This window comes from Haemaphysalis longicornis, unplaced genomic scaffold (genome assembly GCF_048455015.1).
Source record: "Haemaphysalis longicornis isolate Haplotype H1 unplaced genomic scaffold, Haemaphysalis longicornis Haplotype H1 scaffold_1, whole genome shotgun sequence".
NCBI classification, from domain to species: Eukaryota; Metazoa; Arthropoda; class Arachnida; order Ixodida; family Ixodidae; genus Haemaphysalis; species Haemaphysalis longicornis.
In genome coordinates this window covers 448,807,750-448,951,928 of record NW_027526203.1, presented here as the reverse complement: position 1 = coordinate 448,951,928, position 144,179 = coordinate 448,807,750, and the positions used below count along the sequence as shown (strand labels likewise).

General features: G+C 48.7%; 2 protein-coding genes and 2 non-coding genes across 4 annotated transcripts; 3 read left to right on the top strand and 1 right to left on the bottom strand.

Moving 5' to 3' along the window:
• The first annotated feature begins 34,157 nt into the window (after positions 1-34,157).
• Positions 34,158-35,509, top strand: LOC144162347 (TNF receptor-associated factor 1-like). Its single transcript, XM_077692844.1, has one exon. The coding sequence runs from the start codon at positions 34,158-34,160 to the stop codon at positions 35,010-35,012; it is 855 nt and encodes a 284-aa protein (XP_077548970.1). The 3' UTR covers positions 35,013-35,509.
• Positions 35,510-41,352: 5,843 nt separating this feature from the next.
• Positions 41,353-126,625, bottom strand: LOC144173226 (uncharacterized). The gene is made up of 2 exons (XM_077701725.1): positions 126,401-126,625; positions 41,353-42,193 (listed from the first exon to the last, which is right to left on the bottom strand). The coding sequence occupies exons 1-2, from the start codon at positions 126,558-126,560 to the stop codon at positions 41,697-41,699; spliced, it is 657 nt and encodes a 218-aa protein (XP_077557851.1). The 5' UTR covers positions 126,561-126,625; the 3' UTR covers positions 41,353-41,696.
• Positions 55,522-55,594, top strand: Trnaa-ggc (transfer RNA alanine (anticodon GGC)). The gene has a single exon. It is a non-coding gene; the product is annotated as a tRNA-Ala (tRNA).
• Positions 55,984-56,056, top strand: Trnaa-ggc (transfer RNA alanine (anticodon GGC)). The gene has a single exon. It is a non-coding gene; the product is annotated as a tRNA-Ala (tRNA).
• Positions 126,626-144,179: the final 17,554 nt, after the last annotated feature.

The following is a 144,179-nucleotide window of genomic DNA, read 5'->3' as shown; positions in this document are numbered from 1 at the left end:
CCAAGGAAGAAAGCGTAATCTTTCGTCGCCTGCAAACAGACACGTACACACACGGAATAATCATGAACCGCATCTACCCCACGCAATTTTCATATCTCTGCCCTTACTGCGACATACCCGACACCTTGGCACACATGGTCCTGGAGTGCCCTTGCGAATACCGCCGTCCAGACCCACCTGTGGATAGCCAAGCATCCTCAACAACACTGACTGCCGCACCATAAGACAATGCAAGCGTCCATACAACCGGTGAACACGACATTGCTGAAAAGTAGGAGGCACTGCTCGTCTACGAGGATACGGAGAACCAGAAGAATCTGGTGAACCGGGAGAAGACGGCGGCCACCGCCAGATGTTTCCTGGACTGAGGAGACCTACCACCTCAAACTGGCAAGGACTAAGTACTAGCTAGTCTTTTCAGCCAATAAACGTTTATTTCTCTCTTTCTCTCTATGGGAAATGGGAAATGAGGGGCTCGGTGAAATAAGACAGAAAATAAGGCTTGGCAGTCAAGAAGATCTCGGAAAGCAAAGGGGAGGTTGTGGTGGATCATAGAAACAGATGAAGAATTTTTTGAGTCAGAAAGAAAGTGGTGAAAAAATGCCCGCCGGGTGGGATCCGAACCCACGACCTCCAGAATACCGGTCTGGTGCGATAACCACTACGCTACCGGCGGGGCTGTTTCCCCACCACTTTCTCGGGTATTTATGTTGAGGTATTTTTTTATTCCTGCACTTGGGGGTGGTAGCCAGCGCCACTCGGACTACTCGGGGTGAAGGGGACTTTCTTTTTAACCCCCGGGCCGTGACTCGAGTGTCTACGACATGTCGAGAGTGGTCGACCAGCGTTGAACCTTCTTAAGCTACCCTTGGCACCAAGACTGCCAGGACAGAGGCCCTCGCTAAGCATGTAGCGAATCAGAAATGGGAAATGAGGGGCTCGGTGAAATAAGACAGAAAGTAAGGGTTGGCAGTCAAGAAAACCTCGGAAAGCAAAGGGGAGGTTGTGGTGGGTCATAGAAACAGATGAAGAATTTTTGAGGCAGAAAGAAAGTGGTATATATATAAATAAATAAATAAATATATATATATATATATATATAATATTAATAATAATAAAGCAGCCATGTAAGAACAATCTCTAAGCGTCACTTATGTATTGACGTCTTGGCTCAAATATGCTTACTGCTTTCTTCTTGCTCAACAATGTTGCCTAGTATGAGCATTGCCAATAGATTTAGTAGTTTGGAAATATTTTGCCCATATAAACGTTTCGTTTAAGAATTGCTATAAGTTTTGGCCAGGTGGCTAAGTCGAGGGACAGACAGACATATAGACAGGCCAAAATTTTTCGTTGAAGTAGCCCAAGAAAGACTACCGTCTTTAAAAAAATTGGCCGCGTATCTGCTCCTTTCGTTGCAAATGCCGTCAAAAGACGATAGTCTTTATCGGGTTTTGCGAAGTAAATGCCTCCCTTTGCTTTCACGCTCACCTCTCATGTTGTTCCTCTTGCGTCGCGTTCCTCCCAAGGTAAAGACGCCAAATGTTTGCTTAAATCATTTTAAATTTCCCGCGTTCCGCTACTCCAAACCGGGTGTCTCGATGCGAACGCTGCCGTACGGCGAAGACGAGCGTTAATCGAGGCGCCCTACTTCAACGTTTATAGAACCGCGTTTCCCTACTCCACGTGCGTTGCAAGCAGAACGTGAAACCTATCTAGTGGAACCTTGCGTAACTGTTGCCGGTTGATTTCTTAAAATGGCGCAAGAAGCTATAGTGGCGCAGGCGACGGCAGGCGACGGCGGAGTGAATTCTTTTTCTGCAGTTGATGAAGTATTTAATTTCGCAAAAGTCAAGCCTGTTTGATTTTTTATAAAGGAACACTGCAAATATCAATTCTGTATTGACTTGTTGTCTCATATTTGCGTAATGTCTTGTTCTTCTTCAGCAATGTTGACAAGTATGAACCTTACACCGGACATAGACGGGTAGATTTAGCTGTGACTATATAAGACTAATGCGCAGGCATTGTTTTGCTTTGGCCGGGTGGCTGAATCGAGTCACAGACAGACAGACGGACAGACAGACATACAGACAGACCAAAATTTCTGGGTTTAAGTAGCCCAAGAAAGACTATCGTCTTTAAAAAGTGAAATTTTGTAGAGCACAAATAAAGAGCGAGCACATCGCGAGCGGATTCGCGCGTGCAAGACAAAGAAAACGCGTGGTGCCCAAACGGCGCGTGCTCGTGGCCACTGTGGAATACCCCCTAATGAAACAGACAGCAGATATATTGGCTAAAATGGCATTGGATTTGCCGGTTAGAGAAGTGCTTCCCCACTTTGACGGCGCGTTGCTACCACGTTATCGCCAATACCTGTTGGGTCAAGATGCCTATCACGGGCTGCACACGGTTGCAGACTCGCTTTCGCGGTGTATCATGACCTCTTATCGTTGTGGTGTCCCCTCACTTAATTGGCATCTATATCGGGTATATTTGACTCTCTTGTGTCACTTGTTCCAGAAAATTGAATCTGTGGAACAATCAATTTTCTTCCCTTTTGCCGCCGGTTCTCTAATCCTCGAACTTGAAGAAGGCTGCTGGATACTCCCCTTGCGACGCCTATATCTCTTCCTGTGCTTCTATCTTTTGGGGGCATAAAGCTGGACGCTGGCTTGTGCATGCGTGTCACGCCCTCCATTTATTCACTTCAGAGACTGCTCGTCTGCCGTGCTAGAACTACTATTCAGATCAGGTTGACTTTTTTTTTTCGTATTCCGTTTCTCTCCTCTCCTCTGCTTTTATTATCCTCTGCTTTTATTTCTCTTCAACACACTGGCTAAATCCTCCCTTCTGCTCCCCTATTTTCGGTTTAGCTAATTCGTTTGTATGGACAAGAGAAATTACTCTTGGTCAGCCCCTATAAGTTGGTATGTGCCATTATTTATGGGCCGCCACCACCACCACAATCAGTTGGCGTGGGCTCACCCAGGGTGGCCACTGCGCATGTTTGCCTCTCTTTCTCGCTCCAAGATGCGACCATTCTCCGGCCCCCTTGTTCATTCGCTTTCTGTCACCGTTTTGCTGGGGGCAACCGAGAAAATGGGTCGTCAACTCTGCCGATCACAAGTGACTATCGGCTGTGTCATCTTTAAGGGTGCCCGCCGAGGAAACAAACCCATCGACTCCACAGGTCACCAGGGACGGGTGATGCGCGACTGTCGCCGGCAGCAGCGGAGAGAACGAGGCAGAGCCTTGAATTTAGGAACAAACAAATATTTATATTTCAAAAGACAAAGTATTGTGCAAGTGCGAAAACATTAACGTACTCTAGAGGTAACTCAAAACTAAGGCAAATACGAGCGAGACGAACGTTGCAGAAACAGTACAAAATAGGATATAGAGTTTACAAAACGAAAACTACAAGGTAGAAAAGTTAAATGAAATAGAAACAATTCGACGCATAGGTAAGGCACTAAACTCCCACAATATTCACCGACCGAGCTGATGATGCACGCTGTGTAGGGGGTGAAAGTAGTCACCTGCGAAAGGTTGCTTCGCGGTAGGCGAGGCCATCCGATGCGAACATGGCGATTCACGAACCCGGGAGCACGTTGGTTTGGGGTTCTTACCGACGCGGGCCGTTAACGCCGATGCACGATCACGTACGAACAAAAACCACGATGGCATAACGACTTTCCAACAAGTCTTCTTGATCTTGGCAGGGGCGCGCTTTTATAGCCGCGCTAACAAGGAAAAAAATGGTGCAGTTTGCAAGTGGTGCAAGGCCGGAGAAACAGCAGAGCTGGCCACCCCTCTCTCTTCTTAGGAGACCCGGCTGTTGCACTTTACATTTATTTCCGAACTTGCCGCTGAAAGTTCTCCATGACTGGCAGGTCCCGATCGTTTTGTTCGCCGGGTTTCACATCTCTCCCCAAGGCGACCGCGTTGGCACGCGCTAGTACCAGCGGCAACCGGCTTCGCGAACTTGGCGTCTGTAGCGCGAACTCGGCGTCTCTGCTCCCCATTTCAGGCGCGAACGCACGTGAACTGGCCAGGAGAACAGAGCGCGAAAGATCACGCGACGATCGCAATCGCATATATAAGCCGGTTTCATAACGCGAGGGACCCAGGTTAGATTCCGACCACGGGGAGCGTTTTCCAGTTCGTCTCTCCTTGTTTCATGCGATTAGGTTGCCGGTTTTACGGCGTAAAGGTGCCGGGTTCGATTCCCGGAACCTCCCTATTCACATTTTTTTTTCTTGAGGCGCGCCTTCCCAACACCTGCTCGTGGGCTCCTTGCCTTCTCGCCACTTTCCCTCATACTTCCGAGTTTTTTTTTTTGGTGCGATGGAAGTATAACGCTCGGCCTAAACAGCACCGCCGTTAAAACAACAAGCAAAACGTCAGCTGCAGTCGGACTGTCTATCTTCCTTCAACCTCCTTTCTCGAATCATCGGATCCGTCGCTACGCGGCCTCCGCGAATGCTGTCGAATTCTTCCGATGCTGCAGAGTGGTGGGGGTTGACATTGTTTTTGACTTTGCCGGGGAGCTTCGTTAGAAAGATAGCGAACGGGCGCTTCGTCACGCATCAATGCGGGGCTTGTATTTTCGTTTTGTCACGCATTCCGCACAATGGTGATTCAGATGCGCGCTCAAAACTAGAATTTTCTAGAGCTCTCCCGGGGGATATAAATGAAACACGCCAATAAATCAAGGTACTACAATAATAAGATGCTGTACGCGTGACTTTGTGGCAGCTCCGGAATACGATGACCTGTTCTGTGCCCGATTCGGCCTTCGACCATAGTACATGTTCGTTTTATGCTTCGTAGGGCGTTTAACCAATGTTTGAAAGAGCGGGTAATAAGCAAAACTTATTTTTGAAAAATAGCAAAGAAGCTAATAAGAAAAATGAAATAGAAATGCGCCAATGCACTCTGTACAGATTGTTAACCGGTGAAGCCGTAACGAGCGGTCGGTATTTTACGAATGACGCGTGGCCTGCCCATTTCGAAGTACCCTGCAGCCGGCGTTTGCCATTGCCACGTTTATGCTGCTCCGCCAGCATCGCCGCCGCTCCTGCGTATACCTTCGTCGCTTGAGCTGCACTTTACGCTGATAGCTCGCTGCACGCGCGCTCTTCTTGGAGGGAGACTATTTTAACACAAGAGTGTTTTATTCCCGGATGCACGAAAATTTCGCTGACGTCATATCCGTCACGGAAGTGACACCAGTACAACGAAGCAAGCAGCCTGTAAAGGGTGCACCCCTGCACAAAGGGTCTTCTTGCGGGGAAGCAACCTTTGCTACTAAGGAGTACGGTATACTTCGGGTTGTTCGTTTTCGGGTTTTATATTTTCACACGCTAGTGTTTTATGCCGCGAAACCCCAAGATTTCGCTGACGTCACATCCGTCACGGAAATGACGCCAGTACACCTTTGCCGAAGTGACCCGCCAGCAGGACGTCGCTCGCCAAGCGCCCCCACAAGACAGCCGCCGACCCGGAAATCATGCTGAGCTGCAGATTTCGCTGCACATTTCACTTTCGTGTTTTACTGATTCATATGGCAGAGGAATCAACCACAGTTTTTTTCGGTATACCCGCTGTGCGTCGTTCCACTTATCAGGGTTGGCAGATGCGAGAGTGTATATATATTAGCTACGTCATCTATAAACCCAGCCACTTTCTCTACCATTACTTCTAACTCCTCCGATGTGGTTTTTTTCGCTCGTGCGCATGGGGTTCCGCCGGATGAGTTTTCTGCGTGCGTACACGGACCTGCGTATTTTCCTTTCGGCTAGCCATACAAAGCTTCGCTTTAATAATTATGAACATTCCACTCTGTTAAGGTGCATGGGCTGCGAAGCTGCAAGCAAACGACGCAGAATTCTGAGCAAGATACGAACTTAACTATCGTGAGCTAACGAATCACGACAAGTGACGTAAACTCGGTGTAATGATACAGTCGTCTTTGTGGTCAATCTTTATATAATTCTTATTGGTAAAATTTTGATAAGACAAGAGCTACAGCCGTTTTCTGTAACCTTAATGCTCCCGTAGATTCCCATTGTGTAACGTACGGGAACTGCCTGTCTCGTGTACGACGTGGAGCAAGCCTTCAGTTGTGTCACTTTCTTGGATCCTGGGCCAACAACAATGACTCATCCTTAGGGACAAAATTCGCCTGCGTTTTTTGCGAGATTCTGTACTAGACAAAACTTAGTAATTCTTCCATTGTGCGCATGGCTACATCTGTACACGTTTGCGTCGTCATGTGCGCTTTGGCTCCTTTTTCTTGTTAGGCGCTCTGTGCTTCCTGGGCTCCATTCGCTCTATTTTTTTTCTTTTACTTAACTTTATTTAGAGTTTTTCCCTTGGATTTTATTGTGTGCCATTTTTTATCTCCTTTTGTTTTTTCTCTAATTTTTGCCTTCCCGATCTCTCACATTCACTTCGCTGCATTGTAATCACCCCCATCTGCGTAGCAAGCACTGCCGCTAGCAGAGCTGACCTCCTCTCCAGCCCAAATTAAAGAGTTCTCTCTCTCTCTCTTATGTGGCGTTTACAAGTTCACTGTGAGCTGACTAATTATGACAGGTAAATAAAACTCGGCGTGACAAGTCGTCTTAGAAGCCAACTGCCGGTTCGGTTAGCTTGCTTGTACCACTAAAATACCTAAACAACAACGCTCACTGCCTTTGAAGCCCTCGGTTTTCAATTACACGGCTAAATGATTGTTGCACATATCTTGAACCCTAAAGAAAGTTCCTGTATTGACATTTTATCGTATCGAGTGAAATAAAAAAAAAACTGCCATCGTCAAATTTTTGTCACATTTTTCCCCGCCTTACCCTACACCAGGCACTTTCCCAATAATTCGGCCAGTTAGAACCATTAGAACCACGCTCATTACCCCAACGGCCCCTGCGTAAACAGGTGGAAACAGCCAGAACAGGTTCCCGAGCGAAGGTGAAGACTAGACCGCTGAAAAGCCGCGCCTATTTCGAGACGGTGAAAGACTTTCTTTTTTCTTGCTTCCCGACGAGACACGGCAGTCATTCATCTCTGAAAATGTCGCGATTTTGTCGCCACGGTTCCGTAATGATTGCCCCTAATGGCGTCCCATTTCGAAAACGCCAATGGGGCTTACCTGCGGCGGCGGTGGCGGCTGCGTCCTTGCTTCTTTTGCCCGTGCCTTTTCCGCTAGGTTGCCGCATCGTTTATTTGCTCGAAGCGAACTCAATCAGGACATCCCTTAGGTTGAGCTCGGTTCCTTCCAAAATGCGGTGGAAGCGTGTTGTGTAATTGGTTCTCGTTCGGCTGCACTCTGCGCCGGGCAGCACTCGGGGGAGAGGAGATGCTGCGCACTGCGGCGGAGTGCAGTGAACAAAATCACGAACGGAAAATAACAGCCGCCCCTCCTGACGCATCCTTTGTTCAGCCTTCACGAGGGTGGAGGGGCTCTACCTTCCGGGGACGGGCTTTTTTGTGCACCGGCGCTACCGGCATCGGCACGGTGCGGGCGAAGGAGAAAGCCTCGCGGCCGCTCTTTCGATTTCCATTTCGTACACAGCCATTCTGTATGTGTGTGATCAAATTGAACAGGTCGCTTATTTTCGGCTGGAAGCATTCGGGCTCTTTTTGTGGCGGTACGACTGCAGCGTGGATATCGGTGGGCCTCAGAGAATAGAGAGTTTTAGCATAGCGGCTCCCGTACGCTACGCAAAGGTTAGCGGGTAGCGGGAGCGCACTGCGCATGCGCGCGCGGGGAGTGCGAGGAGGTTGCCCCTCAGCGGAGGGAAAGAGCGGGCATGGCGAAGGCAGGCCGCGCGGAACTAATCCACCCCACCGTGACGAATTTGCTCTCCCCAGTCGCGCCCCGCTACCCGCCGCCGTAGCGTTAGCGGACGGAGCACGCTATGCTAAAACTCTCTAATAAGTGGGGCCGGTGGGGGCGTCTGAGCGCGTGTATCCGTGCCGTCTGACCCTCTTCAATGAGCTGAACGAAAGAGCCACGGAGAAGGTTTCCCTATTCATCGGTGCGCATTCGTTACCTCGTTGCAGTAACGCAATAGAGTTCTATCTTCTATCGGCGGCAGCTCAATTTAAATATGACATATTTTTCGCTGTTTTTACTAGTGAAATGCAAACACCATCATTTGTATCGATAAAACTTTATTCTGCCTGGGTGGAGGCGTTCTTTCTCACGGCAGTCTAGCGCAACAGTCGCATAATCAGAAGTTTATCCAGGGAGGTGGGTATTTATTTCCCTTTCTCGCCTAGACCATTGCGGCAAAGCCAGCACGTGTAAAGCATGCCCCTTAAACACACCCCCAGTCGGGATAAGCGCTAAACTGATGGAGCAGGTGGATGGCTAAATACCAGGCTCACGGAACACCGCTATGCACATGGTCGTTGCAGGGAATTGTGCCGCACACTGCGAAAGGTGCGCCTGTTGTGCGGACTTTCTCGCACAGCAGTTTTCACACACTCCCAAACCGAGTAAAACGCGATAATTGAAGCTTTCCACGTGTTTTCAAACGCGGCCCTCATCTTCCACTACGTTGTTTTAAGAAGTACACGTTTAAAGAAGCGGTCTCTAGAACGCACCCGCGACTCAGTCCAACTCATTTTCAACGTCTGAGGGGCTCGGGCTGTCGGCGTCTCATGTCGTCATCGTCTCATGTCGTAGTAACATGTAATCACGGTACTAAAACACCGGGACACTCGTTTTCCAACGCCTCGCGCTAAAATTTTCCATCTACGTGGGCAAAAGCGCGTACTAATAGAACACGCCGGGACACTCGTTCTCCAACGCCTCGTGCTAGAACGCTTCGTGCTTCAAAGACACGAGACTTACGGCAAAAGCTGTATACCTCAACCTCCCAACGATGATGATGATGATGATGATTATGGGGCTTCTCCCTTTGGAACGGGCGGACATGAAATGCCCTTTTCATATCCGTGGGCGCCTCCTTGTGGCAGCGTTCCAAGTTCAACAGTAACAACAAGTTCTAGTAGATGGCGCGAGCAGCGGAACGCGGTAAAATTGAATTGACTTGAACAAACCTCTACTGTGTTTATTGTGGTAGGAGCGAAAAGGGTGTAGATTAGGAGCGCAAGGCATGGGCGGGAAAGAGGAGAGAGGCATTGACGTGGCAGAACTATATCGTCTCTCGGCGACATTTGCAGCCAAGCGAGCAGATACACGGCCAATATTTTCCTTACCACTTCTCGCATCGATCGACCTTTTGTTTTACCAGTCCTCATTGGGGCTGGGCGTCGATTAACAATTTTATTTCCAGCAATCGGCAGGTTTTAACCGGTTGATTGACCGATTAATCGGCTGCGTTGGTTTATGAAGGAAAATGAAAAAGAAAGATAGTTAAATAAAATAAAAATAATATTAGAATATTTTAAAGTATTAGACGCATACCGATAGTATTTTAAAATAACATCAGTATGCTGCTAAGCTTGTTCCCGAACATTCCAGGTGAGGTAAGCAGATCATCGTCTTCGCGCTGATGTGGCCGGGAGGATTTTTACCACGTTCCTCATTCGCTTTATTTACTGAATCGGGGTCATCGGAACGCGCCGTATTAGCAGGAGGCACAGGTTAATCGTGTTTTCTTACGCCAGAGTCACTCTATGCAACGGTAATGCAGTGTGAGCGCCCGCTCGCAGTTTTTTTTTTATCGTGCATATAGGAATAGACATTTTCCCGTCTGTCTTGGCTATCACCTTGCGGTTTTCATCGTTATAATCTTTGAGCATACTTGCAATCGCTTCTGCTGTGACGCAAGGCGGGTTATTTGAACACGAGTATGAGCCATGACATATTTGCGCAGAAGTTTAACATGGCCTTGGTAACCGATTAAAAGAAATAATTTTGACTAAAGGATTATTCGATTAATCGGACAGTTAATCGATCAATTACCCTCCCCCCCCCCTAGTTTTTATGTTTGATTGTGCGCTGTTCCCTTCATCCATTTTGTTGTTGTTATTTCCAAATGATAGTTTTGTGAAGCGGGCACACTAACCCCTCCCGGTCCTGGCCAATCTCACTGACTCCTCACTGTCGCCACCGGCATCGTGACCACCGACCTCACAAGCATCGTTTTAGCTCAGCCGGGATTCCTGCTGCACCCGGACCTCGTTCGCACCACAGACTTGATAACGGCCTGCCTTCTTGCAACGGCAGGGTTCCAACCGCAACAAGACGACCACTTCCACGAACAGACGGCTGAGCAGTTGGCTGGTGGCTGATGGCTGATGAACAGATGGCTGATGGACAGATGGCTGAGCAGTTGGAAGAAGTCATCCCCCCTGGAATGTCGCAAAATCAGATCGAGCACCTGGTGTCATTCCAGTTTACACCGGACCCGAACGAGACTGAGCGGCCGTTTTGCGTCGTGTGCCGGGCGCACTGCCAGGATGGGGAGCTGATCCGGGTTCTGCCGTGCTGGCACGAGTTCCATTTATCCTGCGTGGACCCTTGGTTACTCGTAAACCGCACATGTCCTGTGTGCCGAAGAGATGCGTCAATTTAAGGACAACCACGCACGCGGCTGAAGCTAGTCTAACATCGCCTGTCGTCAAGCCGCACCGCCTGCCATCATTCACCTGTGAGCATAGCTGGTCACTGGCATTAGCTGGGAACTTCTAATTTTGTGTAAATTGGACTGAGGTGAAACAACTGTGCTTGCTTTGCTGGTGACACTCTCCTGAAAATGCTCCATACAAGGCTTGTGGTGTGGAAGTATACAATTTTTTTTTTGTAGCACACTATTGGCTTGCTAGTAGGTGATGATTTTTTAGTATCTGTGACAGTACGACGACTGATGTCCATGGGCATCATGGCGGCTGAAAATAAAGTGTGGAAACGGCAACTCTTACGGAAGCTGTGACAGATTGTGGTTAATCCGCAAGAGAACGAAATGCTCTTCCCATTTCCATTGACAAGGGGCGTTTATATTTGATTATTTTGCAGGTAGCAACGCCGAGGCGCGTACACTGAATCGATGGAAAAACCGAATAATTATTGGAACCGGGGAATGCACGCGTTAGCGCATGCCGGTATTGCGTCGTTTCAATTAAGGTGACAGCCGTCGTTTTAGAAAACTCGGTCTTTGATCACTGATAAAGCGGCCTGTTCCGTGATTTTTATGCGTGTTCCGCATTTGACGACTGGCGCCGAAAAACGACGTTTCGTGCCTTGAGCCAATCCGACCGAGTGTCAGCATCACAACGTGAAGCCCTTTCACGCGTGGCACTGGCCCAGCGACACAGGGGGTGGAATGCCTACCCTGACAAGCAAGGCGTCTCTGTGCGCTTTGCTATGGTGGTAACCGCTCGACAGAGTAAGCGCGGGCGTTTCTCTAAACTTTATAACCAAGCTTCGCACCCCGATGGATCGCCTTTTTTAACTATAGGCGCGCGAACAACACCGGTGCGCCGCCTTTTTCTGAACAACTTTTATACCCCCAATATCAGTTTTTTCCGGCTTTTTCCTTAGAAACAAATCACGTTGGATAGGGTAAATACTTGCAGCCCAGCTGCACCCGCGACTCAGTCCAACTCATTTTCAACGTCTTAGGGGCTCGACGTCGGCGTCTCATGTCGTCGTCGTCTCATGTCGTAGTAACATGTAGTCACGCTACTAAAACACCGAGACACTCGTTTTCCAACGCCTCGCGCTAAAATTTTTCATCTCCGTGGGCAAAAGCACGTACTAAAAGAACACGCCGAGACACTCGTTCTCCAACGCCTCGTGCTAGAACGCTTCGTGCTTCAAAGACACGAGACGTACAGCAAAGCTGTATACCTCTACCCCCCAATGGTTTAATATCCGTGGGCAAAAACGCCAACGCGCCAAGAATACACTTATACACTGCATGCTTCGCCCCTCCACACGTTTCACGTCACGGTTTCATCTCCTTGGGTAAAAACGCCAAGGCGCCAAGATACACTTATACACTCACTGCATGCTTCGCCCCTCCCACCTCCCCACGTTTTACGTTAGTGGAGATAACCCGGGATTTTTTTTAGCGCATCGTGTCGTCCATACGGCCGCGAGGGCCGTTTTTCTTATGGAGGCGAAAAACGAAAACGCCCGTGCGTCGAAATCTTGGCGATTACTAAAGATCCCAGGGTGAGCGAAACTACGTCGTGCCCCGTAGCCAGCAGGTGCAGCTTCGTTGCGGAATGCCCGTGAATTTTAATTTTAATTATTTCATTCAGGTGCACATTTAAAGTCAAGATAACAATCACCCCTATATTTTAAAGCAAAGCTTGCTATGCCTCACTGGTGCCGCCCATCGTTACGCCCAAAACGTACTGCAGGAAGGCCAACTTTCACAATGGGTTTCCACGAAGGCACGTCAAGCGCCTCCAGAAAAAAAAAAAAAAAAAAAAAGACGCGTATTGCGGTGGGAATCGAACTTTGGTCCCCCGCGTTATGAATCCTGACTTTTTTTCTTTAATGCATGAAAATTTTAGAAAAACTTAAATAAAACTCAGACAAGACAATTAACTCGCAATATAAACACTAACAGACCGCAAAGGGTAAGAACATCAGTCAAACAAAGATCGGCACCATTTCAAAACTCAGGCAAGCAAACGCACGCATCCAAAAGAGCCGGCCACTCCGGTGGATCACTCTGCGCAGCATAAACGCCCCGCACCAACGCCGCCTGTTTCCAAAAAAATGCACTTGGTCAGCCTAAGGGGGTTCCGCATGCCGATCAGTCATGCGGCACTTCCACAAGCTAAACAATCCTAAACAAAAATGTCATATGGCACCCGATTAACATCTTCAAATGGCAAGAACAGAATGGTGTACGGGGTGATGTCAATGTCCTTTTTTAGTGCCCGCTGAAAAAAGTCCCAGAAGAATACAGCGTCCCGGCACAACACAGAACAATGATCAATTGTCTCTGGTTGATTGCATAGGCGACAATGATTGTCCGCCCAAGGAATAGACATTCCTTTTTCGCGCAGCCATGTCTGAAGTGGGAGTGTGAAGAATGAAGCTTGAAGAAAAACGTTTTTGAATTTGCGTTTTAAAACATTGCTTTTCTGGTGGGCTAAGTAAAACTGGCGATAAATAGGCACCCGGAATAGACTTTCAATTAGATTGCTCGTCATAGTTTTCCTTGACATGCTGAACAGATATTCCAAGGAAAACCGCAAGGTAAGAAAGTTAAAAGATTCCCTCCTTGAGAAATCCACATGGAGGCTTCGTATGAACTTCGCCCGTACATATCAGCAAAAAAAGGCAAATGGAAACTTATGCGCTGCTGAAGTACAGTTAGTAAAAGTGGGTGATCAACCAATTTGTAGAAGAAAAACGAGACACAAGTTGGTGCACAAACAAATGCATGAGCCCAACAGCCCCAGACTTTAAAGGAAGAAACAAATTGTTCATGGTTCCCATTGAGAACCCCACACAAATGTTGCAAAAACTCTATGTAGGGCCTGAACTTTTGATCGCGCACAGTGAAGCACTTGAAGCACATAAAGGAGCTTTGTAGCAAGGAAGACATTACACACTCTTTCTTGCACGTGCAAACACAGAGTGGTCTCGCCCATTCCATGCCTGCGATGCGCGCTTAACTTGCGTGAGTGCTGATGACCAATGAGGCCCTGTGGTTCGTATTTGATGCAAAGGCACGCCGAGGTACTGAAGTGGGGCGCTATCCCAAATAATACCTGCGAGTCTGGGTGGTTTCGTTCCCCGTTGTCCGATCCAAAATCCCATAGTTTTTTTCATATTAACATCCGCTCCAGACACACCACAGAACTGCTTAGTCACTGTAAGGGCTTCCTGTACACTTCTTTTGTCAGCGCAAAAACACACCGACAGAGTCGAACCAGTTCAGGGGCGGTATTCTCGAGTTTTGTCCCTTTTGCGTCCCTTTCAAAAGTGTCCCTTTTGGCGAGCCCTGATTGGCTAAAAGCAAACTACCGGAAGTGACGTAACGCAAGCGCAACAAACCTATTGTCAACGCTTATTGCTTAACCGGAAGTACGTCACGGTGAAAGGGACTCAAAAGGGACGTTTTCAAAAGGGACAGTTACGAGAATACCGCCCCAGATTTTGGACTTTGACTGGGGTTGCATGAGAGAAAGCTTCGCGTTTTAACCATCCTTCTCTTCAAAAAGGGGCTTTGATTTTTTTTTTTTTTTTTTTGAGGGTTGAAAATTCCAGCTAGTGTTTTGCGCTCCGAAGCTACACAATGCACGGTTCAGCGCAAAAAAAGACAGGGACTAGAACAGACACAACACAAGAGCGCTCTGTGTTGTGTCTGTCCTAGTCCCTGTCTTTTTTTTTTTTTTTTGCGCTGAACCGTCATTAGTGGAATACCAACTAGGCCAGTCAAGTACGTTACCGAAGCTACACGTGTGCTATGAGGTGCACCGTAGTAGAGGGAGATGGATAACTTTAGACTACCTGGGTATTTTAACATGCGCCGAAATCTCGACAAACGGACGTTTTCGTTTTTAGCCTACGTCAGAAAAACAGGCCCGTATTGTACTCGTTTCCTCATTCTCAGAAGCACAACCCTTTAGCCGCTATGCCACCGTCATTAGGTTTTGACCCTGCGCGAATACTTCTTAGAGCCATGATCATGTTTAGTAAAGCCAATTTCGCGTGCGCCCGTCCGTGAGTATCGTCATTTATTTTTATGAGTAACATGTGACTGTCTTGCTGCTTCGTGCTATGCAGAGTAATTTTGTGAGCCAAAACTTCTTGCTCGAAGTTGAGTTCTTCGGCCTACATTAGAACGTTCAACGCGCCAACCATCGAGCTGTCCGAACAGGTTTTTCTACCTGTTTCTGGCATCGTGTACTATATATGCATATTACGCAAATAAACTTTATTGTTAATAGTAGAATGGCTCTGGTCTGTGCTAGTCTGGTCTGTGCTAGATTCACAACTTCGATGGGAATCCGCTTGAATAAAAACGAACAGACAGGAAGAGGGAGATACATGACATGTATCTCCCTCTTTTTGTCTGTATCTCCCTCTTCCTGTCTGTTCGTTTTTATTCAAGCGGATTCCCATCGAAGTTTATTGTTCATATTTTCTTGCTTCCCTGTTGCGTTATTGGGGACTTGCGGAGCACACCAGAGAGAGAGAGAGAGAGAGAGAGAGAGAGAGAGAGAGAGAGAGAGAGAGAGAGAGAGAGAGAGAGAGAGAGAGAGAGAGAGAGAGAGAGAGAGAGAGAAAACTTTGTTCGGCAGTTCTACAGTCGTCCGACGGTGGTTACTAAACACTTACAGAGTGCTGGCCCCGTTTTCTTGTGAGCGAGGCTATATATAGCATTAGGCAGCACCGAACGCGGAGGCACGGAAAGAGCAAATCGTAGACACCCACTGCCAGCGCTGCCCTTATATCAAAGAGACAGTTCTACGCGTTCCTTTAGCCGATCTGGCCATCCAGATTCCTGTTCCGGGATTTGGCGCCGAAGCTCACCAAGGCGTGTACGCACTGCTTGCCACGTCCGACGATGTACGCACCGACGAGGCAGAAAATGAGAATCGCGATTTTCCTCGCGCTATCATCGCGGAGCGACACACGACACATTATGTGCGCCGCTGCCTTCACCGCAGTGCATGGTGCCGGAAAGGGGGGAGTTTTTTTTTCCTCGCTCTTGCGGCGCATGTTTCACCCAAGCTGTGCGCGAAACACGTATTCCTACGGTCTTTTTTCTTCTGCTGCCTTTAATGTCCCGGAGGTGAAAAGTTTGTTAGCTTATCTCCCTGCGGCGTGTACGTCCCGCTCTTTCACGCTCGGCATGCCGCGGGGCCAGGAGGAGGCCGGGTGAAGTGCGTTCAAACCTCGCCGCCGCGTCGAAAGGAGCGGGGCTTCCTCGGCATCTTACTGCGCGGCGGCTGCCACGCAGTTTTCCCCGCACCTCCGTCGTTTCGTCTTGCGCTATAAATTACGAGGAGCTCGCGGGTGACGACTACCCGCGCTCTCCTCGTGGCGCGAGCATTCATTTCCCTGATCGCGGTTTCGCTTTAGCGCCGCTCGGAACGGCTCCGAGGCGTAAATGGGGGAGGGCCGGATTGCGCGAGCGGCTTTTCCATCGGCGAATATCTCGCGCGGCCACAAAAACGACGGTCGGCGTGTGGCTCGGCCGTTGGCGGCGGCCAGGCGGAACTGTCGGCGCGGCCCCCGGGATTAGAGCCACGCGCGGAAGCTCAATTATCGCCTGCCACTGATGAAAGTCCGGCATTAGGCGCACGGGGGCGCTCGTTTATAATGGATCCGTGACGGCTCCAAGTAAGCGTATCTCTTTAATGGCTGCAGCATGGCCACAAGTGGGCGCTGATTACGGTGGCCGCGAGATCGATAGGTCGCAGCCTCCGCTTGGCGGACCGGTTGGAGCAACAGTTCCTTAAAGCGGATCGCAAGACGATGATCGGGAATAAGTAATGGCTGCCGCCGGGATTAGGCGAGCCGGACAGGATGACGAGCCGAAATCCCGGAGTAATTTGCTCTCCCCAAATGGAATTCCGACGCATTAGCGCCGACAAATGACGCGCCGCAACTCGATTTGTCACCGTGCGGCGCAAACAAACCGGCTGGCACGCGAGGCAAACTCAATTTGCGGTCTCGCGAGGCGGATGGCGGGCGGCATATTTCATCATTTGGCCCCATTGGCATCGTCAGGTGCTCCTCGCAGGAGACAAATGGACGGGCCTGTCAGCCGGCCTCTAATGCGCGCGCCGCTTTGTCGCACGCCGCGATCGCGGGTGGGCTCCCGTCATCAGCCGCCGCTCCCGACCGGCGTCCGACGCCACTCGCGCAAGCGTCGCCGCCCGCGGCAGAGGAGAGGGCGACACGCACAGGCGGCTTTTCAATTAAACACGTCGTTTTACGAAGGCGACGATTGCGAGTGGGCCTACAGTTCTGGTATATATATCGAACTTGGGTGATGAATTTAAGGCATAATCACGTTGTTTAGAGACGGTCGTCGCGGATCTGTACGAGAAAAAGAAAACTGATACATTTTTAGTCCGGATGACGCCGCGCTGAGTGCTTTGGGGGAACGGTAGACAACTCTATACGTCACACTGATTGAAGTGAAGCATCTTTTAGTTTCCGAGGGAAGTGAATATAGGCGTGAAATAGTGTTGGCCGCACCCCCGCATACCCCCACCCCCACCCCACCCCTATTTTTTTTTTGTACAGCGAACCTATTATTATTGTGGCTGTCAGCAAATCGCGTAGAACGAAATTTTTTTGTCCCCATAGCTAGTGTTTTGTTTTGCTTTCTTGAAGGACTCCCGGGGTGACATATTGACCGGGATTTTTATTGTTTAGACACGAGCATCTTGAAGGGCGGAGAAATTGTACTTGAAAAACTGGCAAACCTGTATACGCAATGCCTAATGACCACAATGGTACCGGAATCTTGGAAGAACGCGAACATCATCCTAATCCATAAGAAAGGCGACATGAAGCACTTGAAAAATTACAGGCCGATGAGCTTACTGTCAGTCGTCTACAAGGTACTTACCAAGGTAATCGCTAACAGAATTTCTGCAACCTTAGATTTCAGTCAACCTAAAGACCAGGCAGGGTTCCGTAAAGGTTATTCAACAATGGACCATATTCACACAATAAATCATGTGATAGAGAAGTGCGCTGAGTATACTGAACCCCTATATATAGCCTTCATAGATTATGAGAAAGCATTTGACTCGGTCGAAACCCTAGCAGTCATTCAGGCATTACGGAACCAGGGGGTAGATGAGCATTATGTAAGAATACTAGAGGATATCTACAATGGGTCCACAGCTACCATCATCCTCCATAAAAAGAGCAGTAAAATACCTATAAGGAAGGGTGTAGACAAGGAGACACAATCTCTCCAATGTTATTCACAGCATGTTTACAAGAAGTATTCAGAACGTTGGATTGGGAACAGGTGGGAGTAAGGGATAATGGAGAATACCTCAGTAACCTCAGATTTGCTGATGACATTGCTTTGCTAAGTAACTCGGGGGACGAATTGCAAAGCATACTTTCCGCACTGGACGAACAGAGTAGAACCGTGGGCCTGAAAATTAATATGCAGAAAACTAAAGTAATGATCAATAACCTCGGGACAGCACAGCGGTTTGAGATAGGTGGCGAGGCAGCGGAAATGGTAAGCGAATATATCTACTTAGGCCAAGTTGTGACCCCAGATCCCAACCATGAGACAGAGATAATTAGAAGGATCAGAATGGGGTGGGGTGCATATGGCAGGCATTCTCAGATAATGAATAGCAGCCTACCATTGTCGCTGAAGAAGAAAGTGTATGACAGCTGCATGTTACCGGTACTCACCTACGGGGCAGAAACTTGGAGGCTCACTAAGAGGGTTCAACTTAAATTGAGAATGACTCAGCGGGCAATGGAGCGTAAAATGATAGGTGTAACATTAAGGGACAAGAAGAGAGCGGAGTGGGTCAGGGAACAAACACGTGTTAAGGACATATTAGTAGCGATTAAGAAGAAGAAATGGACGTGGGCAGGGCATGTAATGCGAAGCCAGGATAACCGCTGGTCATTAAGGGCAACAGAGTGGATCCCTAGAGAAGGCAAGCGTTGCAGGGGGCGGCAGAAAGTTAGATGGGCAGATGAGATTAAGAAGTTTGCGGGGATAAAGTGGTCACAGTTGGCACAGGACCGAGGTAATTGGAGAATAATAGGAGAGGCCTTTGCCCTGCAGTGGGCGTAGATAGGCTGATGATGATGATGATGATGATCTTGAAGGGCTTCCGGAGCGACATTTTAGCCGGTGTTTTTGCTAGTCATTTAGGGAGCAAAATAAATGTTGCGGTTCACATTCCATGCAGAGAAAGGCGCTTGTTTTCTTCATCGCATTTTGTGAACGGCAGTGCCTTTCCCCTGTCTTCGTCTTCCCCACTCACTTTCCCATATTTCCGGAGATAGACGAAGGTTAATGACAACAAGTAGGATCCCAAGCCACCCACTCTGCAAACAACTCAATAAAATCTAACAGAACAGTGCTTGGTAGTTGTAAAAATATTGACAGATGGTTAGCGTGCGCCAACCACAGAATATCGTGCGGAAGCAGCAAACCCTGAGCTTGTAGGGCGTTGTACAGTACCCCACAGGGGTTATTGTACACTCTGTGGGCAATGAACACTTTGCTAATCTTCAGATTACGCACGCAGGATTCAGAGTTCGAACACCTCTCTTGTATTCGACCCTTCTAGTGCTTGCGCTCAAAGAAATTGATTGATTGATTGATTGATTGATTGATTGATTGATTGATTGATTGATTGATTGATTGATTGATTGATTGATTGATTGATTGGTACATGTCCCAGGATGCACCAAGCTTATAAGGCGTTTGTCCAATACACCACTGCGGGTATGTTTTACTCTGTCGGTGTGTACCACTTTGTTCCACTAACAGCAGCAAGTTTCCGGCATGCGACAGCATAGGCCCAGCGGTTTCTTTTGAGGTTCTACAGGGTCCACCGGTATACCCGCAGGTTGGCTTACAGAGGGCACTATTTTCCGATGGGTACCGGTTGACGAGTTAGACCCCAAAGCATGGCGTTAGTCCTAACATCGCACGTTTAGGCTTAACTGTAGGTAACCTTATAAGTGGGGCCTTGCCACGTGCCAAGCATTGTCATAGTCATTGCACGTTGAGCCGCGAGTACCGGGTAACAATGTTAGAACCCGAAAGCATGACGCGTCTACTGTTGGGCCGTCGCATGATGCCCGCGTTGCCCCATCCTCCTGCTGCGCACGAACCCTTAAGGAAGCGTGTTATAGATTGGATAATATGGGTGGATAATATGGGAGGCTTCGCGAAACACTTTCCGATTTCCCTGCGATACGGGAAGATGTAGGCTACTAGTGCTGGTGCACTAAAAAACAAGCAATTTGAGGAGGAGGAAGTACTTTATTGTGTCCAGAGGAAAGGCCTAGCTAGGGCCTGTGTGCGTCAGACGACGGCCAGGATGCCTTGGCTCCGGCGTTTTCGACCTTCTAGAGCGCCCACTATTGGATGTCATGGTCCTCGCGAAGCAGTACAGTCCCTCCCCCACTGCTCTTTTCAGGCGATAATAAATGTTGATTTGATTGATTGTGGGGGTTTAACGCGCCGACGCAACGCAGGCGATGAGGCGCGCCGTAGTGGAGGGCTCCGGATTAATTTCGACCACCTGGGGATCTTTATCGTGCGCCGAAATCTCGTACACACGGGCGTTTTTGCTTTTCGCCTCCATCAGAAAAGCGGCCGCCGCGGCCGGGAATCGAACCCGCGACCTCGTGCTCAGTAGCGCAACGCCTTAGCCACTGAGCCACCGCGGCGGGTCGATAATAAATGTGCCTTTTGGGTTGCTGAAATAGGGCATTCCCAGAGTAGGTTTGCCAAACTCGCAAGCTGGGGGCAGTATTTGCATTTGCCGTCCCGAATTCCTGGGTGGAAGTGCATGTAGAGGTCTGGGTATGTATTAGTCTGGAGACGTCACCATGCTTGTTTTTTGGTCAGTGAGTGGACGGCTGTAGTGTATTTCCGTTTTTTGCCCCTGTATTGATCGAGCACGTCTCGGTAGTTGCGGAGACGATCCTTCGCATTGTCGGTGTAGAGCGTAGGGCGGGGCATCGCTTGCATCTTGGATGATTTCCATGGGAAGCTGGTTCCAGGATTTTAGAGTGCGGAGGAAAATGAATTCATAAAAGCAGTTGTACGAGCGGGTTCATTTCTTATCTTGAGCCTGTGATCAAGACGATGCGAGATGTGTGTGGGCAGTACCAGATAAGCATATTTGTTAAGTGGTGTTCGGTAGAAGTATATGTCTCTCAAAAAAGCTATACGAAAAAAAGGCGCGACGCGATGCAAGCGTACGCCAGCCAAGAGAATCTTTTACCCGAGTAATGCTGATTGGAAATGAGTAACTCTTCGTAACAAAACGAGCAGCGCGGTTCTGTATGGACATACCGTGCAACCGTATTCTAGAGTAGGACGGACATTTGTGCTATATAAAAGTTCTCTTACATCTTGCGCAGACTGCTTGAAATTATAAGTTTAGCGTGTGGGCTGCCTTCGTAGTTATTTATTATATATGTAGGGTCCATGTTAAGTCGCAAGAAAATGTGACTCCTAAATATTTAGCGTGGGTTACCTGAGGGGTAGCTTCGTTATTCAGATTATATTGTGTTTGGAATGGTTTGCGTTTCTGGAAGAAAAATTGAATGTGTTTGCATTTAGATACGTTTAGGGACATGAGCCACTGGCTGCACCAAAAACAGGTTTTCTGTAGGTCAGTTTGTAACGCCAGTTTATCAGAATCATCTCGGACCTCCCTGTACAGAACACAACCGCCTGCGTATAGCCTTATACTTGAAGTTATGCCCTAACTGATCCTCAAGCACCGCATCCACGTTGCCCCCGTACCGCGCCATATGCACCCCACCTTCAACCAATGCCGTCGGGAAGCGCGGGTCCGCTCTTTCAGGAAGAAGTTAGGGGATGACCACCAGGCCCGCTACGCTGACGTCGCCTATGACTCCTGCACTCGACGCACAACTTTTGTCACCCTCAATCACGCCGGCCGAATCTCCACGACCGCCACCACGCACGCCAACAAAATACAGATGGCAGACGCTCTGACGATGGCCTTCGCAGTCACCAGCCGCGCCAACCTTCCCTACACCACTGTAGTCTCTCACTCTCAGCAACCATGCCTTCTCTACGAGGCAGGCCCATTCCCACCCCAGGCCGTTCCTCTCCTCCAACGTCTACCCAACGTCTATCATGATAATCTGGACTCCCAGACACTCCGGCCTTACGGGGAATGAAACGGACCACGCCGCAGCCCGAGCTCTCCACTCCCGGGCCTTCTCCACTGATGGCCAAGTATTCCCACCACCCCGCACGAACCCCTACGACCACCAAATTTCTCTCGATAATAACTTACAACGTCCTCCTGTCTCATTACACCCTCAACTGCCGCGTCTACCCCCCTCCACACCCCACCTTAACAAACCAGCAAACCATCAAAATATTATCACCTTCATACGGGTATACCTACTACAATCACGTCATCCTCCACCAGAGTGCACCCACTACTACCCCCATCAATGGGAACTGAGCGACACCCCGCGATCACTACATTTCACCTCGAATACATTCAAACCCGATTTAACGAACCCGGATAGAGCGAATTATGCTATATATCGAACAAAAGGAAATCCGTTACGAAAATGCGTGCGAAGCATATTCCTTATAACGAAGTTCACATCGGATATATCTCGAACTCCGCGCCCCTAGAATTGCCACCGAAATGCATGGTCTCGGAGCGGCAATTGAGATGCTGATTGGCCACGATTGAGATTTTGAGCCTCGCATGGAGCGACGTCACGCCTGACACCTCCGACGCACGGTATTCACGACGGAGCACGTCGAGACAGCGAGTCCATACCAAGACGGCATCATCGGCGAACTGCGCGAAGAGCTCGCCAACGTTCCAGATTCTGTGACGAAAGGAGTGTCCTTTGAGAATTTCCTAAGTGTCAACGACGGCTTTGCTGTCACTGTGAGCCCCTCAGGCACAGACAGCGTCACTGATATCATGGCAGCTGGTGCTGCTGAAAGCACCGAAGAGACTGAAAATGCCACAAGGGACATCCTCAGTCTCTTCGGTGCTTTAATGAAGGTTAATGAAGCGCTTTCCCCAGTCGATGAGCTCCGCCAACATTACTTCGATATCGAAGGACACTGACGTGAACTGGCGCAAACGACGCATCCGCCAAAACTAAAGTGAAAACAAAAATCCCCGCTCTTTTGTGAAATAGGCAGTTAATGCGGAAAGTAGCTTCAGTGCATGCAATAAATAGATTTTTTTTTGTGTAAGGTTATTGCATAATTTATGCGTTTGTTTCTCTACGTGGGAATGGCAGGGGGGTCCCGCGTATTGCGAACTCGCAACAAAAAAATCGTTATAGACGGGTTCGGCAATATCGAATTATTGGAAAAATCGAACTAATCACGGTGCATATTACAGTTCACTATAACCGGGTTTGACTGTACTCATGTACCCACTCTCCTAACCCACCCCTATTTCCACCCCGGAGCAGTGGCAGACTGAGCTGAACAGCCCGGACCCGGCCCGCCAGAGGGCCTTGGTTGCTGGGGCCATCGAGGCGGCCCGGTCAAGAGGCATCATGGACTAGGGACGCTTCGGCACCACCCTCTTCCCTTTTCTTTTTGCTCCAATTAACGTTTACTACTCTGACTCTGACTACTACAACCACATGAACGCTGCGATAAAAAGGGTTTTTTACATACAAGGATGACTTGATCTTGCCTGTTTATTAGTGCGAAAATATTATATGCTTTACGAGGCGATAAATACGGCTTTTTGAGCAGAGGTTGGCACTAAATTCTACTCGCATTCAACTAAAGAAGAAAAAAACGTGCCACGAACAGGAATCTGGCCCATGGGGACGCGCGGTTGCCGCCAAGCGACGTATAACCAGTACCAGAGTCCGTCAACGCTGCTCTGTGCGTGCAGCCGCGCGCGACAGAACCGGCGTCCGCATTTGGCGGCATTTTCTCGATAGAAACGCGTTGTTGGTAATTGTGCCCTCATTTTTTAGATGCGGAGCATCTCTTGCTCGGGGGGATGTCACTTGTCCGTGCCCCGCCCGCAGCGCCTCTGATGATGATTGTGGCAGGATTGCCCTAGGGATTGGCCAACCAAAGAATCCATCACGACATAGCTTCGCGTTCAACCACCGTCGTCATCTTCCCGTAGGGGAACCGCTGAAGAAGAAGGAGAAGAAGACAAAGCTGCGAATAGGAGGGCGTGTACGTTGCTTTCAGCCGGTGCATCAACGTCAACAACCTTTACCTCACCAACGCTGACGGAGACTACCGATTCTACCACAGAGACGACAACATCGACAAGAACATGATGGACGAGCTTCGGCGCCTCGAGAACCACCGCCTACTCACTCACCGTCACACAACAGTGCTTGCGTGCCTTTGCCACCGGTGTGGACCCGGACGCGGAATTCCCTCTGGCGCTACTAAACACCAGATCACTCAACATAACGGCAACACAATGGAACCACACGGAACCCCCATGATGCTTCGCATCCTCATCAGGGTTCCCCACGGGAAGATGGTGTTAAGTTTTTTAAATGCAGAGCATTTCAGTAACTCACCATGTCACCCGCGTTGACGTCCGTAGTCCGCATCGCTCCCCCTACACTATATAAAAAAATAATACTTACCGGCGCCAGGTTTCGATCCCACGACTCTGCGGGCGGAACGCAAGGTACATGGTGCTCTACCCACTGCGCCACAAAGCCGACACAGTATGGAAGGTTATGAATGCGCCTTATATCCTTGACTCATTCAACCGTCGGCCACAGGTGCGCCCTCTCCCCCGCGTCCTCCTCGCCTTCTCTCCGCTCGCAACACCCTCTCTCACCGCGTTCGGTTCGGGCGCACAACAGGTGGGGACGTGCGCAACACCCTCTCTCGCCGCGTTGGGTTCGCGCTGAGCAACAGTCGGTTCGCGCGCAAGAACAGGTGGGGGCGTTCGCATCGCGCTCTCTCGCCGCGGTCGGTTCGCGCTTAAACCACATATGTCGTTCGCGCGCGCTTCGGTCGCTAACATCTGTGGCGTGATCGTGACGTCAACATCACGCGTTCGTGTGGTGGCGCGATTTGGGCGCTATAACACTCTCTCGCGAGGGGCATTGGATTGGATTCAATTGGATTGGCTTGGATTGGCTTGGCTTGGCTTGGCTTGAATTGATTTGGTTTGGATTTGGATTGGATTGGATTAAAGTGGATTGTGTTGGATTGTGTTGCGTCATAGCCGCTCCACGTTGCGTCATAGCCGCGGCAGGGGGTTCACGGCATGTTTCACGTTTCACCATCGACTTCATCGACAATGTCTACGCTGGAAGACAATTACAACAACAACCAATACGTAATCCATACGACTTGCAGGTGCGCCCCCCGCGGAAATGCTCTGCATTTGATCGTGCCCCTCGCGAGGGGGATATTTTTTTGTGCGACCACCCGCGTTTCCATGGTTCGTATGAGTAAGATTTACTGCACTGCGAAAGTGGATCCTAGTGCTCAGCAGCAACACGAGTATTGTGGGTCTTTGTTTCCCGTTGTTTTAGTGTATGTGCGATATGGTTGACGTGTCTTGTGGAGCCCATCGTTCTTTGATTTTAGATGCGACTGCATCTCATTTACTCGCCTTGTCCCTCCATACGGCGTTGTTGTCCGTCCGCACCCCTCCCCCATTCTCCTCGCCGCGCGAGCTGCGCTCTCCGCCGCTCACCCCCTCTCCTCTCCGATAGCGAACACTCTCTCGCGAGGGGCATTGGATTGGATTCGATTGGATTGGCTTGGCTTGGATTGGATTGGATTGGATTGTATTGGATTGGATTTGGATTGGATTTGATTAAAGTGGATTGTGTTGGATTGTGTTGCGTCATAGCCGCGCCACGTTGCGTCATAGCCGCGGCAGGGGGTTCACGGCACGTTTCACGCGATGGGAGAATCAACCTAACGGAAACAACAACGGAACCCCCTATGCGTCGCATCTACACAGGGGTTCCCGCGAGGGGAGGTGGGAGTAACTTTGATTGATTGTAGGGTTTAACACGCTGACGCAGCGCAGGCAATAAGGCGCGCCGTAGTTGCGGGCTCCGGATTAATTTTGACCCCCTGAGTATCTTTAACGTGTGCCGAAATCTCGAACACACGGGCGTTCTTGCTTTTGCTACAAAGCGAAGCCGGCAGGAAAGTCTAATAATTGCAGCCCTCACGGGGAACCGAAATGGGGCAGAACAGAACGCACGCTCAAAACTGTCGACTGATGTCCATGGGTTTGATTCTGATAAGTTTTTTAGAATTCCCCACTTTTTATGGGTAGTTGGGTTCCGAGATGGTGTAAACTCTTTCCGGACCTTTGACCCCGTTCCTCATAGTCTTGCCCAGCTACAGCTCTCGACCTTGATAATCGATTCCGCAGCACGGTCATCGTAGCTCTGGAGAGAGAGAGAGAGAGAGACTTTATTATAAGTAACCCGGCTTCAGGGGGAGCACCTCACAGGGTTCCGCCCTGACCTTAGTGTCCAGGGACACGGGACTGGACGATCGTCTTCAAGGTCCCGCGAGCGGAGCGCGAGGAGTGCCGGGGGCGCCGGTGAGGCGACCGGCCTCCTGCTCGGTCCGCCGCTGCGTACCCAGAGCCATCGCCAGCAGCTGAGTTACCGCGGATTGCGATGCGAAGTCCTTAGCCACCAGTCCTAGAGTCACCCACTCGGGGATGGTCCGTGGATGTCCCCTGCGTTCATGTTCATCACATCCCCATAGCACGTGGGGTAAGTCCGCGATCACCACACCACACACACTGCACATGTTCGACGGATAGAGTCCAGGGCACACATGATGCGCCAAGGCTGGGGTGAGCACCGATCTCGTCTGGAGTTGGCGGAGATGTACTTCTTCTTCTCTAGTGAGACTACGATGTGGTCGGGCCATCTTTCGCCTTCGCGCCCTGTACCACTCGAGCACGTCACTGTACCCGGTGATAGGGCTGAAGTCGTTCTCGTGGTCGTCGCGGCTGGCAACCGCGTCCCCGTCCGTTGTCGAAGGTCCGTATGCCGTCGCGCGGTGTGCGAGCTCGCGCGCGATGGTGTCGGCATCTTCGTTTCGGTTGGGAGTGCCTCTCTGTAGTCGACCGACGTGAGCCGGGAACCAGCGGAGGTAAACCCGACCGCCTCTGTGCGGAGGTAGTATTTCTTGAGCGACACGGCCCACCGTCATCCTGCTGTAGTTGTTGATTGCTGTCAACGAGTCGCTAAGAACTGTGCTGACTTGTAGGGGTCGGCACGTGAGCGCCAATGCGATGGCCGCCTCCTCGGCTTGTGTTGCCGTATCCACTCGTACGCTGCCAGCAGCAACACACTCCCCGGTGCTTGCTCGTACGACCGAGAGCGCATATGTCCCTACTCTGTGAGGGTATGCTGCTGCGTCAACATAGTACACGTCAGCGTCGTTTTCGTACGTGTGCGCCAGAGCGTTTGCTCGCGCCTTCCGGCGTCCGTCGTCGGTCCCCGGCTGGACGTTGCGGGGAGGCGGAGGGACGACTAGTTGCAACGAAAGGAGACGCTTTCGTCTTTCATCATGCTTCGGGTAATCATCTTCTTTCTCTTCCGCTGCTGAACTGGTTCCCTCCGGAGAGGTTAGGCCCAGTCTGCGCAAGATAGTTCTGCCAGTTTTGGTGACTCCGAGTCGCACGAGCTGCGAGGTGCGCTGGGCTTCGCCGATCTCCTCCAAAGTATTATGCATTCCCAGATCCGCTAGAGCAGCGTTGCTGGTCCCGGGGAGAAGACCCATGATCGCTTTATACGCCTTGCGTATGGCGGCGTTGATTTTATCCCTTTCATGTCTGAGCCATTTATGGAACGACCCTACGTATGCGACGTGGCTGACGACGAATGCCTGAGCCAACCTGAGCAAACTGGCTTCCTTCATTCCCTGCTTCCTGGTGGCGACTTGCTTTATGAGGCGGGTCGCTATGCCTATCTTTGTGATCAATCGGTCCACTGCTAAAGAGTTTCCGCTGCCGGTGTTAATATGCATTCCGAGGACACGCAGGGCGTTCACGTGCGGAATGACGCCGCCGTCTCTCGTGCGTAGCGTGATCTCTGAGGCCTCTTTCGCCGCAGACTGGCGCCAGTGGCCCGCAGGGGGAAGAATGAGAAGTTCAGACTTCTGGGGAGAGCAGTACAACCCCGTGCCCTGAAGTCGTTCTTCGATGCCGTCGATGGCCTGTTGTAGGGTGGTCTGTAGGTGTCCAATCGTGCCCCCGTTCATCCAGATCGTCACGTCGTCCGCATAGATGGTGTGATTCACGGACGGTATGCGAGTCAGGCCCTCGGCGATTGGCAGCATGGCAAGGTTAAAGAGGAATGGAGATATCACCGCTCCTTGTGGGGTTCCCTGTCCTCCTAGTTCGCGCTCCTCGAGCTGCAGCTCCCCGGCCTGTAGCTGCACCGTCCTGCAAGACAGGAAAGATCGTATGTAGTCGTATGATCGCTTCCCCAGGCCAATTCGACAGACTTGCTGAAGGATGGCTGAGTGGCGCACGTTATCAAACGCGCTCTTGATGTCGAGCCCCAAGATGGCTCTGCAGTCGACAGTGCTGGGATGTTCAAGCAAGTCGTTCTGCAATAGGAGCATGGCGTCTTGGGTGCTGAGCTTGCTGCGGAAGCCCAGCATTGTGCAAGGGTATAGACCCCTGCTTTCCATGTAGTCCTGCCATCTATTATTTAAGACGTGCTCCAGGGCCTTTCCCACACAGGAGGTGAGAGATATTGGCCTGAGGTTCTCAATGTTGGGTGGCTTGCCCGGTTTAGGAATCAGAACTGTGCGGGCAGTCTTCCATTGTTTGGGCACGCATCCCGTTCGCCAGCACTCATTGAAGAATTTGGTTAACGTTGTGACATCGCCATCCGCTAGGTTCCGCAACGTCTTGTTCTGTATTCTGTCTGGCCCCGCCGCCGACTTGCAGTTTAGCTCATTGAGGGCTCGGCGGACCTCGAACTCGCTAATGTCAGCGTCTAGTATGGCGTTGTCCTCTCCAGTGTATTCCGGATGGGTGACTGCCGGTGCTGAGGGTATGTATTTGTTGCTTAGGTAGTCCTTGACTCCGGCTTCGCCCTGCTGCTAGATGGCTGCGTGCAGGATCTGTTCAAGTCTGTGTTTTTGATACGACTTGCTCTGCTGCTCGTCCCGAAGGTGACGGAGGAGTCGCCAGGTGCGGCTCACGTGCAGCTGCCCGTCTGCCTCTTTGCATATGTCAGACCAATGCTGTCTAGATAGATGTCGGCTATACGCCTCGATTTCTTTCCCGAGGCGTGCGACTCGTTTGCGTAGTGTCTTGTTCGTTCTGTTCCTCTTCCATCTGCGCTGCAGCGACCTTCGCGCCTCCAGCATGTGGGCCAAGCGGGAGTCCAACGCGGGGATGTCACTCTCTGTTACCGTTTCGGTGGTCGCTCGCCGGACCGTCTCGTTTACTTGCGCGGCCCACTCGACGACGCTTCCGCAGCTCGTGTGGGTGCTGAGCTCACGGAAAGCGTTCCAGTCCGTCATTCTATGCGTTCGTCCCCTAGGAGCCGCGCTCGGGACGGGGAGTTCAAGCCCAACCTCTATAATATAGTGGTCACTCCCGAGGTTCATGACCGTGTTTTTCCATCGAGCCGGCGTCCCGGTCGGCGCATGGATGAAGGCGAGATCTGGGGTAGTGTCCCGTACCGTTGAGGTGCCGATACGCGAGGGCTGCGAAGCATCTGTACAGAGGTTGAAGTCGGCATTCTCCGCTTCCTCCAGAAGATTCCTGCCTTTGGCCGTCGTACGCGGGTACCCTAGTTCCTTGTGAGCCGAGTTGAAATCCCCCCCCCCCCACCACGCATAGAGCGCCTGGGGTGAGTTGTCGGGCCCTTTGAAACATCGTCTTGAATCTCTGGTGGCCGTGTTGCGGGTTGCTGTACACGTTCACGGCGGTCAGGGAAGTCCGGTGACTCTTTTTACCCACGACCACTTCTATAGCACACATTTCGAGTGCTGTCTGGCTTCCCTGAGGTGGGTCGAGGGGGATGAAAGTGATCCCTTTGCGGATGAATATGCACACACCTTGTGCCGCTCCTTTGCCGTGAACGCGCGCGCTAGGCGGCGCAGCGTGCACGCGGTATCCGGGTAATTTGGGGGGATCTTCCGAATGTGTTTCCTGAATCATAATAATTTCCGGGGGTTCCGCAATGGTGCCCAAGATTTGTTGTAGTAATGCCTTGCGGCGCTGGAAGCCATTGGCGTTCCAGTGCCAGATTCGGAAGAAAGTCCTATTGGGAGCCATCATCACGGGTTGTTATAGGCGTTCCATGTTGTTTACCCGCAAGGGAGTCGATTATGAGTTTTTTGAGTTCTGCAATTTCTTTCTTGATGTTGGCTTCCACGGAGGCGACTTTCTCGCCGAGTGCTTTGATTTGCCCGGCCTGTTTGTCGACTCGTTTGCCTAATTTATGGATACGGACGCCGTAGTTGATGCCGGCGTCCTCTACCGATGGGATCCTGATCTCTTCGCTGACGAAAGGTTCCTTGGCATTGCCGTTGTTAGTCTCCTCTGCAGATGGCTCTTCGGTCATATCGTCCTCGTCGGTGTTGTTCGTTGTCACCGCTCGCTTTCTGTATTTACTGGGCGGTTGGTGATGGGGCGATGTAGTGATTGGCTCACGGGCTGGCGTGAGGGTCGGCGGTCTCTGCACACTGCCGAGTTGCCAGCCTGTTTCTTGAGCCCTCTCCGTCGGTGCCGCCGTGCGCCCCAATTGCGCCGCCAGCAGCCTATTAATCATTTCTTTCTGCTCCTTGACAGTCTCTTGCAGCTGTACTATGATTTCCCGGAGCGCGGCCACTTCGCTGCCGCCGGCGTTGTCCTCTCTGTTTCCGCGGGGAGGAGGTCCGCTTGCCTTTCTTTGCGCTGGTTTCTTCTCGCCTCGCGCTGGGGGAGGGTAACCAGAGGTGACCGTCGCCCATGTTGCTCGATTATTGGAGAGACTGCGACCTCGTTCATTATTATTTTCCATGCTCTTGCCTCTGTGTCGGCTCTGTGACCTTTGCCGTGCCTGAGCACGGACGCTCCGGTCGGGTAATTTTGGGATGTCGAAGCCGACCGTATTATCATTCGAGCCGTTATGTGGCCGTTCCTTGCTCGCCGCTTGCCGTTGGCGTACGACAAAAGGGGTTTTATATTTGTTACGGCACTTTCCCGTACCGGATGGATGGGGGCCTCCACATAGTTTGCACCGCGGTTTGCAGCTAGCTTGGTGGTTTTCCGGCGGGTTGTGTAACCCGCAATCGAAGCAGACCTTTTTTTCCGGGCGGGGGCAGACGTCCTTGCGATGCCCAATCTCCCCGCATGACCGGCATACTTCCTTGTGTTGCTTGTATAATCGACACCTCATCATGAGGCTAGCGAATTTGACGTACTGAGGAACGTTGTGTCCTTCGAATAAGATGATGATTGCGCTCGTTTCCCCCATTCGATGAGCGGCGAGTACAGTAGGATTGCGATCTCCCAGCAGGCATGCATTGATGTCTGCCTGCGTGTATGCCGGCGGGACACCGTATATGATGCCTTTGACTGTGTCGTTAGGCGCGGCACGATATGCGAAAATTTCATATTTGTTGCCTCGAAGTGCGATCGTCCTGACCTTGTCGTATCGATTAGCTCTCTCTTGGCTTGGAGTACTGATGACGATGATATTCTGCCCTACGTTAGGACAGACAGTGTCTTTCAGCGTCTCTTCCAATGGTATTTGGGCGGAGGCTGCCATGGCCGCCACGAATTCAAGAAGATCCTGCCTCCCGAGAGCGAAGCCGCATCGCGGGCGGACGATGATTTTGTGGTCGTTTTCAGGCAAGTTCGGCATGCGCGCCGCTCTAGCGAGCTTGATGTTAGCTCTCTGCGTGATTTGCGCCCGCGTTGCATGCGATCGCTTACCGGGAGAGCGAGGACGATGCTGCTGCGATTGCCGGTCCTTGCCCGGCGGCCCGTCCTTGTAGGTGCTCTCTTCGCTCTTCTTTCGTCTACGTCGGGTAGCGACGACCCATCCCGCGTGTTCTTCCTCCTCCTGGCTAGCCGAGAGTGCCTCGTTGATCGTTGTTCCCCGCACTCGAACGGTCATACGGCCGGCGGTGAGGCCCACGTGGTCACCGGAGTCTTCCATCTCGTTCACCTCCATTGCCGCCAGAAGATGTTCGGATGCTTCCGTTGCTCCGTTCTTCACATCGGCGGCGTTCCCGGGCCCGAGGAGATCCGCGCCGGAAGTGGTGTTCGTTGCGACGGCCGAGGCCGTCGCTGGCCCTAAGCGCTGGTCCGTTAGGCCTAGCTGCCGATCGGCCACGTTGAGACTTGAAGTTGGCGTAAAACGCCGAAAAATGCCCCGATCTTCCAAATTCTTTCGCCGGATGATGCCGGCGATCGAACTGAAGCACTACTCACTTTTTCAGAAGGCTGGGCGAGATCCTTCCGCACCAAAACTCGACACTTTTGCGGAGCCGATGCGACACACGTCCGCACTCGACGGCCGCTCGCAGCGCCCCCCCCCCCCCCCCCCCCCCGTAGCTCTGGAAACGTCGCTGTTCGCTTCGGTAATTCACGCCCGACAAAAGCCTGAATGTCTTGGCCGTGAGTGCTTCGTGCTTGCATGCCGTAGGCGCCAAGGTTCCAGAAAATTTCTTTTAAGAAGCAATGTGGTGTGCGTGACATTAGGAACTAATTTCTGACACCTGCTAGGACTGAACCCCGTGCGAAAAGCAGGGGAGACATATCGACTCGGTGCGAAAGGAAAAGTTTTCACGGGTGGACAATTATTGTTTTCCAGCTCCCTTCAGACTCAGCTTCTTCAATGCTGTACTGTGACGCATCATTGAGGTGCAGTGCGGTGTCATAATGCGCTTTTTCAAAACGCCGAAAGCCTTGGCATTATTGAGCCCTATAAAACAATACTTTCGCGAAAGTCTCTGATTTCTGATGGAAATAAGTTGGTTACAGAATTCAAGTTTAGAATGGGAACGGCAGTTAGATAATTTATAATAATTATCGGCTATATTGTTCGTTATATCCGCAAAGCAAAAACGCCGTGGTTTTAAGAGCTCTTCTTATAGTTCGGCAATGTACCTGGTTATATACAAAGCAACAAAGCAACCAACACGTCCCACCGCCCCATAAAAAAGAAAACAAAGAGAAGAAAATGCCGAAAAACAAAAACAAAAAATAAACGAAATCTCCACAGCAGCTCTCACTGGCTCGGCTTCACCTTCACTCGCTGGGCGTAATGAGCCAACCACTGTCCTCGAACCTGTATTCTTTTTGCGAGCAAAAACTGCAGCAAGCACCTAAAAAAGTGGATCTTTTCTGCTGCCGTGTCCACAAAATGCAATATGCATCCTACAATTGAAGCAGTCATTCAGATGCCGAGGAGTATGTTCTCTACAATGCCTGCGCACATATTGGCGCGCTATTTATTTCCATTCACTGTATACACTTTCGCTAACCCGGTGTGAAAAGTTTTTTTTTTTTCATACGCGGACATGCAGTAAATAAAAGCTCAAGTCGTTTTTTTCGGGGAATGATACTCTTCTATCTCGCGCGCAGCTCGGCGTCAGAAGGAGAGCGAAATAGCGGCCCTTTGTCGCCGTTTCTTCTCTAGCCAGATGAGAAAGCACGAACGCCGAACAGCACAACCATCCACACGAAATTTTGGGCACTCACAAAATGCCAAGCCCATTTTAGTGGCCCACGACAAGCAAAGCGAATGCGGTGAGCGTCCGGTCCCTGCCGAACGCCCTCCGGCCACTTGCCCGGCTGCCCCTCGATCAACGCCAGCGCTACGGTGTGGCCTCCTTGAGCAGCGCACGAATCTCTTCCATAGCGTTACGGCAGAGTTTTATGACCAGAAAAGTATTGAGGGATTCTGCCAGTACTCAGCACCCCCCCCCCCCCCGCCCCCCCCTTCACAAACTACGCTTTTGAGGACAAATTTTGCGCGCCTTGAATAAGGTAGCATTATGGCTTCCTCTGGAAATATTTTACATACCCAAAGGGAGAGATTGGCCCATGGTTTAATAGAAAAAAATTAGACCCGCACTCTGAATCTTCTGGGTTTACTCTGCAGCCGACTAAAGTCTTACAGAGTGGCGAATATCTGCTGCGGTATATTGGCTACGCTTCGCAAAGAGGAACGTGTTCCACTTTTTAACGATATTACATAATTGGAGAAGCCAATCGCTGCGGCAATTTTTTTACCCCGCTGCTTCAGTTCGGCTGTCGTAAATGATATGAACCTTGAACGTCGAACGCGCTGTATTTCTCGCTCTTCAAGAACCTACAGCAGCAGCCACTTGCGTCCTCACGAAGCATGGTTATTTTAGAAAGTAAGTAGTTCCGATTCTCGCCGTTTGTCGCGCACCGTGCTCGTTACCCAGGCGTGGAGCGTGGCATTCTCCTCGTGGAACGTGGCATTTTTGTGGAATAAGCTTCCGCACCAGCAACGCAGCGACGAACTAGCGATGGCGTCTCGGCGCAACCTGCGACAGAACCCTCAGCCACGAGGGAAACGTGAACAGGGAACCTCCATTGCAACACGAAAGGTCAAGGATGGTGCGGTCGTGCAAACTACCACCATCCCCCAGTTCTCAGGCGCCGATGCCAGAACTATCAGCGAGCTCCGGCTCAAGCTCGATGATGTGTGTCGGGAGTTGAAGGTAATCAAGGACGCCTTGGATGACCTCGAAGATATACGAAACACGGTGAGCGCGCTCCAGGAGACGGTCAGAGCCGAGATGAAGAAAATGCGAGAGGAGTCAGCAGCAATCAGCAAGCGCATCCTGATGAAGGTCGACAAGATACACCATTATCTGACGGGCGAAAGCGAGCCCGCCAAGGACCAGCCCCGTTGGAGCAAGTTCGAATGGCGTGTGGAGAACTTCGCCAAGCTCAAGGAGCAGATGCTCGGTGGAAAGGCCAAGTATTTCTACAGCGAAAACTTCTACGTGGGCAGCCATGGCTACAAGATGTACCTGGGCGCCACTCTCGCCGAGAAGAACTGCAAGGGCAAGGTCTGCCTGAGCGTCTACACGTACATCACCAGGGGCCCCTACGACCGGACGCTGCAGTGGCCGTACAGGAGGCGCAGCACCTTCATCGTGGTCGACCAAAAGACCAACCACCATCACAAGGTGGCCGAGATGGTGCCCCAGGAGCTGGGCCGCAAGCAGGAGCACTGCTTCCGGAGGCCCAAGAGCGGCCCCAACGAGGGCATCGGGTTCACGTCCCTGATATCCCTGGAAGACCTGGAAGATTCGGATAAGGGATACCTCTTCAAGGACTCCATCCTCATTCAGTTCATCACCTCCGACGTGTGAGGCAGACCTCCGTTCCGATACTGACTTGCAGCGACGCGGACAAGCGGCTAGAAGCTGCCGCAGCACCGACCGCAACCCTGTTAATCCTGTCAAGCTTGAACCGAGCGAACTGAGAAGGGGTGGGGGGAATGGGGGAGTGCAGTGCGTCTCGGTGGCTGAGAACGATTCTAGCGTTCTTCGCTGTACTTGCTGAATAGTTCAAGGTTGCGCGAGGTCTGAATGTCGTCGGTTTTCGTTTCTTTGTGCACTTTTCGGGTGGACTTTTTTTTTTTTCAGAACTGGGCACATTATTAAGGATCTGCATTCACAGATATAGTCCTGGAACGTTTCTAGATTAGCTATAGTTTGCAGACATTTTTGATCGAGAAAGCGAAGGGCAAGGGCCGCGGTCAGAAAATTAACACAGCGCCATGTGTTCCATTCATTCTTTGTTTTTGGGTGATTTTTTTTTAGTGTTTCTGGCTTTGTGAGAGGTAATTTGTGTGAGCAGTGCTTTGTTTCGGTCAAACAATGTGATGAGGTGCAGAAATGAAACAGCAGTGGGTTTATGGCCTGAAAATGTCTAGAAAACTGCGTCGTTCTTCGTTGCAATAGCTCATGTCTGATTTGTGCCTCAATTCAATAAATTACTTTTTCTCTAAAAAAAAGTAGGTTTCCACTTTCTTGGTCAAGTCTCCGAGCATGTGTTCGGAATTGGCAACTTTGGATTGGAATTGGTCGTCCTGAACGGGAGATATTAAAGCGTTTCCCTGGTGCTGTTTGTACAACCCTGCCATCGCACTTATACTTTAGGTCGCAATATTTTCCCTCCATTCAATATTTCGTTCATAAAACAAAAACCCGGCCTTCTGGCAGCTTGTATAGCCTACGCACACATGCTGGATCACTGAAAGTCCTTGTAACATGGTCAGTGCTGAGCAGGGCACGTCACAATGTTATTGTGGATGAGATATGATTCCTGCTACCCAAGAAAAATGTCATGGTATTGCAAATACACAATGCGAGGACAATATTTGTATTTCAGATAGACATATTTGCGAATGGACCTCTCCCGGGGTACGTCACGCGGCGGCCGTGACGTCACAGCGAGCGCACGTGCTGGGTGTGGCCGGGAGGCGGGTGGCAAGACATTCAAACCGGCGCGTGTATGCAGTGAGGCAGACGCGCGCAAAAGTGGTTTTGTTAATGTGTTGCCTTTTCTGATGCCGAAGGGCTGTTATGCTCTCGGCTACGCAAATCGTGCGAGCAAAATCAGCGGCATCAGACTCTTCCTCGTCCCTAAAGAGGTAAATTCGGCGGGTTTGTGGATGCGCCCAATGCGCCGAAGAGGCTGGCAGCCAAAGCAGCGGCATGGTCTGGTCTTACCTATAGCAACATCTCCCATTCTCGAACTTCTGCGGTTCTCCAAAGCGCAGTCACACCATCTATTAGCAGTCCGCGCTGGTTAGTGCCATGAAACGATGCTGTTTGTCAATCATCTGCTTCCATGCAGCGCCAGCAGAAATTTGGTCCAGTGAAATGGTGCCGGGGGTAAGAAGGGCAGAGGGAAATTTTCTTGCTGCGAAGTACTGTAATGTTTTGACAAGATAGAGCACTGTAATAAAAAGACTATGAATGCCTAACCTGCTTAGGCGACGCGAAATAAATGTTTCGACGAGCGATCCGCGATAGTCGCCTACCGCCAGATCGACCAGGACAAGTTTGGTCGTATGGGGGGATCCGTTTAAGACGAACGAAATTTATTGCTTGCAAGTGAATAAATTTTTACTTTTATCAATTATATTATGCCTTGAGGATGCGGCGAAACAGAATGCTTGCCGTGCTCGCATGCAGCATCGTGCCTTCGCCGCAAGATGGGCCGCTCACGCGTCTTCAAAAAACTAGAACAATCAGTTTGCCTTAAAAGAACGGACTCAGTGAATGTATTTGTTGCGGCCTCCCGACGCTGGCGTGTGCAGCGGGCGTACAAGTCCACTAACTTTAACTATCATGAAATAATGACTACCGATAATTATTTCAGTGCCACTGTCGCAAGATATTACGCACTAACCATATATGTGGCGGCTATGTGTACTCTCACAATGACGATGAACCGTTTCGCGATTTCACTAGGGAAAAAGGTAACAAAACAATCGGTCACTTATGCAGAGCACGACATCATAGCGATATTTTTATTGGAATAATTTTTGGCTTCTTCTCTTTATATTTTTGTTTCATTGCTGCTTATTTAACTTTTTATTCATTTCATGCTTTACCTTTCCTTTTTCCCCTTGACATGAAATCGTGAGTACGCCACTGTCACCGGGCGACGCAAAGAGACCAAGAACAGCTAGGGAGCGTATACGCTGCCTGAGGCACCGCGCTCAGCTTAAGCAGACCTCGAAAACAACAATGAATGAGCTTTCCTTGTTGTATCCGAACACAAGGCATCTTTTAAAAAAACATTCTTGGAACGCGTCGCAACAGCACCAACCTTCAGAATGACTCGTTTAGGCTGTTCTGTCACGCACTAATTATCCGAAAGCGTCACTCGTCAGTTCACCGTACGGTACACGAAAGTGTCGCAGAGGTTATCGGTGCAGAAAGTTACATGGAGGTGCGGCAGACGCAGCTAGGATAGCTAGACCCCCCACCTGTAGTGCAGGTGGCCAGCGACGGTCCGAACCAACGGCACATCGTTCCTTTCGGGCGCCGCGCTGCCACGCCAGGCCGTCGGCGCAGGCGCGTTTTGCCAACCACCGCCGCATTTTGCGGCCGCCAGCAGGCGCCACCCGTCGCGCACGTGCGCTTCGTGACGTCACGGTGTTTACATACAGGGCGAGGTCCACTAAAATAGTTTGACTTATTACCCCGATTTCAATGCGATGATATTAATTGATACATTGACTAGCAGGTTATTGCCTGCATCCTTTCATTCAACTTGATACTGGACTACTTTTAAAGAAAGGTTTTATATTTGTGCAAACGCTTTCCGCGTGCTTTGTCTGCACGCTAGTTGGCTAGGACTACTGTCTTGCCGGAGAACTTGCACACCACAATAAGGCATAAAATAGTCGCCTTGCGCTAACGGTCAAAATAATTACTGTCTAGACAATAGAAGTATTTTATTTAAGGCAATACCACTATAAATGGCACGATAAACTCATGGCGCATACAAACTGCATTTTATTAATGTGAAAGCTTAATGAACCCCATGAGGCAAAACATCCGGTGCGGTGAGCAGCGGATGGCTTCGATATTCCAAGTGCTTTCAAATAATAATAAAAAACAGGGAGGCACTTAATACTGCTTACGTGTGGCATTCCGAAAGTTCGACATTTTATTTTAACTGCGGTATTCTCCATGTCTAAGGGTAGGTCTGTTGTGATTGTGTCCTTTCCTGTCCCGACAACGTTATCAACACCGATAAATCTATTGTGGGCGCCGCACATCACCGCACTCATCGCCATCCAACTACTTCATGTACAATTACCACCTCTTCATTCTGCCCAAGACTTCGAATCCTAACTGACTCCTGTGAAGCTCTTCAAGAACTGTCTCATGCCAGGTGCACTCACCCTAAAGTCCACCACATTATTCACCAAACCGCTGCACTATATATACGAACACCAGGCTTTCTGGTCCGAGAGGCCCGAGGAAGGCGGCGCCGGTCCTCGGACCACTCCTGGCTTAACTGCCCCTATGATGACCCAACTCTCGTGTCTTCCGATATACGAATGGTCCAGAGACAGAGAATACTCTGTCTAAAGCAGCAGAAGTGCGAAGCCGTCATTCAAATATCCTAGAATTTTTATTTTTATTCAGTTTTTCGTATTATGCGGCACTTTTATCGATAGAATTTTTTTTTTTACCGATCAACTCTTGACTACTACTTGTACCCTGCCGCATAAGTTCCCAGAAACGCGTCTCGCTAAAATGTATATTGACCGATTAGAATACTGAACTATAGTGCAGCAGATGATGCTAACAAACCACTGGCCCGCAACAATGTCGATGTTGCTATCTATCAACTTCAAGCATTTTTTTAAAGATATGCTTTCCAAATAAATAACGACCACAATTTAAGCCTATGCGCTCAGTCTCTAGCAGACGGTAATTATTACACGACAACAATCAAAACACCACTGAGGCCCCAGGCACATTTCTCCATGCCAACATGACCCCTTATTTTTCCTTGATGAAAGATTTGCAGCGCATAGCGGTATGATAGTTATTACACGTGAATCAATAAATCGATCAATCAATCAAATAATAATCATTACTCACAATTAGTTATTTAACTCAAAGACCACCTAGATGTCCGAAAGCCACGGATGGCCGAGAGGTGCCGGGGGTGACAGCTTCAAATTATGTTAGAAACAACTATATATATATATGCCAAACTTCAAGTCCAACAAATTAATTTTATAAAATTGGGTTTGGGCTTTTTTTTTTTAATTAGGGATCAGGCATTAAGCTTGTTACCTCGTGCTACGTAGGTCGCCACCGCATATCTTAATTGATTGTAGGGTTTAACGCGCCGACTCAACGCAGGCGATAAGGCGCGCCGTAGTAGAGGTCTCCGGATTGATTTTGACCACCTGGGGATCTTTAACGTGCGCCGGAATCTCGTACACACGGGCGTCTGCGCTTTTCGTCTCCATAAGAAAAGCGGCCGCTGCGGCCGGGAATCGAACCCACATCCTCGTGCTAAGCAGCACAACGCCTTAGCCGCTGAGCCACCGCGGCGGGTCCCTTAACCATATCGTGCACAAATACTGACCAGTATAGTGCCTGGTACAAGCATGAGACGAAACGTTTAAAAATATTAACGGCGAAATAAATTTTCATTTTCCCTAAGCGATTACACGTGTCGTAGTTCTTGCGGCTTGTTTTTTGTATACAAACGGTGCTTTGTTCTTCGGAACAAAATACTTTACCGCCGGCATTTCTCCCTCCCATTTCCCTGCGATCTTCACTTAACACAAATGAGTTCAACACATATACAGTGCGCCGTTCTGCGTCCATGGAGCCGAGAGTGCTGAGCGAACACCGAGCCAGCGTGGACGAGTCCTCGACTCAACGCCGCACGAACCAACAGGGTATGTGCGGTGCTGCCTACGAAGAGAAAGTGGAGCAAATACCTCAGCGGGCAGGCAGAAACGCTGACGACCAGCCTGGGCTGCTCTAGCGCTAATATCTGGCTTTTGCTGCTGACTGCCAGATGGCACTGTACGCGGACTGTACTCTGGCACTAAGACGGCACTCTCGCTTTCACTGACTTCTGTCGTTCGGTTGCCCTAGTACACCAAGGGAAATCATTTTACCTAAATAACTGCAACACGGCTGTAATGGCTGTAACCACCTGTGGCAGGGAGACACTAATGTTTAGGAGATTTAATGTGTGTCACTGATGAACGCGTGCTCATCAAAGGTGACAGATATACTGATTTTGCATTTAAATTTCCCTACCATACCGTTCCTTCTATAAAAAACGCCTAAAGAAGCCCCTTCAATCCCGTTTTTACCTTAACAGCGTGTGACGTCCACCATCCTGGCATTGAGACCGGTGCTACAGCGAGAGCTGTATTTCTATTTCTATATATTCTGGGCACTGCGTATATGGATATAAACCAACTTGTTCGCACACTTTATAGTGTCTCTCTTTCTCTCTCTCCCTTCAATGTGTTTGGGTTGTAGGCGATGATCGAACGACGCGAATGGGCTGGTGATTTATGTCATTATCGATATATGAGGTTTACAGGATTCCTGGTTCGGGCTCTAAACCTATAGAACCATAGGAGCAAATACACAAAAATTTAAATTTGTCACAACTGATCTCTGGGGAGCACGTAAAATAGCAGAAACGATTTCTGAATTAATGCTTAGCCTTGAAAATATAGGGGTTGCGTTTCCCGGTGCCTGCTTTGGGGCGCGATTATCCAAGGGCAGAATTCGCTTTCCAGGGTTCTGTCCAATTTTTGGTTACAGGAAAACATTTCCTTTAGACCAGGTAATAGTCTACGCTAATCGCAGTTGCACCTTTTGAGTACTGCAACTTGCGGCGATCTGTGGTGAGTGGAAAGTGATTCGGTCCATTGCAAGAACTAAAACGTAGCGTACGTCGGTCGCCCGCGTGACGAGTAAGCAAGCGGCGCATGCGCGCTATGGCGATGGCGACTCCCGCAGCGCGGGCCAAACAGCTGGTTCCCGGCCGCCGAGGTGTCGCGTTTCACCGGAGTCGGCCGGCGCCGCTAAGCGCAGCGAGCGTGAGTCATGTGTGGCCGTCCGCGCTGGCAGGTGGCGGCTTCCTCCTCGGGCTGCGGCGCTTCTGCAACATTGATGGCGCTGACTCGTCAAGTGGCCAATGGCGGCCGCCCAATTTGCAGATGCGCGCGGGCCATTTTTATCAATTTGGCCCGGCGTGTCCATCCACGCGCCTGTTTACCGGCCGCCCGGCCGAGCGCCGCCGCCGCTGGGGGCGAGCGCTAAATAATGCAGCGCGGCTTTAATGCGCTCGGCCCATTAGCGGGGCGCGGGGTAAAATCCGAGGGCGCGCTCGTTAGATGCGGCCGTAATTAAAAGGCGCGCTCCTGGAGATTGACCGAGGCCGGGGCTCAACAAAGAGTCGCGTTTATTCATCGCTTCGGGGGAGGGTACAAAAAGCGGGAGAGGGTCTATGTACAGCACTCGCAGCCTCGCTCATCACAGCGGGGGCGGCGGCGGGCCCCCCGGGTAGTAGAAGGGCCCCAGCGCGGCGGCCGCGTCCTGCGCGGCGGACTCGTAGAGGACCGCGGCGGCGGGAGGCAGACGCACCATGCGCTGCTGGGCCAGGTTGGCCGCCTCGAGCTCAGCGGCCAGCTGACGCTTCCACTTGTTGCGCCGGTTCTGGAACCAGATCTTCACCTGCGTCTCCGTGAGCTGCAGCGAGGCGGCCAAGCCAGCCCGCTCCGAGCTGGACAGATACCGCTTCATGTCGAACGTCGACTCCAGCTGGAACACCTGGCTGCGCGTGAACACGGTGCGCGTCTTCTTCTTGCGCCGCTGCTGCGCCGCCGCGGCCGCGGCCGCCGCCGACTGCTTGCCCGCCTTGGGCTCGTCGCCCTCCGCCACGCCCAGGTCCGCGCTGGCGCGGCTGCTGCTGCTGCCCGCGCTCGTGGACGGCTCCGGCCGCGCAGGGGGAGGGGACGAGGCCGGAACGGCTGCGCCACAGAGAGAGAGAGAGGGAGAAGGAGAGAGGGGGGGGGCTGCTTTAGTGCCGCCGATCGAGTCACAGGGCTCTCTTCCCTGGCAGGTCACCAAGGAACAACCCGCGTGTTGACATGGTTCAGCACATCACAGCGCCACGTGACGTCATGCCTCTTGAGATGCCCTTTCATCGGCCGCACTGCTACGGCGCCCCGTGAGCTTTTGTTCGGGGCATTATTCGACACCCCAGCTGGGCTCACCTCATGCATCTTTTGGAACGGGTGCGGAGGACGTCTGCGATAGTGCGACGTCTGCAAGCACGCACCCGCACAGGAGGTGTGGTGGACAATGCTTTATAGGAGTGAATTTAGGCTGAAAAACACGCTACCCGCGAACAAGAAATGTGCGTTTCATACGCCTAATGACGCAAATGAGCCAAATGCGGCTTAGCTGCGCCCTTAGATGTGCATCAGGTCGTCATATAATTATTTTTTGCTCTGAGAAATATCATTTTTGTGCGTGACACATAGTTTACACAATTTACGAAATTCAGGAATAATTTGACTTAATTTACTGCCCTAGCCGAACTGGAATATCAGCTCATAATCCTAAAGACAGCTTCACTGACTGTTTATCAATACAGATTCCAATGAACGTCAGGAGTCTATTCCTTGTGACTTCATTGGCCGCACTCTTGAGAACGTAAAGTCAGCGCATCACGTCTCATTTTCCTTTAAATTCAACGGACGGAAGCCAGTACGGACATGCGTATTTTCGTTAACCGTTTGCTAATGACAGCAAGGCTCGTAGATGCCGTTGTTGGTTTATTTTGGGGCGCAGAGTTCACTCAGTTCCTGTAAGAAGAGTCGAATCGGTGGAAGCGGTGAAGCTACCGTAAATTCTACAATGAATGAGTCATGGAATGGAGTCTGCTCGACACGCGCCTTTGGGCTAATCTGCCTACGATACGAAACCGCATTGCGAGGTTAATACTATATAGGGCAGTGATAAACGTTGTTTTCTATTTTCTCCCAGTACTCTTTATAATTTTAGGGTTCCCTACCACATGGCGCGAAATTTGAAGCTTGACGAAAAAGGTTAATTTTTAACTATACCTTGCTTTTTGCGGAAGAGCAATAATTGCGGAAAAATACGAACGTACCGTTTCTTGAATTTTTATCACAACAACTGGCAAGCAAACAGTGTTCTATGCGCTACAGTTTCCAATACGAATGCTCATTTTTGCATTAATGAAAAAAAAATTAAATGCATTTGGAAGCTATAGGACCTTTTTTTTACCCCAAGGGTCCGCACATACTTTGCACGTTTTTATGCATCTAAGCATGCGGTATTTTTCTACAACAATAACGACAATCGTAGCAGGGTGTGTGTAGGCACATATAGGCACCATAATGAAACAATGGAGATTTTACACGACCCATGAGGGATGCAGAGTTGACGTACCTTCATTTAGAAGTATTAAAAGAAAGAAAGGAAAAGGAACCCATACACACGCACACACACACGCACACTCACTCACTCTCTCACTCACGCACACACGTACCGCGTAGTCAATAGAGAGTTTTAGCACTCCGTATGCTTGTCTGTTCCGTGGTTACCGTGTTGTCCGGGACCCCACTGCGCCTGCGCGCGCACCCATGACGAATGCGCGGCATGGCGAGGGCCATGCCCGCGGAACTAATCCACCCTACCGCGACGAATGCACAAGTGCCCAAACGGGTCCCGGTCAACACGGTACGCCCGTGCAACACGGAGCATACGGAGTGCTAACACTCTCTAATAACGAGAAAGCACGTTATACTAAATGCGCACCGACCTAAATTACGAAACGGAACCAGGTTTAAACGAGAAAAACTGGAGGGTACAGGGCGTCGTAAAGTGGCCGTTGTTGGCGTCAGCAAAGCAAGTTGACAGAGATCCGCTTAGTGCGCAAAATGCGCCCGGGGAAGGCACAACGCTGCAATATTGATAGACGAGGGCTGCAGTGTGGCGCACGGAACTGACATAGGAGCCCCCCTAACCCCAGAGTACGCGTTCCCGGGGAGCGCATAAAATATGAAGCTATAATTAAGCCGGACATCACCGGTCGTACGCGGGCAGAAACTGCTGGGCCCGTGCTTTCGACTGGACAGGCCCGCAAGCGCTCGCCACTCCGTGTACGAGCGGCTGTGACGCAATTAAGTGCGCCGATGGGCCTTAAAGCAAATTGAGCAGGCCTGTATTTGCTTCCGTAGCCTGCATTTAGCACGTAATGCCTCCTCTGATGTCTACCTGGAGTATATTCGGATCTGTTTAGGCATTATTTCATTTATGACGAATGTGACGCGTGTAATGTGGTGGCCGGAGGGGAAAAAATGGCATCCGCTGACGCGTAAATGGGCAGTGTAGAAGTGAACTTAGAATCCTCTTCATTGCCGATAACATGCAAGAAAAGTATGAGGTGATTGAGCGTATAACACCTGGATCTTTGCTATCACCTTATCGCACGTTTCGTTTTTTCACATGCCTTCGTTGCAGCCACCATTAAAACAAACTCACGGTGGACCGTTTCTAGGCTATTGGTATAGAAGGGGAGAAGTTATGGGACAGCTTCCAGAAATCTCTTCGTTTAAAGAACTCCTTCGTGCCTCTCAGTTTGAACGTGAAATTTACTTGAATGCTAAAATATAGCCACGAGTGCACGTGATGATACAATTCATATGCTTGGTTTTATAATTTCTGAGACCCCGGAAACACCGCTTTAAATTTTTACGAGTGGCCAGGTGTGTTACCGAGGTCGCACCTCACAGAAAAGTTTACCGTTCTTTTTTTGCCGTTCAACTACGCTCGCAGACAATCCCGTGGCTCAACTTCAACGCAATGCACTAGATTGACCGATACACGCCAACGATGAATTTTTGACGAACAACGATGCCGAGCACACGATATGACTAAAATTTCGTTCTGCTCTGCGGCATCACGCAATGCAAGTATGGTGAGTCAAATTGTGTGGTCGTCACTGTCATTTGCCGAATTTTCTTTGTTGCTGGCATGGATGAGCCAACTGAGTACATTGAAGTGAAGCCGAACTACGGGATTGCCTTAGAGTGAAGTTGCTCATTTAAGTGTACGCACCGCGTTGGCGATGTAGCGCCTAAGCTGTCTTCCACCGTTACCAAAGGGGTCCTGGGTTCGGTTAATAGCCCTTCACTACGACACGCCTCATAACCCGAATGTAGTTTCAACGCGTGCAATCATAAATTAAGTATATTTCATACTGGTGTCAACGCTTGAGGAGCGCATTAAACATGCAACTCAGATTCATCATGTACCTGGGCTTTCCCACATACTCATCTCCTTTGTGTGGAAAGAGTGACGGGCTTCATTTTTGCCCTGCCTTCGGTTACAGGGAATAAATCAACCGAGGTCCGGCTAGGATATAAACATTTCCATCGTAATTTGTAAAAAAAAAAAAAAAAAGTTGCTATCCCTTTCTAAACATAGTTAAGAGAAGCGCGAAAGCTAAAAAAAACGCCCCTACGAACGATCTAAATGTACAGATACAGATACGTGGCTCATGAGGCAAAATTATACTATTCTACTCCTTATTCATGATTGATGCGTGTGTTGTCTTATCTAGAACCGCTCCTTTATCGAGATTTTCAAGTACCGTTTTGACACAATGGAAGCCCCGTTTCACGCAGGCGCCGTGTGTCCAGAGTCCTTGTCAGAGCTTTTCGGTCGGCCATCCGGTCTATGGGAAATGCATTAGTTTTTTTATCAGAACGCCATCGGTCCCACCGAGAAGGCTTTTGCCTTAATAAATGTGCGTCTTCATGCGCTCGCGTAGGCGGCTTCCCCAAAGAGCATGGCTGTCTCACAGGCAAAGCACGCTCTACAGGGGCACAAAGCAGCTGCGTAGGCGAACGAACGGCGTCGTAACAGCCCATCGAATGGGCAGACTACATTTAAAAAAGAAAACAAAGAAAAAAAAGATGTCACAGAGAAAAGTTAGAGAAGGAGATTGTGTTGGGGCAATAACCACTCATGACCTAAAAAAACGATATTTTTAGACGGTAGGAGGCTTCGTAACAGAGTCGTTCATAATAAATAATTACAGCTCTTCTTTCGCGTCATTTCCCTCTGTAGTCAGTACGACCGGCATAGAGCTACGTTCAGAAGGGTTACATCGACGACTGCTGAAGGGATGCGAAACATATGCTTGTATAAGTGCGTAAAAATTACTCAAGCGGCGAGTGACCGTTTAAGCGTCTAGTTTCAAATAAAACAAACCTGCAAGGTATGACCAGCACGATTTTATAGCTGCGAACGGGTGGATAGTGCAATAGAGTAGAAAAGAGTAGAGCACCATGATGAATTTAGACTACGCGATTGTAATTTATAGCCGAAAAAATGACAGCATATACCTCCCTAGCATTTTCATGGGGCACAGCATTCAGTTATCTTCAACAAGCGAAACTTCAATGCTTTGACCTGTCAGAAATAAAATAACGGAAGGACATGCTACGCTTACAGAGTCGATAGATAATTATAAAACCTCATCATCCCCAGAGTATTTTACTCGTGTCATCTTCAACAACCACGGTGAGCTGAAACCGTACGTCACTGCAATTGTCTTTAGCGTTCTATGTTGAATGGCACGTCATAAAATATTTGAAGACACGTTTCTAAATTCGGGCTAAACTTTCACAGACGGACGCCGTGCTGTAGCTCCATTGTGGTTTGTGCGAAAACAAAAATGCAGGGCGGGTAGGTGCTACTAGAAAAGGAAGGACTAATTGACTGAGTCATAGACAAGTCGAATAAAAACAAGTTTCTTGACCCTAGCCTTTTATTTTATCGATATATACTAAAGTAGACTAGTTATTGTTTCTCAGCTTGAAACACGCAGTAATTTATTGTCCGGTCTCGCAATAAAATGAAGTCAAATCAAATTTGGTGTCTTGCATAAAATAATTAACAAAAAAAGGACGATGTCGTAAAGTAAGATACTATTACAGGACCCTAGGTGACTAATGACGACGTTATTAATACCACGAAAGCAGCAACTCACAGATAAAGAGGGCAAGAATGGCCGCTTATTTCATTCTATTAACTCAACAAAATATCCTCTAAATAGGAACACAATAAACAAAACACAGGGAAAGGTGAACACAGTGAAAGGTGAACACAGTGAAAGGTGAACACAGTGAACAGTATACTATGCGCAAGTCCGAAGCAAAAATTACACTAAAATTGCAATCCGGGTACGAGGTACACAAGCTATCAATGTGCCGTATTGCACATTGATAGCTTGCGTAAAGATGCAAAGATGCCACCCTATTTATGTATACGCTCGATAGACGGCGGCTCCTGACGAACTAATAATAAGGAAAACAAAATTTTAATTCATTATCTGTTTATGAAACTTTCCCCGCACCATTTTGTTTCGATTATCTTTCATTTAGTGAATTTTTATTGGGTACTCGAAAATGTGGAGTAAGGAAATGTGCTCTGAGTGTTTTCTGTATTAATTTGTCACTGTAAAATGATCTAAGGGCGGCGAAGTACTCCCTGTGCATTGCAACTGAAGGGGCCACTAAAATCAAGTAAGGATCTTCTTCTTCTGTTAGAACATACAATAACGTATTCTGTTAAGTCATATCACAAGCTCCTGCCCCCTTTTGAAATTGTAGTCGGGGTATAACTTATAACTAAGTAATTTCGCCCCAAATATTGAATAAAAAAGGAGGTTGGGGTAGAGCTGCTATATTGTATAGTTCGTGGAGATTCACAGAGGCGCAGCGAGCCATAGTATGTTTAATGGCACACGCAAGTACGTAGTCCTCAATACAGATTTTTGTGTCACCGTTTTTTTTTTTACTTAGACTTTTGCAAAAATTGTTTTCAGGACAAAACGTGTTGAAATAAATCTTGCTCATGGTTTGAAACATTACTACAGGAGACATTCAGCACTGAGCAATTTATAGGGGAGAATAATTAAGGAAGGTATTTGAGCGTGGCGTGAGAAAGTTCAGGGCTTTCACCGTTCGCCTCTCAAAATAACCAGTGACACGCACATAGTTTGCATTAGCTAGAACGTGATCTGCGTTCATTATGTTGGTTGCTTTTGCTCGTTCTCTCAGCGCGAAGTCAAAAACGAAACAGCCAGTCGACAGTTTCTTTCGAACAAATTTTTATTGACTTCCCTGCAATCCCTTCCAATCGTCTGTCACTTCCATACGATAGATGATGGTAGAACTTTCATGGATTTTGAGTACGTCAAAAAACAAAATCGGACACGACTTTTTTTCCTTCACACGGAGCTTGATTTAAACAAAAAGGTAAGAAATGCGTTTATTCTGCCCGCATTCCGCTTCTCTATAGGGTCTTTTAAACTATATTTTTAGCATACCCGTGCGAAAAGCTGCGCTGCGCGTATGTGCGCGATTGAAAGAAACACTTTTTTTATTTCTTATTTAAAAAATAAATAACCTGCACGGCGACAGCGAGTGCGCGTTATTAAGTACAGAGAAGATAATTGATGCGGAGTCAGTGTCCCGCTAACTAAAGAAGTGTGTTCGCATATGCGAAACTGAAGTGGCCGGAGACAGCCGAGCAACTTTTTAACTTAAAGACTAGCCGTGTTTCTTTTTTCAGAACCAAAGGAACAAAATAAAGTAAGCTTTCTTAGACGGCAAGGTGACAGCTGATATTATTCCCTTCTTGCTTTTCCTATATTGGCAACTTCAAAAATATCGCGGCTGATTTAGCCATCGAGCTAAGTTTCACGAAGCTTCTGTTGCCGTATATAGCTGTACATATTCATTAAGATTCTCTCAAAACGAGAGGTGAACGACAGAAGAGCGACAGAATGCAAAAAGCAAAGGCGGAGGGGAAAAAAAAAACAGAAAAGGATACAGTATGTGCACCACCACGCGAGCGTGATAAGCTGCCGTCAAGGAGGAAGGAGCAGCTTTTAAAGGAGAAACATTTTTTTCATTCAGGTTAGCATAAAGTGCTACTTCAGCGGCGAATCCCGGCAGGCCCGAAAGTAGCACTTTGCGAACGGCGACTTCCTGTTGATGATGCTCCCTGAGCCGACGCACGTTTTTGGGGGGCACCGGGGGTCGTAATTTATAAAGCGCTCCAGTATGCGCACCCGGCTGCCAGCACTTCCTTCGTCCCCGATGCATATGGGCCATGATAGAGAATGGGGAAGGGGGGGGGGGGTGGAATCGAAGTAACGAGGGATGCGACGATGGTTTAGAACGACGTGTTTCTCTTTAGCCGCCCTCCATAGACAGTCTCTCGTCTTTCATTTTGCCCGTCTGGTCTCGCGCGGGCGGCCCCGCTCTTTATGGCGGAGGGAAAGGAGGGGAGGCGTGAAAGAGGCCCGAGGGAGGCCGTCGTTCCGGGGGCTCGGCTCGGCTGGCGGGCGCAACGTCTCGCGAAAATTGCGGCCCAGCTGCCCCGATGAGAGGCTTTTTGACAGAGCGGTCTGGCTTTAACGGAAGCCAATCTGCGAGGCGATGTCTGCTAAAGAGGGCCGCTCTGGAGAGAATTAGCTCCCTGTAATTAGCGCGGCTAAGACGGCCACGACTGCGGGCTCGCGCAGTCGTCACTCCTAATTATAGCTGAGCCTCGTCCCTCTCCCCTTTTATATCTTCCGTCCTGGTTTTGTCTCTCTCTTCTTCTATTTGGCCCTCCCTAGTCAGCCGCGGAAACGTCGGCGAGCTCCGTGCGTGTTCGTGAGATTCGCAGGTTGCGCGAATGGATGAATAGTGTGTGGTGGCTCAGACGAGAGAGCGGTTACCGCCGCTGTGGGTGCATGCGTCGGCGGTACTTGTTTGGTCGTGGCTGATTGAGTCAATAAGCGACAGAGAAAGGACAAGGGGTGGAAGCGGGACCGTTTGTTCGACAGCGAGGGCGAGGTTCAGTGTGTACGTGCTGACAGCTTGTATGTACGCCTTAATTAAAGAGTAATGAGGAGCGGCAGGATACTTTCGCGTACATTTATGCAACGTACCGGGGCCAACAAGTTAGCGCCCCACTGATGTTTGCGCGCGCTTCTGGACAAATTGCGTTCGCCTCAATGCCGCTCGGCGGGTGCGTTTTACGTCATGACTGCGCGATTTCGCGATTACTATCGGCGCTGGCGTCACAACTTTGCCGTTAATGGAATATAAATGCCATGACCTCCTCCTTCGCCCACCTTTAAAAAGAATGAAGACCGTAACAGAAGAAAAGATGGAATTACACTGTTAAATCTGGCATCGTTGTATGCACTGCCGTTTTGTGCGTTCCGCAGCGGTGTGGTGGCCTAGGCATCCTGCCGGTAACCATGAGGTCGAGCGACCTATACGACCATCGGGAAGTTGCGTTTTTATGGAAGTAAAATGAAAAAAAAAAAACAGCATATCTTGCCACTTTTCTGGCTATGTCACCATTGCGGCACATAACCACAGCTGTTATCATTATAATTACCGAACTACAAAAACGTTTGTGCGCACAGCGCTTGGTGGAAACCATGTCTTTTTTTTCTTGGGTCGGGAGAGCTCCACTACCGCGCGCCTCGATCATTACAAGGTGATAGCTTGAGCTGTTAAAATTAAAAGCCTGTTTTTTTTTTCTAGTTTGTTGTCCCGTAAACGCTCTCACGTAAATCCAACCGTTGCAGCCTTGACGAGGAGCATTGTTTAAACTTTGTCAGAGAGCAGAACTCGTTTTCTATCCAAGTACAAAAAGATAGTTTTATTGTAATTTTCCCCTTCTATCGCGGCTGATGAAGTGAATTAGTAAAAATATTCAAACTAATTTCTGGACTTTCTGAGATACAACTAGTGCAAAGCATGTAACGGTTGATAAGCACTGACATTCCTGGAGGTGGTGCTGAAATGCGGACTTTATGATGCGGCAAAACAGACCGCCAGTTTGATTCCCGGAAAAGCCCGAAGAATTCTGGTTTCCTTAAAGATTTCGGCCCGTCCCTGGACGTCGAAATCAACACTCAGGTCATTACTACGGCATTCTTTGTGGAGCGCACGAGTTGCTTTCCAGGAGTAAAAGCTCAACTTTGGAATCTACAGTGTATTTCTTCAGTGATTTTTGGAATCTTCAGTGATTTTTAACGTGAAAGCCTACGTTCTTTTAAGTTCTACTCATTAATTGTGTGATTTTTATTGTGTGTGTTATTGAGTGAAATGTTGCGATATTATATTTGATTATAGTTACTCAGTGCCCTGTTTGCCAACTGTGGTTACGTGCAGAGGCTCTTGTCAGGCTCCCGTTTAAGACTCAGGACAAATAAATTCTTTCTTTCTTTCTTTCTTTCTTTCTTTCTTTCTTTCTTTCTTTCTTTCTTTCCTTTCTTTCTTTCTAAAAAAAATGTGTAGCTTCTTTGGATGAAATTGTGCTTTTGGCGAATGCTTTCTGCTTCCGTTTTTGCAAATAAACCTGTTTACCCCGTAAAAGCTTGAGAATGTGTGTGCCATTTTTCGACTGAGGCCCTTCAGTCAGTACGGAGAAGGGAATTCGGCAGGCCTCTTGTATCGTTGTAAGGTGAGCTGAAGTGTAACGCCGGGTTTCACTACACCCTTAAAAAATGCCGCTAACCTGCCCTGCTTCAACGCAGCTGTATGACCAAGCATTGCGATAAAAGAGGAGCAAAGTAGGCTTACTAATAGTGACGCTCAAAATGTGGTACGACGAAAAAGAATTGTGCTTCGCAGTGTGCACATAACGCGAACATGACGTTTTACACAGCGTAATGTCATCGTGCTGACCACATTTTTCTGAGTCAGATCGTGTCGCGGGACCTGGCTTGTTGAAAGCAGCGACTGGTGATGCCGGTGCAGGGTGGTGCGACAGAGCCAAGGGCGTGTTTGGTGTGAGGCATGGAGGCCCCCACTTTAGGGGGCAGTAGCGTGATCCCGACTGCCATACGGAACCTTTAGTCCCGCTCCGTGAAAACGCACGCGATGGTCTAGATTGCGACCTCATCTCCCCCCATTCACGAAGGACTGAAACACACATCACAGATATTGCGTAAGCAAGCGCACAGAATGCGACGAGAGCTGTATTCATAGACACCCCACTTCAGTGATCATCTTCCGCTCCTACTCAATCGGCCGCCGCCAGATTATTGCGACACTCAGAGGAGGAGAGGAACATCCCAGTACCGCTGCTCAGTGGGAGCAGTGGCGCGTCATTTTACTCGGTCTGCGAGCACCTCGCGACGAGGGGGAGGAAAATCAAGTTCTTTCCCGAAATCTGTGAGGAGGAGCGTGGCCCGGTTATCAATCCTCCGCACCTTCACGACGAGCAGTTCATCGTGAGGAGGCGTACGCAGGGTGAATTTTTTACGCAGGCACACATTACATTCCAAGGCAAAACCCTCCTCCCCACGAACTGCTGCTGCACTAGTGGCATAAGCTATAGATTTGGAAGACACTTGCGCGACAGAGCGTGTCATGCTCTCCGCACGCGTCACAACGAGAAGCAGCGTGGAGCGCGAGCGAGGCAAACGGCGCTTAACCTGCCGGCGTCGTCCAGTGTGTGCGCCATCGGAGCGCGTGACTTTAAGCCCTTGGAGCAGATGTAATTGCGATAGGATCAGCGCGTGTGCACGCACGCACACACGCACGCACGGGCGCGCAGCAGCCAAGTGGCCCGTCCGCGAATAGAGCCGTCGGCAGAGTGGCGCTGCATGCGATAAGGCTGAGAGGGGCAGCAGCAGCAGCAGCAACGGGTTATCCACTTGGCAGCGTGCTTTGCCCCGCCGTGAATTATTAACGAGCGTCGTCGGGGCGCGCGCGCCCGTCCCAGTTTCGGACCCATTAAAACGTCGGGAGCCGAACGAAGGGCGCAACCTGACTCTGGCGCGCTCTGCGAGAGAGGGAGTCCCCGGCGGCCTCGCGAACACGCACGCCACTCGAGCGCTCTTGGCGCGCGACAAACTGTTTCCATTGTGCGCGGGATAATAATATCTCCGTGCGGAATCTCCCGCTGCTCAGGGCATGACTCGTTAATGGAAGCGCTCCCCTCTTCCGCTTCTGCGGAGACCGGCTATCGCGCAACTTGGGCGTTCCCCCCCTCGCCCCTGTCCCGGCAGGCTTTTGGGAGAAAAGTGGAGCCACGCGAGAGGCAGATAGCGCGCCCAGCTTTGCCGGACACCACTCTGCCAGAGTGGTGGCGCGCGGTGCTGCGGCGTGCATGCGCGCTTCCCGCGATCGCCCCTGGTTTCAGGAAGCATGGGTGTGACCGCCGCCGCCGCCGCATGCGCCCCGCCTCATGTATACTTGACGCGAGATCGGCCGACGCTCTCGTTAGCGAAGTGGCGCTCCCCGCCGGCCGCCAGCTCGCCCATGCAGGCAGCGCGACGGCGCGGGCCGCACACGGACGAGAAATCACGCGCCTCGCGCGGCCTGCAGAAATGCAGGGAAGCTTACATAAGGTGAATGAATGGAAAACAAGAGGGGGTTCTTTTATTTTCTTTTTCAAAATACAGGGGGGCGCCAGAAACCTTTCACGCTGTGTTGCAACGCTTTTAGCGCGAGCAACACTCCTGATACGCCACACAGCTGCAGGGGTATGCACTCCGATACCGTTCTCCGGTGGTGCGCAAAAAACTATACTTAGGACGGATGCTTTTCAAATTGCGCTCCCACACCTCAATCTGCACGTACAAAGTGCGGACCTAGCATCACATGGGAATCCACAGGCACGCATATAAATATGTTTTCGGCGTCAATGCTATTCATGGCACTGAAAAAAAAAAAAAAAAAACTGACATTGACATAGACAAGTATGGGGTGAAACATGCACTGTGAAGGTGGAGCGTTTTAAGGGTAAAGCATCATGAGAGCACTCCATTCGCGACTGGTTATCGTCTCTCGAGAGGGTCGCGTTCATCGTCCGCCCAGTTAGAGGAGCAGATTATCTGTTTCTCACGAGGAGAAGCAGAGAGGGGGGGGGGGGAGGATCCAGCTCTGCACTGCCGATGCGAACTCAGCAGCACACCCCTCGGTAACATCTCTGCAGAGCACCCCTCAGCAACTGTGCCTCCTTTGAAGCGCTGTCCACATTCTATATTCCTCGCTACTGCGAGAAGCGACCTCTGCCACTGCCTCGTTTTCGGTGTCACAATCGGTCTCCGCGGTGAGCGAGCGAATTAACGGGGGTCTGCAAGATGCGACCAGGCTCAGTAAAAACATTCGCCTTTCGCATTCAAGCAAACGACGGTGGAGTTTTGAGATAGGAATTCACAGGGGGCGAAAAGAACAAAGAAAGTATTTTGCCCCAGAGATAGACGAATGATATCTACAGCGATTCAAACGCGAAATTTATTCGTTACGAAACTATGTGCAAAACCGGAGCAAGCTGCACTAAGGCAAGGATAGACATCGACAGATGCCATTGCAGACGAGTATCCCCACGAAGCAGGTACGTAGCCAGGATTTTTCTTATGGTAAGGTATTCATTCGGATGCATTCATCATCATCATCACCATCATCATCATTTTCATCAGTTTGTTGACATCTGCTTGAGCGCAATTGCCTCTCCCTTGCCCGTCCAACCAGTCTGCTTTTGAAGGCGAATGCCCAGCAATTAGAAACTCGTTTACTGGTATACACCGTGCTTGTGACCCTTTTCTTCGTCTTTTGACGGGAACCAGTCGGACAGGCAGACTGGCCGCGCTTCACGCAGCAGCTTCTCCGCAGACAGGATCTACCTGCGGGTGCACCCGTATATGCACGTGCCGACAAAGGGGTGGATGTGTGTAGGTCACTGAAACAGATAAAAAAATTGCAAAGACAGAAAGAAAGTGGAGAAAAAATGCCCACCGGGTGGGATCCGAACCCGCGACCTCCAGAATACCGGTCTGGTGCGATGACCACTACGCCACCGGCGGGGCTATTTTCCCCTCCACTTTCTGGGGTATTTATGTTAAGGTATTTTTGTTTCCTGCACTTTCTGTCTTTCCAAATTCTTTATCGGTTTCAATGACCTACCACATCCTCCCCTTTGCTTTCTGAGGTTTTCTTGACTGCCAACCTTTATTTCTGTCTTATTTCACCGAGCCCCTCATTTCCTATTCTGATTCGCTACATGCATAGCGAGGGCCTCTGTTGTGGCAGTCTTGGTACCATAGGGAGCTTAAGAGGGTTCAACGCTGGTCGACCACTCTCGACATGTCGTAGACTCGAGTCATGGCCCCGGGGGTTAAAAAGAAGGTCCCCTTCACCCCGAGTAGTCCGAGTGGCGCTGGCTACCACCCCCAAGTGCAGGAAACAAAAATACCTTAACATCAATACCCGAGAAAGTGGAGCTGAAAATAGCTCCGCCGGTAGCGTAGTGGTCATCGCGCCAGACCGGCATTCTGGAGGTCGTGGGTTCGGATCCCACCCGGCGGGCATTTTTTCACCACTTTCTTTCTGACTCAAAAAATTCTTCATCTGTTTCTATGACCTACCGCATTCCCCCCTTTGCTTTCCGAGGTTTTCTTTGTTGCCAACCCTTATTCTGTCTTAATTCACCGAGCCCCTTATTTCCCATTTCTGATTCGCTACATGCATAGCGAGGGCCTCTGTTGTGGCAGTCTTGGTACCATAGGGAGCTTAAGAGGGTTCAACGCTGGTCGACCACTCTCGACATGCCGTAGACTCGAGTCATGGCCCCGGGGGTTAAAAAGAAGGTCCCCTTCACCCCGAGTAGTCCGAGTGGCGCTTGCTACCACCCCCCAGTGCAGGAAACAAAAAAATACCCTAACATAAATACCCGAGAAAGTGGTGGGGAAACAGCCCCGCCGGTAGCGTAGAGGTCATCGCACCAGACCGGCATTCTGGAGGTCGTGGGTTCGGATCCCACCCGGCGGGCATTTTTTCACGACTTTCTTTCTGACTCAAAAAATTCTTCATCTGTTCCTATGACCTACCACATTCCCCCCTTTGCTTTCCGAGGTTTTCTTGACTGCCAACCCTTATTTTGTCTTAATTCAGCAAGCTGCTCATTTCCCATTTCTGATTCGCTATATATATATATATATATATATATATATATATATATATATATATATATATATATATATATATATATATATATATATATATATACCGTATTTTTCTTTTTCTAAGCACCCTCCCATATTTTCAAGAAGGAAGTTTGAAAAGAAAGAAGTCTGCATGCGCATCTTAGCACTACCTTTTCTAAGCAACCATCGCAAGGTGGATTTCGGACGGACGCGTGTTTGCGGGCCCATGTTGATGATGTCACCCGATCATTTTTACAAACAGTTTCGATGAAACAGACGACCACCTGCTGTGGGATACATGTAGAGAGCGGTGGCTTAAATGGTGCAACGGACTCCAGTGGTAGTGAAGGTGACTGAGTGCCAGACGTAAGCAGTGGGGTCGACTGTCTGTACAAATTTTTTTCTTGAATTTTTGCCAAATGAAAATTTATTCCTTGCACCCGTGTCGTCGGGATATGGCCGAAAAAAGTGTGTGTGTGTGTGGGGGGGGGGGGAGGATTGATTCGAAACTTTTGCCATCGTCATCTTGGAAAAAAGGTGGTGCTTAGAATTGAGCCTAATAAGCTTTTTGTGCCTGCCCTAAGCAGCGCTAGTATTGAACCAAGAGTGTAAAACATAGGTATAATATTCCTTTTTGGTAAGATGACATGTCATCACCCCGATAAAAAGGGGAAACCAATAGAAATTATCATCATCATCATCATCAGTAAATACGGTACACACAAACACATACACACACGCACACACACACACACACACACACACACATATTTATATATATACATATATACATACATACATATTGTTTGTTTTGAATTAAGATTTCACAAATTTCTAACAAAAAGATCTTACGAGTTATGCTTTTCGTATTCGTAACCAACTTTACATGGCCTTTTGACAACAATATTGTGGTTTTCTGCCACCACGAACAATTTTTCAGATTCTTCATGAGCCACGCCAAGGGCAAATGGAGCGTTTTTCCGCGATACGTGTCCGCGCACTCGTTGCGCGGCTCGCGTAGATGGTAGCGCTAGATTTTTCTCCAGTATATATCAGTATGAAACTACGCTTGCAGCTGCTACACAAAAAATCAATCGATCAATCAATCAATCGATGTATGTATGTGTATGGTTGTGTATGTATGTATGTATAGGTGTGTGTGTATGGATGTATATATGTGTGTATGGGTGTGTATGTATGTGTGTATGTGTGTTTGTTTGTTTGTATGTATGTTTGTATGTATGTATGTATGTATGTATGTATGTATGTATGTATGTATGTATGTATGTATGTATGTATGTATGTATGTATGTATGTATGTATGTATGTATGTATGCATGCATGTATGTATGTATGTATGTATGTATGTATGTATGTATGTATGTATGTATGTATGTATGCATGCATGTATGTATGTGTGAATGGGTGTGTATGCATGTATGTATCCCCAAAAATGTGCTGCATTGACATACACACTGAAGATGGCTGTTATAACACCGACATGACACAAATGTATGCCCTTGTGGGAGTTTCATGCGGAATAAAAAGTAAGCAGCGTGGTCACCTAAAGAAGCGGCTCCAGCAGCATGCCTTTAAAAAGCCTTTACGAAGGACCAGATGAGCGTATCAGTGGCGGCACCAACATTCAGCTCTGCTGTTCCTAGACTTAGAACTATCAGGCAACCATTGCGCAGGAGTTGTAAGGCACTAATCTTGGGGTGTATGCAACCCTTTACTCTTTCACGGGTATGCCGTTAGTGAAGTGCAGTACCATCCCACAAATAAAAAAAGCGAAGCTGAAAAAAAGAGAAAGAAAAGCGTGCTGACAAGCGCACGCAACCGTAATGATTCAAGCCGCAGTAGGTGAATAGAAAATTGAACTGGTTTGGTGTGCGTTAAAGATCCCCAAAGGGTCTAAATTAATCCGCGGTCTTCCACTAAGACCAAGGTGTAAAACCAAGCCCAACTGTAATTCCGGTGCGTAAAACCCCAATAAAATTTCTTTTTCCTTGGTTAGGTATTGTAGTTCAGAACTCAGGAATATCTTGATGTCTGAACCGTATTAAGCAGCTCCTGTAAATGTGCTCTAAACTTTTTTCCTTATTTAGGAATTGCAGAAATTATGACTACACACGCAGCAGTTTGATATTGAGCCAACCGAAATAAATTTTGCATTTTTTTTTCGTGCTATGCGAGCAGCCCGTATTGACAGCAGTGACTGCAATTGGAATTTAAATATGCTTACCTAATTCATGTTCGTACAAAATGGCGTCACTGTGCAGCCCCTAAATGTATTCGACGCTTAGCGTCAATGTATGCAACATGTCCCTCATCTGCTGGCATAAACGCCTAAAGGCGGCTCCGACATCAGTGCCGCCGCATATCCGTGGGGTGATGTGGAACCATATGTCGTCACCAAAGTCACTCTTGCGCAATTGCGAATGCTCGAGCACAACCAGCATGGTTTTATGGATGTAAGAGGTTACTGGGTTGCAGTGTACAGTGTGTTATCTAACGCACATAGCTGGGTTAATTAGCATTTTTAACAGTGAACGCTAAGGTTTGAAGTTTATAGCATTCAACAAGCATGACAACAGCGTCCTACTGCAGATTCACAGAACAGGACTTGCACAGAACGAGAAGGGTCACGGGTCGAACACACAGGTTTTATCACGGCCCACACACTATCTGTGCCACGAGAAGCGTTTTTTTTAAATATATTTTACGCAGGAACAATCGCTCCGACGTTAGAAGGCTTGCGATAGATGCATTAAAGGCGATACTAACAAAAAGCACTACCGCTGCATTCAGGAGGAGCAACGAGTAACATCCCTCGTATGCGCACGTTAAAGATGCATGAAGATGGCCCAACTAAACCGTAGCCCTCTACCACGCTGTATGCATAGCCCAGGTGTTGCCTCAGCGCGTAAAACTGAAATTTGAACTTGAACCTCATTTCGTCTATGTTTCATGGCTGTGATCCTCTCTGTGCGACGAATTCGTGTTTCGCGTACCTGAGATTCAGTCGCTTGTATGCTTGTTAGCTGGTAGCTGACAGCCCCCCCGCTCCCCCTCTCTCTCTGTCTCTCTAATGTTTAGGGTATAGGTACTATTTTTGTTCCTCTGCTAACCTTTGTTGTTCCGGTCGTGCCGTGCTGAGTGTTGCATCACGGAGAGGACGGCTTATAAAAAATGCAGCGTCACAGCGAACTGGAAATGATTCATAACTACACATGCGCTGAACTTGCCGCTTATATAGGCGCGCCGAGTTTCGTCCGCCGGGTACAATGACGACGTTGCCGAGAATACATCATTCAACTAATTAAATGGATCTGCAGTGCTTTCCCCGTCTTCTATACGGCACGGGCGCATTGGAGCGAGCGAAGGACAGCAGCCGGGGAAGATCACCTGGACAGCTCGGAGGAGTGGGCGCGGTCCCTCACGCCGCCGCTGCGCCGGTACATACGAGCGCAAACGAAGCGTGCGTGGGGCCATACGGCGGCGGGCCTATCGGTCTGAGCCCACTCCGACAAGGGTTCTGGGAGATGTTATCTGGATGAGCAGGGTGGAAATCTGTCCCGATTAAAGGGCCAATCGACGCCCAATGGCGGCGGTGCGGGGTAAACGGGCCCTGCTGTCGGGAGACCCGCGTGTCCCTCGGCATATGGGGGAGCGCGCCACTGTAATCGGCTTAGCCTCCTTCAGCGGGAGCGAGCCTGTTGCGCGCGCTCCGCTGTTGAGTGGACCGGGCCCGCCGCGCGGGACGCAGAATAAAAGGTGCTCACCCCCGCGCGACCACCCTTCTCCGAAAGTGTCGCTCCATTGTGCGTATATCGAGCGCGCAACCAGTCCCGCTCGTTCAGCGCTGCAAGCCGCCGAGCCCTTGCTGCACTGCTGGCTTCGTGGCTTCGGCCCTTGCCTCCCTCACCGGGGCGTCCCCAGCACTGGGCGTCGCTTCAGTTGGCTGCTCTCGGCAGCAGGTCCACTCGAGCGACCAGGCCCCGTTACACGGCGCCGACGCCCCGTCGAGGCGCTAATGTGTTTGTGATTAGCACGCTGCTCTTGAGAGTACTCAATGGGATTTTCGAGGGCGCACTAAATCGCGGATTGGATTACCTTTGCCGCTGGCAACGGCGTCCTTCCCGTGACTTCAGGCGCAGCTCCTCCGGAGCAGCGCCGACACCCTGCCGCTTTGACTCCGACGCCTTTCACGGCTCGCCTAATGCGCACAGAGCACCGGCTCGACCCTTCATTACCCTACGGAGCGCCTTGAGGGCTCTTAGTCATATCCACCGCGGACAGTGTCGTGTGAGCGGTAATTTGCCAAGCTTGTTTGTGATCCATGCACATGGGCAGGCGGCTGATGCTGGGCTTATTCACGTCTTTCGGAGCTTCCATCCTGGGATTCCGCTTAGCGCGGCAACCAACATTAGTACTTAGAGGAAGGATTTTTAGCCAAGCCTAGCGCACAAAGACACCCCGCAAGACCAGGTTTTACGCCATTAAGACTGCCCCATTTTGGCTTCCCCCGGAGGATTTTTAGCGATAAAATACTGCTTTGCTTTGTCGGTATTCATACAAGTGCTACTACAGCTTTAATAAAGGAGGAAAGGCGTTGCACAGCTTTGGCATACCCACACAACGTGGATTTGGTGACTGCCACCTCTCGCTGTGAGGTTAAGGTTGCTGCCTTCGGCATGCAAGATTATGGCTCTCATATATAGATGAAGGAAATTGACGGCCCCGGTGGGCTACCCACAAAGTACTGCCCGTTGTTTCAAGCAAGAATGCTAGATTTGTTACTATTGCGTTGTCCTGTTTAATCGGACCACGAAAAAGCAAAGGCACTGTACACATACCCTCAGTATGTATTTGTTGCGCTGTGCCCCTAATGGCCATAGGAACAGCGCTATGCTCTTGTACCTCTTTCGGCTGTTACATTATATGTGCGCTCTATTTCCTGAAAAAGTGTACACCTGTTAAACAATTTCACGAGAGCTCTAGAGTAAGCGGAACAGGTCGGTATCATTTCAAGGGGGCGAATGAAATAGTCAACACAAAAGGCGGACCACTTGTGTTGCACTTTTTCGTTAGCGCCAAGATTTCTGCAGGCTCCACAAACTGGCAGCCGTGCATAACGTTTTGTGCATCGATACGTCTCCAATAGCCAAGGATCAAGTTTTAGAGGAGTAGTCAATTGTGTAAGCATAGAGTGTGAAATACGATGTATGGCTCTAAAATAACCGGAATTTGACATCGTTCAGCCTTAAAACTCAGTCACGCCGTCTTTTGTCACCTCCCCTGCCTTTAATGTTGAGCGTCGTTATGGTGTGACAACCACAGATAGTGATATTGCAGCCTGCTATACGGCAAACTGTATAGCAGTCCAATACTCGAATTCACAGCCCCTTACTTCTCTCAGAGGTGAACTTTTCATATGGGATAGTGCACAGTGCACATAAAATCGTTCCGCCGTTTTCAATTAATGGCTAATAGTTTAAAGAAAATAAAGCGGCGAACTGACCTCCGTATGCAACGCGATCTTTTTCAGCGAGCAGTTAAAACTTTAACAGCACGCCACTCCTCCTCGCCACCTTCCTTCCCTAACGAAAGACGTTTTCGTCAGTATCAATTAATTTTTATAAATGGGCCACCCTGTCAAGTACGACAACCTTTCGTGTCAAGTGTAACAACATCATTTGTTTCGCTACCGGCCAGGCAACATGCTGAACTGACGCGCATATGATTAATTTTGGGGATTAATCAGCGACCGCCGCTCCGTTTCGCCGGAATCGCCGGCATCGTTTTAATTTCTTGATTTTGCTTTCTCAGCACGGCGAAAAACTATGAACACCCACGCATATTTCAAACGGCGTATTCGCTCGATCACTGCGTGGTTATTTATTAACAGATTTTTTTAAAGCATTTCCTTCCAGATTTTTGTTCGGTATCTTAAGTCGGCTACTATTACACTAGGAGGTTCAGTGGGAGGAAGAGCACTGCTTCTCTTTATCTTTTCGGAAGCTTCCAGGTGTCCGAGCGTCCTAATCGCTCATCGATATAAGGTCCTGCGCTCAAAAAATCGAGAAGAGAAATGAAAAGCAAGAGTCTATTAGACGCTAGAAAGCGGCGCTTTATATCGACCTCTGAGCTCCACCACCATCAAGCGTGGTCAAGAAGCAGCCACCATTTCGAAAGAGAGCTAAGAAGGAAAAAAAGAGAGCCCGAACGAAATCAAACTAAAAGCTTCCGAAGACAACAGGAGAAACGAGACCGAGGTAACAAAAACATGATTGGACAATGTTCCTCACCGTACAGTTCTGGCGCAAGGATGCCCTCAAGGTGCCAGACAAAATGCCGTCTAAGTGAACCTTGCCTTCCCGCGAAACCTGGCACCTTTTAGAGCTGGCGGACGGGGCGGAGAGGAGATAACTGACGCGCACAGAAAAGAGAGACAAAATCAACGGGGAAGAAATAAATGGGCCCAGCGAAGGGTCGACGGGGAGGAGAAAAAGGGCGATGTTCGGAGGGCCGGGAGCGGCGAAAGACAGAGCGCGTCATCAGCGCAGTCGGACAGGGATTGGGCGCGGGAGATGTCCGGGCAGCGGCGGATAGCGGGCTCGGGTCGTGCACTGGCTCTGTTCGCCCGGGGCCCGGTATTAAGTTGCCTGATTAGAGGCGACCGCCGGCTCAATCTTTTGTGCTGGTCCCGGCCTGAGCCCCGGCGGTTTTCAAATCCCCAGGATCAAGGAATCGCTCCGGAGGCCCGCTGCCAAGGGGACTGCAGCTCTTCCCCGCTTCTCGCGCTCTCGCTCGTCGACCACGCGCGGGAATTATTGCGAGCTCCCGGAAGCGTTCTTTACTGCATGGCTCGCGTGGTGCGTGACGGGGCCGACTTGGCGGTGCCTCTCCGACGTGTGAAGTGACTTTGGCATCTTCACCGGTGGCTTCGGGTGACAACGTGCGCGCCGTAAACGCATTTTAAATTAAAGACTTCCACTTGACAGGAGGGGTCGCGATATGTTATTACAACCCAGAATAAAAACCTAATGTTTGTAATATCTACGGTTGCTTTGGTGTCTCGAGCGAAGCGGAACAAAGTTTAAACAGAGCGCGTGGAAAATCAATGCAGTTTTTGAAGAAATCTTTTTCGCGCATGGCTATTTGCATTGAATTTTCTGCCCCAGGGGATGTGAATTCGAGGGATTTCTCGCTAGAACGTATCATTGGTAAAAAAGAAACGAAATTTTCATAAATGCCCTTTTGACACATTCCTTTGCGTTTCAAACTCGCCTAGGATAGGTCTGTTGTCAACTAGAAACCGGTGGCCCTGCGGTGTACTGCGCAGAGTAATTCTTCACGCGAATCCCCGTGAACAATTACTAACCAGCGTCCAAGGTGCACGTCGTTCGTGATTAAGTTATAGCAAAACAAAAAGACGGTGTCGCGAAAACGCTAGAGGAGTCTTCACACTACTGTTGGTCTGGGAACTTTGATTAATTGATTGTAGGGTTTAACGTGCCGACGCAACGCAAGCGATGAAGGGCGACGTAGTGGAGGGCTCCGGGTTAATTTTGACCATCTGGGGATCTTTAACGTGCGCCGAAATCTCGTACACACGCGCGTTTTTGCTTTTCGCCTTTATCAGAAAAGCGGCCGCCGCGGCCGGGAATCGAACCCGCGACCTCGTGCTCAGCAGCACAACACCTCAGCCACTGAGCCACCGCGGCGGGTGGGTCTGGGAACTTACCAACCGGGAACATGCGGTAGTACTCTATGCGTGGGACGTGCGTTTTAGTACACTTTATATTGTACTACATAATGCACTCCTTTTTTTTTTCGGAAACCGTTCAATTTACCTTCATAAGAGCGCACCCGTGATGCGAATATTGAACCGGGGCTGTCAAGCTTGGGCTGTGCATTCCAAGACTACAATCCTATAGGTAAATAGGCCATGGTTTACAGTGCGGGATAAAATAACCAGTACCTTTACGCTGTTTTTAAAGATGATAGTCTTTCTTGGGCTACTTGAACGCGAAAATTTTGGTCAGTCAGTCAGTCCGTCCGTCCGTCCGTCTGTCTGTGTGTCTGTCTGTCTGTCTGTCTGTCTGTCATTCGATTAATCCGCCCGGCCAAAGTGAAACATTTTTCACAATAGGTTTATATACCCACCGCCAAATCTAAACGTCTAATTCCGGTGGCAATGTTCATACTTATCAACATTGTTGAGCAAGAACAAAACATTACGCAAATATAAGGTAAAAAATCAATACATGAGTGATAGTTTCAGAGTTACTTTATTAAAAAAGGTTATGGACGCTTGATTTTTGCGATAGCAAATGCAATACTACATCCACTGCAGAAAAACGGGCATAGTTCACCATACCTTCATTCCTTCAAACACACACCAGCAGCCTGAGAAATTATTCTTGTTATGTTAACTGTAGGACTGCAGGCTCGATTCACTGTGTGTGTAGCCTCTGTGTGTGTAGCCTCCTTCTTTCTGTCCAGTCTTGAGCGATGTTTTTGTTTGAAGTCGATTCACTTCCCGCTACCCAGTTCTGGCGCCACCGGCCGCTGGTTCCTCTGTCCTGGTCCCGGCTCCTCTGAACGTTGAAGAGGTTACAAAGGGAGAGCTATGCGATGTGTTACAGCGTGTAGCCGACGCAGCACCACGCCCAGATGGTATTGCTGTCCCAATGGTAAAGATGATATTTACGCATTCGCCTGAAGACCTCCTGCATATTGTAACCACTCACTGAACGCCTCCTGGGTTCCTCTCGATTGGCGTCTGTCGAAAGTTGTTTCCTCACCAAAATAACCCGGGTGAGGTTTTTCGTAAGATAACATTAGGTCGATAAGCTTAACGTATCACCTTGTAAATATTCGCTTCGCTTCGCTCTATTGAATGTAGGTTTCGTTTAGGAATTTGTCTTTTAGATTGCATTTATAAGGAATTACTTGTGTCTCCAAACATCAAACCACCACGCCGGAACGCACACCGATCAACGAACGCCCGTGCAGCTCCCCTGCCGTGGTTTGAACCGTGGCGACACCGACCGGAGCGGGCGGAAACTATAATGGCAAACTGTTCGCATGGCGACGCAGTGGAACATCCCCCTCGAGAGGGGCACGATCAAATGCAGAGCATTTCCGGAGGCGCACGACGTTAAGTAGTTTGCGTTACGTTAATGTTGTTGCACTTGTGGCAACTGCTGACGAGAGAGCGCTCGTCAGCAGTAATTTGAATGAGTCAAGGATATAAGGCGCGTTAGTAGCCTCCCATTCTGTGTCGGCTTTGTGGCGCAGTGGGTAGAGCACCATGTACATTGCGTTCCGCCCGCAGGGTCGAGGGATCGAAACCAGGCGCCGGATAGTATTTTTTTTACATAGTGTAGGGGGAGGGGTGCGGACTACGACTACGGACGCCTACGGACGTCAACGCGGGTGACATCGTGAGTTACTGAAATGCTCTGCATTTAAAACAATTCCCTCCTTCTACGGCTGCCGCCCGCGTTGCTACAGCTCCTAACGGAATTTTAAGAAATCAAACTGCAACATTAACGAAATGTTCCGCTAGATAGGTTCCACGTTCCGCTTGGAACGCACGTGGATTAGGGCAACGTGGTTTCATAAACGTTGTAGTAGGGTGCCTCCATTCACGCGCGTCTCCGCCGTACGGCAGCGCTGGCATCGATGCACCCGGCCTAGAGCAGTGAAACGCGATAAATTTAAATCGACTTGAGCAAACCTCTAGCGTATTTATCTTGGGAGGAGCCGCCGAGACGGGAACAGCATAAGAGGTGCGCGGGAAGGAGAAGGGGGGCATTTACTTGGCAGGGGCGCCAGGCCACTATCGTCTTTCGACGACACATGCTACGAAAGGAGCAGATACGCGGCCAATTTTTTTATTGTCTAAGCGTTTTTTAAGTGCGAATGCACTTTATAAGCGACCCCAAACCATCCACCGCCGGCGGCGGCGGCGTCCGCAGTGCTCCTCTATATTTAAAAAAGAAACAGCATCCGGCGCCAGGTTTCGATCCGAGGACTTTGCGGCCGCAGCGCGACGCTCTACCGACCAAGCCACGGACACGACGCTGATATCAGTGTTAGTGACGCACCTTATATCTTTAACGCATTCAAACTACGTCGTCAGCGGCGTGCGTTGGCGACTCAGCGGCGTTATAGCGGCTTGATAACTGCGTGGTGTACACGTGATACTACAAACCCGATGGAAGAGATGGAAGAGAAGGCGGCGAGGCGGTGGGCTGCGGGGGCCGAGCGCAAGCGCCGCAAGCGGGCCGACAACCGTGCATTCGCACTTTCACATTCTCCCCCTCGGGGAAATGCGGGGGAATTTTTTAGTTCCCTAATGCAAATGTTGCTGTTCATCGAATATGGGACTATACCCCGCCAAATTATGTTATTACATTACCCCTAAATAGTGTGTAACTGTGATAATGAGAGAGAGAGAGAGAGAGAGAGAGAGAGAGAGAGAGAGAGAGAGAGAGAGAGAGAGAGAGAGAGAGAGAGAGATAGAGAGAGAGAGAGAGAGAGAGAGAGAGAGAGAGAGAGAGATGTCTGGGAAACATTACTACAGGCCTTGACGAGTACTACAGTATTTCCATGGGCGACGGTCGCAGGATGAAACGCGTTGTTTATGCAGAAATACCTTCGGCTGTGCCCACGTCTCTTTTTTTTTCTATTTTTTATGCGGATGTGCGTGCTTGGTCATTTTCATCTCAAATGGTAAAAGCAATTCAGCGTTAATTCTTTTTGAGAATCAACTGTGAAAGAGTACTTTATAAATACATCTTACAGGTAAGAGTGTATTCATAACACTGAAAAGCGCAAACGCCCGGACGCTGTATAAATACCTGCACAGAGAGATAAATGCATGTATACACATATGCGTGCAGATACATGCACACAATAGATGCATACAGGGGCGTCGGAACAGGGGGTGCAGGGGGAGCGATGGCTCCCCCTAATGTACAAATGGGGGATCACGGCTCCTCCAGTCAAGGGGCGCCTGAAGACTCCTGCTGAGCCTCAGACGGCTGTAGCGAAGTTAGGTTTATTTGAAAAATTACGCCCATCTTCCCGCGAGGGAACCCTGATGTGATGCGACGCATCGGGTGGTTCAATTGGTCGTAACGTTGCCTTGAGCGTTTGCCCTGACGCTGGTATTGGATTGTGTCAGCCCACTCGCTGAAGGGACCGTCGCTTCCATCACGTCTTCATCGGAAGAATCAAGTCAAGCACGGAGTCGTCAAGCAAAGGCACGCGGCGTCGAACGAGAGTGAGCGCTGACTGAACCGCCGCAGCGCGCTACCCGCTTTATATTCACAGCGCCTGAAGGAGAGGAGACAGCGGAGGAGAGTCGCGCATGCGCGCACTTGCGTGCCAGAGCAGACGCGAGCGGAGCGAAGCGCGCGCACGCAGCTGTTGTCTATGATAATGAGACGGAGTCAGAGTGTTGAGCACAGCTGTCGGAGAGAAGAGCGGAGGAGAGGCGCGCATGCGCAGGTGGCGTGCGGACGCCGCCGACGCCGACGCCGACGCAGGAGGGACATGCCTCAGAGCAAGAGATGCGTCGCATCTAAAAGGCAAAATGGCTAAGAATCAGACGATATTCAGCCAAATTACGGTAGCGCTGGTCAGACGATATTTTTCGCTTCATGAATACCCACAAATATGAAAATATAGTGATTTCGACGTTGCCTGTTTTCAGCAGATATATAGTGTAAAAGCCTTCGCATGAAGCGTTTCGGAAGCTAATCTACCCGCTGAAATTAACGATGCCTGCGGTATAAATCGAAGGATCGATGGTATATTGGCTTTGCCTTTGTATCCGGGTCGTACTATCATGATACAAGCCAACTGCACTGGACAGTATGATCAATAGCTCTTTACGCTAGCCAGTTCAGATTTCTCAGTAAACCATGGTTCCCTAAGCGGCTTGCACCAATAGCATAATTACTCACGCTTCAACAAGTTGCCAGCAGACATATAAGCAGTGCGGCTGTATAATACGAAATATGAATGCTTCCGTATCGTACCAGTGCAATTTTACTAATATTATGGCGCACCAGACAATCAGAAATACTCGGAACCAAATTAAAACAAATTATCCGTTGTACATGCACGTACTCCAATTATAAATTATTATTATTACACCCATGGTTAAATCTACATGCACGTGTTGACGCATGGCATAACTGCGTTCTTCAACTGATCTTTGTATTTAACTTACCTGCTTTGCCAATATTCATCGTGTAAGCCTTCATTTGGTAGCATTTACTGTGCAGGTCTCGTAGTATGTTTGCGATTAGGGGGCATGTATAGAAATGTGCTGTATGTGTTTCTCTTCCAATTTTTTTTTAATTTTTATTCATTTAGGTGTGCACTGCTCTTTTGCATTGATAAATAAAAATGGTTTAGAATTGTGGGTGCTACTGTTGCCTCGTGTGGAAAGCGCAGTCGTCATGAAGTCACAAACTGACCTTTTTACTGTGCCCTCCAGCATCTATGATGCACAGTGAATATTCGGTTGGTTTTCATTTTGTTTTACGTTGGTGGGTCAATTGTGACTATTTTTGCATAGTAGTCATTGTAGCAGCACCGTACAGACGCTGCAGAAGTATTCAAAGAAAATAAATTACGATGTGTTTAAAAACAACCGTAATAATAATATAATTGATGATGACGACGACGATGATGATGATGATGATGATGATGATGATGATGATGATGATGTTTGTGGTAGCATAGTTTTGGCTCCCCCAGGAAAAAAATAGTTCCGACGCCACTGGATGCATACACACATAGATATATATACATGCATACATGCATGCATGTACGCTCTTCTGTATATAGGTTAGCGTATTTGAAATATCTTCTTTACCATCTTAATGATGTCCCCGGCTCCTCTTTACGCATAGTCTAGCTTTAACAGCACTATTCATCAGGCCTGTTCCCCAAATCGCGGTTCCGCCGCTATAGCTTTGATACTTAGAACTAGACAGCACTATTTAGGTATGGGGATTGCTGCTAATACTCGCAGGTTACCAGCTTATTGATGATAGAAAAGTAAGGAGAGAAAGAGGAAAAATAACTAACGAAAAACAGTATCGGGGGAAAGTCGTCGCAACCGTTCTTCGCCTCATAGTGTTCATCCACGGCGTTTGGCACCGATGCCGACGATATATAATGTGTCTTTTCTGACGTCCACGCACATACGGCTTCTTTCCCTGCAGCTAGGCATACATAGGCAATTCACGAGCTGTCTGTCAGCACCATATGGGCAGGGGATTGGGGGGGGGGGGGGTCGAATTTACGCCCTTCTTCCCAAAGTCAGGGGTGAGACAGCTGAATCGGATTTGGGAGCAATTTCTGGAGCAAAGAAATCACGATTTTGGAGCAGAAGAACTTTGATTTGGAATAGAAGAACGGCATTTATTATGTCACCCTAGGAGCCTAAAAAATCAAATTTTTCGCAACTCGCGGGGGGGGGGGGGTGCATTTTTAAATCTATTTTGAATGTACATATCACTGAAACAGCCTTTCAATAGTTTTTTCTAACAGAGTATCACAAGGTACGAACTGCGCTACCTCCTTACAAACAATTTTTAAATTCTTAGGCTCGGTGCATAGCGTGGAGCATCGTTGAAATTATCGAATTGAAAAACTAAGCAATCATAAGGCATTTTTATTATCAAGTGAATGCTGAAATTTTTATTTTTGTAATCCCATACTAGGCTTTACGCCCATGGCAAAAGCTGCACAAAGCGAGGTGACAGTCGTCGCCCCTCCCATTTCAATCCCCAAGGCGCACGTTCACTACGATAGTAATTTGAGTAACATTGGTATGTTTAGCCACCTCCCGCTTGGCATTAAATTTCACTTCAGGCAGACTGACCATTATTAATACTTAGCGTGCAATAATAGGCCGTCCCGCTATCGGACACTGCTTGAACATTTTACGGCAATGTAGCCTGCGCCGCCACTTCTGCAATGTCAATCGTCCCATTCTCGCCGCTCGCTCGCTGTCAAAGGCAGCAATAACTCGGCATTTTATAACACCACCATGAGTCCGAAATTTCACTTCAAGCATGCACCCCGCCTCACACTCAAGGCCGAAACACGGCGAATTCGCGGACACGACGTTGTTTTTGATGAACTCCCGTCTTTCGAGTCGCGCAACTTCCCGCAACACATCAATGACTAAATGTAATCCCAGCCACCCCCTAACCAAAGCCACGGTAGAAATTGGCGAAGAGCGCTCTGCCTGAACCACGAGCAACTTCCTCGCCCGCAGGCCATGTTTTCCTATCTTCCCCACACCAAGATGACGGCGCCCAGTAATGTCGTTCCGGAGATACGGAGCTCCGAAAACTTCTGTTTTTTCATCAACTTGCACAAGTAGTTTGGCGCCTCAGTACACATAAGTATTTTTTCTACAAGGCTGCAATGGTTTTCGATGGGAAAACTAAAAAAACTCACAGAATATAACTTCCGCAACCCGACACTGCGACATTCGGAAAAACCATCTCGGGGACAATTTTATGCGGGTTTTTTTAAGGATTAATTAATTAAACCTTTACATACAGCATCACCTTGGGGGTGCTGGAAAATTATGCCGTCAGTAAGCATTTTTCCTCAGTGAAACTGACGGGAGCATTAAAAGCCCTGGCTCTCAGACTGTTTTGGAGCAGTTTGGAGCAATTTTTGCAATTTTCAAGCTTTTGTAGCAGCCTGGCGCAGGAAAACAAATTTGCATAAAAACTGCGCAATATGCGCAGCTGTCTCACCCCTGCAAAGTGGAAATCGAAATCACTGGCCCACGAACTCATGCTGTTCAGATCAGAGATTGGGAAGTGGTTTACAAAAGTTTTGTGAGCAGTTAAGAAGTATATAGAAGGCGGAAAATGAACTCACCATGGTTTGTAGACTAAGCCTCACGGGAAACAGCGAGACGTTGCATTGATAGGAACAGACAAACAAACAAGCAAACAAAAAAACAAACAACCAAAAGAACAAACAAACAAACAAACGAACGAACGAATGAACGAGCGAGCGAGCGAACGAACGAACAAACCAACAGGCCTTGCTAGATATATTTAGTGGGTCCTTCAGAGCTACCCAGAGTCCTACTCACGTGCCGCAACTGCAGCGAACAACGCCGCATGCAGTATGTTCTTGCCGTTCGAATTAGGGACAAGTGTTTTTTTTTCTAATTTCGTAATAAACTAGGCCATTCTATATTTATTTCATAATGGTAGATGCAGGGACAGTAAAGACAACATATGAGATATGATGCGATTACATATTGTCTTCTTGAACAGTGTGTTTGTACAATAACGGGGAATATATTTTGTTCTGTTTGTGGAAGCAAGCCTGGGTATTCTAGACAAATAGGGAAGAAAGAGCCACCGAACACCTCTGCGCGAACCTCCGCCTTGAAAACTTTCCCACAAGCTCTTTCTTTTTTCACCGTAATCAAAATAGTAAGAATTAAAAAAATAATCTCGCCTGTAATTCCGTTCACAACTGCTGGCGCCGTTTCTCCATGAATAAGGAAGACTAAATCGAGCTTGGAAACTGGAGAAGACGAAGCGTACAAGGCGAGCGTAGGGGGACACAGTTTTAGCGAATCGAAATCTCTCTTCTGTCCACGAAATGGCCAGCGGGCTCCGGCTGCAGAAATGACTTTGTCTAACACAACGGCATTTCAAACAGCGCGTTCCGAAGCCTCGAACGATGGCGGCACGGGGCCAGACGAAGAATGCGGTATCGAGTTTCGCGCACTTAAGGCCGTCGATTTCCATTTTGTGCCCCCAAGCAGCGCAGCGCGGACAAAGAGGAGGCCCACGGGGCTCGTCTTCTCGGGCTTGCCCGGGGGCCGCCGCCAAACAAAGGGGACCCCGCTTCTTGGGAGACGACGCGCGCTGTCGGACGAAGCGTCGCAGTGCGCTTATTCGAATTGCTCATTTTCCGGAAGCAAGCCGGATTCGCGTGCTCCGCAAAAGAAGACACGGTCTGTCTGCTCCTGCCACTGCTGTACGAAGGTGCCCCGACGCTCCCGCAAGTATACATAAAGCGTGCGCTAGGGCAGTAGTGTAGAGAAGAGGCTTTTCTAACGAGAACCGGTGAAAAGGCACTTTGCCCCCGGCGAAGCGCAAACTCTTCTCCGGTGTCCGGATAGTTCGCGTTCGATCTGGCCGCGGACGACGAAGAGGGCGAGACAGAAGCGAGAGTTTTTGTGTCGTGCATTTCGATCCGTGAGACTACTATAGAGTTTAGAACGAGTGGATGAAAAAGCTGAAATCACAACGCAAAACCTCGCACACACAATTTTTTTTTTACTTCGCTCACCCACGGCGCCACACTTCGTGCCACATGAGACGCGACTGCGCGTATAAGTCATCTGTATCGTTTGTTCATTGCACTTCGTGAAAAAAACCGTACAGTTTTAGGATGAGGGAGACCTACATGTTTGCTTTTTTGCTTTGTGTGCGTGAGAACGTTTAAGAACGCTTATTGTATAGATAGTTCGCGACCGCGGTGGCTTTCAAAGCTGTAACTGTGTAAAATGCTTGATAGTGGCCTAGCCTTTGGCCGAACTGCGGGTTCTGTGACACTATACTGACATTATATGCCGCCCTCCATAACGATGTCTAGCCTGCGCGGGACGTTGTGTTCTATTGTTTTATCCTGAAACGACCGTTCATCGCAACCGTCGCATGGCAGAAAGGCGGAACAAAGCACGAGAGGGTAAAGGTAAGTGAGACCTATAGAAATAACCGCGCGACGCCCAAGCGCAGTGAGGAGCGACGGAAAACGAGAGTGGGGCGGGGGGCGAGAGGGAAATAGCCGAAGGGGAGGGGGCGAGGAGATTGTGTTACATTGCATTGCGCATGGCTTTGGTCGAGAGGAGGAAGGGTAAGCGAGACCTAGAAAAATCAAAGCGAAGCGCCCCAGTAATTGTGGAGAGTTTTGTCGAAGAAAAGCGGTGAAAAGAAACAGCAAACAAAGAAAACAGATTGCGGGAAATCCCATGAATCTGTGTTGTTCTGCAGTGCCAGCCATTCGTGTTTATGTAGGATCGGGCGTGCGTGCGTGCGTGCGTGCGTTTGTGTCTGTGTGAAGGTGTGTTTGTGTGTGCGTTTCTCTGTGTATGTGTGTGCATGCGTGTGAAGTGAACCCTACTCGAAATTCGGGTTCGGGGAAGCTTTAGCGGTCTGGGCATGCGGGCTTTATGGAGGTAAATATATAGGTTTTGTCGTATGAGTTTCAAAGTAATGCATCCAAACAGAATTCCTTCGCGTGGAATAAGCAAATCATAGGTCTGACAGCGATTATCCTGCCTTTAGTGTAAATAAAATTGTCCAAAAAGTGATACGCTACTGAACATGCCCGTGTGATTCGCATTTTTATATTCACCCCCCCCCCCCTGCCCCCAACCCGTGCGAAAAAAAAAAGTATTGGGAGGAAATGAAGTGTTGTAGACAAAATAATATTAAGAAAATGGGTATCTTATGCATCAATCACATTCACCAATCTGTTTACGAGGCAGCTGTTTCCTATCGCTCATTTACTCAGCTTTTTTCACAGTTGTGTTGCCATTCAATGAGTGTGTTTGGCCGACAGTTTCCTGAGGGCATGCACTTATAAAAATCAAGATCCAATGTTATGGACATGCATTGTGAGTAGACTCCCTCCTTTACCCTCCCAGAAGCTTCACTTTTTGGCGTCTTGTGTTTTCTTTCTTTTTTTAGCCCCAACGTCGAATGTTCAAATCACCTGCTCCTTTTCATCTAGACGAGAACAATAACTCATAGTAATGCGGAAACTAGAAAGCTGATGTTCGGAGCATCAGCTAACCACAGAAGCGAAGTTTGGAAGTAACATGCAATACTCATAATCGTCAAACTTACGACTTTCGAAAAAATAATAATGTGACTCCAATCCACGATAGGGGCAGCTTGAACTGCGAAGATGTAAACGACACCCACAACGATTACCCATGCGACGCCACTTGAATTCTCACCCGTTGCTCTACAAATTGTGAAACCAGAGACAAGTGAAACGTACTTGACCACACTTTCTATTACTGCACAACGACACAGAATACTGCTTTATGTTCTTCTTCCACCCGCCGCGGTGGCTCAGTGGCTAAGGCGTTGCGCTGCTGAGCACGATGTCGCGGGCTCGATTCCCGGCCGCGGCGGCCGCTTTTCTGATGGGGGCGAAAACCGAAAACGCCCGTGTGTACGAGATTTCGGGGCACGTTAAAGATCCCCAGGTGGTCAAAATTAATCCGGAGCCCTCCACTACGGCGCGCCTCATCGCCTGCGTTGCGTCGGCGCGTTAAACCCCACAATCAATCAATCAATCAATCAATCAATCAATCAATCAATCAATCAATCAATCAATCAATCAATCAATCAATCAATCAATCAATCAATCAATCAATCAATCAATGTTCTTCTTCCTCTGGCTGTTCTCCTGGTGTCTTTACTTTCCCTGTATTAACCAAGGTAGCCTGGAATGAACTGAAGGAGGTGCTGTACCGGTCTCCTTTTTAACACCAAAGTGTTTTATTCCGGGATACACGAAGGTTTCACTGACGCCATATCCGTCACGGAAATGACGCCAGTACAACGAAGCAAGCGGCCTATCAAGGGTGCACCCCTGCACAAAGGGTCTTCTTGCGGGGAAGCAACCTTAGTACTAAAGAATACAGCCGGTAAAACGCTTGTTTATAACAGCGATTTCAACTTCAACCAGCTACATCCGAAAACTGCCGAAACATACTCGTTCCAAACATGTCGGAGACAAAAGCGAAGGTCTAAGACTTCAGAATTCCGCAGTAGTTTTATTGAAATCCCGCTCCGGCGGGGCAGGACAGGGCTGAGAGTACGAACGTTGTGTTATAGACAAGCCTTTTACCGGCTGTACGTTATACTTAGGGTTGTTCGGTTTCGGATTTTATATTTCAACGCGAAAGTGTTTCATGCCGGGATACACCAAGATTTCACTGACGTCATATCCGTCACAGAAATGACGCCAGTACACCTTTGTCGAAGTGACCCGCCAGCAGGACGTCGCTCGCCGAGCACACCCGCAAGAAAGCCGCCGAACCGCAAATCATGCTCAGCTGCAGATTTTGCTGCACATTTCACTCTCGTGTTTTACCGATTCCTATGACAGAGGAATCAACCACAGTTTTTTGTGTATATGAAAGCGTGGTGACGTCACTACGTGATTTCTATGGTGTTGGGTACTTTTACACTCGGAGTAGCTTACGCAACCGTCATCTTTAGAAGTATGGCCAGTCCCCCTGGGTATACGTGCCTGCCTTCTTAATGATGATAGTTTTCTGCTGACATCACCACGAAAATTTTCTTAGATGAACGGTATCCCAAGGAGGCGTTTTGCTCTGGCATCGCCCTATAGTCGCTCTTGTCGCGGGGACTAGACCTATTGGTATCACATAATTTTTGTCGCTCCAGTCGCAAGTGTGAACACCCGGAGATTTTGTACCTTTGCTGAATATTCTCAACTTTTATAGGCTTAAGTGTGGCCAAAAAGTCTGGCCAACATAACGAAGGGGACATTGGCAGCAGTATTTCGAACCTTTAACTCTTGTTTATATTTATTTATTGCTATTTTTCGTGTCGTTGCCTATGGCTTAATTTTTTCAGGGTTTCAGCATACGATACCCTCAACTTGTGGTGACTGTAGCCTCGGCTCATCAATATAATTCGGCCCGCACCATGTTTGAGTGGTGCATTCACTTCCAACAGAATATATATTTCCCCAACCAGTCTTCGCCACCACATCACACACAAAAAACAAGCCCCAGTAAATTGTTCCACAAATTTCCAAATCAGAGCCAAGTGCTCCCATCGACGCCGTCGCGTGCTTTTGCAGAACTCTTTGAAGTAGACGAATCGCGTGCGGGAAGGTCTCCAAAAGCAGCGTATTTCGACGCATCCGGGACACTTCAATGGCGTCGTCCGTTACGTGCACACCAAGTTTTTCAAGACCGCTCTCGCAGTGCGCGGCGTCGAGCCGCCTTTGCGCGCTCATAAAGCGCGCTCTCCCTTTCCACGGGTACCTAACTGGAGTGCGTATATGCCTACTTAAGGGAAGCATATCGGGCCCCGCCCCGCGCTAAGAGCACTGAATTGAACCGTTAATGATTAATTCCACCAAGCGGCTCATGGCGGGCCGCTCGGCTTCGCGGAGACCGAGGCGAGCGGGAGGGGGGTGAAGAGAGCGACTTCCTCATTAGCTTAAACACCCCGCATTTTCTCGGAGACGCCCGCGAGATTTTTCGTGGAATCGATTTCTGCACTCAAAAGATGTGGGCGAGGTGAAGGAAAGCGAGTCTTTCTCTGCGCTGAGAAAGAAGCGGCGGCGGTTGCGACGAGGGGAAGCGGCTAAAGAAATCATCGTCTTTGTCTCGAATCGAAAGAAATCCACGGCTCGATTGCCGCTCATCTGTGCGTGCTGCCCGCGCTCCTCGCGAGCCTAATGGCATGCATAATGACGGCCGCTTAATGTATACGCGCGCTTCTTTTGTCCAGCATTGCGCTCCCCCCTCCTGCCGCCGTGTGGCGCCGGCTGCACGCCAACGCGGGACCGCGCACCGTTCTGCGTTTTGGAGTGAGTCGGCGTTCGACGTGTAATTAGAGCGCAAGTAAATTGGGAGCGGTTTAACGATGGAATTTTTAGTTGTGGTACGACGTGTTAGTACGAAGGCGTATTTGCAGCCATTTGGTAGGATACACTTCTTCAAATGCCCAAATGATTTCCCGCATGCCGTAGTTTTATTCTGTTAGCCGAAATCACTAAACATGTTTTTAGGCCTTCAGTTCTCGCGCATATTTTAGCGCGCAGCGCTTTGGCACCCGGTGCAGGAATTTCGCGGTGCCGGCGGTGACCGCGTAACCGAGCGAGCGAACGAGGCACCCCAGGCAGAAAGAAGACGAAGGAGCAGCGTCTGGTGAGGGTAGGGCGACATGCTAAGGCGTCATTTCCCAGAGCGTCGCCACGGCTCAGTATGTATCACTGCCTCCCCCTCACACTTTCGCTATGCGTCGCCGCTGAGGAGCGCCCTCCTTCGCCAGACGCTCCTCCTCCATTCGTGGCTTATCCGAACCAAGCGGCATTGGCGGGGGAGGTTAACATGTTTGGTGGCAGCGAAGCGCTGCGATATAACGGCACAGTAGCGCTCGCCGCCGTGCGTTCGCTGATCACGCAATCACTACCTGAGATGCAGGAGATATGCGCCGTGACCGAGAAAACTGCAGTTCGCGCTGCGCGCAAATTTCCCATTAGGAAGTATCGTAGTCGTCATATGATTTTTTTTACCCGTATTTGTCCTCACAAACTTGCTTTGACCAGCCGCACTCTATGTGCGAGGTAACCCCGGTCGTGGGCGGAACAAGCACAGCTAAAATATCGTAGTTCTTCTGTTAGTTACGACCATTACTGAACCGCTTGGAAAAAGTAATGCTATGTTTGGGTAATGCATATGCAATTGTTCCCACTTAGGCGTGCAAAGGTTCCACAGAGCGCTGACGCCTAGTGCCAGGACACTAAATTCGTCTTTTCTAAATGAGCTAAACACGATGCGAATTGTTGGAAGTGCAAACGCCTTATCAGGCGCTGTCTTTCCACGGTATACACTCACGTCGGAAAACGCCTCTACACAAGGTCAAGAGTTTTCTGCCGAAACTTTCGGGATTGCTGTTTCTTTTTCCCAGCCATTTTATTTTTCGTGGAGAATGTTTTACGTCTATGTTATATATGTTTGCACAAACATTTAACTCCTCCGGTGTCGTACAAAAAGGCTGATCGTATAAAAGGTATTCAGGACACTATTTTGCGTGACCTATAAGAGCCAGAAGCCCTCGAGGAGGAGTGCGTTCTCTCTAATAAAATGAAGTGAAAAGGCCTCGTCAGGTACGGCGACCCCACGTACGAACTGGGATAAAGATGAATGCAGATGCTATTACGCTACCAGTTTCATTCGTGCAGACTACCGGGGCTACATTTGCTACAATATACTTAATGGACTCCTTCGTATCTATTCCTGCATGCGGAAACACACACGCGAAGGGACGGAATCCGTCCCCGTCATGTCAAGCAGTGTTGTGGCAGGTTGTACCTCACTGTCATGAGGAAGAGCCCCTGGCCGAGACTGATCCTGGTTTTCTAACGTGTAGTTTACCTTTAACGCACTAGCGTTATGAGGCTCATTTTTCGATTTTGCCGTGGCCTGCCAGCCGCCCGCTATCAGACGCGCTCATAAAGCGTCCACGGAAGTACGTCATCAGTTCTAACATGGAAACTATGACTCAGGCAGCCAGATACGAGGCCTCGCCGGAATCGGGAACGCCGAGCAGCGGCAATTTATTGTGGAAAAGAGGAAAATGACACTACGGCCGAGGAAAAAGAAATAGTAAACGCGATTGGAGCAGGCCTGTGCACTGAAGACATGGTCGCCAGCCGCGCCCGCAACTTACGCCACCACCAAAGCGCACCTCCGACGACCTAAAACGATGCCGGCAGTGTGTCACCTAGCTTTAAAATGGGGCGAAAGATTAAAGCCAGGCTCTCAAGAACCAAGAAAAGCCTATATTGTAACCAGAAACGAACTAAAATGTGCACCAATGATGGCATCTAATTACAAGAAGTTCAAAATAACTTGACAGTTTTTGCGGTCGTGTCACCACCGCAAGCTCCATTCGGCAAGCGATGATTGGCGCCACGAGGCAAATTTAAAGAAACCCTAAAAATCGACTAGAATGTGATCCCCGAAAAACTTAAGGGATGTATATCGCAACGAAAGACGAAGGACGGAAAGGATGCACAAGGACAAGGATCCCTTAAGTGTCATCGACCATTTATCCCAACAACGTACCCCGAAAAAAGTCACGTAAGAACCGTCGGCATGGCTTAACAGAGAAGCGGCAGAGCCGATCTCACAATCACCAAAAATAGAGGAAATCTTTGACCGTTTAGCTTACATTGTAAAACGTCTGTACAGGGGATGTGCAGGAATGACAAAAAAAATAGCAGTGACTTAGCTCGGCTATGCCAGGATACACGTAGCGTGAGTTAAGGTTAATCTGCTTATTCTTAGCTTTCCTTGGTTGTCTAGGATTAGCCTGATTATCATGCTTACTGCTGCTTCAATGACACACACGGCATACGCATAATGTGACCCATGTGTATTTATCAAGCGGCTCCGGCGCAGCGTCACCAATCGCCCAAGAGCTAGGTTGGTTCCACAGGCGCACGCCGGTGTTGCTGCGACGCACCACCCCTCGCGTGATTATCAAGTGGACAGGGTCACCACGTGCCGCGCTTGCGCAGCACGGTGCTACTGCGACGCACGAGCCATCGGTTCCACACCAGGCCACCCCTCGCATGATCATCAAGTGAACCGGGCGTCCACGTGCCGCGCTTGCGCAGCACGGCTCTCCAGTAGCCACGCGAAACTGCTCAACCTCGGCCAGTGTAGCTCACGCTACAATAATAAAAATTGTGTAGGCACTGATCATAAGCCGGATATCTACAGCCAGCAGCCTGCAGAAACTACGTACCCGCACTGGAGCTTCACCCCTAAAAAGGCTGAATGCCACGATGGATATGTCACAGATACGACTTTGCATAAAATACCTCCCCCTACTGAAAAAAAAAAAAAAAACATAGATTCAAACCTACGCGAGTACAGGCGACCAACAAAGATCAAATTCCTTTGAGGAAAGTTCCAAAACCACAGAAACAACGTATATACGTCTACGCCCGGACGTTCCAAAGTACGAAGGCAACAGCTGTCGTACTGGAGTGCCGTTACAATCGCTGTAGTTGCATTAACTTGTATACACGGGAATTGAATCATCTTCGCGATCACTAGCGGAACTATCAAATAGATGCTGAAACATCACTGCACACGCCTAATAGGCCATTAGCCTCTTGGTTTCAGGCAGAATTCCTAAACGCATGAGACAGATTACCCCATTCCCACTTGCTTGGAAATTAGGACAGTGCACAATATAGGTTCTGTAAGAACAAAGTATAACGTTATACAATGAAATGTGTACAAAAGTGTATTTTCTCGCTCGGCCTGAACGAATTTCTCGTAGCAAAGTCAAGGGCGATTGTCGTGCCGTAACTCCGCCGTGAGGAAATGTGCACATCATTAAGGTCATGGAAATTTGTAGTGAAGCAACAGGAGAACTCAATTGTGTTCGGATAGCGTTCAACAACTTTAAAGGCCATCCACTCCACTGTCAGTTGAAAGTCGCCAATTCGCAAGTGGGCTTTCTCCTCTTCCCCTGGTTTTTTGAAGCCCTGTAATTATTCGCGCGCTAGTTGGTGTCGCTATTGACCCACTTCTTTTCAGCAGCAACAGCAAGAAGAGCATTTTATAGTTGCTGTAAAGGAAATGAAAACGAAATGAAGGTACTACTAAAAAAGGTATCCAGTATCCCCAGTGCGTTGATTAAACCACGGACTGTCGTTCTGTGCTGGCTGGCGATAGGAAAGGTAGAAAGCGTTTCCCAGCCCCGTTACAGGGATCCTTTAAATGGTGAGCTGGGCCATGTCATTCGTCTACGTTGGCATTTGATCGTGGTGATTTGTCGTTCAGGTGCGTTGCGGTGAAGCAGAACTACAGGTACGTTTAGGAGTGTATAGTGGGGATCGCGTATTATTACACCGCCTGTGCATCTTCAGTGTGGTGAGCTGAAATCTAGGCACACGGACGTTTTTGTATTTCGCCTTCTAATAAAAATGTCCACCGGGAACGGGATCAAACCGGCGACCATGGGCTCGGAATTGCAAGCGCTTTAGCCACTTAGAAGCCATGACCGTGCGTATACATTTACGACAGGAAATTAGCGGGACGTTTAAGGCAAAATTAGGAAGAAGGGGGAGTGGGAAGGAATGATCGCATAGTTGTTGGACCAGCGCTGGTTACGTTGTAGTACTTTTTTTTACCCTTCTTGTTGCGCGCTCGTTTCACATTTGTGAAATGTTTGCAAAACACTTGCAGCGCCTGTCCTATGCGGTGTACGTACAGCCCGCTCAGCATACACTGACGCCGGTGCACCTCGTGTGGCACCGCTTCATGAGGCCGTCCTTCTCGGGCTATGCAGTGCAGTCGCATTCTATTGGCTTGCGTGCACGGGTTCCTTTTGCAGACGGATCTTTTGTGTGTGTGTGTGTGTGCCCGTGTCTGTCGTCTCTCTGTGACGCCGTGCAGCCGCAGCTCGACACTGGAGATATACCAACGATCCCGGGCAAATGAGCTGCCGTGGGCCGTTCCATAAAGACGTCGCTCTTTCGTACCGCCCCAACCACCCCCTCTTTCCTTCCGCAAACAGCATGACCCGGCGGAATCGTTTTTTGCCTTGTTCTCTCCCATTCCCGGACAGGCGACACAGATTGTCGGTCTGCTGGCAACAAGCGATTGTTTGCTTTTTCTTCCGCCGCCCTCTGGGCCAGGGAGCTACGCGTCGCCCACGGCCCCCGCAATGACGTTAGGCGGCGGCTTATATATATATACCGGCGGTGGCACCGCAGCGGTGTCGGCGGCGGCGCTCCGGGTCCCCCTCCGGAGCAACTCAATTTGCGGGGCGGGGATGGATCCGCGATCATGTGCTGCCGTTTGCGCGCGAGGCGGAGGGAGAGAGGTGGCGGATCGATGGCTCCTTGGGCCGCCGTCTTGGGCCCCTCCTCCCCGCTCCGATCCAATGGGCGCGGCCGGTCAGCCGCCGTTCGCCCCCGCCAAGGCAAGCGCCAGCAAGCGGCCCGGCGGAAATCTCCCTTTTCTTGGCGCTGTCCGGATTGCGCGCGTTCCTCCGGGCCTGGGGACACCACCTCCGCGTTTATCGACCATCCCGATCTTCCCGCATCGAGAAGAACGCCGCGCTGCTAGCCGAGATAACGCCGCTCTTTTCCCGCCTCCCTCTTCATCTATTACGCTGTAGCGGGTTGTAGCTGCGCTCTAGTTCCTCATTTTGAGCTGCATTTCTGTTCAACTTGCGGGGCGCCCCTATACCGTCGCGAGCGCCGGCCCCTCCGTTTCGCAGCGCGGCCTCCCTTCGCTTCGCTTGCGCGCGACGTCGGCCCGGAGAGAATAGAGAAGGGATCGGCAGCGCGCATCTGTCGGCTGCAAAGTGAACGTGACCGTCGTGGAGAAGACGGTTGGTCTCGCGGGTATATCGCACATATTCGCTCGCAGCCCTTTTTCTTCGGCAGAACTCTGGCTGGATCACGACGCGAACGTATCCAATCAAATCCAAACAGCATCAGCACCCCGTCTTCGTGTTCTGCGCTTTCCGTGGGTTCGTCCAAGGGGCACTGTGGTCACTTTCGATTTACCCAACTATATGTTTTTTTTCTCCCCTTTTTCCGTCGTGAGTTGACTGGCGGATGAATAAAGTTATTTTTCCTCCTCCTCCTCACACATTATTTACTGGGGCACAAAAGACCTCAAGTTATACCCCGTTTTTTTTTTTTTTGGCTAAGGCTGGATGCATTACCGGGATACATATCTAGAATTTTTATCTACGCATGCGCCTTCGGCCCGCTAGCACGGTAGATTTGAAGTAGCGTTTACACTTGTAAAAACACGTAGTAGCAGCTAGCAGCAACCCCATGGAGGCCATCATTTACGCTTAACTGTGCAGTTCTGAGAAAAGTGTGTGTGTCCAATGGGACATTCAGTTTTCCGTGAGTTTAAGGACTGACATGTCAGCGAAGAAAATACATCAGTTGTCAAAACACCATGGCAATAAAGGTAGCGGGTGGGGGGCTGTAAATGGGCTGAAATGAGGGCCTCCTTTGAAGCAGTTAAGCATGATGTAAAGCAGAAAAAAAATTAGTTGTGTGCCGTATGCTGCTACTGAACACACGTCCACTGATTATTTATCTATCTCGCTTTCTCTCTTTGCACACACACACACACACACACACACACACACACACATATATATATATATATATATATATATATATATATATATATATACACACAGAAAGAAACGCCGGCAGTCTACAACGCCAAAGAAGGCATAGGGGAATGGTTAGACTATTTTTTTACCGTTAGTGACGTTACGTCGGTCCCCACTCTGGGCGCGTGTGTTTCTTTCTTTCTTTCTCACGTAATTAATAAAAAAATAATGTAACGTCACTAACGGTAAAAAATAGTCTATAACCATTCCCCTATGCCTTCTTTGGCGTTGTAGACTGCCGGCGTTTCTTTCTGTATTTCCTAACGAGCCCCTCATTTCCAAACCCTATATCTATATCTATCTATATATATATATATATAGATATATATATATATATATATATATATCTATATATATATATATATATATATATATATATATATATATATATATATATATATATATATATATATATATATATATATATATATATATATATGGTTATCGCACCAGACCGGTATTCTGGAGGTCGTGGGTTCGGATCCCACCTGGCGGGCATTTTTTCTTCACTTTCTTTCTTTCTTTCCAAATTCTTAACCTGTTTCAATGATCTACCACATCCCCCCTTTGCTTTCCGAGGTTTTCTCGACTGCCAACCCTTATTTCTGTGTTATATATATATATATATATATATATATATATATATGGTAAGTAGAGAAAGAGGCAAACGAGGAAGAGATTAAAAATAAAAATAAAAGTAGATGCACGTCTCAAAAAACAAAAACAAAAAGGTTTACTGACGTTTCGACTGGAGGACCAGTCTTCAACGCAGTCCCTCCAGTCGAACCGTCAGAAAAGCCTTTCGTTTGTCTTTTTTGAGACGTGCGTCGGACTCTACCATATATGAAACTTGGAAGACACAAGACAAGAAAACTTCGAACAAGGTAGCGACCACGATTGTAACCAGCGTGATGCCGCTCCTGTTGTTAGGCTTTCAGTACTTCAAAGGAAGCTTCGTTTGCGAATTATCTCCTCAAACAAGCAAACCATATGAGGAAGCGCTAATACACTGCTGTCAAATTGTAAAAGAAGTCAGTGTTTGACCCTATTGTGATCTTTAAGAGGCCAAGGGGATGCCTCGAGGCCTTGAGGAGGCCCTGGTCCATATCTCCGCCGCTGACTGGGACGTTTATCGGCGTTTACTTTGGGAATTCGTATAACTCGGGTTCGTGCAAAACCGCTTAGTGTTGCAGTTGATATTCGCAATCGACATGCGAAGACTGAGGAAACAGCTGAGCTGGTGGTCTTCTCTACAGCTTTAACTTGACTTATCGGTAGATCGGACACTGATGTCGCCGAGCGTACGCCGTCTCTCTCAATTATGAGAAGATCTGCACGTCAGAGCTTACGTCATCACTGGGCGCGTAGCCATTCCCCGACACGCGCCTCCCCACGCCTGTTCGTCGGCTCTTTGCCTCCTCGCCACTTCCCCTCGGACTTCTTGGCCTAGCATTTTCCTCCTCTCCACTTTAGTGCGCGAATTTTTAGCGACGCCTGAGGCACGGCTGGAACCCCAGCTTAAACAGGTCCACTGTTAAAATGTTTCTGGGCGGATAATTTTAAACAAAATGTCACCGCATGTAAATGGCGACAGTGTGGAGTACGCTTCTTCTGTCTCGTCTGAAGTGTTTTGATGTTTTTATAGTCAGAAAATTATACGCTGACAATACCCCACCCCCATTCTTACCATTGTCGACAAGGGCATAAAAATTTCACCCTGTCATGACATTAAAAGCGGATGCGACGAGCTCTCTTCACCGCGTGCATACGCGGAAACAAACATAAGAAGAAGAAAAAAGCGAAAACAGAAACGCACGGAGCAAATTTATCCGCGCTTCTTTTTTTTAATTTTCATGAGATGACATCTTCGGGGAACGGCGTTTCGTACTCGTGCGTTCGACGCGAGTTCAAAGGCGCGCGCTTATGCGGCCGTGTCTCCCGCGAGAACATTATTAAACTCATCGCCGTTCCGCGCACCTCGCCCTTGCAGGCCCGTCACCGTTCTCATCGCGAAATTGCTCGGCGCCGCCTTTTCCCTCTTTATTTCGCTCAAGATTGCCGTATAAACCATCCAGCGCAAAAGGGAAATAAGCGCGGCGCTGGAGATTTTGATTGTCGCCAGAAACGCGCGCCTTATCACGGAAGAAAAAAAAAAAAAGAGTGGGAGGGAAGAGGAAAAAAAAAAAAAAAGTCTCATTTTCGTGGCGACGTCGTTCAGCGTTTTCTTCCTGTTGTTTTTGGACAGGGCCAAAGGAAAGGGTTTCGAGGCGCTTTTTTTTCCCCTGCGTATTACCCGTCTCTCCGCGGCTGCTTCCCGTTATTGCGACTCTCGAGCACCGGTGACGTGCGCGGAAAATGAAAGCCACTCTTTGCCGCTTGCTCGCTTATATATACACACGCCCGCATGCGCGAGCCGAGAGTGCGCGGCATGTAACGCGAGGCTGTCCGCATGTCAGCGGGGAAGAGTGCCCGCGGTCTTCGCGCACAACGTCGAAAGTCGTCGTGGCGACGCCGCGGCGAGTATACGATTCTACAAGGCATGAAATGAAGACGCGCGGGCATCGCTGTGGTATGCATGCTTGCAATCTTGGCGCCACACGAAACAACGTCACGGATGGGAGCGCCACGCGCAAAACAAGGCGCATTTTCCCATGCCCAGTATACGCATACCGCCTTATACATTTAATAAAGAAATACTTCAAAAGCTCACTTGGTATGCTTACGCTTGTGTCTTCTTCTTCGACCTTTCTCTTTTTCGCCTTTCTTGCGATAAAAGCGAGCTTCCACATTATGTCTCTGCGCTGAATGAGTGGATCCTTAGGGGAACGTGAGGAACGTGTTATTGGGTATAACGCGTTGTCCCGCTTAGACCTTTAAAGGCATTGCACTTGCATCCGAAAAAGAAGGCCGTGGCGTAATATTAAAATGGGGGGGGGGGGGGGGGGTAGCAACGATACGGCTGACGCCTATATATCGTACAGCTTCTACCCAAGCCCTGTCCTTATATCCGGGAAATATTTGCGCGCCCGTTTTGACACGCGCAATATTTTAGCTATAGATAAACCTAATGGGCGTAATTCGGCATTGCGCATATTTAAACGCCGATGAATTGGCGCTACCGCAGCGTATGCGGTTACCCCGAAGTCTTGTCAGACTTGCCTGAAGCTGGCTTGTCTGACGGCGAGCACTATTAAACCGAAATATATTGTTTTAAGGTACTTTGCGCGGGATATTTGCGCCTTGCCGTCGTAGCTCACTCGCTGGACCCAAGTAGAGCCACACGGCATTCCGTCGTCGCGGCGCAACCCAGATGCTTCGAAAGCCAAGCGGTTTATAGTCATAAGCGTTCGAAACTCGCGAACCGCTGGCGCTTGTCATACATCTCCCCATTGTTTAAAGCAAAGAAACCTGTACGTTTGAGGCAAAATATACGTAATTAATCGGCAGCAACCGCGCTCATTTAGTTACGGACGCTCTTTGCGTTGGTTTTAACGATAGTAAGCGAAAAAAAGTGGCGGTGCAACGCCGGCACGTGCGGGAGGAAAAACAAGCACAAAAAGAACAGAACTCCCGCTGGCGCTGTTTCAGGCTGGGGGCGCGCGAGCACTGCGGAGGCGGGAAATTTGAATTGCATTGGGTGGTAGCAGTGAGCGCATAACGGCGCTACAGCCCATTATGGCAAATCCCTGCTCTGCACTTCCGGTAGCTTTCACGATGAGTAGAACGGCTTTGATCTTTTCCATTAGACTCGACACGACGTTCATGAAACATGACTTTCCGGGTTTTCTTGCTGCAGTTGATAAGGAGTTGGTCTGTGTATACGCAAATGATGTGATGAACGGGATCGTCTCCCTTCTGCGGAGGCTGTATTTGCTACGAGATATCGGGCGACCATGAATTAAGCGTGGGCATGTAGGCTCGTCAAAATAAATCCATACCTATCGCCCACGTTACACACATTTTTTCCCTGAAAAAGCTTAAACAGGCCATTTTGACACAGTCGTAAAACATACCTCAAACTGAAGTCAAACGACGCGCAACGCGCCACACGACCGAGGGGGTTCTTCGCTAGGCGTCAGTAACGAATCAAATAATTTGTGCTCAAATCAATATAACCTACGCGTCAAGAAACAAAAAAGTGGCAAGGACTATGCAACGTTCCCTTGAGCACCTGGAAAGGGCGGCCGACAAGCGTGCATCACCGTGCACTTACACGCAACAGGGCTAAGCTCCACCATGAAATCAGTGCGACGATGGCTGTATTTCTGATAGACACGACACACAAAGACATGGGACCTTATCACGCGAACTGACGCGAATTGGCAGCACCAGCTTAACTAACAATTCGCAAATACGACTGATTCGACTAATAGCTGATGGCGTCGTGATTTATTTTCGAGGTCTGCGGCGATAGATTCCATTTTCAGGGATGTAGCGTCGTAATTGATTCAGGGGGAAAAAAATCAGCAAAAAGTTTATATTGCGTAATATTTCCAATAAATATTTATGTAACATTGCATCTTAAATTTTGGGGGTGGGTGATTGATCGATTAATTTTCCGATTAATCGATTAATGTTCTACTCGTGATTAGTTTTTTTAACCCGTTAATCGGTTGAACTCATATGAGCAGTCACAACAGAAAATGGCAAGTATGCCAGAACAGACAAGAAAGGGGCTACGCTTAAAACAAATTGCCACGGTACAAAAAGACATGCACCCCTCCGTCAAACGACGACGATGGTTGGACGCGAAGCTTCCTCGTGATGGATTCTTTGGTTGTCGTCTGTTTCTCAAACCGTTCCGCCCGTTTCGAAATGGAGCCATCGCATGGACGCCGGCTTCATAACGCGGGAGACCCAGGTTCGATTCCGGCCACCGGAAAGCGTTTTCTTCTTCGGCGCTTTCGCCTTACAGACGCCATAAGTGAGAACACTGAAGCTTCGCTTCAAAAACGGCGAGCGGGCACTCGCACCTTTAGGCCGTTGTCTTGACTATCTCTGTCGTAAGTAAACCACGATTAACTGCTTCCCCTGCAATTACGGCGAGCGTCGATGTTCCTAATTCTAGAAAAGTGTGAGTGACGAACGCGATGATAAGTGTCTCGCCCGCATCAGCGACACGATGATGACCTGCCCACCTCATCTGGACTGCCTGTGAACAGGCGGACGAGCACATTGATCTTATTATTACTATTATTATTATTATTTACCGTACTGCGCTGTTGAATACAGTATGTTAAACATCTATGATATATCTGTCGTTCTTTTTTCTTTTTTTTTTATTGCTGAAATTTGGTTTCTCTGCGTTTCTGTTTAACCAATATAGTTGCCTATTTTTGAAACTGTTTACTTATCATGCTTGTCTTTTCATTTGTCTCTATACTCCTGTCATTGTTTTTGTCGTGTTACTGTCAAACTTTGTTCTCTGCTTGTTGTGTATTCATTACAATAAGCTGAGCCACAAAGGCATCTTCTTTTTTCTTTTTTACCTGTGCCCAGGCTCCGCCTGTGCTTTATTTCTGTAATTTTCGCTACTTCAATTTGTGTTGTCGCTTGTTTGTTTCTTGCAATATGTTTCTTGTATTTTGTTTTCATGTAACTATCCGTGCGCCAGCACTCAGGCCTCTGGCTGTTCCTGGGCACGTAAACAAACATGATTGATGATTGATTGATTGATTGATTAAAATGTTATATTTGGTTTTCTGTCTCTCGAAACTAACGCAACCAATTATCAGATTAAAAGTTTTACCCGACACCCAGCCCTAGTCTTAATTGCTTCTATTAATTGGTTATATCGTAATCGGGACGATGTCACATTTCACTGGGATGATGGTGTCCAACCGACCTGAAATCAAAGGCAACCACAACGAAAATCGGAACGAGCTCTCGAGTAACCGGTTTTAAAACAGCTTATTAAACCGAAGAATTTTCGCATTGCCGCCCCGGGAGGGGGCAACTGATTCTACGGCGCTTGCGTTCAACGTACCACGAACAATTCCTTCGAGGAGGGCTGACCGCTTCCGTACTCCTTGTTACCATAACTTGCGGTCCCCTCCCAGCTGCCCTCTGCAGCGTGCGGTCTCGTTATAATCACAGTTACGACATTAAGGAGGGTATCAACAACTGTAAGCTTCCCCCCCCCCCCCTCCCTTCCCGCTTTCCGCGTCACCGTTCAGTCCTACCCTCTTTTTCCGCAGCCCTTCTTGTGATCGCTTATAAAATACTTAACAGGTTGCTGCTTCTGCAATTTGATATTTTCTTCTTTTTCACATTTATGAGGGAATGTTGCTCATAACAAAAATGTCACAAGATCTTGGGCAAATATATAGTTCATTCCACAAGCTTCGTGCAGCACCGTGGAGGCTACATTGTTGTCAACAGCCCGTCCCCTCAGGGCGCCTAACTCGGTTCCACTTGCCGAGAGGGGAGAAGGGAATGTCCTTACCCCCTTCACGGCGAGTTAGGCGCCCTCAGTGGCCGCACTGTTGACAACAATGTAGCCTCCACGGTGCTGCACCTAGCTTGTGGTATGAACCATAGTTGAGGCCCGCAGTTCAGCGCATATTTTTACTTATACGGCCTACAGCATACTGTATTTCCATGCATGGGACTAAGCAGAGGCGGCATTAGGTAGATGAGCCCTTAAGCGAACAAAAGGTATGAAATGTTTATGACGGTTAAGAAAAATAGAGTAATTAAATATACCAAACCTATCGTAAATACAACAATAAATGAGGAAGTTGGGGCACATTTGGGAGCGACATACACCAACGCGGTACTATGTCGGTGGCTAACTTCGGTGATAATAATTACCCGATAATTAACACTCGCACAGAGTGAGCACTTAGTAACAGCGCCACGCTCTAAAGGCTTTAATTCACTGTGCTCCCAGGGTACTGCCGGTGCCAGCGTGCATCAACTGGCAGCGCCGAGAGCGAGGGGGTGAAGATGGGCCGCACTCCTTCGCAGCGCGGCGACTTGCAAACCGGTGAGATGTTACGGCGGAGTAAGCGCGCGCAGCGATCACGAGGCTGCGTGCCCGGGAGTCGCGGTAGTGGAGCAGTTGCGCGGCGAGAGTGAGTCGCGTGAAAGTAAAGAGTGCAGGAAACGGCCTCCTCACTTACCCCCTCTCCCCACCCCGAGAGCGCCATTACGCGGAGAGGCAGCGGCGGCCAAGCGGTCCTAATTGCGTCCCGAGGCCGCGGCGGCCGCCGAGGAGCCTCCGGGATCGGCGAAAGCGCGAGCAGCGGCGGCTCCTTGCCCGGCGGTCCCGGGGGCGCGGCGGCCGCAGATTTATGGCGGCCCCGGGCCGCATAATGCGCTTTGGCTCCATCCCCGCCCCGGCGGCGTCTATAAGTATAAATGGAGCGACCGCGGCCGGGTGCCTAAGAGGCTCTGAAAGATGTCTTGTTCCCGTGAAGCGGTTAATGGACTTTTATGCGGCCCAACAAGGTCTCGGGTTGCTTTTTCAACGCGCACCCCGACGTCTGTCCGGGAGCCCCGGGCTAAGATGGAGAGCCTTTGTGCCCGATCGGTCGGGCTCCCCCTGTTCAAACGGGAGCGCCGCCCAGGGCGCCATGTCCATGTTAAGCGCGGCCCCATCCTTCTTCATCCGCACTCTTTAGGCCCAATTTGGCAGCGCCTGACGTCTCGCAATAGCGCGCAATTTGGCCTGAGCGGTGCTGGGAACCGGCGCGCGGCCGCGGCTCGCGTTCACTTCAAACGCTTTGTGTACCGTCACCGCGTTTTGGTCACCTGCAATTGCTTTCGCGGCCAACAGGAGGGGAAAAAGCACGAAAAGAAGTGCGAGAGAAGCAAAATCTAATAAAAAAAATACCTGCTGTAGAATTTATACAGTGTTTTAGAATCTCACAAGAGGGCGAATTATATGAATCAGCCAACACATATTTTCACAGTCGCAATGGGGCCGTGGCGGGCAGCATAAGCCGTTCCAAGTAACTTGAGCCGCTCCGTGTAATTCCGTGTAATAAGGGCGAAATAACTGTCGGTTGACGCCTCGATGAAGGATATTGGCCACGAGCGCCACAGGAGAAACCGGTGCTGGCATATTTCCGACGTCACGAATAGGATGGCCGATCTTATAGGATTCATACACCTCGCTGCCCCGTTCGGCTGTAAGCGCGCTTTACCACGAACCGTGCTGTTCATTCTTTGTATGTGAAACATAATTCGAGCACCTCGGACCTCCGACTTCATACAGCGTGAAATGTAATAGCACGCAAAAACGAAAAAAAAAAAAAAAAAAAATCATCGGTCACTATATCAAGGTGTTTTTTTGTTTACGTTCTTCAGTGCATATATATTGGAAAAAATTAGGGACGCCATTGTTTGTGCCTAAACAAGAACATGCGCAGAAATATGCTGTAGTTCTTTCATTGTTAGTTCTACAGACAGTTTGTTCGAGGTCGTAATTATTACGTTGCCGAGCAGAGCTGTAAGATGTTGCCAGCTGACACTATCATTGGTAGTTATTGTTGTGTTTTGGTAATGACGATCAGAAATGAAATAGGCATATTTTGGTTATCTTTTTGGAGCTCCGAATAGTCCGCGATTTGTTTACATGTATTTTTCCCGCCCTTCAGCTTCCTTTGCTTTGCCCCATTGCTGAGACATGCCCGTTGTGGAAAGCAAACTAAAAGTCTGGTTTGCGATTATACGCAGTAACAGTGCAACCATGTTCTTGCACTTGTTCTGTCTAAATATGAAGGTCAATTTCACGTCTCTTAAACATATAAGTATAGCAGGGTAATGCAAAACTTCATAAATCACTTGCTGTTATTAGCGCTTTTTCGAATGCATTACATGTGCACAGACATTTGGAACATGCAATCCATCTTTTCATGTGCATTTGCGCTGGAACAACTCCGATAAAGTGAAAGAACCTTGACAAGCGAACCGTACATTCGGAAGATATTTATGAAAATTCTACTTTGTTCCTCTTTTTGTTCCTCGTGCAAAGGAAGAGCCTCACCAGCGCGCTGTGATTCCGCCATACCCTGCATTGAACTGCCGGATGCAGCAGACACTTCTCTTCCTTTTATGATGACTTAGATCTTGCGGGGATCCTTAATGTAGAAAGCCGAAGTTGGCCGAATGAGGGCAGACAGTAAACACGTCATCATTCTATACGTTTCAAGCTGCACACGCTGTTTGCTACTTCTGCGCGGCGCCCCCATCCAACTTCTTGTTCTTATAGGATTCTTCAGTCATGTGCGGCACATGTCCCTGACTGACAATGTGCACACGGCCCCGGGGACTCTTCTTTGCGTTTTCAGCTAAGTTTATTTTTTCATACCCGTGAAGAGGTTCTTACAACAAACCTTGCTGGTGGCACGCTTTGATGCGTAATATATATGCGTAAATAATTTTTCCGGTCAAAGTTACTTCTCCTGAAGCCGTAATGTTTAGTTTAACATTTTTCTTGCCCTGCGCATTGTAGAGCATTTTTATGAAACACTTCAGTCGGAACCCGATATGTATTACATTGGCAATAATCAGAAGAAAAAAATATCAGAACCATAAACCTCCGAAGCCCATCTCAACAAGTGTACACTGATCGCAGTTAGTTCTGAAGAGTTTCCCCCCGTTGGTTGCAACATGAACTCATAGAAGAAGAAAAAAAAAATAAAATTTAGTTCAGTGTATTTCTGCGGGAAGCGCGAAGGCGATCGGCCATTTTTATTTTTTTCTCTCAACAATGCCCCCTCGAATTTCGTTTTTCGAAAAAACGTTTTTTTTAAACTCGTCCTACGAAACATCTTGCTTTTCCTGCGCAACGGTGCACGCTTGCAACTCGACTTCAGCTTTGCCCGGAGACTCGTCATTAATTTTTCTTCCCTTTCTGACTTTCTTTTATCCTCCCAAGAGCTCTAATTCCGCAACCCCAACGTGCCAACTGCCAGTGATTATGTATTTTCACCCTCAGTTATCACTAACCTCAAGTTTCCACAAGCAATAACCTGCATAATTAAGATATCTTCAGTTTACAGCCTGTACTTGTGCTTATTTAGAATCAACTGAGCTGATATCGATACGTACCTTCCAAGCAGGCCGATCTGACCTCACGTAGAAAGGAAGTTGAACGCCATTTCCTCTACCGGAGGAATTGGCATGGACATGGTTGTATTCATGGAGCACGTAAACGCACACACACACACCTCCTCAATTCGCTGCTTGTTGAGGTCACGAGCAGATGACGAGCCACTCAGCCTCCTGAGGGGACGACTCCGTTCCTCATCCCCGCTCATCCATCGGTGCTCTTCATGGAGAGCGCGATCACGACCCGCTGACCAATGTGACTGGATACCCGCCAGGGCCGCCACCATCGGTGAGGCAAAGACGACGGCACGAGGAATAGGTACAAATGTTTGTTTGGAGTCGGGCACACCTTATGTTCTATGGTAAAGTTGGCCAGCCCCTTAAAGGGGCCCTGAAAGGCGTTTTGAGCACACTAAATGAAGTAGCGCAATCGTTAGATTGGGTCGTCAAGGTCATCTGGGCCAAGTATTACTCTTTTACGCGCAGCGGAAAGCTCACACTTTTGTTGCAAAGTTTGTCGCTTTTTTCTCACCCTTTCCTTCGTGTTTTTGGACGCCGCCATCTTCACATGTCTACATCATCGATTCCCAGATGTTCGTCATGAGCTAGACATCCTGCTATTGGGCGGCTTTTTCACGCACTTCCGGCAAAGAGATGAGTCGTCTGCTCAGCGTCGGCTCGCCGGCTGATCTGCCAGCGGAGTGCTTGGACATTTTACGACAAACGAAACAAGTGTAAACAAACGCTTAACCGTTCGTATTGAATGCAACACGGCCATAACACGACATGGATATTCTCTTACCTGAGTACGTTCCGTAAAGAAAGCGTTGAAGCCCCGTGGCACTTCTTTCGTGCAATCGCAGAGAACGCCCTGAGCCGAATGCCCGGGTTTGACGGATACATTTTATTCCACTTCAAAACAATCCAGAGATGCGTTTCGAACGAACACAACGTCACAACATGCGTTGCAAGTCTGAACCGCGATTGACAGACGATAGGTTGCCTCCTCCTGCCCGTCCTAAATTCGGCACTCACCTCGCGCGCGGTTTGCGGGGACGAACAGCAAGTCACTTAACTCTGGCGCGCAAGCCGAGATGGCTTTAAGCCACGCACACTGCACATACCCTATGCGAGGTTGAGTCGTACGTCGCTCGAGAAAGATAATCCAGACCATGGGAAGCACTATCCACCCGCAGAAGCACAACGTCGCATTTCATCGCGAAACAAAGGCGTCCACAACACACACACACCATCGCCTCCTGTAATGCCAAACGCATCTCACACTTCCCAATGGGAGTGAGTGGTACGCCTGCAGTGCCCACATGTCGCGAGGTGGGGCCCCGAGCTGAACCGGGATCACGCAACCGTAACTGACTTCTGGGGAGGTTTGTGCCTTGTTGCCAAGGCAACCGATGTTTGAGATTGTCAAAGAAATGGCGCTCGCTCCAGCACTAGAAAGCTCAGAGCCGCGCCGGAGCATGTTTTGCCAACGTTGCCGCTCTCCACCACGCGTCGCCCCAAGCTTAACTGGTCACATGATTGAAGCGTTTTGTGCACGGGTTTTGTATCGGTTTAAAATGTCTTTTTCACATGCCGCCGGCAGGAATTACCACCACCGCAAAATAAGACCCGGCACCAGCGGGGCCACATCTGATACGGCGCTTTTTGGATAAACACAGTGCGCGGTGCATGAAAGGGACCGAGCGCACGATCCACCCCGAGCGGCTGCGAGTTCGCCGCCGATTAAAAGTCACGTGCTGCCCTGCATCAACGCACACCGCTAAAGGGCAAGGCCAGGCCGCCGCACAAATGCGGCCAGATTTTTCGTTCGCTTTTCCAGCCTTGAGCGGAGTGTGGGATTCATGGTGTCAACAAAGCTTGCCCGTAGCAGACGGCAGTATGCGGAGCACCATAGCGGAAGTACGTAACCGCTGAAGCGCGCAGCATCATGGGAGGGAAGGCTCACGCGCCGTCAACAGCGAAAGGAGGAGGAAACGCGGCGCGACGATAATGCGCGGTTTTTGATTTACGATTTCTCAGCTAATACTCATCGCTTTAACAAAATTCTTCCGGGAGGAGATTGCTAATACATTGTCTTATTTGGTTACATGTACATCCATGCATCGGCGGAAGGTATTTCAGGACCCCTTTAATAATCATAAGCATTACAGCTGCGCAACGCTCGCAACATTACACCGGAGTTCCGACGGTTTTGAGGGACAGTGGAGTCAAGAGCGGGATAAGCAGTGGTATCGTGGATGCGGTCGTACCCACCATAAGGCGAGGAGGATTTCAGTGATTCCATTCTGGGGTTGGCACTGAAAGCGGGATTATAGTCTCATTGCGTCTGACCAGCGCGAGGAGCCTCACGAGATCATCTTGCGGAGGCGTGTAGGGATTTATAAGTATATATTGTTTGAAAACAGCGCGGAAGACGGGACTGAGCAAGTAATAGACGACACAATTACTTGTGTCGTTGTGTTGTGAGCAAGTAATAGACGTCTATTACTTGCTCAGCCCCGTCTTCCGCGCTGTTTTCAAACTATATGATGTACCAACAAGCCCTTCAGTTCACCCTTTTATAAGTATATAGCCCGGCAATGCTCCCATGTCTATATGACGAAACGGGACGCTGCTACTACTATTATATACACCTCTAAATTAATATGCAAAATGTTTTCTGCATGCAATATGGAGTCGAACAGCTAAGAATGACGCATATAATTGCAAGAATATTTTTGTTTATAATTAAAGTATACCTCATTGTCTTAGGAAAATATGTTCAAGTATCTCTCTTCCTTTCAAGCACACACTAACCGACAAGCCCAAACAAACACACATTTTGTCCCGGAGACAAAACGGTGGACCATGCTGTCGTCACACTCCAATAGAGAAAACCTATTAAACCCTCCGTGGAGGAATGACCATTAGTGGAAAGACTCGAGTTGTAACGCTGTTTGGGGATTGTATAATTACCGCGAACGGGGCGTTAAGCTCTACAAAAGAAGAGTTGAATGAACACCATGTTGTTTTTGCCAACTTTTTGAACGTTGCTTCGTAAGCGGTACTTTTTACTGTCATTTTTCGGACCCTGTTAAATCTCTGGACTCCTATCGTGGCAGGCTCTGTTTCATATTCCCATCTGGAAGCGTGCGCTCAGTCTGCCAGTGCTTTTGTTCGCAGCTCTGAGGCAGCGCCCCCCGCCGTTGTCCGGGGAATTAGCGTGTCCAAGTTTGCGGAAGCCTACGGGATCGACACCCCTCTCCTGTCTCGTGGCACAATGCAAACCGCAGGCGCCCCGCTGTCTATATTTCACACAGGCTGCACGCACTTTTATCCCTGGAGCGCTTTGGCTGAGGCTCCATGTCGGAAATTAATTTACGCGTCTGCGAATGAGTATCACCATCGGAGCGTTTTTTAGGTGGCGTCGCTAATCATCTAACTCGCTCGCGCCGTCGCCCTGTGCGCGTGGGATTTATTAGTGTGCCGCCTGTTTACTCTGCGCTCAGGTGGTGCTGGTAGGCGCCCATGCCTCTTTACTCAATGTTTACTCTGCGTCGGCACACTTTGTTCCCTTCTTAATGAAACACCGCAGGTGGGCGTCGGGCTAGCGAAGCGCTAAGACGAGTTTTGACACTAGCCGGCTACGGTTGTAGTGGAGCGTCCGCTGCCATTGCGCGAGCGGTGGGTTTGTACAGTCGCGCGGCGACTGCCCCCTCTCTCACCTAAGGAACAGCTCGCCCCTGCGCCACTGCGTTGGGCCGAGCCAAAGCTTTCACATTTCCGCTGATGTGTAGGCGCCAGCGGCCGTTGCGCAATAAAACACTGACAGCGCGATGGCTTTGCTCGTGGTTAACCTCACTTCATTGGCCCATTTTGGACGGGACCTGGACCCCCCTCGCCGGGACACGGAACGCGCGCCCTGCGCGAGGGCGGTTCGGAAAACGCTCTCCATGGAGGACGCCTAAGGTATGTGACGCTTTCTTTACCGTCCGGCTGCACGTCTGTTGCGCCGGCAATATGCGGCCGCAAGCTCTTCCGGCTACCGGCACGTGCCTTAGGTTGCTCGTTTGTCCGTATACGCTTACAATAGGCCGTACCTAACCCTTGACGATCACGCCGTGCGGCACGCGCCTGTGAGCGAACGGACCGCGTCGCTATCGCTGCTGCAAGCCTATCTGGCCAGCGAGGCGATGCGAGCGCACAACGGTGCGCCGCGTGCACCCCGGATTTTACCCTGACCGAAGAGCTCATTGGTTCTGCGCGGCGACGACGTGCACACTTGCGCGTGGCGCCTTATCGCCCCTTTCACCTAAAGGGAAGTACATACATGTAACCCATGTAACTGGGAGGTTGCCGTAAAATAAACGTCTTCTCTCCGTATACGCTGGGCATGTTCCTTTGTCTTCCATATACTCCACCTGCCCAGTGCTGAGTTGGCGCGGCGGCGTTTCAGTCTCGTGAGCGGGCTCAACTAGCTCGAACTTACGTTGGTTCCTCGCAGGGTGCGTGAATGCATGCTATGCTCCGTAATGCATGGGGTATGCATATTGTGAGGTAGAGACCACAGCATCTTTGCAGTTAACATGCTCCTTATGATGGGGCGTATTACGATCCCGACGGGTACGCCAATAAAAAAAATTCTTCCTTACTACTGGTGAAAAATGATACGCACAACACAAATAATATCAAAAGGTATCTCGGCAAAAAAAAAAAATCTGTACAGTGAGGTACAGTGGTCATGATGGCAAGCGGACATACTCGTTAAAACAAAATCCCTCGTAATAGGGGCTACCGCCAAAAGATAACAAGTTCGGCCGAAATAAGTCGGGGAAAACCTGATGGTCTCTTGTCTGGTCGTCTGTTTTGACCGTCTGCTCACGGCAGGTATTGCTCGCATTAAGAAGGGAGATAACTGTCTCCTTCCTCCTCAATATGCCTCCAGCGCGTGTGTGTGTGCGATGGATCCTACAGCGTCTACCTCAGCGGCATTAGCAAAATGCTATCGCATTCCCAAACGTAAGCCGTCTTGAGTGCCTCTCCGAATTTTTCCTGGCCTATGTTGACTATTGCGAATACTAAAGAACCGTTACGGGTCCCCTGTAAGAGGACTCTTTGCTTATTTGCAGGACCGCTGTTCGGGGAACGCGCGCATGCCGGCGCACCCGTGCGGTCGCAAGCGGACACGCTGTTCATTTGTGCTGGGTACGCGCATGAAAACAACAATCCTTAGTATTTACCCCTGTCGCAGTAAAAAAAAAAAAGAGAAAGAAATGAAAATGCAGAATGCCACCAGCAATCGGGCATATCCTGAAAGCTATATATAGCAAACATGAAAAATCGCGTTACGATATCCGCAGCCCTACAGCCCCTCCACAGGCTATAGGGCTAGGACACACACGGTATCGCCCAACAGCTGAACCGACAGTGATAGCCTGCAATATTGATTAGGTCACTCTACAAATCCCACCAGGCTTACGTCAGAGAGTAACCCATAGGTGCTTCGCCTCGTTTCCAGGTGCTTCTTGGAACCACCGAAGACGTACAAGTGGAAAAGCCCCCTGGAAGGAAACAGCCAAGTCGAACTCACCCAGGAGTGATCGGGTGCTTCCGCCTCCCAGTCTACCCTTGTATCGCCCAACGCGAATAGCATCATCAGTTAGACTAAACGCTACTATCCGCATACGGGCGTATACCTCAGTCGATGGCGAGTGATCCTCTTACTGACAAGAGTCCTGACGTGCAGCTGTCTCTGCCAGTATACAAGCGACGACCTTCCATGCCCCCCCCCCCCCCCCCCCTTTCTCTTCGCGAGAGTAAACAAAGGTACGCTCAAGCAAACAAACAATTTCATTTCAGTGCGCTTCATTTGTGTGCAATTCGTCGTCCTTGTCCCGCCTAGCGCCAGCAATGTTCCGAGAAACAAACAATATTCGTCTCACTGCCAGCTACCAACAGTGTCAGTTTCCTTATCATTCGTTGGTGCTACCGAACACCTTCCGCGTACACCGTAATAGCGTTATGCACTGCGTGCCACGTGATCACTGGAGATGCATTGCGTACATCGTCTTGAAAACCAGCATTCTTCCCTGCCCTAACGGTCATATGGAAGCCGGTTTTCTTTTTGTCGTTTGCTTATTTGCATTTTGTTTTTCAGAGTACAGTGCTGTCGAGAGGGATTCATATACAAGGGCTAACCATACATATATAAGCGGATGAACTGGCTGTATGCCCCAAGCGTAATTCTACCCGGATTCAGTTCCTGGCGTCCGTAGTCCCGTGGTGGAAATCGACCCCTAAAAAGGGACCGCGGTGCGACGAGCGGGGATAGCGGAAGCTTTTAACGATTCGCAAAACACCCACAGAAAGCAATTCGGTTGTCACTCCCATTCACTCCCCTCTTTTTCCCCAACGTAAGCATTTCGACTGCAGTGGACGAGCGATTGATCGCTGATAACAGACCGAGCTCACCAGAAAGCATTAATGGGCTCTCTCCGCCATCCCTTGTTCAAGCGGAGCTGTCATGTGCTGTCTAAAATTGCGCAATAAAGTGAGAGAGGGGAGCGAAGAAAGAAATCGAGAGAGAGAAAAAAAAAGGAGCTACCCGAGATCAGCCCAGCAGATAGGAGTTGTACCGCATCCCTCCGGCAAGCGGGCCCTGCGCGAGCTCTGTCAGCCGCCGATCAATGGAAGCGATGTATCCTGAACTTTGGGGAAATGTCGAGGGATTCTTTTTACGCCCCGCTGCCGCCCCCTCTTTTAGCCCGACAACCTTCGCGGCTCCCTGGCGACGACGCGCCGCCGTCTTCTCTCGGGGAGCGCGCCCTGGGCTGACACACTGCGGTGGCGGCAAAAAAATGAAGCGGAATCAGCATATCGCGCGCGCGGCTTTAAACAGCAAAAACCACTTTTGAAGCCTGTTCCTCCTCCTCCCCTTCCGGTGTCGTCTGTTTATGCGGGAAGAGCGCGGCGGCGGGCCCCAGGGGACGCTCAGTGAGGTGGTCGCTGCCGGCGACGTTAACGAGGCCGCCAGGAGAGGGCGCCGCCCGGGTGTCGTCGCCCAACCAGGGCCCATCTGTGAAGGAGTCAGCCATGCATGCCGATGAGCGACCAGGCGTTGCGGACGCTTGTAGTCGAGTCCCCGGTGTCGCGCCACACTCGCGGTTGCGCCCTCCGGGGAGTCACTCGAGTGCGGCCGCCGCAAAACGGAGTCGGCGATGCGTCCACCGAGGAGCTCGGGGGGACCAGATTGCAAACGGCCGACGACGTGGCGAGAGCACCCAGCACTCGAGGCAGTGCGTTTGGGCGCCGCCGCGTTGTGTGCGTGTGTGCACTGAAACCCCTCGAAACCGACCCCGCACCCAGCCATTGCCGTGTTCTCTGCTCGCGCATGAGCGGATACCTGCTCGCAGAAGGTGGCGCCAATTTGTCGCCTGTGGTCGTTCCTTTTGCTCTGCTCTTCCGCTAGGCCGCCGTGGGCCAACAAAGGACACAAAAGACTGCGGTCCAGAAACACCGAATAAAGAGCGAGACCGCTAGAAATGAGCTTGTCAAGAGGTCATGCGTGGACTGCCTGGTCGGCGAAACAAAATATAATAAATGCTTCAGTGTCAGGGATATCAGTAATTCCCATAGAAGTTGGCTTAGGATTTTAGGAATCCAAACTGAATAAAAGAACATTGGAGGGCTCTATGCTTACACAGAGTGTTCAAGACTTGTCTTTAGAGATCTTCAAGTCAAACTATATATGGTTTGCCAAAACTCATCTTGCACATACTTAGTTAATGTTCCCACGCAGACACAAAGATCAAGGCCGGTCAGTGTTGCCAGGCTCTAGGGCGGTCACTGCTGTCAGGCTCTTTAACTAGCCTTCCTTGCAAAATACTGGAGTAGTAGTAGTAAACGTTTATTGGAGCAAAAGGGAAAGGGAAAAGGGTGGTGGTGAAGCGTCCCTAGTCCAGGAGCACATTCTTTACTCAAGCATTGCAAAATTTCTCGAATCGAACTCTTTTTTTTACCAGCGCCCAACATGGCTTCCGCAGAACCTTCTCTTCTGAAACCCAACTTATTTCCTTTACTCGTATAAACTTAACATCATCCTTGATCGTTGTTCACTGGCAGATTGTATTTTTCTAGATTTTTCCAAAGCGTTTGAAAAGGTATCACACAAACTGTTACTTCTTAAATTAAGCAAATTAAATCTTGGTCGCGATCTTTTAACTTGGCTGGAGCACTTTCTTTGCAACCGAACGCGGTTTGTTACTGTTAACAATTCGATTGATTGATTGATTGTAGGGTTTAACGCGCCGACGCAACGCAGGCGATGAGGCGCGCCGTAGTGGAGGGCTCCGGATTAATTTTGACCACCTGGGGATCTTTAACGTGTGCCGAAATCTCGAACACACGGGCGTTTTTGCTTTTCGCCTCCATCAGAAAAGCGGCCGCCGCGGCCGGGAATCGAACCCGCGACCTCGTGCTCAGCAGCGCAACGCCTTAGCCACTGAGCCACCGCGGCGGGTTACTGTTAACAATTCAATTCTCCATTTAGTACTGTTCATTTCGGCGTCCCTCAGGGTTCAGTTTTAGGACCGCTTTTGTTCTTAATATATATTAACTACCTTACCTCTTGTGTTTCGTCGCACATTCACTTATTCGCGGTTGACTGTGTAATATTTCGAGAGATTAATGATATAAACGACGTTCACACTGCAGACTGACATGAACGTAATTTCAAACTGGTGTAACACGTGGCTAATGGACCTTAACCCTACCAAATGTAAAGCAATGCGAATCTCTCTCCTTATCTAGTCCCGTTACGTATACTATCTTAATACTTCCCCACTTGAGTCAGTCACGTCTTACCGCTATCTTGATGTTCACGTTACTTCCTGGCTCACCTTGTCACTTCATATTAACACGATTATCAGCACTGGCAACAGAAAGTTAGGGTATCTTCGTCGTAATTTCTCTTCCGCACCTATGTCATTAAAACTAACGTTATATAAAACATTAAACCGCAGTAAATTAGAATACTCCTCTTCCATATGGGATTGTGGTACTGATAACTTAATTAGCTCCTTAGAATTAGTACAGAATAACTCCGCTCGTTTCATACTGCATAACTACAACCGTGCCGCTAGCATAACGTCCATGAAAAACATTGCACCTTCCTTCCCTTGCATCCCGTCGTCAATTTTCTCGCCTATGCCAATTTCATAAAATATTCAATCACAATTCTCATTTGCGCACCGAACTCATATATACTTCCACCAATGTACATTTCCCCACGAGTTGATCATGTTCATAAGGTTGGAATCCAGCCCTGCCGAGCAACAGCCTGCCTTCAGTCCTTCATACCACGCACTTCAAAAGAATGTAACCACCTTCCCGGACCAACAGCCACCATTGTCGACCACCGACTTTTTCGTACCGCACTAGCTAATATTGTGTACCCAGGAACCTAACAAACCTGTACTCATCCAAACTATTTTGTATTTGACCTGTATCTTTGTATCCACTCCCCTCTTTAATGCCTCTTGTCTTGAGGGTAAATGGAAATAAATAAATAAATAAATAAATAAATAAATAAATAAATAAATAAATAAATAAATAAATAAATAAATAAATAAATAAATAAATAAATAAATAAATAAATAAATAAATAAATAAATAAATAAATAAATAAATAATATAGATTGAAATTAAACCATTTAGATATAATCTTGACATTTATTCTTAAGGGAACCAGAATGTAAGACACAATTGTTCCTCTCATCTTACATATAAGGACTTTGATTTCAAATAAACAAACACTACTTATATGTTTTCCCACATAGGCTGCACTCTGTGCAGACGCAGAGAGCTGTCCCCCATGATACTCTCATATACGCCTCGAAAGAAGCTTTCACCAATTCTGCCTGCAACTCGCAACTTGTGTAGATCCTCCACAGGTTGCCTCACAACCACTGGCGCTTGCTTGATTCTGCCAAGCGATAAAAGCCCGCGACGCGACCATCACACAGAATGCGGGAGCGGCGCCATCTGTTTACGAACGCGCGATTTCGATACTGAAAACGCTCGTTAATGTCGCGGAAGCAGGAGAGTAAACAGCCGTTTTCGCGCGCCCCGCGACTGCGCGGCATTAACTCTCCGCCCCAGACAGGGGAATCCGCGCGGGCTTAGGCGAGGTGATCAGGGCGCCAAGTTGCATCACACGCGGAGAGCCCTGACTCACAAAGCGGTGGTGCGCCCGCACGCCTTCCATCACGTCTTCCAGCCGGTCGCGGCGGCAGTGGCAATCAGGCCGCGGGGTCCTGCCGGGTGGCCAATGGCGCAAGGGGCTTTTAACTACCTGTTAACACTCGCCGGGCTTCCTCGGTGCCCCGTGCTCGGAGGCGGGGAAGGAGCGCGGCCATCCGTCGGAGAGCGGTAACGATCCGCTCGTCCGGGGAGCGGGAATCAATGTGAGAGTCGGCGGCAAAGGGTAACAGTGCCTGAAATGGACTCGGAATGGAGCCGTGGGCCGTCGCACGGCCTCTTCGCAAGGGGCTCAGAACAGCACCCTGGGGACGGGCTCGAGTAGGGCCGCACAGCCAGGTTGTATAGTGCGCATCCAAGCACGCTCCCCCTGACGTTTCTTCACCGCCTCCCACGCATTTACCGTCTGCTCCGAGCTCGCAATCTTCGCCGCTCGAGACGCGTTCAGCACGCTTTCACCTGCAGTTGCCAGGTTCTTAGCTTAAGAGGGTTTCGAATGAGGCGCAGATTGCTTCTCCTATATATAGTGCAGGCGCTTCATGCCGCAATACACACGCGCAACAGCCTATCACGCAGTTGCTAAAATCGAGAGGGAAACAACGTGGCTGTTGCTTGTTTTTTAATGTAGAAAAGTCACGCGCACTTCATCGTTAGCGAAAGTGGTGAGAGAAACGCCGCCCCGCAGGTTACAGTTTTACGTCCCTGCTGAAATTCGTGCGAGGGAAATAATAACTAGGTAAATAATCGAGACTTTCCCCATCTGAAGAAAAGGGGACGTACGCATCGATGACCCGTCCTTGGATTTGAGCAAGCAAGAAATGCGGTACTTGAAAAACACGTGAAGATAGCTGGGAGCGTGAAAGTTAAAGCTGCTGATTAGGGGTTATCCTCTCTAAGCTCTTGTATTGATGCCACTCGCGTAGTTTTTGTTGTTCTTCCGAGGCATATAGTAACCCTGCGGTTTTGTGTGTCTGTTTTTTGCAGGGCGCGCATACGATCTTCACGCGTATACGTTCATTTTCCCCAATAACACGTTTCGTAGACAGAAAGCGCTCGCCGTGGTTTTGATTTTTCTCCTTTCTTGTGTTGTTCGGCGCTACATTTTCGATGATGAACGCTGTCAAACTCGCCCAACGGTCTAACCTAATTTAATGCCAAGTCCCCGTGATGATTCACTCCTGGTAGCGGTGGTAGACACTTTGCGTTGTAATAAACTCATCGAAAAAAAAACTTGGGTCAGCCTAACAAGCAATGGAAAGAACTATGAGGAATAGGAAACGAGTGCCTTGGATTAGGAAACAGGCTGGGTGGAAGATCATAGCACAAGTTTAGAGAAACCAGTAGATTTGGTTAGGGCGCATGTAAAGTGTACAAAGAAATGGGTGCACTATAAACGTAACAAAGTGGCTGCCGGAAGGCGAAACTAGAAGTAGGCGAATACCAATAACTCTATGGAAGGACGAAATACGAAAATTCGGGGAAAAGGGATTCAGACGTTGCAGGAAAGGGACGGTTTGAACTCTATAGGCGAAGCCTTCGTTCTGCAGTGGTGATAAGCTTACGCTGCTGCTGATGTTGACTGGTGCGGGTATTTAATTCACCTACACATAGGTGACAGCACCACACGGGAGCACTTGGCTGGGGAATTTTCAACAGAAGCCTGAACATAATAACAGACTTCGAAAGAGCAGCACCGAACTTAGCCGCAGGAAGAATACCAAACGTCTCAGACACCTTCTTCCACCAGAACTGAAGAAGGTGCACAAGATCCATGACGTCGTGTTCCGGGCGCGAAGAACTGGAGGGAAATGAAGTAGTGGACAGAACAGTGCGTGAGCTCACACACCGCATTCCCAACGGTCACCCTTATCACACCCCCTTCCGGAAAAATATGGCGGAAGACTCGATCATTAGGCAGAAGAGAAGCGCTTTCCCAACAGTCTAAGCACAATGACTTAAATGCCACAGAAACCCCAATCCTGAGGTAAATTCAAACAAACGTACCCGCACAGACCGCAACTTGCAAAAATATCCCCCAAATTCTTTCAAGAAACATGCGCAAAATTCTACGCAACCTGGGCGTGCCCTAGCATTTTGCCCCAGGAGAACACCAATACCCACATTGATCCTATCGAGACATGGGAGGCACCTTTACGAGCTCACCTCTTGACGATGAGCTGCGTCTGATCCAGAGATCCAAGATTGGAGCTGTCGCATCTGGAGCCCTGGACATCGGGCCCCACCCAATGAGCTCCCTCCAAACTTTTCACCCCCATTCCTTCCCCCTATTTTTCAAAATATGCTCTACTACTACTATTAGGCTAGGGCGTGGTCAGAGGGGCTCTGTTCTGCATCTGTGACGTGCTATTTAACGTCGCAAAATATTAAGGGAAACGGGAGGGAGGAGAGGGGGAGGGGGGCCAGCCTTAATTATTTAGCTTTAAACAAGAAGGGCATCTCTCGTCACTGTCTGAGCAAAATCTGAAAGATTTACGAAAGATGTCATTAATAAGTTAAAACAAACTATGAGCCATTCGCATCTGTGCAGGGACGACCAGCGAAGCTGACACCAAGACTGTCTGTTTAAAAATCCCCATTTGTGCCTGCGTCTTTGTGATGCGTTCTCCGCTCCATCGACGTTGATCGTCTTGTCTGACTTGCCGCATGCGCTTGGCGTCTCCTGCACGATCTTCACTGGTGTTTGGTGTCCGCCGGGTATTCTATTTTCGTCTCTGTTCCTGCCGTCGCTATAGGCGCCTTGCTCCTCGGGAGTCCGGATTATACAGGACTTTTCCGTTACCACCATAGCAGAGAAGTGAAATTCAATATGGAGAACAGAAACTTGTCTCGTTAAAAAAAATTCGGAGCCACATAAAAGCAAGCAAGCACAAAAACAAACAAAGAAACAGACAAACAAACAAACGGACACACACGAACACTTCGCGCTTCGGGTGAAGCCTCGGGTGTTTTTGTTAACGGACATGAAAAATCTGCGGAACGATGGCCATAAACAGCTTCGCTGTAAAAGTTATTCGCCCTTAGGTGCACTCGGGCAACCCAGCCACCGGCCACCTGTCCGCGCGTTGCTCTGAATGTAAATACAAACTGGTAGTCTATCGGATTAGGACTCAGGGCAGTTACGCGTGAAATGAAAAGTTTCGCGGTGGACGAAAAGAGGCCTACCGGCCAAAAACATAAAAAAAAGGCGGCAGGACAACATCGACAAGAAGTACAGGATTAAAGGTCTTAAGACACAGTGCTCTGGTGATAGACAGAATTTAAGAGCACTCGACAGACACAGCGACGCGATACAGTAAACGAGAATACATCTGCACACAAAGGAAGGAGCAGGTTTAGTTGATTATGTAACAGCCTAAAGGCACTGGCGGAAACAAACAAGCTAATATATCGTGAAGTTACGTGCACACGCATGCGTTAGAAACACCAGTCTGGGCGGAAGCCGACTGATTGACCGAGTTTGCTGCTTCGACTGTGCACGAGGGTGGAGCCGAAAACAACCACGCGACATACCCAAGCACTGTGCGTCGCTCTTCGTGCATTTTTTTTTTTGTGCGCAAGCATTAGGAGGTTATAAAGCCTAAAAAGCGTATGAAGCGAATGAGCGCGGAAAACGAAATGACAGTACGAAATGACAGGAAGAAGGGGGCGGGTTACGTCGGAACGCGCCGCGCTTACGTAGTGAGGCAGCGCGGCGGAGTTGTGCGGGGCTAAGTGCACGTCCTCCTTGTGCGTGCACGTCCTCCTTGATTAGCAACGGCGCGAGAGAAGAGGCGCGCCACACCGATTCAGGAAAAAGGTGAAACGCGAAAAACGAGAGCATGCAGTGCAGAGATGAAGGCGAGCCCGCGTAAAGGAAAGAGCTATAGCACGGATCGCGTTAAAGGTCGCCCTAAGGCGTCGCTCTGCTATAGAGTACCAAAACAAGAAAGGACGTCCAAAAGCGGGAATTTATGCCGAGTATTGGGCAAAAACGCTGAAGACAGAAGCAAAATTTAGTGCCCTTCCACTCTGTGAACAACCAGCAAAGCTGTTGTGGCGAGCCTCAACGTGAGCGACAGGCTGTCCGTTTCCTCCGGTAGCAGCTCATGTATTGACAGCAGACGAGAATGCCGCAATGTTTATGGGGTTGCTAGGGTACAAAAACAAAGTTGGGAAATGTGCATTTCCAATTATACCAATAGCACGCCGCTATTGAACCTAAACGAACAGTATTTTCCAATTTTGCGTGTTCTGGTTCATATTTTGGTGTTCGCATTTCATTTGTCCATGACTGTATACATTATAACTAGGTTTGTTCGTTTTCGGGTTTAATATATTTTTTTTAATATCGGGGGGTAAAAATCGGGTGCTATTATTGAAAGTGATAATCGGGGAGAAACCTTTTTTTTTTTTTGTGAAACCATTCCGAAATTCTGTTATTTTTTTCCGGGTTAAATCTACAGATGTACTAAGCAATGCACTCAGTTTATTTTAGGTGTTACGAGCTTATTAACTGTAACGCGTTAAGATTCGTGTTTGTTTCAAGCTGGTAATCGGGGGGACATCATGGTTTTCTATCAAATGCTCTCCGAAATTTGGCATTTGTTTGGAAATGAACCAGTAATGATTAAAGTAAAGAGCATTGATACCTTCTAAGAAATGAAACATTTTATTCTTGAAAAACTGGTCGTCAATTTCTCAGTCATCCTTTGTTAACAAAACATACATTACCCTCTGCATGCGCAACATGTCGGTCTCCGTTCGAGAACTGCCCGATCGTTCAACGTATGTATGTGTACCACTTTCTTTCTGACTCAAAAAATTCATCATCTCTTTCTATGACCTAACGCATTCCCCCCTTTGCTTTCCGAGGTTTTCTTGACTGCCAACCCTTATTCTGTCTTAATTCACTGAGCCCCTCATTTCCCATTTCTGAATCGCTATATATATATATATATATATATATATATATATATATATATATATATATATATATATATATATATATATATATATATATATATATATATATATATATATATATATATATATATATATATATATATATATATATATATATATATATATATCAGCATCAGCTGGGAGAAAGTTCTCTCAACAACACAGCTTTCAATAACTAGGCACAGCAATGTCAGTGCCGCATTGGCCAGCCTGAGATAGCGAGCGTTAGAGTCGTGCCACTACTCAATGAGTTCGGAAGCTGTATTTGTAGGGCTTTTATTCCAGCAAGTACTGGTCGGGAACGGCGAACTGCCAGCCCACAATTGTGCAGATCGCCACCTTCACAAGATCTATTCGGCAAGAAACCGGGTTTAACCCGATTCTCCTGAAACATGTTCGGGGTGTGAAAATCGGGTAAAATCGTGTTTCACCCGAAAACAAACGACCCTAATTTTAACTATAGGGTTGTTCGTTTTCGCGTAAAGAACCAATTTTACGTGTACGTGATTTTTGCGCCCCGAACATGTTTCAGGAGAATCGGGTTAAACTCGATTTCTTCCCGAATGGATCTTGTGAAGGTAGCGATCTGCAGGATCGGGCGCTGTCGGTGAGCCGTTCTCAACCACTATTTGCTGGAAGCAAGCCCCGCAAACACAGCTTCGGAACTCATTGAGTATTGGCACGATACATACCTGCCAACATGGGGACTTCGAAAATTTGGAGGTTCACAGCGGGGGAAGGGGGGCCGTGGCACATTTGATGTCTAGTGTACATACACGATTCATCTATTGTTTTTAACTTGGTATCATGGCCACGCTGAAGCCACGCATACCAGGAAAATCAAATTTATTCACAAAACGGATATATTTACAAGTGGGAGGAGAAGGGCTGCAATAGCTAATGTCCAGCAATTTCGCCTACTTATTTTGCAGTGAAGTGACAGCGGCAGACTTCGCTTTCTTCAAGAATGCAGCCGAGTACGTTTTCTCGTAGCATGGACAGGACTGATGATCTTTCGCCAGCAGCAGGTTTTGCGGGGCAGAGTTGGACATTGACGCCCTGAACTCAGTCCGAGTCTTTCGCAGAAGTGGCCCAACGGGATCACTCACGCTGAGCGGCAAATTGTACTCGATCAGAAATCCAGTGAGAAGGCACTCCGCACGCACAACACTGTCTTCATTGCTGTTGCCAAATAAGTTGCTCACAGTCCTCTGCTTCTCAGCAGCACGAAGGAAGCTTTGGTGCTCAGTAGTCGCCAAACTCAGTTTTAAGTCTCCTTTACCGCCGTGGGCACGCTCACGTCGCATGCGCAAGTCGTGCAAAATCCGAACTGTTCGCCTTTCCTGGACGGCACGAAACACGGGAATTCTGAAGCATAACACTTCAAGAAACATTGTAAATACTTCTTTTTGGGTTTGGACAACGCCATGATGTCAAGAGAGCTGCGAAAAGCAGAATGTTACTACGTTCAGTCCTCAACGCATTGTCCCGACCACAAGTGAACAAAGTTAGGCTTGTACACTCCGCGCACACAAACGGCTTGGATTCCCATCCGACTTCGGCTAGCTACCCAGTCCGTGATGGCAGTCGCAATGCGGCTGTGCTGCATAACGCAGTTCTTTTCTGTTTTTGAGTTGGGGGTTGGGGCCGTTTATAGGGAGATGTATGGCTGTGCCCGTACAATCGGGAGAATAGGCAAGAAATCGGGAGTCTCCCGGGTAAATCGGGAGAGTTGGCAGGTATGACGTCGATACCACTCGCTACTGCAGACTGGCAAATGCGGCACTGAGATTGCTGTGGCTAGTTTATAAAAGCTGTGTTGTTGAGAGAACTTTCTCCCAGCTGAGATACGTTCCAAAATGAGACAGGTCTCGAACGGCGACCGACATGTTGCACGTGCAGATGATAATGTATCTAAACAAGGATTTGTAAAAAAATCAATGGCCCGATTTTCGTGCATAAAATGTTTCATTTCTTGGGGGTGATCAAATGCTCTTGACTGTCGTCATTACTGATTCATTTCCAAACAAACACCCAATTTCGGAAAATATTTGGTAGAAAACCCTAATGTACCCCCGATTGCCAGCTAGAAACACACACCAATTATAACTTGTTAAGAAGCTCGTGATACCATCTCCAGATTTAACCCGAAAAAAAAACCAGAATTGCGGGATCGTTTTACAAAAACCCCGCTTTCTCTCTGATTATTAGATTGAAAAACAGCGCCCGATTTTTACCCCTCGATTTTAAAGAAACATAAAAGCCGGAAACGAACAACCCTAAATATTTACAACATCACCGTGAACTATGTAATTTTGAAAAGTAAACAAAACTCTGCGCAATGGTAGAGTTGATTTGATTGTAGGGTTTAACGCGTCGACACAACGCAGGCGATGAGGCGCGCCGTAGTGGAGGGCTCCGGATTAAGTTTGACCACCTGGGGACCTTTAACGTGTGCCGAAATCTCGTACACACGGGTGGTTTCGCTTTTCGCCTCCATCAGAAAAGCGGCCGCCACGGCCGAGTATCGTACCCACGACATCGTGCTCGGCAGCGCAATGCCTTATCCACTGAGCCATCGCGGCGGGTGTCCTCTTAGCGGCTAGTTGTTATGCAATTTGTTTCGGGATAGTTTCGGTAGAACGAAAGTTAGAGCCACTTTCGCTAATGACACTCCGTCCGAAGACATATGTGCTTCGCTGTGCAACCCTTCAATGTGGGAGAGCCATCTTACGAAGACCAAACTCGCAACGGTCCCCTTAAAGTCGTCCTCACTTTTAAACACAAGGGCATTGCTGGGACACGGCCGCTCGATGGAAACAAGGCCTTGTTTCCATCGAGCGGCCGTGGCTGGGAAGACGCTTTATACGGGAAATACAGACCGTGTTATATTAAAACATGAAGGCCCTAGGACTTTTTCTAAATTTTTTATGACTTTTTTCCATACGCTGAAAGTGTGACGCAGTTTTACGATCCCGGGGATTTGAGTGTGCGCCACAACGGGGCGCTACGCTCGCGTGCGATTCTTGTCTACGTCGCTCTGTTGCCGAATGCGATCTGCTGGATCCTAGCCACAGATGGCTTTGCTACAAAATCATTTGGGTCCGTTTTGTGACGCAAACAAACAAAATTGGACGTGCACCTCGAGCGAATCTACATCAGTTCGTACCACAATTTCTCACTCTTTCTCACATACACTCTCTTTATCACGCGCCGTTTATGCTCAATATTCTGAACCAACAATTTCAATCGCAAAACTTGCGAAAAAGAATGTATACCTGCTTCCAGACGTTCCAACAAACGCTTAATGCAAATGTGTACACGTAGATCATGTAATCACTGCTAGAACCAACCACGCACTCGCTTACGGCTTGTGACGTCTCAGTCTGCGTCCAAATAAGTGAGAAGGAAATGAGAGACAAGCTCCTACTTCACACCCTAATTTGTGAGCAAGAAGCACGCTTTATTGCCTAACGAACGAGGAGGGAATTAAAAAAGCGTAGCGTACGAGTTAAAACAATACTTCGTTTGCCTTTAGCGTACCTCTAAAGCATTTTTTAATCACCATTAGAGCTGTTAACAGGCGATCGCGCCGTGCAGAGAGACGAAGGGAAGAAATATGAGTGGAACCGATCGGCGCGACAAGAAAGAAAGAGGCGAGTATAGAGCTGGTCGGGCGCGGCCACTCGGGCCGAGGTACAAGTTGTAAGAGGTGCACGTTAAACAAGACAGCCCGGTAGCGCGGTCATCCCGGCGCACGGAGAGGCGCGCTAAAAAGCCCCGGGCGCGCTGTATGGATGGCGCTCCGACGCAGGGCGCGCGCGCCCAGGTAAATGATCGCCATTAGGGGGCCGGGGGCCTGTCTCAAATTCCAATGGCTCCCGCGCGAAGAGCAGCCGCTGATCGACTCTCGCGCCGCCGCGCCTATGCAAGCGCGCCGCTAATTGGGATAAGTGACTCGCCGGAAAGGGGTGCCCGGCGGCCCGCAAAAAAAGCGGCCACCATTTCGACGTCACCGGGAGCATGAGGAGGCGGTAATTCGAGCTCAGCCCCAGGATGCGCTGAATGGAACTGCCGACCGTGCAGGTCGCCCATGTGGATTTCCGCCGCCGCGCGCACTCATCGCTTTCATTTTGCACTGCCGACCACCGATGGTTTCTTGCCTTTCAGCGACTCGCGGCTCCAGTCTATCCCCACGGCTTTTTTTTTTCTTTTCTGTACGTCGCGCTTAGGTGTCCTTTCGCGCCGGAAGGAAGAGAGGAAATGGGCCAGCATATAAATAATCTTTGTTGTCGCGCGTTTGTACTTTCTTTTCGAACCATCTCGCGGGCGCAAACGAATTTGGCGGTAGAGTAGCTTTACTATAGAGGTGTTTCCCGAGATGCCATCGTCGTGCGACGTTTCCGCCTACCCATCTACGCTTATGGGTGCTCGTTTTGCTCGTAAGCGTCATCAGCCGCAGGGAATTTCGTGCTCTTTGGGAGAAATTGCGCTCTGCCGAGTCGGCGAAACGCCATGTGTCACCGAAACGAGATACGCCCCCTCCCGTCCCCCCATTTTTACAAACTCAGCTATTTTTACCTAGTTACATTAAATAAAGATCGCGTAACGGCAGTCGTTAACGAACTTTCTTCCGGGCTGACATTCTATGCAGGCGAAGAAATTAACGCAGTCGGGGGAGCCCGCAGCTAGATAAAAGTATAACAAATGTTGGCGTTTAGAAAAAGTAATTAATCAACTTTTTTTTGTTTTCAATAAGCGCGTGGTCTTGTGAGCCTTGTATCGCTTTACGTTCTATATGACTTAGCTTATAAATAAAAAAAGCGTAGTTAAATATAAGCTAACCCACAATTCTGGAGAAATGCATAGTTTGGTCCTGAAGTTGCGAAATTTCGTCGGATTACTTAACAGGATAAAAAAAGCAGGCAGCCGGAGGAGAAACCGCATATTTATTTATTTGTTTGTTTTTTACAATGTACATTTTTATAAGCAGTTTTTTTCAGACTATGGCGGCACAAGGCCAGGCTGGAGTGAATAGTGGTGAGGGCCCCAGTACGGCTAAAGAATGAGAACCTCTTACCACGCCAGCAGTTAGAACCGGAGACCTTATCAGCAAATGTTACATGTTCTCGCTGAAACAATCTTCCACCAGCCGTGATATTCCTGAATTAAGGCTTATGGGCAAACGGTGGAACCGTATACTCTCGGAGAACACCTTCATTACATCAATATTTTTCGGGCGGCCGAAAAATACGAGTAATGGTCTCTCGGAGTGCATGTCATCTTTTTCGTTGATGATTTCTTTTTTTCACTTCCTTTCTTACAGCTACATACGTCAATAGTTTCTTGTCTTTCGGCTCTTCGCGAAGAGCGTGTGTGCGTAGCCGGTATCACGTATCATGCGTAGCCAACAGCGAGTACTGATCCCGGAAAATTTCGGTGGTGCTTTCCCGCAGTAAGACCAAGCTTACGGAGGTGCACCCTTTACAGGTCGCAAGTTTTTTGTTTTTGTTTTGTTTTTGTTTATAGATGTTAGCAATCGGGCCTGCACAGGCGCCGCCATGTTCTGAGACACACGCACTGCTAGACACGCCTGGTGTCTGCGTCATGGCGCTTCCATCTTGGTGTTGACGCTACGTCGCAGTGGTTTCAGCGCCTTTGCTGCCTTCTTTCGCAGCGCCTTTGCTGCCCTTGCTGCGCTTGCCCGCCCTACGTCGACCATCTGGACGGAGACGGATCGGTTTTACTAGCTTTGTCAGTATATATAGTGCATTTCTGAAGGATTGCTTGCACCATAATATCTGCGTTCCGAGCCACAATTTTAGAATCGACGAGAGTGAGCGACGAATGACGTCGAACATTGCAGGCGGCTGCACGCCATCGTCTTCAACAGCCGCTATTCTCAACGAACCTTGGAGGTAAATCACACCGTTTTATTACCTAAAGCGCTTATGTTCAATTGTCCACGTATACGAAGCTGTACGTGAAACGATCGCGATGATTTTGCTGTTGGGCTTACGTGAAACAGTCGCGCTTGTTTACTTTGCGAACTACCTAGTACTTAAATAGGTCTAGTGATAGAGCGTTAACTATCGCTTGCCGTTCGTTTTCGGATATGCGAAGCACGGCGTGTAGACCACGGTGGTGTAGACGTTGCTTTGCCCGGCCGATACACAAGTGGGTCTAGGCATTTTGTTACCGTAATTTTGGGTGTGATCGGGGTGCTGATTCCGCTACCGAGCATGAACAGGGTCGGCGTGAGCTTGAACGAGCTTTTCGCACGCAAGGTCAGACGTCCGCGCGGACACGTACGTGCTAGCTGCCCCTGACTGACCTATATAGTTGACTACAAACTGATTGAACGTACGCTTTTCTAATTGATAGAGCATTTTATAGGATCGATGGAATTATTTCAGAGTGCGTCGACAGTGATATTCTGCAGTAGCAAGTTTATTTTTATTCTCATGTACTGGTTATTACCGCCATTAATTTTTTGTTATCAACCAACGGGAAATCAGTCGACAGTCAATCGATTCCTAACAAAGCACTTTCAAAGCCGTTGCTATCCATTGTTAGGTGTTAGCATTGAATGCTACGTATTTAATGGATCTGCACTGCCCTAGTACACCAGGACCGTTTTGGGGGCCTGCTTTTTACCGCTGGCGTAATCCGTCTAACTTCCACTGCGTTACCGGGTTTTCGCTTTTTTGCTTACGTACTCTCTCAGCCTTTATTTGAATAAGCCATGTCATAGAAAGCATCAGAATGGTTTTCTTTGTGTAGTATTTTTTTTTCTTTGAAAACGCTGTACTGTTTGAAAGTATTACTTTCTTGTTTCTGCTTTCTAGACAGCCAAAAGTACAGCCGTCCTGATGGCATTGCTTCCTGGACGGACGACATCCGTCAATTTCAGGCGTGCAAGCAGCAGATGTTCTGTACTATCTCATACAGATTAAAGTCTTTGATGTCCAGGCTGTGAAGAACTTCAAGCCTTCGGATGCGTATAATTACGGGCAAAGTGAATGAGTGGGGGTGTTGCTCGTGCAAAAAATTTCCGCCGTTTAGTAACGGGGTAATTTACCCCACTCAACTCATGGCGTTCTTTCGCAACTGAGGCGAAGTGTCGGCACGGGGCTGCGTTCGGAGTGTTCGGAGCGCAGACGCTACGATTCCGTTAGCGTGAGATCTTTAAGATTGATCGCACGTAAGGAACGCTGCATCAAGCCTGGGTCCGGAGAAAATCAACGCAATAAATACATATTGCAGCCACACTCTTCTTGGGCCACACCGTGAGTGCCGAAGACCTGTTTACGCGCAACATTCCTGCTGCATCCCACTTTAATTTTTTTCTTCAATGCCGCGTGCAGCACAGTCCTACCCGGTACAGAAGTCAAAGCTGTACGGCATAAACCGCACTTTGAAAACGCAAAAAAAATGTTTCAGTAGTCGGAAAACACACGTACAGGCGCACAACAACGCCGGGAATCAACAGTCCAGAGCTAGCGAGCAACACTGGGAACTTCGGTACTCTCGCGGAGCGCTGACGGCGCGGCGCAATCCATTGGTTTGAGGTTTTTGTTGGAAAAGTCTCACCTTACATCGTGCATAAAATAAACCGACGGTGAGCAGCCTAATCTGACATAACTTAAACTGACGTACCTTATAGAAGGTCCTCTTTGGACTACAAGAACCAAGCAGTTGCATAGCCGTAAGTCAACAGCTGTCGCTGTTTTGGCCACTTCGGGGTTTTGGCCACTTCGGGATGACCATCTGCGTATTCTTTCTAATGCGTAGCATTATGTGGCTAGTGGCCTGGAAATTTGGGTGGTTCGAAGGAAATTTTCCTCTACCCTTTTCGTAATTTGAAAGATTACTAGCACTATGTATGTATTTTCCACAATACGAAGCCCTGCACGGTTCAAACATGTAAACATTGCTTAGCCTCGGGCAGATTTACCTCAAAACACAAGTGTAAGACCAAAACTCGCAGCGTTATTTTGATTGAAAACATACGTCGCCGTTTAGACGACAGACTATGCGAGAATCGTGAGAGGATATGTCGACGTCGCAGCCAAATGGGAATTGGTGAATCGACCGTGAGCTTCTGTCGGTGGCTGTCATCGTGACTGGCCAATCCACCTGAGTGGGTATAATGTTATGCCTATATCCAGCCGTAACGTTAGGTAATCTTAACGTTGATCATAACGGCGTGCCAAGCAACGCCACGGGTACCGGTTGACGACGTTATATCTCAAAGCGTAGAGTTATGCCTAATGTCAGTCCGTCACATACCCGATCGGGACGTCAGGCCGCCGCATACCCACGTCCGCTCTGACATGGCGCGTCGCAGCCAATGGGGCTGTTGGGCCGGTGCATGCCCTCGTTCGCAGCCAATGGGATGATATTGGTGGAAATAGGTTGATGTATGAATGAATGTTGACATATATGCGAATGAGATTTTTGGTACTATCGTAGCCCCACCGACGACGCTAAATTTTCGCTGAACGGTTCATGTAAGTCTATTGCCACAAAAGACTCTGCCTACACGCTGTGACAAGCGGCGTCAAACGCATTAAAAACAAAGCAAATTTTAACACACCGTCTGGGTTATGCAACAGAGTTGAAGAGAGGCGCGATAAAAGCATAAAGAAATATACTCGCCATCCCGACTCCGCGAAACTGGATGTCCAGAGAAGCCGTTGCAAAGCCATAGCATGTGGTGATGTTGAGTATGAAATGTTTTACTACTTCCCACTACTGGTTGGCAGTGGTAATCGCTTTGCCGTCGCTGTGGTAGACCGGGATGGGTTGCGCGCGACAACATCCTGCCGACCTTGTCTCCCACACGTACTTTCTGACTTGGCGCTTGCGCCGGGCGTCTTGAGAACGAAGTTCACCAATTTTGGCAGTACCCACCGCTGGTCGTATTGCTGTTTCTTTTCCCTTCGCCACTCCTCGTATTCGCGCTGCTCCTCGTGAACCCTAACTTCGAGCGGCCTATACCGAAAACGGTGCACGCACTCGGATGGAGTCCACAGAATGTGCACTCGGCTGGAGTCAGTGAAAAGCGCCCACAAGACAGCGAACCCTCCGCGCGCGCTTAATCCCATCGGCTGCGAGACGTTCCATACGGCGTGCACCAGAAAAAGTAAAACACAAAGATAAATGCGTTTATGCCAGTTTTCTAGTGAGGACAGTGCCAAAACAATGCCGACGACCTAGAGGTGAACAGCTTCGCGCTAAAACAAAAGACAAGGAAAGAGATACTGTCTCGCGTTGTAGCAAACAGCGCCAAACAGAAAGTTACAACTGCGTCCGGCTGGTTTAAACCGCACAGATACGGTCAGCCCCGCGCGGTCGCACGAAACGAAAGCGCCACAAACAAGGCCACAAAGACGACTCAACAGCAATGCTACGCGCATTATGAGTGCTCCCCAACGGGAAGTTTTGGCCCTAACTTTTGCGGGTGTGTGAAGTAGCCTTACTGAATTTTCAAAGTCCTGCGTTCTTCGAAAATACTTGAACAGCTTTATTTAATCTGGGACCCAGTCAAATCATAGAAAAGGGAACAATTATTTCGAGTTCCCTGCTCTGTCGTTCATTTGCCAATGTGTGAATCGTAGCCTATATTGTAGCTTATATCTACTACATTAATAAGCACGTTCATGTTATAAACACGTCTGATCTTACCGAACGCCAAAGAAATTGTTTTCCTCATTTGTGTAACAACAATTAACGGAAATTTTGTAGCCTGGACAAGCACACGCCCGTGATAAATACACTTATCAACGGCACATGGTCTTGCGCACTGTGCAGGTCGTAAGGCTATGTTTTTAGTATTACCTTTATTGCGTCACTTTTGACGCCATTCTGACTCCAAGCACAGTGAAATATGAAAGATTGTAGATATTTCCTGTGATTATTTTTTATTAAAAAACGTGTTTCTTAGCTGTATTCAAGCTGAGCGAGTTATCAAAGGCTCGTTCCTTAAAAAGACAAGGTTGTATTTTGTCTTCATGGCCCTTTTAAGTTAGGTATCAACCGAATCTCTGAGGATAGAGTTGCCGCGGCCTTAAAGGAGTACTGACAGCAAATTTCAGAGCTGAGGAAAACTTCGTAAAAGGCTTCCTTTGAATATGGAGATATCTCCCAGCAAGTTTCAAAAGTAACCGTTGAGTATAACATATTTTATAAGATATTTCAAAACCATTTTAATCTTCGCGCGCACGAGAAAGCTCAGAACAGATACCTTTTCAACACCGGCATCAGCATGACGCCATCTGCTCCTGGCCCCAAACTTCCGACGACAGGGCTACCGTGGTGTGCCAACGTGCTGGCTGCGGTTGCGGGCGCTGGTCCGCTGTGTGTACCGCGCCACAGTTTTGGGACTGGCGTCATGCTGCCCGGGCGCGTGGAGATGGTGGAGACCACGGCCGGTCTGGGCGCTCGCTCGCACGTCCAGACCGGCATGGGTGCGACAAGAACGGTGACGTCACGAGCGCCGTCCTATCATGGCAGCCGCCTCGGATTTCGTTCTGACGAAACCGAAACGGACACGAATAAACGAGGCTGCAAATAATTATTTACGCTGAGATCGGCCGTCTAATGTGCCATTCTATGATTAGTGGGCTGGTAGGCACCCATAGCAACGAAAAGAAAAAAAAAACGTAACACGAAAATTTCATGTCAGTGCTCCTTTAGCACAATCGCTGGCACTTGAACTGTTTGCCAAATGGTCTATACCCCCCAAAATTATTTGTTTGCGGTGTCTTCGGGTCTCCTCACACATTGTATTACGAGAGAAAAATGCCGCAAAAGAATTATAACTTCGGGAATAATCGGCACAAAAGAGGACGAAGGACGGGAAGGACTCGCCCGGACGGAGCGCTGTGTCCGTGTGCGTACTTCGGTTGTGCTATTTATTCACACAGTTATGCCTAATCAACCATGCGTAATAACGAACCTTGTTTTAAAACGAAGGCCGGTACTCTTCAAGGTTGAGACCATTAAGTGGTACGGTTCACAAAAGCCACCTTCCATTTGGCCGTATGCATTTGACCGTGAAAACCGGCAGAAATGTATCCGTGTGATTGATGCGATAGCAAATTTGGAGAGTGGAATCCCCGCACTCCAACCAGCAGCGCTAAAAATAACACAATGCCATAACACAGCAGAGATTTCCCTAGAATTGCTGATAGCCCCTTGTGGAGGGCGAGGTCTTTACACTTTATTTCTCCCCTCTGCTCTCTGCGCAAAAATCAAGGCAGTGCGCCTTGACTTTTGCCTAACCGGCCGAATCGGTACCGCTCACTGACTAGCCAGAGGCGCTGTAAATTATTCCCGCGTGTCTGCGAAACCCCAGCGAAAACAAGGAATATTAACGAACAGTTAGCAGTGACCCTGGCTACAGTCAGCGAGCGGTATACGGTTTGGCCGGTTGGGTCAAAATCACGACAGGCAGACTCTATTCCAGGATGCGCGGCGCAAACGCAGTGAGTAGGAAAAAAAAAAAAAAAAAAAAAACCTCTCGGCCTTGGCGGAGGAGTACCATTACCAAAGTATAGTGCGCAAAAGTCGGGGGGGAGGGGGAGGGGAAGGGGGAGCCTGCGCGCTGCGGCATTTGGAGCTCCGTTTTCTTTGGTAGGCGGGAGATCAATGATTGCATCTACATGTTAGTCCCAGGATAATAACTTTAGCGAACGCTAGAGTTCACATCACGCGTTCAGCATCAAAAGCGTTAAAAAAGATGGTGACGCTGTGCTCTCTCAGGGTATAAAATTGTGCGATACAAACGTTATCGTACAGATGCCTTCAGCAATTAGTCACTTCGATTATGTTCTAAATTATTATGAAATGTCATTACAGGGGCCCAAAGTTTCAACATTTATACCTTCCGGTCGCCACGCTCTCCTACACAATAAGCTTCGGCGTACTTGTTGCTACAATGCATTTGCTAAATTTATGAGATGTCCAAAGTATCAACCTTCATTGCTAACATGACATAACAAGAAAGTTGGCCGAGGCATTGTTTCGTAATTTCGCTTAAGGCGAATTCGGCCGGTACGAAACACGACAGCGTTGCAGGAAAAAAATAGTATCCTGCGAAAATCAAGTTTTAAATACCTTATTACAAAAATTACAGAACCAAGTGCAATATATTGTATGCACGAAGCCCAGTACGATGGCATGTGGCTTCGTGCAAATAATATTTGCCATCAGCTTATAGATAAAAACGTGACTCCTTGTGGGAAGTTACATTTTAATTCTAGTTCAGTAATTATTAGATGCGGCGCATCTCTTGCTCTGAGGCATGTCCCTCCTGCGTCGTCGTCGGCGGCGGCGGCGTCCGTCCGCAGCCCTCCTCCGTTCGCCTCTCCCACAGCTGTGTGCAACACTCTCACTCCGGCGCATTAGCATAACGACAGCTGGCGCGCTTGGTTGGCGCGCGCTTCGCTGCGTTAACGCTGCGTTAACTGCTGCTCCGGTGTGCATGTGCGCGCATGCGCGACTCTCCTCATCCGTATGTGATGGAAGGCATCCTACGCGTTCACAATACGTTTCACGCGATGTAGAGAATCAACCCAATGGAAACGCCAATGAACCCCCAGATGCGCCGCATCACACCAGGGTTCCCTAGCGGGGAGATGGAGGCAATTTTTAACATGCAAATTTGGATATTTTCACGATGGGTGCCTCTGCTATACCCACACGCCACAATCAAATCACTCCTATTCACTTTCTCAAGATTCACGTCTACGTGCTCTCGCTTCCTTTTCCTCGGTGTCGCTGAAACGTGCATTTGAATGATTCCTCTGCCGCGGCACACTGAGGAACGCGCTTGTACAGGTATGGGAGATAAAATGGTACGCACATCCAACAAATGCTCCGACGGTGTACAACTTCCATGTATAAGGGAGGACACTCGCCAAAGGAGCATAATTGATCGTCTACAAACCATTGAAAACGACGCGATAGGGAGAAGTCACGAAACATACACGAAGCATTGTGTGGATTTGAGAAGAGCCGTAACAAGCCCAAGTTATTCTTCGAGTTTTTTTATACCAGTTTTTAAGGGCTTTTGTTTTCACCACAAGAACATACGGCTTCGATCATTTCTTAATTTCCCTCTATTGCTGTCGCTTTTTTTTTATAGACTTAACAGAATGGTCACCCATAACGTATCAACAGAACGGCGTTTCGTAAGTCCTTAAACGCTATTTCTAACTTATGGTTTCAGTGGTGCGTTCCGTAGTGGGCATTGAGAAACATCCTTTCCATGTTATCTGTGTTGTAACATTTACATCTGTGAGCGTTTTCCTTCTTACAAAAAATTCCCGCCCACCTATTCACCCACCCACCTACCCACCCATTCTACCTCTCTCTCTCTATCACACACACACACACACACACACACACACACACACACACACACACACACACACACACACACACACACACACACACACACACACACACACACACACACACACCCTTGAGTTATGTTGTCTTCTCCAAACTCCCAGCAGCAATGACTTTTGAAACGTTAATCATAAAGAGACAAATAAATTAGTTATATAACGCAATGTAACGTAGTCAGCAAATGAACGGAAGACCCATGTCTACGCCTGGGCGAAAATGATGAAAACAAAGCAAACATTCAACAGTTCAGCTCCGCATACTAAAAAAAAAAAATAACGCGCATTTACTGACACTTGTAATATGGCCAGTAACAAATGCAAACATTGAACATTAGGAAGCTGCTTCCTATGTCGGAACCCGAACATTAGGAAGCTGCTGAACATCGGAAGCTGAACATTGAACATTAGGAAGCTGCTGCCTTTGTCGCAACCAATCTTTTTTATTGCGTGTCTTTATGGCATGTTTTTCCGATGTCCTTCCTGCGAAAATACTGACAAGGTATTGGCAGTATTTTTAAATAAATAAATAAATAAATAAATAAATAAATAAATAAATAAATAAATAAATAAATAAATAAATAAATAAATAAATAAATAAATAAATAAATAAATAAATATTAAAAAAATAATTTGCTCTGGGACAACAGCGCACACGCACGGCTTGCGCTGTTGTCCTAGCGCTGATTCTATTTTTTACTCTAATCGCATAAAGGAAAACTAAGAAAATGAGATTAAACAACAAAAAATAGACACACAAGTAAAATACCAAAAACCGGGAGGGTGGCAGTGAGCGCACTGTACATAACGCTTCTATTGTAATTGTTTTTCTTCAAGTGCAGTGCAAAATGTCTCATCGTTGTGGCGAAAGAATATGTCGCGTAAATTTGCTTGCGAGGAAAACAAGAAGGGACTATCAGTAGTTTGTAAACGATGATAGGTATCCATTCCTCGTTCTTTGCTTATCCCCCCTCCCTCCGAGCACGAAAATTTCGGAGAGGAATCGAACACAAGCGAAACGGCTACATAAAAATATCCACATTATTCCTTGGCGGAATAAGTTATAACTACGTCTTGGGCGTTCGCTCAAGTTTCCAGAGAAAGTGTGTGAAAAGAGTTATTGATGTTGGAGTTAATACAACAAGCAAAGAAACGAACACATCAGCTTTTTTTTTTTTTTTTCGAGCGTTTACTTCAAATCGCCTATTCTGAAACTCAGTTGCAAAATACACGGCTTTCACCTCGGTAGAACTGCAAACATATCGGAGGAACAGCATGATGCTGCGACATGTCTTGCCGAATGTATCACTGAAGGGAATATAAAGAGCTTTACAAAGAGATCGAATACATATACATCCACAAGATCATTCTTAATTTTATAGGAGCAAGATGCCATCACCATGACTATCTAACACTAAACAAAACAAAATCAACGCTACAGGGGTGCAGAGTGTACGGCACTCGAGCAGAAAACTGTAGATGAAGAAAGGCTTTTGTAATGGGCGTCTATTCAGACTAAATACGAGCTAGGTTAATTAAGATGTATTATCGAACGTATAGAACAAAAAAAATTATTTTTTCGTCCAAGAGACGGAATGCAAGAAACACCCTCTGTAGATAACCTTCTCACAAACCGAGTAGATTTTCTCGCTGCCTTCAATTTTGCTCAACGGTGTTCAACTCTCTTAAAAGCCAAACAATTACTTCCCAAGAATAGGCTACTCTTTTTCAAAGTGCTGGCACAAATGACGATAGCTGCGTTAGTACTTTGTTGTTGTGATATGTATTTATTAAGCCTAACTACAATCCATGCCTTGATCCATGGTCATCGCCTGAGGGGAAGATGGGGTAGGGGGGGTTTGTACTTTGTTCCGTGCTCCGAAAGTCCGTCGGGCCATCCACGTACTAAAAACAAACGGAGGGGTTCAGTAACTTCGAATGTTTACAGACTTCATGGATCTGTCATGGCCACTCAACAATCACGCGCATTTATCCGAGGCCTGGGCAATATTGCAGTGAACGGGGATTATACTATTATATTTAGCACTGACGAAGACGCCCGAAACGGTGTGAGGTCATTTGGTGCCTATTTTACCACAGCATATTTCTGACGCAGGCCTGGACGGAAGATGTGATTCGGTCTTCAATACAGAATTCATAAGAGGGTCGAGTTAAAAACGTACCCGCGCATTGCCGCAACTCTTTTCTTGCTCAATGGGACAACCGGCTGCATGCATTTCACCAACTTTGAAACATGGGCTTACGGTATCCAATTCGCGCCTGCGGTTTAAATATATTTTTACGTCATGAATTGCAGTAATACGTCGTGCACCTTTTTGATTTACAATAAGAAAAAACGCATTGCCGCCTAACATAACTGGAATATTCCTAGTGTTACAATATCAACAGCACATAATGAAAGGCGAACATGAACTCATATGGACGTGAACAGACACACACAAAACAAGGATTTTGGTTCGGAGGTAAACAGGCATGGGTGTGGTAGGCTTATAAGTTAGCAAGATTGTAGCAACAGTTCATTTTCCGCGCCGATATTGTGACTTAAACAACGGAATATTTTATTATGTCCGTTCAGATGCACATTTTTCTGCTAGAGTTTAATTCTTCACTCGTGGTACGTATATCTATAGTTAACTGTATGTGCACAATACCTTCGAGTAAAATGAGTAATCTGGGCTCTACCCGGGCGCGTATACAAAGCGCCGCTTAGAGACCACGGTTGCTTGGCTCGCATAACACAATCGCGACCCGAGCACACCAGTTAGAATCAAAAACCCGTAAACGAGTAACAGCCGTTCTTCTGAAAGATCCAATTCGGTCACGTAATTGGTTTAGCCCTAGCCCGACTCTTTTCGTGAATTTGTCAGAAAGTGCGTCGGTTCGTAAAGTTGTATCTTAAAACCTAAAACACTTCTGCACTTCTTGGAAACGGGCTTAAAGAGAAAGGAAAAGCGTTAAAGATTTGAAAATACAAACGCATCCCTTTGCCACGATGGAACACAACCCAACCGGGCGGTAAGAACATCAGGACCGCTTGGAAAGGCGATTGTCGCGTCTTCGCTCGGCGAAAGCGTCTCAGTCAATAAAGCAGACCGAATTACGCGCAGGTGCATTTACACGGCAGGAGCTTGTCTGCTTGTGTAAAGCTCTTATACAAACGTTGACGAGGTGTACATTCTGGCCGATTTGCGGAAGCCGTCCTTATGCCAGCCAGACGTTAAAGTTTTGTGTGCCTGCATTCTTATTGTCGGTGCCACGCCGCAGCCTGCAGGCCGCTATCTTTCTCCCGAACACATGCTTGGAATCGGTAAGTTCGTGTTTCTCACACAGAACACATTAAGTCTCAGATTACAAGATTATCCACACGAGGTTTGTGCTTCTTGGGCCCAATAATACGCCGCAAAACCATGTTTTCAAGAGACTCCATTCAAGAGACCCAGCAGGCATTTTCTTTTATTGTTTCATCTTTTCTGTAAAAACCACCCATTGGTTCGAAGTCTTTTTTTTTTTTTTTTTTTGAAGCGCCTAATGATTTTCACCTTGTCATTGCTCGCATACGGTAAAAAATGAGTTCGATTTTCTGCCTATAAAGCCTAAGTTACTGCAATAACTTTGCAGCAAGACAGTTGAGGTTGTGTTTCAATTCCGACCGCTTCATTGCGGAGTCAGAGCTTTGCCGGAAAGGTCATAAAACCAAATGATAAAGGAAGACATTATTCAACGACATCCCCTTCCCGAGATATTTACACTTGATACGTTACTTCAAAAAGTAACGACAGGTGAGCTTCTTGGTATGGTGACATATTAAAACAGAAGCGCGAAAGTCAGTTGACAGTCAGCACTAGTCCAGTGGAGCTCTGCCATTCGTCTTGTGTTCTTTCACGCTCCTTTTTCAATATGATATAGGTATTATCTATACGGAAGCGGATGAGCTATCGTTGGAGAAAGCGGACTGTAGCGCGACGTCCGCTTCCTTCAGCGATGTCGCCAACGGAGGCGTGCAGCATTGTACAATTTCACATCCGAAGAGCTAGTGTAGCTGCCTCGGACTGAAGTTACATTGAATCGTTAGCAAGCGCAACGTTGCGAATTCCGCCAAGCGCAGATAGAAACGCTTATAACCTAAATGGAGGCGCAGGACACGTGCCTACACGAATGGTGTCAACATGCTGTGCGCGCGCGACAACCATTGGACTGTAGGGCGCAGTAGTTATTCGTCCCGGTTCTCCACGTTTGAGCGTAGTTCTTCGAGAAGTGCCGCCCGTAGTCAGTTGCTTCCTGAGGAGCAATATATGGTCGCCAAGGGCTTCAACCTCGAGTTTCGTTCGTTTACTGCATATGTTGCTTCTCAGGAGTGGCGCAAGTTCTGGGGCCTGGCCAGGGGCATTTCTCGGGGTTCGCACGCAGCGCGGATCGCTCGCGGGCAGCACGTACCGGGTCGGACCCACGGGTACCAGGGCGTGGGTTTGGCGAGCAGGCCGGGCTCCCAGCAGAGCAGCGGGGGCTGGCGCTTGGGCTCGCTGCGGCTGAGGATGCTGGAGATGGAGAACGGGTTGGCCGACTTGGCCGCCTTGGACTCCGTGGTGAGCGCCATGCTGCCGCCGGCTCGCTGCTGGCTTCGCGCGGCCCGCAGCAGCTGTGCTGGCAGCCTCGGGGCCTCGGATCTCGGCGGCGGTAGCCGCGAGCCGTGCGGTCGCGCGCGCGGTCTCGAGCCCGAGGGGCGGCGCTCCGGGACTCCGCCCTCGGCGCCGCCCGCGAGGCGGGGCCCGCCCTTCCCCCCTTCTTGCGCGAGGAAAGCGGCTATTAATATTGATACAAATTGCGGGCACCGTGGGCGAGAGCGGCATGTTTTGGAGGCGGCAGCCATTTGTCTCCGGCGGACGAGGCGCGCTTAATTGGCGACAAATTAACCTGGACTGTTCCGGGACCGGCGTGCGCGGCCGCAGATTCCTGCCGCGGATATTACTCGGGAGGGGGGAGCTGGATGCCGTTGCAGCCAAATCCGATTAGCCCGGATTAGAGGCGGGGAAACGGCAGAAAATTGGATCGGGGCTCGCGAGCGCGCACGCAGCCTTCATGCAAGCCAAATGAGCCGCCGCCGCTGCTGCCGCCGTGCGTCACAAGGACGAGAAGCGTGCGTTCCGCCACGCTCGCCGCAGCACCAAGGGCCACCGTGAAGCCGCCGTTTTGGCGGCCACCGCGCCGCAAGCGACGACTTGGACAGCAATTCTGTCGCAATCCAGCGGCCTCGACGAGCGGTGTGAACGCGCGGCCAGGTTGCCGCTGGCGCAAGGCTCACTGGCCGCCGGTCGGCGCACCCTGCTGCAGTGCCGCCCCGCTGCTGTGCAGACGATGGCGGACAGCTTCCCCTGCGCTCCATTAGAAACCCGAGAGCGCTGAGAGGGAGCGCCCTAATTCGCAGCCGCACCGGAGAGTGTGGCCGGAAGGAAACGCCGTTGTCCACACGGGGAGGAAAAAAAAAAAAAAAAGAAAGAGAAAAAGGCAGACGGTGATGCCGAAAGTGTGCGGTTAACAGCTGTTGAGCGCCACGAGTAACGAAAGCACAAGCTGCCGTTTACTGGAGGTCTCTATCTTGTGAGCTAGGTCGCGACTCGAATGAAGATCGAATGGGAGAAACTAGGGTTTGAGAATTTAAAGGTTTAATTATAGAGAAAAACTGAGGTTACAATGGATCAGGACAGAGGAGCACGGGGAGGAAACGTCTGACGCAATATGCGCCCCTGCTCCAGCCGGGCGCAAGTCTGGACGACTGCGATCACCGCGGGCTTTCGCGCTTCCCGTAATGGAGGCCGCAATCCCCCCACCCGAACAACGCCCCTCTGTTCAGGTACATAATCTGGCGGCATTTGTTTCGCAGTGTTGACGCGCACTGTGCAGCGACGATATGTACGCTTCCATCCCTCGAATAGTGCAGAAATTACTTAGGCGAAAAACCAACACTCTGGAGACCACTGAAATCGCTGGAAAAGCAGATGGTAGAAAAAACGTACATATGAACGCCGGTAGCATCGCTTCCGGATTGACTCTTGTAGTATTTCACCAGTGTTAAAAAAAGCAGCAACTCGAGAAAAATCTCGGCACAATAACGTCGCAACACATCAACTAACACACGTGGCTGGCGTATCGGAGCGTTTAAAGCCTGCGAATTCGAGACCTTAACGGGACACTGTAATATATATAGTACAGCTATTCAGGTTGTATAGTTCTTTATAAGTTAAAAGTCAAGAACGTGTGTGCTAAGTTATGAGTTTTTGCACTCGATTTACAATAGGCATGTGTTCGCGAGAAAAGTGCCTTCAAAAACGCCGGTTCCCACGCACCGTCCTTCTATCTGAACTCGTGACGTGAGCTGTGACGAGTCTGACGACACACTCACACGTTCGCACGGCGCCAAGGATTGCGATCACGCTTAAGCTTGCACATGTCTTTGACCAAAGTCTCTAGGACATGCGAAAAGTTGGTAGGCCACAAAAAATTCAAAACTAGTATATACCTCTCTAGTAAAGCTGAAACGTTTATGCCCGAAAGCTGCGAAAACCCCCCTCCCCCCCCCCCCCTTTTTTTTTTCTTACCGTCACACTTGTTACCTCTCGATTTGAATTCTTCGTGGCCCAGAAACTTTTGACGTGGCCTAGACGATTGGAAAAGACTGCTTTATTAACTGCGTACGAATAAGTATAGTCTACGTCAGTGGTTCTCAGCCAAGTCTGCCCCGAGGACCCCTTTCGGGATTACGAATGTGGTGGGGGACCCCACGATTGCCATGATTCCAAACAATTTGTACTTGCAGCTTTCGTCGCCCACACACTTATCCGATGCCCGCCTTTTCTGTTTGACGTTAATGACGATGCGCCTCATAATGGTAAAAAATTCGCTCTTAAATCTAAAAGTCTTGCAAAGACCGATATGCTGCCTTTCATGTGTCTGTTTTTTTTTCTCTGAGAGCTGGGGTGTTGTGCACAAAGAAGGTGTTAAAATATGCACTACACGAAGAAACTAAGCGTACATGTAATGCGGCGAAGCCACGTTTTTGCACTGCAAGAAAGTGCCGGCAAAATCGAGAAAAGAGTGGCGGGTGGAAAAGTTTTGAGGGAAGCTCGCGGACCCCTTAAATGTTCTCGCGGACCCGCTGAGGTCCGCGGAACCCCATTTGAGAACCACTGGTCTACGTTAACGCCAAGACATGTGAAAATCAGTGTTTTCGTCAACACTGAGACAACACGAAACACCACTGAAACACCATTGCAAGTCTGTTGCGCCCACAGCGAAGGACGCAGGATGTTCTCTCTCCTTCCGCGTTCCACAAACAAATTACGGCTGCATGCACGCCCGCTGGACCGCCAGATAAAAGTATACAGAAGTTCAACAACAGAGAAGAACCAGAAATGAGAATTCGACGAATTCGCTTCAGTGCCCCTTTAAGTCCCGCTGTGAGGAAAGTGCGGACGCTGGTTTCGCAAATTTTTAAGCACGAAATATTTGCGTAACATGAAAACATAACTCAAGATGTCAATGTCGCCTGCTTCAACGGGTCTGGCAGGTCATGGCTAAACTAATTAAACAGACGTTTTGCATTAAGATTCCGTAGAATTGACCGTTGCGTGTTTTTACTCATAAAAAGAAAAAAAAAAATCACGCAAAAAACAGAGCCGCGTGCAATGCACATTTTTACAGCCACAAAATCCCCTTTATTAGAAATCTTCCGGTTTAAACACACTGTATTTCATTCGAATCGCCGACGTGGTTATCCAAGGAGTAGGCGTTTGCTTTGCTTAGCTCAATTTCTGCAGGCGCACCGGAGTTGGGCTCGCGCTAAAGCTTTGCTATAATGAGGGAGAAAACAAAGCAGCAAAAAAGGATGCAGAAAAGATGCGTTAGGGCAGCGCGCCGTATCCTTTGGCCATGAATTTTTTCGGTGCATGGTGTTCTCTTACCAACTTCACCAAACAAACCATACTAACAACTTTTAATCAAAGATTGGAATGACGGGAGCAGCTCCATACAAGCGCAAACTAACTAACAAATAAACAAACAAACAAACAAACAAACAAACAAACTAACTAACTAACTAACTAACTAACTAACTAACTAAATAAATAAACAAATAAATAAATAAACGAGTGGTGAGCAGCAAAGGTACTATCGCGTGTATCGTCGGCGAGTAGGAACAGTCAGTCGTATTGTAAGCAGCGCTTTGGCGTCGCGATCTCGGCCGGAATGCTTTTGTACATGTATTTTGAATATGAGCAGTCAGTCATCTTAGAACCACATTGTAAAGAGAGGAAATGCTTCGTTAAAACACTGACGACCCTCCCGTTTAGCGACCACGACGGTCAAAACGCGGAGCTTTCTTGCGTGCGATTCCATGGCGAAGGGCCAAAGTCAAAGCAAGAATGAACGCAGTGGAGGGATCGATGAGGGTAGTGCTTAATCGCTAAGTGGATGAAGACACGCATTAAAGAGATTGCTTGTATTGAACCGAGAAGTTTTCATGATTTACACGTTTGCACTTGCATCGACGACTTTAAACTTGCACGGTATGGCCTTGTGATCGCTGTGGTGGACGGTTAGAGGTTCTGCCATCGTGACGCGACAGAGCTTCTTTGCAAACTTGAGATGTATGCAGGAACGGTCCTGCGTCGTTTCTTTCGGTAGCGTCTGCATCTTGAGCGTGTAGTTCTCTTGATTTGATTGATTGTAGGGTTTAATGCGCCGACGCAACGCAGGCGATGAGGCGCGCCGTAGGGGAGGGCTCCGGATTATTCTCCACCATCTGGGGACCTTTATCGTGCGCCGAAATCTCGTACACACGGGCGTTTTTGCTTTTTGCCTCCATCAGAAAAGCGGCCACCGCGAGCGGGAATCGAACCCGCGTCCTCGGTCTCAGCAGCACAACGCCTCAGCCACTGAGCCACCGCGGCAGGTCTTGTAGTTCTCTTCATTAAGCTCTCGATCCACTTTCCGCTTGGTTTCGAAACGTCAACGTTAAAAAGACACCACAGATGAGGATCGGCGTTTTGTCCATCCGGGTTCACGTCATCACTGACACCAAGAAAGCTTCGCTTTAAAATTGCGATCCGTGTCGGCCGTGTCGGGCGTCGTCTTCATAACGCGAGGAACCCATGTTCGATTCCGAACACGGGGAGCGTTTTCTCCTTGAGGCGCTTGCATAAAGTTCGCTTTCCTGTAGAACGTTTTGCGTGCGACGGACGCCATCAGTGAGGCACAGAGAGCCTCGCTAAAAAAAAAAAAAAAAACACGGGTAAATTTAAACCAGTCTCAAAGCATGTGCTAAAGGAGAAAGCAGTTGTCATTTTAATCAGTACTGGCTTATCACTTTGGGATGTGACGACAAAGATCAAACTCCTCCAGACCAATGCAGTCTGACTGGTCCTACAAAGTGTACTAGTCTAAATCGAACAATTGTGATCTGTAAAACGTTAACAGGACCCTTCAGCACTATTTTCAAGTTTTTGTTTCTAAATCTGAAGTGCCTTGAGAACGTAGTCAACAAGCGCATGAAGTACTTAAAATAGGGGGTCACAAAGTACTTCAGCGAGAAATTTATTTATTTACTTACTTTTGTATTTTATTTATTCTTTATTTTTATTTATTTATTTATTTATTTATTTATTTATTTATTTATTTATTTATTTATTTAGAAAACTGCAGGCCAATTCGTTTGCCTTGGCAGGAGAGGGAATTACATGAATATTGAACGACAGTATTCCCCCCAAAAAAGGATCAGAGTGAACTACGACAGCACAATGGGCAGACATAGTGTTAAAACAAAAAACAGAAAATAGAAACAGCGTCAAAACTGAATAACACAAGACGGCAAAAATAATAAACTACAAAACAAAACGCTCAAACCCCAACATAATAAAACCAAGGAACCGACCAATAAAACTTAACAAAAAAATTTGCCGCATATCTGCTCCTTTCTTCGCAAATGTCGACAAAAGACGATAATCTTTGTCGACATTTGCCAAGTAAATGCCTCCCTTCGCCTTCCCCGCTCACCTCTCATGTTGTCCCTCTTGCGTTGCGCTCCTCCCTAGGTAAACACCCTAAAGGTTTGCTCACGTCAATTTAAATTTACCGCATTGCACTGCTCCAGGCCGGGTGCCTCGATGCCAGCGCTGCCGTATACGGCGGAGACGCGCGTGAATTGAGGCGCCCTACTTCAACGCATCGTACGCTAAAAACGGAACACTTGAAGTGGCATTTTTAGGTAAGAAAACACAATTTTCGAACAGCTGACACGCAGATTCCCCCCCCCCCTCCCCCTTGATAGATTACTGGTGTTACCCCTAGGTATTTATATTTATCAACCTCTTGAGTAGTGCTGCCGTTAAGGTGGTAAGTGAAAATGCTCGGACATTTTTTTCTTGTCGCACGCAGGACAGTTTTTCCCCTTTTCTGCACCATGCCCCAGTTCATACAGGGCCAGTCATGAATTGTCACAACAGATAGTTGCCTGTAAAGAAGCATGGTCAACATCATCTGGTATAACTTCTGATAAATCATTACTATAAATTAGAAACAACAAGGATCCTAATACATTGCCATGTGGGATTCCGAAGGTGACAAGGAGCATACTAGAAAAAAAAAAAAACATTTTGCACTTGTACAAATTGTTTTCTGTTTTAAGGTATGCGGAAATCCACCTAATAATGTAGTGAGGAAGCCCAATGCTCTCCAGCTTGTATAATATTTTGCCATGCGATACCTTGTCGAAGGCCTTGCAAAAATCCATAAACAAAAAAATGAAGGAAGCTCACAGTAAAGCGCAAGACTTGAAGGTAACGAAGCTGTACGCAACTTTCACGACCATCCCGAAGGTTTAAGTCCACGATTGCAGACGACTTGCTTCTTCTTTGCTGCCGCAACGACCTTTACTCCATAATTGTTGCTATAAGTGTGAACTTCTTTTATTTTTTTGGTAGTGATAATCATTGGACATCACCTTGTGGGCGCGTACGTTGTGACGTGTTTTTCTCGTTCCGAGCTAGTGTTGCCGCAGTTACGGCGAACGCTGGAGTATTTCTCGTTTCGAGCAAGTGTTTGCACGATTACGGGGACCACTGGAGTTTTTTTTGTTTTTTTTAGCCAATCTTGGCCAATCTCGATTAGTGGGTATGCTAGGCTTGACAAACGTTCCCCGGGAACGCTGGGCGGTCGCCGCGAAGCCCGCACACCCGAGCGCTCGGCATTTTCTTGGTTATTTTAACTGCCGGGCAGTCGCCCCTATAGGCACGTGCTCACGTGCGGGACGTCGGCGATTTCTTGGTATTTTTAACTGCGGACGCGAAAAATTACCATTTGCTAAACAGCTTCGCTGGTAAAACATTCCCTTGGCCAGCCGTGTCAAGAACACTGAACAAATCATGTAATGTGGTTATTAGTTGGGTAACAGTTGACATACCTTACCTAAACCAGTGTTGGTAAACCGACAACGCCTGAAAATCCCGCATGTACTTAGCAATCACATGCTCTAGCATCTTGCAGCATTGGCTGGTCATTGAAACCGGGCGGTATACGCCTCGAGCGCTGCCTGTAGGGGCGCCACTGAAATCCCCCTAGCGGCCCGTTTCGAAAGCATACGCGGGAGTCGCCGGCCCGCTCACCACTGTCGCTGTTGCTTTTGAGGCACGTTCGCGACCGATATTTTCGGTTTGTATGCGTTGGAAATACATATTTATGCGGAGCAATCACTCTGTTCACAAATGTGGTGTATTTACGAGAGTGGAAATGCTTCTGACGCGATCTTTCGTACATTTTGTCCGCATAAGCGCCAGGTGTGTGTCTACAGCCCGGCGTCGCGAAACTAGCCTATGCATGGAGCTGATTGTAATTCCACTGCCCTGAAATTTACTAACAGTACCACCGTAAGCAGCGTTCGTTCAGATGCTCATGCTACGGCTATCGCTACGATGTAAATCGGTTTCGTGTGTTTTCATAATCTAGCGGAGCACTCATACCTGACAGCCCGCCAGTAACGCTTCATATCTCGGATATTGACCACTATACCCTGAACAAGCCAATGCGGCATAAATTTCAAGGACATTCTACGCACTAAGTACGATGGATAATACAAAATTACATCCGGGAGTCAGCACAAATAATTTACGGCTGGGTCATCTTGTCGCGAGGTGAACTTTCCCAAACAGTCATCGGTTACATATATCCCCCGCTTGTATCCGAGGTCGTGACTAAATGCTTCTCCGAAACATCAAATGACACAGGGAGCCTGCAGAATTTAGCACAAAAGCGAAATCAGAGGGCCTTATCAGATACCACACTCTTCCAACGACACCTTTAATCGCTTGGAAACTTCCGTACTGTATGCTTCAAAAGATGTGTCCGCCGAGTAATCAGCTGTTTGCTAAAGTCGAAAAACAAAAGTGAACGCGCAGCTTGTGTGTGTGTGATTACTAAAACGGTCATTCCTTGATTTCGCTCCGCATTTGTACACAACGACAGTTAAGCCCCCCCCCCCCCCCCCCCTGTCTTGGAAAATATCAGTGCATTTCACATCTAGTTGGTCCAGTGAGTTCAACCTTGCTTAAGGTAAGACGAACGTCTCTAGGATTTCCGAAGCTGTAGCTGGGTTTTTTTCATTCCCGCACGAGCTATTACATTGCTTCCGGACTTGGTAGACCATTTATTTTTCCGTGGTTTCCTTAACTCTCTTTGGTCCATGCTATCAGGCGGGAGTGGGACCATATTTAACGACCCATAGACTCGGAATATACTTAACATTATCGAGTGGCTTCTATTTCTATAAGGGCACAAGCTATTGTCAGGTATTAGGTAATCACCTCCCCGAATGATATTTTCCTACGACGTATACATTCAAAACAAGGCCGAATTCGTTGTCCGCGCTGCAAAACAATACCAACCTCTCACTGTGCCAATATTAGGACTAAACGAAGCGTCAATAGAATTCACTTGCGCCTGAGATATTCGGAGGTGACAGTGGTAATATGCCGCTGCCGTCGCCGACGGCCGTAAGGGCGGTGAAGAAGCGCGCAGTATACCGCGTTCCCGGTTAGCTCTTGTTGGCGTTGGAGCCCTCTAATCAGGACGCAGCTGTTTTTTGAAGTGCTCTAAACGTACTATTTGCTTACAGACATCACCATAACAAGATGTTCAGTGCGCGGAAAGGCGAAAAGAAGCGAAAGAAAACCAAAACACTGCATGAGCCGCTATCAGGTGCGCAGCGGACATCCCGTAAGCGCCGCGGAGAAGCGGCGGCAGGCGGCGCAGCGATCACGAAGTTCGAGGCGTATAGTCATCAGGCAGAGGGCGGATGTATCGGTATACACGTGCCTTACGCCAATCATCTGGAATTCCGCCCGTTGCCAAAATTTCCCCTCAACGCCTATCAGATAAATTAGAAACTTGCTCAAAAGATTTTTCCCTCTTTCCAGGTCTTGGCGTTGTTTGAGCGCTCGAATGATGACTACTCTCTTTCCGGGTTTGGCGTTGCTTACGTGTTCGAATGACGTGGTTCGAGCGATGCCGCGATTACTGGCCGTCTTTTTTTCAGTTGCAGCAATAAGCGTATTCGATAGGCATCGAAAAAAGAAAGGGCCCATCTCCCCGCGAGGGGGACTCGAGTAAATGCGTCGCATAGGGGGTGGGTGTATTGCGTTAACGTTTAGTGTTTGGGGAGTTGGTGGTAGTGAATGCGTTGTATCAGCAGCTTCTTGACGTAGTTTGAATGAGTCAAGAATATAAGGCGCGTTCGTAGCCTTTCATTCTGTGTCGGTGTTGTGGCGCAGTGGGAAGAGCACCACGTACCTCGCGTTCCGCCCACAGGTAGTGAATGCGTTGTATCAGCAGCTTCTTGACGTAGTTTGAATGAGTCAAGGATATAAGGCGCGTTCGTAGCCTTGCATTCTGTGTCGGCTTTGTGGCGCAGTGGGTAGAGCACCATGTACCTTGCGTTCCGCCCGCAGGGTCGTGGGATCGAAACCAGGCGCCGGTAAGTATTATTTTTTATATAGTATAGGGGGAGGGGTGCGGACCTGTTGTTGAGAGCGAGGAGGGTAGCGTGATGCGGGAGAGGAGTGGGGGAGAGGGCGCACCTGGAACGGCTGTTGCGGACGCCGAGGCACGCCAACGCCGGGTGACATCGTGAGTTAAAGAAATGCTCTGCATTTAAAAAGCTTCCTCAGGGTACTTAAGTCTGCTTTAGTGCTTTGAAGGCGAAAGTTTGGCGATACTTATTACCAGCTCCTTCATTGCTATATCGTGTTACATCGGCGAAGGTGTCCCAGCACCGAGCTCCGTCGCCTCCGTCATGTAGTGGTAGCGTGGTGAACGAGCGGCGAGCAGAAAAGCTGCCTTGGTGTTGACGACAAAGAGCTGAGGGCACAAATTAACTGGTTTACTGAATGGTGAGAGATGAACAGCGACGACACAGAAACAACACCCTTAAGAGCAAACTTATAGCATGTCTCGGACAGAGCCGCGCTTCTGACGGAAGCCCGATGCGGTCAGAACTCGGGCACTAAAAGCGCAGAATTTGTACACAGAAGCGTTAACGGCTCCATCGCTTTTCCAGTGCTTTGCAGACGGTCCAAACAAGGTACAGACACACAGGAACGCTCTTTCCCGGTCTCGTGAGAGCCGGCGAACGCTGAGTCTGAGAGAGGGAGAAAGGAGGTCTCCGCAGGCGGCGTCCGCTCGCAGATTGAAGTCCCAACACGTACCTCGGTAGAACAGTTTTTTTTTTGCAATTGCCGCGGGCATGATTCATACCCAGTAAGGGCTTGCGCGGCGGACACGCTCCTGCGTGTCGCACCTTGTTTAAGGAAGGCGGCTCTACTGCCAAGCACAGGAAGCTTCCCCGCACTACACCAAACTTGCATCACGCGCGCACAGGGTAGCGGCGCTCTGAATCGTAACAATCGTAGTTGCGTACCTTTCGTCCAATAGGACACAAAAACAGCCCGGCACTTTGTCTTAACCAACTCAAAGATCAATGGAAACCTATGCGATGTGCCAAACACCGCATCTCCAACTATTACGGTGGGGCAAACCAACAATCCATCCAGACCTTGGCACGCACCATCACCATCAATATCAGTACTCAAGCCTACAGTCTCACCAGCACACTTTCGCACGCTTCAAATATCGTGCCACTCTACGGAGCATTAGCAGGTTTCCCAAACACATCCGACTTTCCGAACTAATACGAATTAATCGGATGACCACCATAGCCAAGACCAGGAGAGCCCAAAAAATCGATGCTTACACCGACGCCCGCATCACCCCGTAAACCATCGGCACGGCATGGATCTCCCCCAACCTCCAAATGATTGCAGACATGTAAAGCGCAAAATTTAGACGAAGGAGGACGACAAGGACAAGCGCTACTTCCAACTATAAGATTTATTGTTAAAAACACATATATACATAAACCGTGCGCACATAAGTACTAAACCAGGCGTTACAGCGCATATAACCATCTTTCGTGTGAGCACACGGCGACATTTACGACACAGCTCGTGCCCTGATGTACAGACGGCAACACACTTTTCTATAATACTCAGGCGGCTTGCCACGGGCCGCACGGACGACGCCTATCGGTGATACCCGGTTCGAGATAGCTTGCATCTGAGCGTGCGCGGCCACCATGACACGATCAGCATGTCTGTTCGCGTTTCTGGCGCGGATGCTACAGACGATACTTGCGCCGCCAGGAGCGCTGTTGGTGGAACTGGCCGCGAGGCTCACGCAGAGCGGGCGTTGTTGCTCAGCTCGCGCCGGTGCTGCGTCATCATTGGTCTGCTGCTTCTTTGCTCGGGGGAAAAAAAAACTGCCGCGTCATCGTTCTGTCACCCTGAGACGTGTAATTACGCGTTGCGCGCTGCTGCGCCATGCGCCGGTGTTTTGTAGCTGGTCGACGGCGGCGACGGTTGGATTTCCGAGAGCTGCTTTTATCGTTTCAATGGCCATGGTCAGTGAACACACTGAGCAGAGAGTGAGCCGACGGTTGTTCGCGATAAAGTTGGGTATTTTCTGGCATACAGGGAAAAGAGTACCTGGAGTACAACATTAATAGAGAGTTTTAGTATAGCGTTTTCAGCCTTACGCTAAGTGTTACCGCTCGCTAATCCCTCGCGTCGATGGAACTGCGCATGCGCAGCACCCAAAGTTGGTTTTGCGTTTAGCGGCCGTAAAACGAGCGCGCGCTATTTCCGCAAAATAGCGTGCGTACGATACCGCCCTTGCGTGTCCCTGTGTTTACAACATGGCGGCAGGTGGAGCGGAGCACCTAAACGTTTTCTTTCATCTGTGTGCAGCATTTTGTGTCTTATAGAAGAAGTTTTTTGCTCCTGCATCCTTAAATAGCTCCGGTTGTTTGTAATTTGCTATCGTGGTTAGCGAAACTAACGTGGCATCACTGACTACCCGAACAAAGCTCCTGCAGGCCGGCGTCGGATGCTGTGTGTGTGCTGTTGACGAGTTCGCTTCACGGTGCAAGGCGACGATGCGCTCCTGTGGGTGAAATGTGCTTGCTACGTTCGAAATTAGTAATCACTAGCGGCGACTCAACTCAGTGTGTGCTGTTAAAAGCCTTCTGGGTTTGCGACAGAGTGAAGTGACATGCTGGTCGACCCCGAAAATCGCGTGAAGTGAGTGCGATGATTACGACGGGCTGGAGGCAAAAGACCGCATTTTATTTTTGTGCCTCCGCCTCGCAGCGCAGTCGTTACGTCGCATGTGTTCGAAACGGATTTCTGGATTGTTTTCGAGACGAATAAAATGTATACGTGAAATGCAGTCCTTTGGTTCTGCGCGTTGTGTGCGATCGTCAAAACTAAGTAACACCTGGGCTTCAGTTCTTCCGCTATACAGTGTGCTTGTGTAGAAGAATATATCTATCATGTTGTGCACGTTCTGCATTCAATACAAAGGGGAAGGCTTTTGATTCCGCTGGTTGGGTAGTCCTGCAAAATTCTGTGTGCTCACTGATTCTTCGGCCAGATGAGTGAAGCTTCGCATTCAGTTAATACTAGGCTCGACAGATGGCGCCATAAGCGTTAGCGGGCCGCAAAGCAAAACTGACGAAACGCAAAAATTTAACGTTTAACGTACGCAAAGGCACAAAACGCTATACTAAAACTCTCTAATAATATGCTAAACTTATTACATGACAACATTAATGAATATGATTAGGCGAACTTTCAGACAACACGAAAGCCTTTCACGCATTGTCATTCACTCGAGCTTCAAAGCCTTTGAGCGAAAGCTTTCTCATAAAGTCCTCCATCAGATAGCCACCTCGAGTCGTACCAATACTGGCATTCGATTTAATTGGTCGCCCCGCCATGTGGAGTCCTTACCGGGAAATCAGACGGCTCACACGGCTGCAGCTGAGGTTACAAATCTCCGCTTCTTCTCCCTGCTTAGCTACGCCCCCCGCGCCATCTTCATCGCTAGCGATTCAAATCGTGAGATACAAAAAGGGCATGAAAACTAGCCTCAAAAATCTTACCTCACCCGGCTTTCTTGCATCTCTTCCCGAAATTCCCCGATGATCGGAAGTCTTCATCAATAAATACATCGCCAACGCTATAGCTACACCACTGAAACTTTCAGACATGGTACGCCCCTCTATCGACACCTAAATTCCCTCACTGTTTCCATGCCACCAAAGCCGATTTCGCCCACCTAATCTGGTTCTGTCCCAAACTCACACGATATCGCACATTCGCACGACCAACAAATGACCCATCAATTCCCATAAGCCCTCACTCTGTCGGTACTTCTACACTCACACTCATTTCACAATTCTCTATAAACAGCGGTCTTTAGCGTCTACTTTAGATTGAAACATGAATAAGAGTATGTATACACTTTTGGAGACACATATCCCGCTTGTTGTCTTCAACCCACACGCAGCCCTCCTCCCCCTCCACCACCCTGCTCTCTAACAGGACAGCCTTCCCTACCAAAAAGGTGTTCCCGCTCCTTTCCTCGCTTTAGTTCCTTCGTATTTTGGCGCGAATTACATCAGCAAGCAGACGGATGCACGCCACATGTTCCCTAGAATTTGGGTTTTGTGCGGCTGGGCTTCGCCTGTTCTCTTCATGTGTCATCACGTTCAGGTGTCGTGCGGCACGCACTATTCTACAAATTTACGTTACGAATTCATAGCTTTGCGAATTTTGTGAAGCGGGCAGACTCCTGGCCAAGCCATGTTCCCCGAAGGAAGGAACAACAATAAATTTTGTTCCACTGCTGACAACGCGCAGTAGCAGAGGCACGTTGCATTTCTAAATATTGTTTGGTTGTGTGATGTTGAGTGCCATGTTATAAATGCGTAATAAAAAAAAAAGGATTGCGCAGGAGTAGCTCATTGGGCTGCTACTGTGGCAGACCCGGGTTCAAATCCCGTCCGATCGCACGTTTTTTCTTATTTACGCCTTATAGCGGCGGCCATTTTATTGACCAGGCAACAATAACTACAACGACAGTTTTTCGCAGAATGGGCCACTTAGGACTTTCACCATTACAAAAGAAGAAAAAAAAAAAAACGGCGCGTGTCAAGTACTTTGTGGAAATTTTTTTGGCCGACGCCATGAAACAAGTGGAGCTCAACTTCTCTTTGTTTTATTTGCGCGGATGTACCCGCCGCTGTGGAACGCTATGGAATGCGTTAGGAAAGGGTTATGCTATATTCAGACTACCGATGCACAAGCCATATCAAGATCTATAAACGCAAAAAAAAAAAAAAAAATAACGGCGTGTCCCGAAGTTCGGTTGGCTGAGACGTGAAATGACGCCATTCTTTAACGTTATTACGACAGCTGCGGCAACAGTCTGCACCCGGCCTTAGCTGTTGCGGACGCTTTATCCGGACGTTATAGGGGCCGGGCAGCTGTACGGGTGGCGCCACCACTCGGCGCTCCCCTCGTTAGTGGAATGAGCCGGTGCATTCGACTACACAGCCTCACGTTGTTTTTGTCGTGTTTGCCTCGGTTTTTTTAATGCTTTGGCGGTGTTGTGAGCGGACATGTGAGATGACACGAGGTCTAGACAGATGTGGCGGGTTCTTAATGCAGTAACGGCTACGTAAACTGGTCCGACGCTTCTAAATTTGGGTGTCGGCTACAATGGCATGAGCGCTTTTTGTAGCGATCCACGCTTGGCTCCACCCGTTCTGAGTACGAATAAAACTACTATTATTAGTATTTATTTCTTTCTAAATGCACTAACGGCTACATAAACTTATTTGACGCTTCTAAGTTTGGGAACGGGCGACACTGACATGAGCGCTTTTTACAGCGCTCTGCGCCTGGCTGCGCGCTGAGTAGGAATAAAATATTAATATTTGTATTTATGTCTACCATTTTAAATTATCTTCACTGGTTTCATTGACTACGGTTTCCACGCCAGCCTTAGCGCTGGGATACCTCGATACGTGTGCTTTGAAGAGAAAGGCACTTGCGTACGAGATGTATAACCGTGTAGCCGTAGAAGTGTACTTTCTTTCTGTACTCGTAAGCTTTGTGCCTTCGGTTTTGGTGAGCGACACTGTGACAGCATGGGAGCCTGAAAGCCGAAGTGGAACTCCCACGTTTGTGGTAGTGATTTTATCAAGAGCCAAAGTTATTCACACACCCAACATCCCAAACTACAAACCATCCCTCCTCCCCTTCCCGTTTTCCCACCTGCGGGGAATAAAGGCGGGCACCGATAGTTTAAAAATGTGGCAGTGTTGACGTCAGCCGGTGTTATTTAATGCTTAAGCATTCTTTACAGAATTCCTGGAAAATCGTGTAATGCCTCGTGAAGACACCAAAAACCCGCGATTAGTTGCCTCAAATATGCCATAGGTGCACCAGCCCGAGTCCTTCAGCACAGACACATTTCCGGCACGCTGGAAAAAGTTTAGATTTGGAGAGGGGTGCATGGAAGTTCAAAATTAAACAGCAAAATCACCTAACCCCTTGTCTGATGATTACGATGGTTGAACGCAAAGCTTTCTTCGTGCGAAATCGAATGGGAAATGGTCAAAGTCAAAGACGCTGCGATCGAAAGACCAAACTGCGTGCTGGTCAAATTGGAAGCTCAGTCAAAGTTCAAATCCATAAGGCAACCAAGGTAACACACACGAGAAAGCTTTGCTATAAAACAACATCATCGTCGTTAGACGGAGAAGTGCATGATTTTTCAGGGGTGGGTGGCAGCTTGTAAACCGACCGCATCATTCAGTTGTGAAACTGAGTACAGGGCGCCCTCCTGTATCGCGTCCTTCAGCCACATAGAAATTGGTTTTTTGAAAAACCATTAACCAACTAGCCAGCAACCATTACAATTCTTGCAAAGCAATGGTCCTCCATGACAAGCAATAACGTTCTACTATCATGCGGTATTTATTCTTTAACGATTGCCGATAACTGTTGTGAGAGCATTTCTGTGAACTTAAACACGTTGCCGTAGCTAATGAAGTTACGGAAGCGTCGACCATCACAAATTATGTTTTGAGGTAAATCTTAGAAGACACCCGCCAACTTTGCCTTTCGCTTGTGCACGGCGCCGTTTCGTCGTCAGCTGCAAAGGCCAGCGCCGCAGCATTCCTGGATCGGTTGCACACACCGGCTTTATGGGAGCATTTAGCTGCAATATACTCCTCGATACGCGAAACTGCATGCAGGCATGAAAAAATCGCATGAAGGAACGAACTTTCACTTCCAGCTCGACTTCCAGCCTGGCGCATTGAGCGTCGTCTGCTATTTGTAAATACTGAGTATGGGCGTAAATCACGCACATTGCATGCCTCGAAAAGGTCACATCCACGCTCAAGATTTACCGACCTGAAAAAAGTCCTCGTGGTTATGTACGCTTTGCAAGCCGCACCGCAGAAAAAAGACAGAAAGCCATGAACAACAACGCTGCGCTGACCGCCACCGGCATTCCACTGACGAGCGGTTCGCCACGGACGGCGCTGTTCGCTGAAGCGACGATGGTGCCATACAACGGCCGCCCGGTCCCTATACTGGTGCGCATTCTGTGGGCGTCAGCCTTGTGCATGCTCCACCAACCTAACCAACAAAGGTTTTCAGATTAAAGAAACAAGAAGAAAAATCTTCACGTAAGCACATCAAGCCCACACAGAATGCTCGTTCTCCCAAGGGTGATTCGGCAAAGACTAGATAAGTGCAACGGACCGAGAAAACGACGAAATAACAGCGGTGTCATGCCGAGTGTTTGCACTATAGGGACGAAGCACAGAAGACAAAGGACGACCGACTGAATAAGTGAGGATAGGGTGCCTCGATTTACACGCGTCCGCAGCACAACTCGCGAAGTTTCAATCATTTGGGCTTTATTCTCGACGCAATAAATTCAACGTGGACGGTGAATTCGCCGGAAGCCTTTTGTGATTGGTTTTCTGTTTTGATCACGGGCTTCCCGTTGACAAAGCGGTTGGGTGTGCCTTCGTCATTATGACGTTTCATGGCGTTTACTGGCGCCAAGTCTGAAGTTTGCCTTATTTGCCTAACTAAATCCTTATTTGCCTTATTTGCCTAACTATTGCCTAACTAAATCCAGCGGACATGACAACTTAGGCCTGTCGTTGCCCAAATTTTTTTTGCCTTATTTCACGGTGACGGCAGCCGTCATTTGCAAGCTGTTACGTAACATCACGTCACTGTTACGCAGGCTGAGGTTGCAAATGTGTGAAGGGAACGTTCCCGCCCACTGTTTATATTATATCACGCCTTCCAGCCAATCATACAGAAAGCGTGACATACAGGCCGTATATTAGTTGAATAGCAAAGCCAGGCCTACGTTGTCATGTCCGCTGCATTTCGTCTAGTTTTTCATTGGCGGCCAAGTATTATGCGCTTTCAGTAGAGAGAAATAAGGCAAACTTTAAAACTGTGGCTAATAAACGTCATGAAACGTCATAATGAGGACAACACACCCAACCACTTGGTCAACCGGAAGCACGTGACCACAATTGAAAGCCAACGAAAAAAAAGCACCCGGCAAATTCGCAGTTCACGGTGAATTTACGGAGTCAAGAATAAGGCCCGAAGAGTGGAAAAGCAGAGGAAAAAAACCATGCATGCCTCCGCCTAACGACGACGATGGTTGAATGCGAAGCTTTGTCGTGACGCATGGTTTGGCTGTCGTCTGAGTTTGGACTGAGTTTCGACCA

Excerpts from the sequence above, each read along its gene's own strand:
- LOC144162347 (XM_077692844.1), top strand. The coding sequence starts at position 34,158 with ATGGCGTCTCGGCGCAACCTGCGACAGAACCCTCAGCCACGAGGGAAA.
- LOC144173226 (XM_077701725.1), bottom strand. The coding sequence starts at position 126,560 with ATGGCGCTCACCACGGAGTCCAAGGCGGCCAAGTCGGCCAACCCGTTC. Across the intron at positions 42,194-126,400 it reads GTACCCGTGGGTCCGACCCG|CCGTTCCGGCCTCGTCCCCT; the intron begins GTACGTGCTGCC and ends TCTGTGGCGCAG.